The sequence below is a fragment of the Kogia breviceps genome, chromosome 2 (genome assembly GCF_026419965.1).
Source record: "Kogia breviceps isolate mKogBre1 chromosome 2, mKogBre1 haplotype 1, whole genome shotgun sequence".
NCBI classification, from domain to species: domain Eukaryota; kingdom Metazoa; phylum Chordata; class Mammalia; order Artiodactyla; family Physeteridae; genus Kogia; species Kogia breviceps.
This window is the reverse complement of record NC_081311.1, coordinates 140,979,527-141,123,705: the sequence shown is the minus strand read 5'-3', so window position 1 is coordinate 141,123,705 and position 144,179 is coordinate 140,979,527. Positions and strand designations below refer to the sequence as shown.

Below are 144,179 nucleotides of genomic sequence, written 5' to 3'. Positions count from 1 at the left end.
CTGCATCAGCAGGTGGAGTCTCAACCACTGTGCCACCAGGGAAGCCCATGGGTCTTGTTTTTGTATCCATTCAGCCAGTCTGTGTCTTTTGTTTGGAGCATTTAATCCATTTACATTTAAGGTAATTATCGATATGTATGTTCCTATTACCATTTTCTTAATTGTTTTGGATTTGTTTTTGTAGGTCTTTTCTTTCTCTTGTGTTTCCTGCCTAGAGAAGTTCCTTTAGCATTTGTTGTAAAGCTGGTTTGGTGGTGCTGAATTCTCTTAGCTTTTGCTTGTCTGTAAAGCTTTTGATTTCTCCATTGAATCTGAATGAGATCCTTGCTGAGTAGAGTAATCTTGGTTGTAGGTTTTTTCCCGTTTATCACTTTAAATATGTCCTGCCACTCTCTTCTGGCTTGCAGAGTTTCTGCTGAAAGATCAGCTGTTAACTTTATGGGGTTTCCCTTGTATGTTATTTGTTGCTTTTCCCTTGCTGCTTTTAATATTTTTTCTTTGAATTTAATTTTTGATAGTTTGATTAATATGTGTCTTGGTGTGTTTCTCCTTGGATTTATCCTGTATGGGACTCTCTGTGCTTCCTGGACTTGATTGACTATTTCCTTCCCCATATTAGGGAAATTTTCAACTGTAATCTCTTCAAATATTTTCTCATATCCTTTCTTTTTCTCTTCTTCTTCTGGGACCCCTATAATTCGAATGTTGGTGTGTTTAATGTTGTCCCAGAGGTCTCTGAGACTGTTCTCAATTCTTTTCATTCTTTTTTCTTTATTCTGCTCCTTGGCAGTTATTTCCACTATTTTATATTCCAGGTCACTTATCTGTTCTTCTGCCTCAGTTATTTTGCTACTGATTCCTTCTAGGGCATTTTTAATTTCATTTATTGTGTTGTTCATCACAGTTAGTTTGCTCTTTAGTTCTTGTAGGTCCTTGTTAAATGTTTCTTGTATTTTCTCCATTTTATTTCCAAGATTTTGGATCATCTTTACCAGCATTACTCTGAATTCTTTTTCAGGTAGACTGCCTCTTCATTTGTTTGGTCTGGTGGGTTTTTACCTTGCTCCTTCATCTGCTGCATATTTCTCTGTTTTCTCATTGTGTTTAACTTACTATGTTTGGGGTCTCCTTTTTGCAGGCTGCAGGTTTGTAGTTCCTGTTATTTTTGGTGTCTGTCCCCGTGGGTGAGGTTGGTTCAGTGGCTTGTATAGGTTTCCTGGTGGAGGGGACTGGAGCCTGTGTTCTGGTGGGTGGGGCTGTATCTTGTCCTTCTGGTGGGCAGGGCCACGTCCAGTGGTGTGTTTTGGAGTGTCTGTGAACTTAGTATGACGTTAGGCAGCCTCTCGGATAATGGGTGGGGTTGTGCTCCTGTCTTGCTAGTTGTTTGGCATGGGGCGTCCAGCACTGGAGCTTGCTGGCCATTGGGTGGAGCTGGGCCTTAGTGGTGAGACGAAGATCTCTGGGAGAGCTCTTGCCAATTGATATTAAGTGGGGCTGGGAGGTTTCTGGTGGTCCAGTGTCCTGGACTCAGCCCTCCCACCTCAGAGGCTCAGGCCCAACACCCAACCAGAGCACCAAGACCACAAGGCTCAGAAGAAAATGAAGAAAGATTAAAAAACAAAAACGGACAGACAGAACCCTAGGACAGATGGTAAAAACAAACCTGTACAGACAAAATCACACAAAGAAACATACACACACACACTCACAAAGAGAGGAAAAGGAAAAAAAATATATATATATATAAATTTTTTAAAAACTGGAAGAGAGAAACAAATCAATAAACAAGTCCACTAACGATAATAAGCTTTAAATACTAAACTAAGGTAAACATAAAACCAGAAACAAATTAGACACAGAAAGCAAACCCCAAGTCTACAGTTGCTCTCAAAGTCCACCGCCTCAATTTTGGGAACATTCGTGGCTATTCAGGTATTCTTCAGATTCAGGGTTTATCAAGTTGATCGTCAGGATTTAATCTGCTGCTCCTGAGGCTGCAAGGAGAAATTTCCCTTTCTCTTCTTTGTTTGCACAGCTCCTGGGGTTCAGCTTTGGTTTTGGTCCTGCCTCTGGGTGTAGGCTGCCCTCAGGAGTCAATTCCCCGCCCAGACAGGAGGGGGTTAAAGCAGCAGCTGATTAGTGCTCTCTTGCTCACTCAGGCCAGGGGGAGGGAGAGGTACAGTAGTCATAATTGGAATGCCGGGTGATCCTGAGGTGGCAGAGGCTGGTTTGACATTGCAACAGCCTGAGGCACGCTGTGTGTTCTCCTAGGGAAGTTGTCCCTGGATCACAGGACCCTGGCAGTGGTATGCTGCACAGGCTCCTGGCAGGGGCAGGGGAGGCATGGATAGTGACCTGCGCTTGCACACAGGATTCTTGGTTGCAGTGGCCACAGCATTAGAGATTCATGCCTGTCTCTGGGGTCCTAGCTGATAGCCATGGCTTGCTCCCATCTCTGGAGCTCTCTTGGGCAGTGCTCTGCCTTCTGTGGGCACACTGGGAAGGAATCCCCTTGCCTTGCACACCTTGAAACAAAGTTCTCTTGCCTCTCTGGCAGGTCCAGACTTTTTCACGGACTCCCTCCCGGCTAGCCGTGGTGCACTAGCCCCTTCAGGCTGTGTTCACACAGCCAACCCCAGTCCTCTCCCTGGGATCTGACCTCTGAAGCCTGAGCCTCAGCTCCCAGCCCCAACCCGCCCTGGCGGGTGAGCAGACAAGCCTCTTGGGCTGCTGAGTGCTGGTCAGCACTGATCCTTTGTGCAGGAATCTCTCTGCCCTCTGCACCCTGTTGCTGCGCTCTCCTTCGTGGCTCTGAAGCTTCCCTCCTGCCCATCCCCCATCCCTGCCAGTGAAGGGGCTTCCTAGTGTGTGCAAACTTCTCATCCTTCACAGCTCCCTCCCAGAGGTGCGAGTCCTGTCCCTATTCTTTTGTCTCTGTTTTTTCTTTTTTCTTTTGCCCTACCCAGGTACGTGGGGATTTTCTTGCCTTTTGGGAAGTCTGAGGTCTTCTGCCAGCATTCAGTAGGTGTTCTGTAGGAGTTGTTCCACATGTAGATGTAGTTTTGATGTATTTGTGGGGAGGAAGGTGATCTCCATGTCTTACTCCTCCGCCATCTTGAAGGTCTCCTCCCCACTTTTTATTAAAAAAATATTTAAACCTACAGAAAAGTTTGAAGAGGTAAAATGAACTTTTTGGATACCTTTCAACTAGGTTCACTTATTTACATTATTCCATATTTGCTTTATCTTTATAAATACATATTTATTTTTGCTGAACCATTTGAAAGTATGTTGCAGACATCCTGGTACTTCATCCCTAAATATTTCCACATATATCTCATAAGAATGAGGACATGCTGCAACCGAACAATACCATTATCACACATAAAAATTCAACAATAATTTCATAGTATCATCTAATAGTCAAAATTCAAACTTCCTCAACAACACCAGAAATGTCTTTGTTTTTTCCGATTTTTTTTTCCAATGTAAAATCTAATCAAGAATGATGCATTATACTTGATTATACTTGATTGCTGTGTACCTTTAGTCTTTAATTCTGATTTTTTTGTCCTTAACATTGTAAGTCATTTTTCTTACATAATGTCCCACATTTTATACCTGATTGTTTCCTTGTAGTGTTGTCTAACTTGTTCCAGTACTATAAATGGGAAGTTAGTTTAGTGGTAAAGCTAATTTTTCTTTTTAACAGCTCTATTGAGGTATTCTTTACAGAGCTCTGTAACCATCACCACAATCCAATTTTAATATTGAATATATTTCCATCACCTCCCCCAAAGTACAATATATCATTTTATATTTCTACTTTATATATTCCAGTAATGTATGAATTTACAATTTTTCCACATTCTCAGCAACACTTTATTATTGTCTATCTTATAGTTATTCAATGGGTGTAAAGTGATACTACATTTTGGTTTTAATTTGCATTTCCCCAGTGACTGAAGATGTTGTCATCTTTTCATGTGCTTGTAGATATTTGTGTTTAAGTCTTCAACCTATTTTTAAATTGGGGTTTTCCCTTTTATTATTGAGTTTTAAGAGTTCTTTATAGATTCTGGATATGAGTCCTATATCAGATTTGCAATTATTTTCTCCTAGTCTATTTTCTTAATGGTGTCTTTTGAAACACAGAAGTTTTAAATTTTGATTAAGTCCAATTTATCAAGTTTTAAATTTTATAGATCATGCTTTTTGTATCATCTAAAAACTCTGCCTAAACCAAGGTCATCAAGATTTTCTCCTGTGTTTTCTTTGAAAATTTTATCTTTAGCTCTTACATTTAGATCTGTGATCTATTTTGAGCTAATTTTTTGTATGGTGTGAAGGGTCTAAATTTATCTTTTTGCATGTGGCTGTCTAATTGTCTCAGCAGCATTTGTTGGAAAGATTATCCTTCCCCCAATGAATTGCTTTGGTGCTTTTGTCAAAAATGAATTGACCATACGTGTAAGGGTTTATTTATAGATTCTCAGTTCTGTTCCATTCATCTATATGACTATACTTATGCCAGCACTACATTGCCTTGATTACTGTAGCTTCATATTAAGTTTTAAAATAGGAAAGTGTAAATGTTCCAGCTTTTTTTTTCAAATTTGTTTTGGCTGGATCTTTTGTACTTCTATATAAATTTTAGATTAGCTTATCAGTTTCTTCAGAAAAGCCAGTTGGTATTCTGATAGGGATTTTGTTGAATCTATAAATCAATTTGGGGTGAATTGCCTTCTTAACAACCTTGTCTTTCAATTCACGAACTTGGAATCTCCCTCTACTTATTTAGATCTTTTAAAATTTCATGTTTCATAGTTTTAGTGTTTTCAGTTTTATAGTTCCAGTGAACAGGTCTGGTACTTCTTTTGTTAAATTTATTCCTAAGGATTTTATTGTTTGTGATGTTTTAATGAATGGAATTGTTTTCTTAAGTTTATTTTCAGATTGTTCACTGTTAGTATATAGAAATATGACTGATTTTTCTACATTGATCTTATATCCTACAACCTTGCTGAACTCACTTATTAGTTTTGATAGTTGGGTTTTGTTTCCTATGTCTCAATTCTTTTGGTTGTCGTTGTTCCTGTCTCCTCCTTTACTCCTTTCTTTTGTGTAAAATAAGTATGTTGTAGTGTGCCATTTTAATTCCTTTCTTTGTTTTTACTATTTTAAAAAACACTTAATTTTTTTCCAGAGCAGTTATAGATTCACAGCAAAATTAGGAGGTCCAGAGATTTCCCATATACCCCCTGTCCCCACACATGCACAGCCTCCCCCATTATCAGCATCCCCCACCATAGTGGTACCTTTGTTACACTCGATGTGAACCTACATTGATACATTTTTATCACCCAAAGTCCATAATTTACATTAGGGTTCACTCTCGATATTGTACATTCTGTGGGTTTGGACAAATGTATAATGACATGCATCCACCATTATGGTACCAAACAGAGTATTTTCACTGCCCTAAAAGACCTTTGTGCTCCATGTATTCATATGTCCCCTCCCCTCAACACCTGGCAGCCACTGATATTTTTGCTTCCATAGTTTTGCCTTTTCCAGAATGTCAAATAGTTAGAATCATAGTGTATCAGATTGGCTTCATTTACTTAGTAATATGCAATTAAGGTTCCTCCCTGTCTTTTTGTGACTTGAGCACTGTTTTGTTGGTTTTTTTTTTAAGCACTGAATAATATTCCACTGTCTGGATGTACCACAGTTTATTGATCCATTCACCTACTAAAGGACATCTTGGTTACCTTCAAGTTTTGGCAGTTATGAATAAAGCTGCTATAAATATCCTTGTGTAGGTTTTTGTATGGACATAAGTTTTTAGCTCCTTTGAATAAATAACAAGGAGTATTATTGCTGGATCGTATGGTAAGGGTATGTTTAGTTTTGTACACTAAACTATCTTCCTAAGTGGCTATACCATTTTGTGTTCCTACCATCAATGAATGAGAGTTATTTTTGCCCCACTCTCATCAGCATTTGGTGTTGTCAGCATTCCAGATTTTGGCCATTGTAATAGGTATATAGTGGTATCTCATTTTAATTTGCATTCTCCTGATAACACGTGATGTGGAACATCTTTTTTTTTTTTTTTTTTTTTTTTTTAACATCTTTATTGGAGTATAATTGTTTTACAACAGTGTGTTAGTTTTCCCTCTACAACAAACTGAATCAGTTATACATACACACATGCTCCCACATCTCCTCCCTCTTGCATCACCCTCTCTCCCACCCTCCCTATCCCACCCCCCCAGGCGGTCACAAAGCACAGAGGTGATCTCCCTGTGCTATGCAGCAGCTTCCCACCAGCTATCTAATTTACATTTGATAGTGTATATATGTCCCTGCCACTCCCCCACTTCGTCACAGCCCACCCCTCCCCCTCCCCATATCCTCAAGTCCATGCTCGAGTAAGTCTGTGTTTTATTCCCGTCCTACCACTAACCTCTTCATGACATTTTTTTCCCTTAGAGTCCATATATATGTGTTAGCATACGGTATTTGTTTTTCTCCTTCTGACTTACTTCACTCTGTATGACAGACTCCAGGTCCATCCACCTCATTATAAATAACTCAGTTTCATTTCTTTTTATGGCTGAGTAATATTCCATTGTATATATGTGCCACATCTTCTTTATCCATTCATCTGTTGATGGACACTTAGGTTGCTTCCATGTCCTGGCTATTGTAAATAGAGCTGCAATGAACATTTTGGTACATGAGTCTTTCTGAATTATAGTTTTCTCAGGGTATATTCCCAGTAGTGGGATTGCTGGGTCGTATGGTAGTTCTATTTGTAGTTTTTTAAGGAACCTCCATACTGTTCTCCATAGCGGCTGTATCAATTTACATTCCCACCAGCAGTGCAAGAGGGTTCCCTTTTCTCCACACCCTCTCCAGCATTTATTGTTTCTAGAGTTTTTGATGATGGCCAATCTGACCGGTGTGAGATGATATCTCATTGTAGTTTTGATTTGCATTTCTCTAATGATTAATGAGGTTGAGCATTCTTTCATGTGTTTGTTAGCAATCTGTATATCTTCTTTGGAGAAATGTCTATTTAGTTCTTCTGCCCATTTTTGGATTGGGTTGTTTGTTTTTTTGTTATTGAGCTGCATGAGTTGCTTATAAATTTTGGAAATTAATCCTTTGTCAGTTGCTTCATTTGCAAATATTTTCTCCCATTCTGAGGGTTGTCTTTTGGTCTTGTTTATGGTATCCTTTGCTGTGCAAAAGCTTTTAAGTTTCATTAGGTCCCATTTGTTTATTTGTGTTTTTATTTCCATTTCTCTAGGAGATGGGTCAAAAAGGATCTTGCTGTGATTTATGTCGTATAGTGTTCTGCCTATGTTTTCCTCTAAGAGTTTGATAGTGTCTGGCCTTACATTTAGGTCTTTAACCCATTTTGAGTTTATTTTTGTGTGTGGTGTTAGGGATTGTTCTAATTTCATACTTTTACATGTAGCTGTCCAGTTTTCCCAGCACCACTTATTGAAGAGGCTGTCTTTTCTCCACTGTATATCCTTCCCTCCTTTGTCAAAGATAAGGTGACCATATGTGTGTGGGTTTATCTCTGGGCTCTCTATCCTGTTCCATTGATCTATATTTCTGTTTTTGTGCCAGTACCATATTGTCTTGATTACTGTAGCCTTGTAGTAGAGTCTGAAGTCAGGGAGCCTGATTCCTCCAGCTCCATTTCTCGTTCTCAAGATTGCTTTGGCTATTCGGGGTCTTTTGTGTTTCCATACAAATTGTGAAATTTTTTGTTCTAGTTCTGTAAAAAATGCCAGTGGTAATTTGATAGGGATTGCATTGAATCGGTAGATTGCTTTGGGTAGTATAGTCATTTTCACAATGTTGATTCTTCCAATCCAAGAACATGGTATATTTCTCCACCTATTTGTATCATCTTTAATTTCTTTCATCAGTGTCTTATAGTTTTCTGCATACAAGTCTTTTGTCTCCTTAGGTAGGTTTATTCCTAGATATTTTATTCTTTTTGTTGCAATCGTAAATGGGAGCGTTTTCTTAATTTCACTCTCAGATTTTTCATCATTAGTGTATAAGAATGCCAGAGATTTCTGTGCATTAATTTTGTATCCTGCAACTTTACCAAATTCATTGATTAGCTCTAGTAGTTTTCTGGTAGCATCCTTAGGATTCTCTATGTATAGTATCATGTCATCTGCAAACAGTGACAGCTTTACTTCTTCTTTTCCTATTTGGATTCCTTTTATTTCTTTTTCTTCTCTGATTGCTGTGGCTAGAACTTCCAAAACTATGTTGAATAAGAGTGGTGAGAGTGGGCAACCTTGTCTTGTTCCTGATCTTAGTGGAAATGGTTTCAGTTTTTCACCATTGAGAACGATGCTAGCTGTGGGTTTGTAATATATGGCCTTTATTATGTTGAGGAAAGTTCCCTCTATGCCCACTTTCTGCAAGGTTTTTATCATAAATGAGTGTTGAATTTTGTCAAAAGCTTTCTCTGCATCTATTGAGATGATCATATGGTTTTTCTCCTTCAGTTTGTTGATATGGTGTATCACATTGATTGATTTGCGTATATTGAAGAATCCTTGCATTCCTGGGATAAACCCCACTTGATCATGGTGTATGATCCTTTTAATGTGCTGTTGGATTCTGTTTGCTAATATTTTGTTGAGGATTTTTGCATCTATGTTCATCAGTGATATTGGCCTGTAGTTTTCTTTCTTTGTGACGTCTTTGTCTGGTTTTGGTATCAGGGTGATGTTGGCCTCATAGAATGAGTTTGGGAGTGTTCCTCCCTCTGCTATCTGTTGGAAGAGTTTGAGAAGGATAGGTGTTAGCTCTTCTCTAAATGTTTGATAGAATTCGCCTGTGAAGCCATCTGGTCCTGGACTTTTGTTTGCTGGAAGATTTTTAATCACAGTTTCAATTTCAGTGCTTGTGATTGGTCTGTTCATATTTTCTATTTCTTCCTGGTTCAGTCTCGGCAGGTTGTGCATTTCTAAGAATTTGTCCATTTCTTCCAGGTTGTCCATTTTATTGGCATACAGTTGCTTGTAGTAATCTCTAATAATCTTTTGTATTTCTGCAGTGTCAGTTGTTATGTCTCCTTTTTCATTTCTAATTCTATTGATTTGAGTCTTCTCCCTTTTATTCTTGATGAGTCTGGCTAATGGTTTATCAATTTTATTTATCTTCTCAAAGAACCAGCTTTTAGTTTTATTGATCTTTGCTATTGTTTCCTTCACTTCTTTTTCATTTATTTCTGATCTGATCTTTATGATTTCTTTCCTTCTGCTAAATTTGGGGGTTTTTTGTTCTTCTTTCTCTAATTGCTTTAAGTGCAAAGTTAGGTTGTTTATTCGAGATGTTTCCTGTTTCTTAAGGTATGATTGTATTGCTATAAACTTGCCTCTTAGAACTGCTTTTGCTGTATCCCATAGGTTTTGGGTCGTTGTGTCTCCATTATCATTTGTTTCTAAGTATTTTTTGATTTCCTCTTTGATTTCTTCAGTGATCACTTCGTTATTAAGTAGTGTATTGTTTAGCCTCCATGTGTTTGTATTTTTTACAGATCTTTTCCTATAATTGATATTTAGTCTCATAGCGTTGTGGTCGGAAAAGATACTTGATACGATTTCAATTTTCTTAAATTTGCCAAGGCTAGATTTGTGACCCAATATATGATCAATCCTGGAGAATGTTCCATGAGCACTTGAGAAAAATGTGTATTCTGTTGTTTTTGGATGGAATGTCCTATAAATATCAATTAAGTCCATCTTGTATAATGTATCATTTAAAGCTTGTGTTTCCTTATTTATTTTCATTTTGGATGATCTGTCCATTGGTGAAAGTGGGGTGTTAAAGTCCCCCATTATAATTGTGTTGCTGTCGATTTCCCCTTTTAAGGCTGTTAGTATTTGCCTTATGTATTGAGGTGCTCCTATGTTGGGTGCATAAATATTTACAATTGTTATATCTTCTTCATGGATCGATCCCTTGATCATTATGTAGTGTCCTTCTTTGTCTCTTGTAATAGTCTTTATTTTAAAGTCTATTTTGTCTGATATGAGAATTGCTACTCCAGCTTTCTTCTGATTTCCATTTGCATGGAATATCTTTTTCCATCCCCTTACTTTCAGTCTGTATGTGTCCCTAGGTCTGAAGTGGGTCTCTTGTAGACAGCATATATATGGGTCTTGTTTTTGTATCCATTCAGCCAGTCTGTGTCTTTTGGTGGGAGCATTTAATCCATTTACATTTAAGGTAATTATCGATATGTATGTTCCTATTACCATTTACTTGTTTCGGGTTGTTCTTGTAGGTCTTTTCCTTCTCTTGTGTTTCTTGCCTAGAGAAGTTCCTTTAGGATTTGTTGTAGAGCTGATTTGGTGGTGCTGAACTCTCTCAGTTTTTGCTTGTCTGTAAAGGTTTTAATTTCTCCATCAAATCTGAATGAGATCCTTGCTGGGTAGAGTAATCTTGGTTGTAGGTTTTTTTCCTTCATCACTTTAAATATGTCCTGCCACTCCCTTCTGGCTTGTAGAGTTTCTGCTGAAAGATCAGATGTTAATCTTATGGGGATTCCCTTGTGTGTTATTTGTTGTTTTTCCCTTGCTGCTTTTAATATGTTTTCTTTGTATTTAATTTTTGACAGTTTGATTATTATGTGTCGTGGCGTGTTTCTCTTTGGGTTTATCCTGTATGGAACTCTCTGTGCTTCCTGGACTTGATTGACTATTTCCTTTCCTATATTAGGGAAGTTTTCAACTATAATCTCTTCAAATATTTTCTCAGTCCCTTTCTTTTTCTCTTCTTCTTCTGGGACCCCTATAATTCGAATGTTGGTGCGTTTAATGTTGTCCCAGAGGTCTCTGAGACTGTCCTCAGTTCTTTTCATTCTTTTTTCTTTCTTCTGCTCTGCAGTAGTTATTTCCACTATTTTATCTTCCAGGTCACTTATCCGTCCTTCTGCCTCAGTTATTCTGCTATTGATCCCATCTAGAGTATTTTTAATTTCATTTATTGTGTTGCTCATCGTTGCTTGCTTCCTCTTTATTTCTTCTAGGTCCCTGTTAACTGTTTCTTGCAAATTGTCTATTCTATTTCCAAGATTTTGCATCATCTTCACCATCATTATTCTAAATTCTCTTTCAGGTAGATTGGCTATTACCTCTTCATCTGTTAGGTCTGGTGTGTTTTTATCTTGCTCCTTCATCTGTTGTGTGTTTTTCTGTCTTCTCATTTCGCTTATCTTACTGTGTTTGAGGTCTCCTTTTTCCACGCTGCAGGTTCGTAGTTCCTGTTGTTTTTGGTGGCTGTCCCCAGTGGCTAAGGTTGGTTCAGTGGGTTGAGTAGATTCCCTGGTTGGGGGGACTAGTGCCTCTGTTCTGGTGGATGAGGCTGGATCTTGTCCTTCTGGTGGGCAGGTCCTCGTCTGGTGGTGTGTTTGGGGATGTTGGTAACCTTATTATGATTTTAGGCAGTCTCTCTGCTAATGGATGGGGCTGTAGACCTGTCTTGCTCTTTGTTGGGGATAGGGTGTCCAGCACTGTTCTTTGCTGGTCCTTGAGTGAAGCTGGGTCTTGGTGTTGAGATGGAGGTCTCTGGGAGATTTTCGCCGTCTGATATTACGTGGAGCTCGGAGGTCTCTTGTGGACTAGTGTCTGGAGGTTGGTTCTCCCACCTCAGGGACACCGCCCTGGTGCCTGGCTGGGGCGCCAAGAACCTTTAATCCACACGGCTCAAAATAAAAGGTAGAATAAATAGAGAGGAAAGAAAAGGAAGGAAGGAGGGAGGGAGGGAAGGAAAGAAGAAAGGAAGGAAGAAATGAAGGAAGGAAGCAAGAAAGCAAGGACGGAAGGTGCAGAGGAAGAAAGGGAGGAAGGAAGAGAGGAAGGGAGGAAAGAAGGGGGAAGGAAGGAAGAAAGGAGGGAAGGAGGGAAGAAAGGAAGAAAGAAAGGGAGAAGACAGAGTAGTATAAAGTATAGTTATTAAAATAAAAAATAATTATTAAGAAGAAAAATTTCCTTTTAAAAAACAAAAAAAAAAAAACAAAAAAAAAACCAAACAAACAAACAAAAAACAGAAAAATGGGTCGGTCTAACCCTAGGACAAATGGTGCAAGCAAAGCTATACAGACAAAATCTCACACAGCAGCACACACATACACACCCACAAAAAGAAAAAAAAGGGGAAAATAATAGTATATCTTGCTCCCAAAGTCCACCTCCTCAACTTGGGATGATTCGTTGTCTATTCAGGTTTTCAACAGATGCAGGGCACTTCAAGTTGATTGTGGAGCTTTAATCCGCCGCTTCTGAGGCTGTTGGGAGAGATCTCCCCCTCTCCTCTCTGTTCACACAGCTCCTGGGGTTCAGCTTTGGACTTGGTCCCGCCTCTGCGTGTAGGTTGTCCGAGGGCGACTGCCCTTCGCTCAGACAGGACGATGTTAAAGGAGCAGTTGATTCGGGGGCTCCAGCTCACTCAGGCTGGGGGGAGGGAGTGGCACGGGGGCGGGGCGAGTCCGCGACGTCAGAGGCCGACGTGACGCTGCACAGGCCCAAGGCGCGCTGTGCGTTCTCCCAGGGAAGCTGTCCCTGGATCCCGGGACCCCGGCAGTGGCGGACCGCACGGGCTCCCGGGAGGGCCGGTGTGGAGAGTGACCTGTGCTCACACACAGGCCTCTTGGTGGTGGCAGCAGCAACCTTAGCGTCCGACACCCGTCTCTACTGTCCGTGCCGACAGCCGCGGCTCGCGCCCGTTTCTGGAGCTCCTCTACGCGGTGCTCTTAATCCCCTCACCTCACACCCGAGGAAGCAAAGAGGCAAGAAAAAGTCTCTTGTCTCTTCGGCAGCTCCGCGCCCGGTTCTAGGGCTCCTTTAAGCGGCGCACTTAATCCCCTCTCCTCGCGCCCAGGCAGCAAAGAGGTAGGAAAAGGTCTCTTGCCTCTTCGGCAGCTCCAGACTTCTCCCGAACTCCCTCCCGGCCAGCCGTGGCGCACTAGCCCCCTTCAAGCTGTCTTCACTCTGCCAACTCCAGCCCTTTCCCCGGGATCCGACTGAAGCCCGAGCCTCAGCTCCCGGCCCCGCCCGCCCCGGCGGGCGAGCAGACAAGCCTCTCGGGCTGGTGAGCGCCGGTCGGCACCGATCCTCTGCGGGAATCTCTCCGCTTTGCCCTCCGCACCCCTGTGGCTGAGGTGTCCTCTGCGGCTCCAGAGCTTCCCCCTCCGGCGCCCGCAGTCTCCGCCCGCGAAGGGGCCTCTAGTGTGTGGGAGTCTTTCCTCCTTCTCGGCTCCCTCCCACTGGCGTAGGTCCCGTCCCTATTCTTTTGTCCCTGTTTATTCTTTTTTCTTTTGCCCTACCCAGATATGTGGGGAGTTTCTTGCCTTTTTGGAGGTCCGAGGTCCTCTGCCAGCGTTCGGTGGGTGCTCTACAGGAGAAGCTCCACGTGTAGATGTATTTCTGATGTTTCTGTGAGGAGGAAGGAGATCTCCGCGTCTTACTCTTCCGCCATCTTTAAGCCGTCCCCTCTGTCATACACTTTAATTCTACGTCTGGAACATCTTTTCATATGCTTATTTGCCATCTGTATATCTTCTTTGGTTAGGTGTTTATTGAGATCTTTGGCTCATTTTTTAATTGGATTGTTTTCTTACCATTGAGTTTTAAGAGTTCTTTGTATATTTTGGATAACAGTCCTTTGTCAGTTGCGACTTCTGCAAATATATTTTTTTCCCATTCTGTGGCTTGTCTTTCATTCTCTTGACACTGTGTTTCAGAGAGCAGAAGTTTTTAATTTTAATAAAATCCAACTTAATTATTTCTTTCATGGATTGTGTCTTTGGTGTTATATCTAAAAAGTCACCACCATACTTAAGGTCACCTAGGTTTTTTCCTGTGTTACCTTCTAGGAGTTTTATATTTGTGTGTTTTATGTTTAGGTCTATGATCTATTTTGAATTTCTTTTTGTGAAGGCTATAAGGTCTTTGCCTAGACCCATTTTTTTGCATGTGGCTGCTCAATTGTTCCAGCACCATTTGTTGAAAACACTGTCTTTGCTCCATTGTATTGCTTTTGCTCCTTTGTCAAAGATCTAGTTGACTATACTTATGTGGGTCTATTTCTGGGCTCTATTCTGTTGACCTGTTTGTCTATTCTTTTGCCAATATTACACTCTTGATTATTTTATAACTTTGTTGTAAGTCTTGAAGTCAGGTAATGTCAGTCCTCTAACTCTGTTCTTCTTTGGCACTGTGTTGGCTATTTTTCTTCTGCCTTTCCATATAAACTTTAGCATCAGTTTGACAATGTCCACAAAATGACTTACTGGGATTTTGATGGAGATTACATTGAATCTATCGATCAAGGTAGGTAGAGCTGATGTCTTGATAATATAGTCTTCTTATCCATGAATGTGGAATATCTATTTATTTAGTTCTTTGATCTTGTTAATCAGTTTTGTAGTTTTCCTTTTATAGATCTTATACATATTTTCTTAAACTTATACCTTAATATTTCATTAATTTCAAATTGTGTGGAATATGGGAAAGGAATTGACCTTTGTACATTAACTTTGTATCCTTCAACCTTGTTGTAGTCACTTATTAGGTCCAGGAGATTTGTTGTTGTTGTTATTGTTTTTGTCAACTTCTTTCAGATTTTCTACATAGACAATCATGTCATCTGCAAACAAACAAGTTTTATTTTTTTTTCCCAATCTGTATACCTTTCCTTTTCTTGTCTTACTGCATGAGCTAGCACTTCTAGTACAGTGTTGAAAAGGAGTGCTGAGAGGGGGCATCCTTGCCTTCTTCCTCCTAGTGGAAAGCTCTTCCTCTTCCATCTTAATGGGAAAGCTTTGTGTTTCTCACCATTAAGTATGATGTTAATGTAGGGTTTTTTGTAGATTTTTTTTTTTTTTTATCAAGGTGAGAAAGTTCCCCTCTCAGTTTGCAGAGAATTTTTCTCATGAATGAGTGTTAGATTTTTTCAAATGCTTTTTCTGCATCTATTGATGTGATCGTGTGATTTTTCTTTTTAAGCTGTTGATGTTATGGATTACATTGATTTTCAAATGTTGAACCATTCTTGCCTTGGATAAATCCCAATTTGTTGTCATGTATAATTCTTTTTATATACATTGTTGAATTTGATTTCCTAATGTTTTTTTACTGAGAATTTTTGCATCTATATTTAAGAGAGATATTGGTCTATAGTTTTCTTGTAATGTCTTTGTCTGGCTTTGGTATTAGGGTAATGCTGTCCTCATAGAATGAGTTAGGAAATATTCCTTCTTCTTGTATCCTCTGAAAGAGATTGTAGAGAATTAGTATGATTTCGTCCTTAAATGTCTGGTAGAATTCACCAGTGAACCCTTCTGGGCCTGGGGCTTTCTTTTTTGGAAGGTTATTAGTTATTGATTCAATTTCTTTGATATAATCCTATTCAGATGATCTGTTTCTTTTGTGAATTTTGGCAAATTGTGTCTTTCAAGGAATTAGTGTATTTCATCTAGGTTTCATCATCAAATATGTGGACATAGAGTTGTTCACAGTATTCCTTTATTGTCCTTTTAATGTCCTTGGGATATCTAGTGATGTTCTTTCTTTGTTCTTTCTTTGTTTCTTCTCTGTTATTAGTAATTAATAATTTTTCTCTTTCTTTCTTAACCTGGCTAGAAATTTGTCAATTTTATTGACCTTTTTAAAGAAATAGCTTTTGGTTTCATTGATTTTTATTTTCTATTAATTTCCTGTTTTTAATTTCTGCTCTAGTTTTTATTATTTCTTTTCTGATGCTTACTTCAGATTTAATTGGCACTTCTTTCTCTAGTTTTCTAAGGTAGAAACAGATGATTAATTTTAGATCTTTCTTCCTTTCTAATATATTCACTTAATGCTATAAATTTCCCTCTGAACACTGCTTTGCTGCATCCCACAAATTTTGATAAATTGTGTTGTAATTCAAAATATTTTAAAATTTCTCTTGAGACTTCTTTGGCCCATGTGTTACTTGAAGTATGTTGTTTAATTTCCATGTATTATGGGATTTTCCAGTTGCCTTTCTGTTATTGATTTCTAGTTTAATTAGATCATGGTCTGAGGGAAGGCATTATATGATTTCTATCTGTTAAAATTTGTTAACATATATATTATAGCCCAGAATGTGGTCTGTCTTGGTGAATGTTCAATGTGAGCTTGAGAACAATGTGTATTCTGTTGCTGTTGGATGTAGTCTATAGATATTGATTATATCCAGTTGACTGACGGTGCTATTGAGTTTAACTGTGTCCTTACTGATTTTCTGCCTACTGAATCTGTCCACTTCTGAGAGAGAGGTATTGAAGTTTCCAACTATGATGATTGATTCATCTTTTTTAAAAAAATAAATTTATTTATTTAGATTTTAACTTTGGCTGCAGTGGGTCTTTGTTACTGTGCGTGGGCTTTCTCTAGTTGCGGCGAGCGGGGGCTACTCTTTGCTCTGGTGCGCAGGCTTCTCATTGCAGTGGCTTCTCTTGTTGCGGAGCATGGGCTCTAGGCGTGTGGACTCAATAGTTGTTGCTCTTGGGCTCTAGAGCACGGGCTCAGTAGTTGTGGTGCATGGGCTTAGTTGCTCTGTGGCATGTGGGATCTTCCTGGACCAGGGCTCAAACCTATGTCCCCTGCATTGGCAGGCAGATTCCTAACCACTGTGCCACCAGGGAAGTCCCTGATTCATCTGTTTTCCTTGCATTTCTATCAGTTTTGCCTCACATAGTTTGATGCTCTGTTGCTAGGTGCATATATATTTATGATTATTAAGTCTTTTTTGGAGAATTGACCCCTCTATCATTATGTAATACACTTCTTAATCCCTGATAACTTTTCTTGCTTTGAAGTCTGCTCTGTCTGAAATATGACTACTCCTACTTTCTTTTGATTAGTGTTAGTATGGTATGTTTTTCTCCACCCATTTACTTTTTTTTTGGCTGCACTGTGTGTCTTGCGGGATCCTAGTTCCCTGACCAGAGATTGAACCTGTGCCCTTGGCAGTGAAAGTGCAGAGTCCTAACCACTGGACCTCCAGGGAATTCCCTCCACCTGTTTACTTTTAATCCATATATGTGTTAATATTTAAAGTGGAGTTCTTTCTTTCTTATTTATTTATATTAAAGTGGTTTTCATGTAGCTGGGTCTTATTTTTTGATCCAGTGTGACAAACCCTCTTTTTTTTTTTTTTTTTTTTTGCAGTATGTGGGCCTCTCACTGTTGTGGCCTCTCCCTTTGCAGAGCACAGGCACTGGACGTGCAGGTTCAGCAGCCATGGCTCACGGGCCCAGCCGCTCCGTGGCACATGGGATCTTCCCAGACCATCTTCCATGTCCCCTGCATCGGTAGGTGGACTCTCAACCACTGCGCCACCAGGGAAGCCCCAAACTCTCTTTTCATTGGTGCATTCAGACCACTGATGCTTGAAGTGATTATTGATCTACTTGGATTAATACCTACCATATTTGTTACTGTTTTCTAATTCTTGCTCTTTTTATTTGTTCCTATCTTCATCCTCCATCTCCATTCTTTTTCTGCCTTTGTTGGTTTTACTTTTGCATTTTATATGATTCCATCTTCTCTCCTTTCTTAGTATTTCAGTTATACTTCTTTTTCTTTACTTTTAAAAAATTTTTAAACTTTTTTAGTTGTTGCCCTAGAGTTTGCAATATAAAATTTTTTTTTAATTTATTATTTTTATTTATTTATTTATTTTTGGCTGTGTTGGGTCTTCGTTGCTGCATGCAGGCCCTCTCTAGTTATGTCAAGCGGGGGCTACTCTGTCCCAGTGCACAGGCTTCTCATTGTGGGGCCTCTCCCATTGCGGAGCACAGGCTCTAGGCCCCCGGGCTTCAGTAGTTGTGGCACGTGGGCTCCAGAGCGCAGGCTCAGCAGTTGTGGCGCATGGGCTTAGTTGTTCCATGGCATGTGGGATCCTCCTGGACCAGGGCTCGAACCTGTGTCCCCTGCATTGGCAGGCAGACTCCTAACCACTGCGCCATCAGGGAAGCCCCTGCAATATAAATTTTACAGCTAATCTAGTGAGAGTGTTTTATGTTATATTATTACAAAATAATCCTAATTCCTCTCGTTTCTGTTATCATTGCTGTCATTCATTTCACTTGTACATAAGCATGCATAGCATGTATATATGTGTGTTACATATACATGTATCTGAATAGTGTTGCTATTATTACTTTGAACAAACATCTATTAGATCAATTAATAAAATAAATAAGAAAAATAAAGTTTTCACTTATTCTTTCTCAGATGTACTTCCTTTCTTTATGTAGATCAGTTTCTGACCTGTATCACTTTTTTTTCTCTCTCTCTAAAGAACTTCTTTTAACATTTCTGGCAAGGCATGTCTACTGACAACAAATTACCTCAATTTTCGTTTGAGAAAAACTTTATTTCTCCTTCACTTTTTTTTTGCACACTATTTTAAAAATTTTTTATTGAGGTACAGTTGATTTACAATATTATATTAGTTTCAGGTGTATAACAGTGATTCAAAATTTTTATAGATCATACACCATTTATAGTTATAAAATATTGGCTATATTCCCTGTGCTGTAGCTTATGTCCTTGTAGCTTAGTTTGTGCCTCTTAACCTCCTATCCCTATCTTTCCCCCTCCCTCTTCCCTCTCCCCACTAGTTACCACTAGTTTGTTTTCTATATCGGTGGGTCTGCTTTTTGTTATATTAAATAGTTTGTTTTATTTTTTAGATTCTGCATATAACTGATAACATAATTTGTCCTTCTCTGACTTATTTCAGTAAGCGTAATACTCTCCAAGTCCATCCATGTTGTTACAGATGGCATTCTTTTTTATGGCTGAGTACTATTCCACTGTAGGTGTTTATGTGTGTGTGTGTGTGTGTGTGTGTATGTGTGTGTGTGTGTATGTATGAATGTATGTATACATACCACATCTTCTTTATCCATTTGTCTGTTGATGGACACTTAGGTTGCTTCCATAACTTTGCCATTGTAAATAATGCTGCTATGAACATTGGGGTGAGTATATCCTTTTGAATTAGTGTTTTCATTTTCTTCAGATATATACCCAGGAATGGAATTGCTGGATCATATGGTAGTCCTATTTTTAGTTTTTTGCGGAACCCCCATACTGTTTTCCACAGTGGCTGTACCAATTTACATTCCCACCAACATTGTACAAGGTTTCCCTTTACTCCACATCCTCACCAACATTCGTTATTTGTGTTTTTTGGTGGTAGCCATTCTGATCAGTATGAGGTGATACCTGAGGGTGGTTTTGATTTGTATTTCTCTGATTAGTGATGTTGAGCATTTTTTCATGAGCCTGTGGGCTATCTATATGTCTTCTTTAGAAAAAGGTTTTCTGCCCATTTTTTAATTGGGTTGTTTATTTTTTGAAATTGAGTTGTATGAGCTGTATGTATATATCTATATATCTATAGATATTGATATTAACCCCCTTATTGGTCATATCATTTGCAAATATTTTTTCCCATTCAGTATGTTGTCTTTTCACTTTGTTGATTGTTTCCTTTGCTGTGAAAGAGGTTTTAAGTTTAACGAGGACCCATTTGTTTATTTTTGCTTTCGTTTCCTTTGCCTTAGGAGACTGATGCAAAAAATATTGCTATAATTTATGTCAAAGTGTGTTCTGCCTATATCTTCTTCTAGAAGTTTTATGGGGTTTGGTCTTATGTTTAGGTCTTTAATCACTTTTGGGTTTATTTTTGTAATGATGTGAGAAAATGTTCTATTTCATTCTTTTGCATATAGCTGTCCAGTTTTCCCAGAAGCACTTATTGAAGAGGCTGTCTTTTCTCCATTGTATATTCTTGTCTCCTTTGTTGTAGATTAATTGACCATAAGTGCATGGGTTTATTTCTGAGCTCTCTATTCTCTTCCATTGATCTATGTATCTGCTTTTGTGCCAGTATCCTACTTTGATTACTGTAGCTTTGTAGTGTAGTCTGAAGTCAGGGAGCATGATTCCTCCAGCTTTGTTCTTCTTTCTCAAAACTGTTTTGGCTACTTGGGGTCTTTTTTGTGTTTCTGTACAAATTTTAAGATTATTTTTTCTAGTTCTGTGAAAAATACCATTGGTATTTTGACAGGGATTGCATTGAATCTGTAGATTGCCTTGGGTAGTATGGCCATTTTAACAATGTTAATTCTTCCAATCCAAGAACACGGTTTATCTTTCCATCTGTTTGTGTCATCTTCAGTTTCTTTCATCAGTGTCTTACAAGTTTTCTACAGGTCTTTTACCTCCTTAGGTAGGTTTATTGCTAGGTATTTTATTCTTTTTGATGTTATGGGATTGTTCCCTTAACTTTGCTTTCTGACTTTTTTTTCTTATGTTAGTGTATAGAAATGCAACAGATTTCTGTGTATTAATTTTATATTCTACAACTTTACTGAATTCATTGATGAGCTCTAATAGTTTTTTGGTGGTATCTTTAGGATTTTCTATGTATAATATCATGTCATCTGTAAAGAGTGTCAGTTTTGCTTTTCCCTTTCCAGTTTGGATTTCCTTTATTTTTTTCCTTGTCCAACTGTTGTGGCTAGGACTTCCAATACTATGTTGAATAAGAGTGGTGAGAGGGGGCATCCTTCTCTTGCTCCTGATCTTAGAGGAAATGCTTTCAGCTTTTCACCATTGACTATTATGTTATCTGTGGGCTTGTCATATATGTCCTTTATTGTGTTGAGGTATGTTCCCTCTATACCCACTTTCTGGAGAGTTTATATTATAAATGAATGTTGAATTTTGTTAAAAACTTTTAACACATCTATTGAAATGATCATATGGTTTTTAGTCTTCAGTTTGTTGATGTGGTGTATCATGTGGATTGATTTGCAGATATTGAACTGTCCTTGCATCCCTGGGATAAATCCCACTTGATCATGGGGTCTGATCCTTTTAATGTATTGTTGGACTCAGTTTGCTAATACTTTGTTGAAGATTTTTGCATCTACGTTCATTAGTGATACTGACCTGTAATTGTGTGTGTGTGTGTGTGTGTGTGTGTGTGTGTGTGGTATTTTTGTCTGGTTGTGGTATTAAGGTGATGCTGACCTCATAGAATGAGTTCATAAGTGTTCCTTCACCTATGAAGCAAATCTGGTCCTCAACTTTTATCTCTTGGAAGGGTTCTTTTGTTTGTTTTTAATTACTGATTCAGTTTCATTACTGGTAATTGGTCTCTTCATATTTTCTATTTCTTCCTGGTTCAGTCTTAGGAGATTGTACATTTCTAGGAATTTGTCCATCCCTTCTAGGTTGTCTGTTTTATTGGTATATAATTGTTCACAGTAATCTCTTATGATCCTTTGTATTATGTGGTGTTGGTTGTAACTTCTTTTTCATTTCTGATTTTATTGGTTTGGCCCCCCTCTTTTTCTTGAGGAGTCTGGCTAAAGGTTTATCAATTTTGTTTATCTTTTCAAAGAACCAGCTGTTAGTTTCATTGATCTTTTTTATTTTTTAAAGCTTTATTTCATTTATATCTGCCCTGATCTTTCTTCCCTCCTCCTATTAATTTTCGGTTTTATTCTTTTTTCCTAGTTCCTTTAGGTGTAAGGTTAGGTTGTTTGTTTGAGGTAAGCTTGTATCACTATAAACTTTCCTCTTAGAACTGTTTTTCTTGTGTCCCATAGGTTTTGGATCATTGTGTTTTCATTTTCATTTGTCTTCATGTATTTTTTTTATTCTTTGATTTCTTCAGTGATCCATTGGTTATATAGTTGCATATTGTTTAGCCTCCAAATGTTTGTTTTTTTAGCGGGTTTTTTTTTCTCATAGTTGATTTCTAGTCTCATAGCATTGCGGTTGGAAAAGATGCTTGATATGATTTCAATTTTCTTAAGTTTACCAAGGCTTGTTTTGTGGCCTATCATTGAATCAGTCTATCCTGGAGAATGTTCCATGTGCACTTGAATGTATATTCTGTTGCTTTTGGATGGAATGTTTTATATATATATATATATATATATATATATATATATATATATATATAAAGCCCATTTAATGTGTCATTTAAGGCCAGTGTCTATATATATATATATATATATATACATATATATATATATATAAAGTCCATCTAGTCTATTGTGTCATTTAAGGCCAGTGTTTCTATACTGATTTTCTGTCTGATCTGTCCATTGATGTAAGTAGGGTGTTAAAGTTCCCTACTATTGTTGTTACTATAAATTTCTCACTTTATGTCTTTTAATATTTGCTGTATGTATTTAGGTGATCCTATTTTGGGTGCATATATGTTAACAATTGTTATATATTCTTCTTGGATTGATCCCTTGATCTATGTCCCAGAGTGAGCTCCAATTGCCACCTTCCTCTCCAAGACTCTCCAATATCAACAGGTAGGTCTGAACCAGTCTCCTTTCAAATGACTGCTTCTGCCCTGGGTCCCAGAGTATGTAAGATTGTGTGTGTACCCTTTGAGAATGGAGTCTCTACTTCTCATAGCCTTCTGGATCTCCTGAAATTAAAGCCCCACTAGTCTTCAAAGCCAAATGTTCTGCGGTTTCATCTTCCTGGTGCAGAACTCCTGGGCTGGGGAATCTCATGTGTGGGCTCAGACCCTCACTGAAGGAGAGCCTCTGCAACTGTAATGGTTCTTCCCATTTCTGAGTCACCCACCTGGGAGTATGAGTCTTGATTATACCACGACTCCACCCTTCCTACCTGTCTTGTTGTGGTTCCTCTTTACATCTCTAGTTGTAGAAGATCTTTTCTGGTAGGTTCTGGTCTTTTTCATTGATAGTTGTTCTGTAAATAGTTGTAATTTTGGTGTGCCTGTGAGAGAAGCTCAGGGTCTTTCTACTCTAACATCTTGTAACTCCTCCTCCCCTCACTTTTAAAAAAAATCTTTTTTTAAAGGTTACATACTGCATGATTCCATTTATTTGATATTCTTTTTATTTTAAATAATTTTATTTATTTTTGGCTATGTTGGGTCTTTGTTGCTGGGCATGGGATTTCTCTAGTTGCAGTGAGCAGGGGCTACTCTTTGTTGTGGTGCACAGGCTTCCCATTGCAGTGGCTTCTCTTGTTGCAGAGCACAGGCTCTAGGTGCACAGGTTCAGGAGTTGTAGCATGTGGGCTCAGTAGCTGTGGCGCATGGGCTTAGTTGATTCACGGCATGTGGGATCTTCCCAGACCAGGGCTCAAACCCATAGATTCTCAACCACTGCACAAGGGAAGCCCCACTTTTTAAAAACGAATTTATTTATTCATTTATCTTTGGCTGTGTTGGATCTTCATTGCTGCACGCACTTTGTCTAGTTGCAGCGAGTGGGGGCTACTATTTGTGGCAGTGTGAGGGCTTCTCATTGCAGTGGCTTCTCTTGTTGCAGAGCACAGGCTGTAGGCACACGGGTTCCCCTGGAGTTTTAAACTCAGAGTTGTCCACATTGAACCTCCAGCAATTTGTCAATTATGATTCAGGTTTCCCTACCCCCAGCATTGGTTCCCACAGAGGTTACTGCTCCAGTATGTTGTGGTTTTCTGTATATGCCTGTCGGTCTCTCCAATTTTGGAGACAGTACTTTGTCCCATGACCTTACTTTACCCCCCTTATAGATCTAGGAGGAGTTACTTTCAGTTTGTTAGCTGTTTACTCACTGTTATGATGGATTGGCAATGTATAACCTTCTTACATGCAGGACTGGAAACTGGAAGTCTAGAATTCTTGGGTCAAAGCAATTTGCTTTATTATCATAAATATCAAAGAGAGGCCCAATGACAACAGTGTTAACTTGTACATAACCTGTTTTTTGGCACCTGGCAGCTTTTAGGATTTGTTAATCATTGCTATTTTGAAGTTCTGCCTTTAAAAAATTCATCTGGTTCTGTGCTATATGGAGATGAGCCCTTTAATCCTAAGACTTTTCAGACAAAAAAGAAAAATAAATCCATGATACTCTCTCTCTCTACATTCTTTTATCTCCTTTCTGTTTAGTCATATATTGGAATATTTGGACCTATCCCTGTATCTTTTAGCTTTCCTTGATACTTTCTCCATCTATACTTCTTGGTTGTGTAATGAGAGTCTTGCCAGATCGTCCTGCTCACAGCTTTGCTCTTAAATTGTATCCCTGTACCATTCAGCCTTATTTTTATTTAATGGCTATATCTTATTCTATGCCCTTAGGATATCAAATACACTTACTTATTGTCCTCTTCTGTGGATTTTTTTTTCAAAGTTTTTCTTTGGGCCTTTCTTAAAGTATTTTGGCAATTCATAGTTGTAATTTGTTTAGTTGCTTATTTAGTATCTGATTTTTGTATTTGACAGCCCCTTTTAACGGATCTTGTTCTGTTTATCAAAGACAGTGATGAGAGAGGTAAGCTGTGCTGCCAGGTAAGGATAGATCAGTATTTTGATTCTGTGTATAGGCTTCTCTTTTCTTCTTGACGGTAAGCAAGTACCTGGGGAGCACTGCCCTACTTCTCCAGCTCCACTGGCTTCACCCACTGTTATGTTATAGGCTGGGTACAGACACCCCATCAGCCCCCAACTTGGCCCATGTTTGGAGGATGGGACTTGTTTATTCTCAGTCAGCTCCCTAATGACTCACCCTGCCCAGCATCCATGGGCATCCTCCTGCTTTTTGCATCTATTGATTCTGGGTTCCAAACCATTCCTCCCTTTGCAGTAGTCTACCTGTTTTGTGTTGTGATTTTCTCGTTTTATTTGCCAATAACTTTGATTCCATGGGCTTTCTATGTTTTTGGCATTCTTCAAAATTTCAATTCCATTGCTAGCCCTCTCATTTTTCAGTGCCGTAGCAGATTTTCTTGTTCTACTCTAGCACCTTACGGAATTTAGGATTGAGAGAGACAGTAGATTCTTCTGTTCCACCTGCCATCTTGATCCAATCTCACTATTACCATGTTAAGCAACAGAACAAAAACTTCTGTAGCCTTCCTTTTGTTCCAGTTAATTTTTTTGAAAAGAACTAGTGTTGCAGTGGCTCCTGGGCTGGTCCTATAGTTACAAAATGTGCTGTACCACTAGCCATTCATGAAAAGTATTATTTACAAGGAATTAATTATTGAAATATCAGCTGTTTACTCTGCTTCCTAGTATGCACAATTTTGTGAACCTACTGATACTCAAAAGCATATCCTAGCAGTGAACAATCCTGGGGTCATAAGATAGTATTCAGTAATAATTTTATTTGCAATGAAAGAAAGATTAGAGACAACAGAACTATCTTAAAAACTACTCAGTTGGTCAGCATCATGGCAAGGTAAGACATTCCTCCTTTTTGTCCCTCCAATTTAAACAATGAATTAGACATCCATCCACAAACAAAAGCACTGCTGTGGGAACAAGCACCATATGTCAAGGGACCCAGGAGGAGTCTCACTGACCTGTTAATCCAGTAACAGGCTGTGGAACAAGCAACACTGTCCCAAACCCTCTTGTCCAGTCAGTCAGAAAAAAACCCTGGAGAGTGCTGACCTGGGCAGATACACATGGTTAGGAGAAAATTTGCAGAAATCCAGACTTTCCAAGGGGAGATTTCAGCCCACCATCAGAGAAGGAAAATCAAACAAAAAAAACCCCCAAGTCTCGTTAACAGTTTGAGGCACTTTCCCAGTGCTGCCCTCCACCTCCAAGGCAACACTGCAAGGGGCTGAATTATCCAGCGACGGCAACATCTGTTGGGAAAAAAGGGAGCAGTGAGTGAGTGCCCAACTACCCCAGTGATGGTAGAACACAGCTGGAGAAACCTGTTTCTCTCCAACAGTACCCAAAGTACTGAGGCAGGACCTCTATGACTAGGGGGTTAACAGGAAACAGGCAGATAAGAATATCGAAAGGCATTAAAGGAATGCAGTTTCTGCTGACAGCATTCAGGACTTTAGCAGGAAGTCTACCCACAAGCCAATGGGAGTGCATCACCCAAGGATCACCCTACTGGATCCATGGGCATTGCCAATGCCCCAGGTGCTAAACTCATACCTCCCCCACTCTGTGGCCAGTTCCTTACGCACTCTTGAGGTGCAGCTGCAAGAGCAAGTCCAGTGAACACTATCAGAAAAATAGACCAGGATAGGTGGGCAAGGGAGAAACCACAAACTTGAGGTATAGCGCCACCTTCTGGAAAACAAGAGACGTCCTGCAGCCAGTCTGTTGAGTGGTAAGAACCAGAGAAGACATAAAAGCTTAAGAATTCTAACCTACCTAAGGAGACAAAAGACCTGTATGCAAAAAACTATAAGACACTGATGAAGGAAATTAAAGATGATACAAACAGATGGAGAGAGACACCATGTTCTTGGATTGGAAGAATCAACATTGTGAAAATGACTATACTACCCAAAGCAATCTATAGATTCAATGCAATCCCTATCAAACTACCAATGGCATTTTTCACAGAACTAGAACAAAAAAGTCACAATTTGTATGGAAAAACAAAAGAGCCCGAATAGCCAAAGCAATCTTGAGAAAGAAAAATGGAGCTGGAGGAATCAGGCTCCCTGACTTCAGACTATATTACAAAGCTACAGTAATCAAGACAGTATGGTACTGGCACAAAAACATAAATATAGATCAATGGAACAGGATAGAAAGCCCAGAGTTAAACCCACGCACATATGGTCACCTTATCTTTGATAAAGGAGGCAAGAATATACACTGGAGAAAAGCCAGCCTCTTCAATAAATGGTGCTGGGAAAACTGGACAGATACATGTAAAAGGATGAAATTAGAACACTCCCTAACACCATACACAAAAATAAACTCAAAATGGATTAAAGACTTAAATGTAAGGCCAGACACTATAAAACTCTTAGAGGAAAACATAGGAAGAACACTCTTTGACATAAATCACAGCAAAATCCTTTTTGACCCACCTCCTAGAGAAATGGAAATAAAAACAAAAATAAACAAATGGGACCTAATGAAACTTAAAAGCTTCTGCACAGCAAAGGAAAACATAAACAAGATGAAAAGACAACCCTCAGAATGGGAGAAAATAAAGGACTAATCTCCAAAATTTACAAGCAGCTCAATATCAAAAAAACAAACAGAATCCAAAAATGGGCAGAAGACCTAAATAGACATTTCTCCAAAGAAGATATACAGACAGCCAACAAACACATGAAAGAATGCTGAACATCACTAATCATTAGAGAAATGCAAATCAAGACTACAATGAGGTATCACCTCACACCAATCAGAATGGCCATCGTCAAAAAATCTACAAACAGGGCTTCCCTGGTGGCGCAGTGGTTGAGCGTCCACCTGCCAATGCAGGGGATGCGGGTTCATGCCCCGGTCTGGGAAGATCCCACATGCCGCGGAGTGGCTGGGCCCGTGAGCCATGGCCGCTGAGCCTGCGCATCCAGAGCCTGTGCTCCGCAAGGGGAGAGGCCACAACAGTGAGAAGCCCGCGTACCGCAAAAAAAAAAAAAATCTACAAACAATAAGTGCTGGAGAGGGTGTGGAGAAAAGGGAAACCTCTTGCAGTGTTGGTGGGAATGTAAATTGATACAGCCACTATGGAGAACAGTATGGAGGTTCCTTAAAAAACTAAAAATAGAACTACCATGACTCAGCAATCCCACTCCTGGGTAAATACCCTGAGAAAACCACAATTCAAAAGGAGACATGTACCACAATGTTCATTGCAGCTCTATTTACAATAGCCATGACATGGAAGCAACCTAAGTGTCCATCAACAGATGAACGGATAAAAAAGATGTGGCACATATATACAATGGAATATTACTCAGCCATAAAAAAGAAACGAAATTGAGTTAGCTGTAGTGAGGTGGATGGACCTAGAGTCTGTCATACAGAGTGAAGTCAGAAAGAGAAAAATACCGTATGCTAACACATATACATGGAATCTAAAAAAAGGGAAAAAAAAAGGTATGAAGAACCCAAGGGCAGGACAGGAATAATGACACAGATGTGGAGAGTAGACTTGAGGACACAGGGAGGGGAAAGGGTAAGCTGGTACAAAGTAAGAGAGTGGCATGCACATATATACACTACCAAATGTAAAACAGATAGCTAGTGGGAAGCAGCCACATAGCACAGGGCGATCAGCTCGGTGCTTTTGTGACCACCAAGGGGGTGAGATAGGGAGGGTAGGAGGGAGATGCAAGAGGGAGGCGATATGGGGATATATGTATATGTATAGCTGATTCATTTTGTTATAAAGCAGAAGCTAACACACCATTGCAAAGCAATTATATTCCAATAAAGATGTTAAAAAAAAAAAGCTTAAGAATTCTGCCACAAGAGGGAGCAAGAAGAGTGCAGCAGGTATTCCTATACAAAGGCAAAGAAATCTCCAGATATAACAGCTCCAAATAACAGTATACCCCCCATCTGAAGCCAAACAGTAAAGATTTAACTAAGATGTCAGCTACTTCAAATGTGAAAGCAGCAATACCAAACTATAAGGAACATGAAAAATCAAGGAAACGTCATCACCAAAAGAATAATTTTCCACTAACTAAGCTCAAAGGTATGGAATTTTGTGATCTACCTGATAAAGAATTCAAAGAAATTCAATTTGAAGAAATTCAATTACAAGAAAATTCAATGAAATCAGGGAAAGAGGTACATGAACAAAATGAGATATTTACCCAAGGGATATATATTATAAAAAACTAAATTCTGGAGCTGGAGGAATTCAATGAAAGAAATGAAAAATGCAACAGAGAGCATCTGCCGCAGAGTGAAGCAAATGGAAGACAGGATACATGACCTAGAGGACAGGAATTTTGAAATGATAGAGCAGAACAAAGATAAATGAGTCAAAAGAGTAAAGAAAGCCACTGTTATCTATAGGATTCCATCAAAAGAACAAATATATGAATAATCAATGTTCCAGAAGGAGTAGAGAGGGAGAAGGGGAGAGAAAATTTATTTAAAGAAATAATATTTGAGCAGAAACCTGGGGAGAGATTTGGATATCCAAGTTCATGAAGCTCACAGGTCACCCTATGATCTCAAGGGAAAAAGATCTTCTTTAAGACATTATAATGAATCTGTCAAAAAATCAGAGAGAATTCTAAAAGCAGCCAGGAAAAAAAGATTGTAGCCTACAAAGAAACCCCCATTAGGCTGTTAGTGGAAATACAAAACAATCAGAAAACAAGGAATAAGATGGCATTAGTAAGCCTTTATATAACAATAACTAAATATAAATGGACTGAATTCACCAAACAAGAGATACAAAGTAGCTAGATGGATTGAAAAAGAAAAAAGATCTCACTATATGCTGCCTACAAGAAACTCAGTTCAGCCTGAAGGACATACAGGCTCAAAGTTGCAGGATATACGGATATAAAATCAACATACAGAATCAGTTGCATTTATACATACCAGTAAGAAAACATCTGAAAAGAAATAAAATTAACCCCATTTACAATAGCATCAAATAAAACATTTAGGAATAAATTTAACAAGGGAAGTGAAAGATTCCTCAAAGTATTAAAAATTATTAAATTTCTCAAAATATTAAAAATAGAACTACCATACGACCCAGCGATTCCACCTCTGGGTATATATACAGAGAAATGAAAACAGGACATTGAAGAGACATACACACTCCTATGTTTATTGTTGCATTACTCACAACAGCCAAGGGATGGAAACAACCTAAATGTCCATCAACAGATGAATGGATAACATACATATTATCTTATATAATATATATATAGTTGTATATATATATATAGCTTTATACACACACACACACAATGGAGTATTATTCAGCCATGAGAAAGGAGGAAATTCTGCCATTTGTGACAACATGTAGCTAATGCTACACCTCTATCATGCTACACCTATTTATGTATTGCAATATATAAACATATCAAATCAACACATTGTACACCTCAAACTTACACAATGTTATATGTTAATTCTACCTCAATAAAAATAAAATTTTAAAAACCTACTCTGTTGACTTTAGTAAAAGGCCCAGCACTGCCCTTAGTTGCCTCATTTGAGAGGGCCTCTTAAATCAAGAATTCTACGTCTAGGCCCTCCTCTAGCTGTGTCCCCATCTGCAGGGCCAATAGGATATGACTGTATGGAGCCCATTTCATTCCATTCTAGGTCATGTTCAAGGCACCCCGGACTCAAATTTCCTGCCTACACAGCTCAGCTTCCATGGCCTGCATGTGCCTCTTCAGTCAGGCCCATTTTCCCCAAAACACACCCTAATATCTAAGGGTGGCCAAGAGGTGGCTATTTGCAGGGGGATAAAACTTAGGCATGTAGGCTGAAGAATCCACAAATGTTCCTTAGTGGCTGGTAAGAGATGGAGCGGTGGAAGAGGAGACGAATGGGCTGTGGGCTGGCTCTCTGCTGGCTGTCACCTTCTGACATGGAATTCTGAGAAGTCTGAAAATTCTGAAATCCAAGCTGTCTGTGCATGTTCTTGTGAACATAATTTAATATCTTGTTAGCTTGATTTTATTACGTAAAAATATTTTCACCTATTGCCTCAGGCCCTGAAAATGTTAGGGGAGGACCTAGGAAGGAGAAAGGTAGTGATTGCTAAGTGGATTTCAGGCAGAGTCCTTGTTAATAGAGATGCCACAAGGGAGTGAGTCCTGATCAGTTGCAGGTTAAGTCACTTACAGCTACCGCCATCTCTTTAGCCAGTGGACACTTACATTCCATATCTAATCTGTTTCTTCCTGAAGTTTGAGTCAACCAGAAGGACAACAGAAAGTTCTAGAATCACTTTGTAGATTTCTAGAAGCCAGAAGACTAATCCTAATTCCTCTCTTTCTTACAGTTACAACACCCTATGGTCTTCTATGCCTGTGGCACTGTATGTAGGCTTATCTGAGTAAAAAACTGACTTGTTTACTAAGATCATAAAGGCAGTGTAGTATAGTGTTTAAGAACACAACTCTATCATCAGACGGCTTAGGTGTAGTTCCTAGATTGTGAGTCAATTAATGTCCCTAAGCACAGTGACAATATGCTGGACCTGGTTTGCACCAGCTCAATGAGAGCCCATTATATATCTTCCCAACTCCATGTTCAGTGACATCACATTGGTAGTCTGCTATTGGCCATGGTGGAAGCATTTACACCACAGAAATTGGTTCAAATTAGTATCTGGTTTTTAACTTAGTAATCACAATAGTTCCCACGTTATAGGGGAGCTAGGATGAGAATGTGTGCAAGTGTGTGTGTATGTGTATGTATATGTGTGTGTGTGTATAATCATGGAGCAAATGCTCAATAAGTGCTACCAGTTATTAATACATGGTCAGAATGTATGTACTAAGGCCAGAGTTTATAAGGCAGAGGAAACAAACTTTGGAAACAAGAGACATACACTTCCATTACGTATAAATTGTTGGTACAAGACCTTTGAGTAGATCTTTCCAATCCTATTCCTTTGAAACTTATTTCATACTGGTTTTGTGGTCTTTCTCAGTAGAGGAAGCAGAAGAAAAAAAAAAGCTAAGTTAAGATTAGACTGGAATCCTAACTGGTCAAGCCTTTTATGGTAAAGCAGAAGTGTCAGCAGAGATCTCTGAATTTGTAAAAGCTTGTTTTTAACCTCTAACAGCCAAGAGATAGAGCCTATAAACTTGTAGGAGCTACTGAAGAGCAGCAGTAAGTGAACCTGTTGAAAGTTATCATCACCTCATTATAGCAATGCCTCATATTTGTATAGTGCTTCATTTTCACATATATTCTGGGTTATTTCCATAACAGCCCTGTGAAGTGGTAGATGTGGAAATAAGCTTACAGAGATGAAGCCATTTGCTCAAAAGTATGGTTAACTGAGGTTCAACACAAGTTGACTCTAAGTCTAAGATGCTTTGAACTAGAAATAACAACTTCAGCACCCCCATGTTTTGAAGGGGTTTATCTACAAACCAAACATTAGGATTTAGTAGTCAGTTGTTTCCTCCCAGTTGATATAATTCCAACTAAAGCACAATATCTCAATATTCAATTAGCCTTTTAGGGCTTTTGATCTATGTGGATGTAGTATTCTAGTTATTATCACGTAACACTGATATGATAGCAGCATCCATTTTACAACAGTTGATGAAGGCCTAGAGAAATGAAGGACTTGCCTAAAATAAGGAGCAGGAAAACCCAGGGGTAATCTTCTACGAATCACACTGTACTCATCTGATTTTCAGCACAAAATACAAAAGTCCTTTTTCTCACCTGATACAAATTCTCCTTAAGCTCCTGAGTTTCCAAAGGGCTAAGGCCATTTCTTTTGCCTTGGAAGATGAAGGGTCTTCCAAATCCATCTAATGACCCTCAATGTACTGACAAATTCAGGAGTGTATCAAACATTACTAGAAATGAGGCCCATAGGGCCTAGGGCTTCCCTGGTGGCGCAGTGGTTGAGAGTCTGCCTGCCGATGCAGGGGACGCGGGTTCGTGCCCCGGTCCGGGAAGATCCCACATGCTGCAGAGCGGCTGGGCCCGTGAGCCATGGCCGCTGAGCCTGCACGTCCGGAGCCTGTGCCCCGCAACGGGAGAGGCCACAGCAGTGAGAGGCCCGCGTACCAAAAAAAAAAAAAAAAAAAAAAGAAGGGCCTAGTTGGGACTTCCCTAGTGGCGCAGTGGTTAAGAATCCACCTGCTAACGCAGGGGACACGGGTTCGAGCCCCGGTCCGGGAAGATCCCACATGCCGCAGAGCAACTAAGCCTGTGGGCCACAACTATTGAGCCTGCACTCTAGATCCCGAGCCACGACTACTGAAGCCCGCACGCCTAGAACCTGTGCTCCGCAACGAGAAGTCCCCACAATGAGAAGCCCGCGCACCGCAACGAAGAGTAGCTCCTGCTCGGCACAACTAGAGAAAGCCCATGCACAGCAACGGGCCCAACAGAACCAAAAATAAATAAATAAAATATAAATTATTTTTTTTAAAAAAGGGCCTAGTCATTTTACCAAGTTTCTTGCTCAATTAGTATTCATTAACAAGTCAGGTTTTGACTTATTTCTAGAAATCATATTTTGGATATAATGGGACAGCAGAGATCTGCTAATCTAGATATGAGTTAGATAAAAGCTATTCCTGCAGGACTAATTTTAGGGCTTCCTCTACACCTGGCAACCAAACAGAGGTCCTCAAGGACTGAAGCTCCTTTTTCTAGTGACCATCTTCCTAAAATAAGCCTGTCTTATTTCCAAGGGGACTGACCCTAGGGAAGATGGATGGGTACTTCATAAGTTGTAACAGTTGAGTAACTACTGTTCCCCAGATTTTCGTGGAAGTGACTGATTCCAGTTCTACTACTATGTAGATGGATTGATTTGAAAAAGGAGTTCCACCTCCCCTTTTCTAAGGCTCCAGATATTGCAATCTACATATGTAACATTAAGAGCAAGAGCTGAGTATCAGCTGGAAACTGAGTGGGTCATTTTTTTCTACTAGCATGATTTGTAATTCTACCATAGAGTGCAGTAAGAGAAAGTACTCCTAGGAAAAGTATTATTAAGGACTATTAATATTTCTCCCTCAGTTCACTGCTACTCCTAAACATCTGAGAGTTCAAGTTGTGATGTGATTTCTTAAAATTAGAAAAAATTTTTTCTTGAACACCAAGCCACCTAATCCTTAGAAGATTAGCTCTTGTTACATTGCACAGATGGCTACATAAAATGGTCTCACTCCATTCTTACATTCTTAAAAAAAAAAACAAAAACCCTTATTTGTGTGGTACTTCATAATATACAAGTCTTCACATATATAATATCTTATGTAACCTTCACAGAAAGCAAATATTTTCATCACTTGAGAATACTGATCCTTGTCCCAGGTGATATTACTGGTAATGGGGAGTTTCAGAAATAGAACTTGGGACGTTTGAGCCCAGTATTCTTTTTTTGCATATACCAAGCCACCCTTAAGTATAAACGATTTTGATCCAAAGCATTTCTATTTGTTCAGAAAAAAAATTTTTTTTAATCTACTACAAAAATTCACAAAATATAAAATTACTCACCATCAAAGCCTTACTGGTGGTACACTGATTTCTGGAGTCACAGAGTCAGGTCTCAGCATGTTCCGCACCACGTGGGTGTGTTCCACACCTACACAATCACTGCCCCACAGCTTTCCAACTAAATCAAGTGCATTACAAGAGAGGCAGGATAATACATTACCACAGACCTGAATAACGACCTCACAAAGTGAAACAGACTTTTCTGAAAGCTTACCTGAGTGCAAGCTGATTCCATCCTCTGACTGGGAACTGGTAATGGAATATTAAGAAGCCAAAACTGAGATTCCTGCTATGAAACTAACAACACAAAATACTATAATTTTAGAAAAGTTTGTAAAAGATTGCTGATTGTCTATGTTCAAACTATCAGTGGCTGGAAGCTACATACTGAAAACTTAAATACCAGAAATCCATTTGAACTTTAAGAAGTTTGGGGACTGTGAACATGGCAGGCAGAAAGAGAATCTGTACATCTAACTTCCAAGAAAAGGTCTGAGAGCACTGGCCTATTGAGAAAAGCATTCCAATGTGATGACTATTCAAAGTCTTCCAGTTGGCATTCTGGTTAGGATTGTAGGATCTTTCTCTACAATGTGTTTCTTATGTGTGAAAAAGATTTAAAAATTATAATATATTAAGTGCAAGCAAATTATTACCTTCTTAGGGCATTAAAATTGATTAGTTAAAAGAATGTTCATTGTAATCCTCTACTTCAAAAGAAATAATGAACATGGCTGTTCTTTTCTTCTTGCCTTTGGGGCAACTTTCCTATTCTTTGGTAGCACTAGAGGCCCCCAGAAGCTGTAAACCAGATCTCTAAGTAAATAATTTCCTAGCATTTTTTAATGAATCAAAAATAAGATTCCCCCTGGGACTTCCCTGGCGGTCCAGGGGTTAAGACTCCGTGCCTCCAATGCACAGGGCGTGTGTTCGATCCCTGGTCAGGGAACTAAGATCCCAAATGCCTCGTAACCAAAAAAAAAAAAAGAGAGAAAGAGATTCCCAGGTATTTTTCCCAAACTTGTAAGGTCTCCAGTTGCCTAGCAATCAGCAAGATAATAGCAGGAAAGCAAGAACTCGTTTCTTGCCTCTATCTTGGGGCGGGGGTGGGGGAGGGATCTCAATGGGAATCCCATCACTAAACCATCAAATGAGGCAAAGCCGATGGCTTTTTACCTAGACTTATGCCCAAGATTCAGGCATAATACCACCACCTCGGGCGCTATGTCATGTTTGAAACAACTTGGTTCTCACAGCCACTGGGCAGCTGGAGCTATAATCAGAGCTCCATTCTCTCCAATGTACTTAATTGTACACCATTTTCTAATTATAAAATATCACAATGCCAATGTTGAAATACCAGGATTGTGGGAAACACATTTAAAAAGCAATGCCCGACAAAATGGAAAGATGAAAAATTGTACACTTCACAGTAGATTTTCATTCACTCATTCAAGCCCCTTCCTTTCCATGTAGTTCAAGTGGTAGAGGTTACAGTCTATCAGTACTAGCACAGAACAGAATGAATCAACACTCTTAGAATATTGAAAGACTAGGACCATCCCTAACACTACTTTCCTTTAGTTCCTCCTCCTAAATTTTAAATCACCCATTCCTTCAATATGCAATGTCTCAGCATCATTGCAACAATATTTTATATCTAGAGATTTTCTAAACTTTGTAGGGAACTGGATCAATAAACCGGAAGATGGCTTCTACCAATGAATTTTTATTTTTTTGGCTTAAATGATACCAAAAAATGGTTATTTCTGAGGTTTACTGCAAGTTAATTATTGTCTGCAAAACTGAGTATTCTTCCTCTACACAAACGAGGGTAACCAATAATCTTTAACTTCTCATTCAAAAAGAAAACAACCAAATAATACACAAAACAAGAAATTAGCCAGAAAGCTATGGCTTGTTTCCCACTCAGAAAAAAACTATAACCGGAAACAAATAAGGTACAATTTCCGTAAGTGGATTTTTTTTAAATTATAAGGTTTTCATTTTTAAAAGAGTAAAGAGCTGCAACACTTTTCTAGTCAGCTTAATCTGTCAGAAGATTTCATATCAATACTGACAGCCTCAGTACTTTATTTTTTGCTATTACATAGCCAACTTTTAAAAGGCAATTCCTCACATTAAATTCTTGTGTTCTTAAAAATGTAGACTAAATTTAAATGGGCAAAGATAAAGGTCCACACTGCATTTTTGGGGAGGGGAGGGAAAGTTGTTTCCAAAAAGCAAAAACTCTTTGTTGAGAAGTATTTTACAAACACTTACCAATTTTATTCTTTCACAATTGGATACATCAACTTGAATCCAATGAGCAGCTGGATTTGCCACATCTCATGATTTCCAACCTTAATCATAATTATGTTTTCTCTTTTTCTAGTCATTTATATAAATGGTGGGCAAGAATGCAATAACTATTTTAGTGATTACATGAATTCTATACTAAGACAGTGTGACCCTGATAAATTGAATTTTTGACTCACAGACATTACTACCATGAGATAACTTATTTGCCTGCTGATATTAAAAAAAAAATCTTTGGTATATAATAGGCAATTATGGGGTGTCAACTTATGAAAACTGAATATATAAAAATAGAGAACTGCCTGAAGTAATTACAATCAATAATTTTAGAGGTGGAAGGAAATTTAGAAATCATCTAACCCTAACTTAATTCCTAGATAATAAAAAAGTCAGATGGAAAGACTCTGTTGGCTAAAATCACACTTCCCATGAGTGCCAGAGCTAGAATTAGAGTTTGGGTCTAATATTCCAGGTCTATTATTCCTCACACTATACAATACTCATAGTTAAGAATAAATTACTTAAAAATTCATTTCCCAACAGATATTTGTTAGTTTAAGAAAATCAAACCAAACAAAAATGTTCAAAATCTGGCATCTACTCTTCCTTCCTAGTTCATGTTGTTGATTAAATGACAGTTAAACTTTGGAAAGACAAAAGGTCAGGATCAAGGAAATGGACAATTTAAAGTGGATAAATTCAGTATCTGAGCATAATCCTTTTCTCTAGTCCTGAAACAGGTAGACTGCAACACAGATTCTTAGGTATCTGCCACTTACCTTTCAGGCTTATAGATAAGGTTGTAGTAACAGATCTCAAGATGTGGAGTTGATTCAATGACAAAATTCATTTGAGCACTTTCCTTCATGGCTACTGCAACCACAAAGTCAATTTCTCTCAAAGGAGGTTTCAGTCTCAGAGGGCTCACATATAAGCTCAATCAGTGAAAATAACAGGCAGCTTTCTGTTTATTCTTTAAATTAAATATATCTTAGATGGAAAGAAAAAAGGGATTAAAACAAAAATTAACCTAGGAAAAATTTTGTCACTGACATAGATTATCTAGACATCACTTCATAATGCACTGGGAGATCTACAGTATACTATATGGTATATTTAAGGCACAAAGCTTTATGAGGTTTGAGGTAGCTGCTTACAACAGGAGCTTAAAGAAAGAGATGAAAAAAAGATACTTTGTAAAAGTGGCAAAATTGAATAAAATTTTAATTGCAAGGAGTAAATCAAAATGAAAATTTGAAAAGTTAAAGCATATTTGTGTTTATTTATAGATTGTTATCACATGAATTATAAAGAAAAAAGAATATCAGAATGGAACTGGATAGATGTATTCATGCTATGGCTAAGAATAAACAATGTTCCTACATATTATGGTTAGTGAGAACATTACCAGTATAACAGGGAATTGTGATTATTTAAAAATATGTAAAACTTACTTAATCTGTGCTTTAGAAATAACTGTATATAGAGTTATACGCTGAAAAGACTTCAAAAGAATACCAAACATACACCTGTTTATAAGAATTCAGAAAAGGCTGCATTCTGTAAAGTCAATCAGCTGCATTAAAAATGACACAAATCCAAAACAAGATGCATGTTATATAAAAAAGGACTTTGTAAGATTTGCTTGCTGCATTAAATCCACAGTTTAATCCACGAAATTTCCTTTTAATTATCATTTAGACAGAAGCATGCAAATAGTTCTAGGATCTACTTAAGAGTCTTCCCCAAATCCACTACAGCTACATATTCCCTTTTCAGGAGCTAAGCAGGTATTCGGGCAGCTGCTTCCTCTTCTGCATCCGCTCGGTTTGCATTAATTTCTGCAAGTGTTCGGCCGAACCGTGCCCATTCATCATTTCGGGGGACAGCAATCTGCTGTTAAAAGAAATACAATCTTTTATGTACACTGAAATAAAAGATCATCTTACCTACTATTATTCAGTGTTTTCAAATACTTTTTCCATTAAAAAGTAATAATTGACCTGAATGGCCTTTCCATAATTACAGAGACTATACCAACGATTTATAACATTTCAAAACAAAAGATAGTGTTTGGGAGAAGTGTGTTGTGACAGCCTCAGAAATGATTTTGCTATTATCATCATCCGTGCAAGAGAGAATGACAACGATGCTCTGTAAATATAACTCCTATGCACTATCTCATGGATTTTGCTGGTGGGCAGGAATTCCTGAAAAATTTTTACTTCTTGCACCATTCCTAGCATGAAATAATTTGTGAAGCATGGTTCATAAGATCTGGTTTCTTGTAAGTGTTTATTTTTGTTCAGAAGCTAAGATAACCTTTCCTGATATCTTAATCCATCTTCATCAAAAGGTATGCTACTTCTTACCACTTTAGTGATGTACCAATAGCAAAAGGGGAAAGGAGGCTTGAGATGCTTTTGCTTCACTAAAGCAGAGTCCAATAACCAAAAATTGTTGACAGCTGTCATTATAATATTTGAGGATCTGGCATGCCACATTAGGGCACAAAACATTCAGTGTGGCAAATGGATGTGCCTGCTTCTAAATCTACTGTATGACTTTAGACTAGATTGGACAGTGATACCCAATATGGTAGCTACCAGACAAATGTGACTATTTACATTTAAATTACTTTAAATAAAATAAAAAATTCAGTTCTTCAGTTGTTCTAGCCACCTTTTAAGTGTTCAATAGCCAAATGTGGCCGGTGGCTACCATGTTGGATAGTGCAGATACAGAGTAGTTCCATCTGTTCAGACAGTTCAACTGGCTGTTCTAAATGATTCACTCTACCTCCCTCCAGATCTAATTGCTAGAGGCTGTGGGGTTTCCAGAGAGAATGGGGAATCATAAGGCATAGCAAAAGAAAGAGTGACTAAGGCGTTAGCCAGGGCTAAAACATGAGGAAATCACTCCTGAGCATCGTGTACAGTCAACCCAAACAGTAAAGATGAGAGAGCTGCAAGTCATCCTGTTGGGTTCAATAATAATGGCTTTGCAACAAGGCTCAAGGAGTCAAGACTGACATTTCACATAGTCATCAGATAACTCTTAAAAGATATTACTTTTGATTTCCACTACCTGGCCCAAAGAAATCTATGAATACAGAAAAATAAAATCTTATCTCAATAACAATTCTGTAAAGCCCCAAAGTCCAACTATAACTCTGAATTTCTTCTGCCTGAAGAATTTCTAATTTCCAGCAATGCATGCTTGAAGGTACTTCCAACATATGATACTACCCTCAAAATCTGCTGCATGGGGACACAGGACATTCAGTTTAGAAAGAAAATTAATCTCAAGAGTTGCTTCTATAGTGAAAAGTAGGTTCTATCAATTCATGAACTTCAAAGACTAGTTTTAGCCACAAAGATACTGCCACTGCAATGCTGTGAAAGCTAAATAGATGTGTCAAAATTATAGGCAGTGAGCCTCATACCTCTCCCACATCATATATAACAATCTGTCCTTCAGAATCACCCACGGCAATCTCTCTTCCAGAATGGGTCCATCTTACACGATTAAGAGCAGGATTACCCTCCACAGAAATGCTGGCAGTTGGCACCTAAAGTCATTTAAAATACAGTGCAGTGTTAAAAGTTTCATCAGGATTTCTATAAACATGTAAAACTAATTCTTCTTTCTTCCAATCTGGCTACATTTTTAAAAACAAAGATGAAAATACATAAAGAATTATCCCAACTTTCTTCCTGTTCAGTGATATACTCTGAATGACATTATAGGCAATCCTTGAAAATGGTTTGGGAAAATAACTTAAGTCCTTATATAAGAAATTTTCACATGACTGGATACATCATTTTGAAAGATCTTCTCTTTAATAAAGGATTCTTTGTTGTTTTAACTTCTTTAAGAAGTCAAGCCATTTGAAAACAGACGGCCAAAACCTCACTTAAAGAAACATCTCAAAAGCCCTCATAAACAGATTATGGTTCAATTTTAGAGTACAGGAATACTTTTGTAGCTTGCATCTCTGTTAGCTAAAACCTGTGATTTGATCCACAGTTGCTAGAAACGGTTCATACTGAAGATGCAGTATGGGTCTTTCCAAAGCCCCTGTTCCCATGAACTGTCTGGAGCAGGGCAGGATGATGTCACCAACACAATGGCACCATCCCCTGGAATCTGACTGTACCCTCTGCTGTGCTAAGGAAAAAGAAATTATTTGCCACGCATGGAGCAAACCTTCAATGTTTGACTCAACAGTATCACAATAATATTTAAATTTTTGAAATCTGATTAAAAATAATCCTACTACTTGACACGAGTCATCCTCAAATGATTAATTTAACCTTCTAGAGTGCCAAAATTGTTCTAAGAGAAAAATTATAACTTAGATATTTTCTTTGAGTTAGCAAATTATAGAAAAGATCCAAATTTTACTGTAACCACAAATGTCTAATACCAAAATCCAAATTAAGAAAAAAAAATTGGTCTCATTCTAGGTAACTAGAAATGTATAATCAGGTCCAGTCATCTAGCCAGTCAATACCTTTCCCTAGCAGTATCTGAATGTTCCTCTTCAAACTACTAAAGCACAAGTTAGCACAATGTTAAAATTCTTACATTTCCAGTATATAATTTCCTTGTCCTGTATAACCAACTAGTTTACTTCAAGGGATTTTGGCCACTTGCCACTAGAAATACGAAGAGATGTGGGAAAGAGTGGCCTGTGGGGGAAGGCACCAAGAGACTTTCTCCTCAAAAACTTTTATTGGCAGAACTGCTAATATTACTTCTTACCACCACACAGCAATAGAGAACTCTAAGAACACTTCAAGCCTCTCCATATTGGTAAAAATAAACCTGGTTAAACATAAATAACAGCTGCAGTTAAATTTCATTCCTAATAACTCATTTTAGTATAGCAGTTAGGAAATTTGATGATTTCTATATTAATTTTACAGTAACAGTAACACTGTTTTCAGTGTTTCATGGAACAAGACATCAAAATACGTTTTGCTTCATTCAAATAAGTCAGCCTAAGACTAATATTTATGGATAATATACAATTCTATCAAGGCTAAAGATAATTTAGAAATTCAGAATTAAGGTTAACATATGTCAACAATCTGAAACTATCTGCTTTCTAGCCTATGAATCAAAAATATCCCAGTTACCTTATGAATGAGACTTTGTCAGGACATTAGAGACAGGATAGTGCTTTTTAGAAGTAAAAGGAAATGCCCCTGTCCTCTTGGCAACAATATTTCTCCCTTCAGTCCTGCACAGCATGGTGTTTATTATTTAGGGTACAAAGCTTATTTGGTTTCCTTGTGATGAAGCTACAATCACAGAGTCCTTTTACATTTCTTGGGATAAAAGGAATTTCACAAATTATTCAATAAATCTGCAATTTTCTATTTTTCAGTGCAATTTTTGTTATTTTCCTGCTCACCTCTGTGTCATTATTGAGATTCCACAAATCCAGCCTACCCATGCCATCCACACAGGCAAACAGGGCTGGGTGGGTGGGTGACCACATAACATCATAAACATAGTCTGAATTATCTTCAAATGAGTACAAAGGCTTGTTATTCTGAAAGGGAAAAGTTGATTTTTAGCACAGTCAAAATATGATATACATTCAACAGGTATGATGACATTTTATGATACTTAACTCAGCCTAGTAAAAGTTCCTATAATTTGTTTCACTAAAGAATTACCTGGAGTTATGAACTAAGAATCAATGACTGGGGCTTCCCTGGTGGCGCGGTGGTTAAAAATCTGCCTGCCAATGCAAGGGACATGGGTTCGATCACTGGCCCGGGAAGATCCCACATGCTACAAAGCAGCTAAGCCTGTGTGCCACAACTACTGAGCCTGCGCTCTAGAGCCTGCGAGTCACAACTACTGAAGCCCATGCGCCTAGAGTCCATGCTCCATAACAAGAGAAGACCCCGCAATGAGAAGCCCACACACTGCAATGAAGAGGAGCCCCCGCTCGCCGCAACTAGAGAAAGCCTGTGCTCAGCGACAAAGACCCAACACAGCCAAAAATAAATAAATAAAATAAATAAATAAATTTTTTAAAAAAATCAATGACTGGACTGCATTTTCTGTTTAATCTATAGACACCATACTGTTTAAAAAAAGGAATAGAATGTGCTTTAAAAACATTTCAATGAGAGGATTCTGGAAAGATGGGAGCAATGGCAGTGTACTTTTTGAATCTCCTCTAAATCTCCCAAAAACCCAGACAAAGCAATGAGGATAGCAAAACCAACGATTCACAGACAACATCTACAACAAAATCAGGAGACAAAGCTAAATGTAAGCAGGTGGAAACAAACCTTGGACTACTATGAGATCTGCACAGTACATCTGTGTGGGAAGAAGTATGGGAAGACACGAGGGCTTCTGATAGCTGGAGAATAGAACAGAAGAGCCTCACAGTCCACAGCGGGTGCTCACTGGACAGTGTGGGGGTCAGTCTGAGAGCAGGAGCAGAGACTGGGAGGGAGTTCAACAGAATTCGATTTATAAATAATTGCAGGCAGACTCCAGTGTGATATAAGTAAGGTCTAATGATGCAGTCTGAGCCCAATAAACTTTCAAAATTAACAAATCAAAGCTCCCTTTTCAAGACAGTCTCAACAAAAAGAAACTGCCGGGAATGGAATCCAAGTTGTGGAATACAGCACAACAGGGACAAAGGAAAGAGAAGGTTCAGATAAAGGTGGTGGAGAGGAACAGAAAAAGGTACATTTCAGAAAGTACAAGATAGAGGGATATATACCCACTTTGCAAAAAACCCAGAAGAGCTTTAACCTAGACTGCGAAACCAGAAAAGCTAACCCTGCCATTCCCTTCCTCTTAATCGTAGAGAAAAACTCATTTCACTACTAGACGATAACCAACAAAAAAAGGATCTCACTCAAATCTTACACAAAGTTATTGTGGCAGATCTTTAATAAGTGTATCATGACAACTAATGGGAAAAGAATAGCCTTTCAACAAATGATGCTGGGACAAGTGGATATGCACATGCAAAAGAATGAAGTTGGACCCCTCCTTCCTCACATCATATACAGAAATTAACTCAAATATATCTTAGATCTAAATATAAGAGGTAAAACTATAAAACTTAGGAGAAAGCATAGGAGTAAATCATTGTGACTTTGGACTTGACAATGATTTATTTCTTAGATGAGATAACAAAAGCACAAATGACAAAAAAAGGATAAATTGGGCTAAATCAAAATTAAATATCATTATGCTTCAAATAATACCCTCAAGAAAGTGAAAAGACAACCTATACAATAGGCACAAGTGGGACTTGTATCTAGAACTCTTACAACTTTTTAATAAAAAGGCAAATAACCCAATTAAAACTTGGGCAGTTTTAACAGACATTCCTCCAAAGAAGATCTACAAATACAAATAAGCACTTGAAAAGATGCCCAACATCATTCTCCATCAGGGGAATGCAAATCAAAACCACAATGGTATATCATTTCATACCACCAGGATGGCTCTAATAAAACCCCCAAACCACTGAATTGTACATTATAAAATGGTGAATCTTGTGGTATATGAACTGTATCTCAATAACACTGTTATTTTTAAAAAGAAAGAAGAGATAAAGTGAATTTTTAAAAAAATTGATAGACAAAGAAGATTAACAAAAATATACTTATAATGGCAGGCCCTAAAAAAACCCAAAGCAATACTATAGAATACAAAAATCTTAATTTAAGAGAACTCTCCTAAAAGAAAAGACAGCTTGAAACTTCATATTAAAGAAAATCCTGTGTATGTAGAACATTCAACCTCAAAAAAGATTTGATCATCCAGATTTTTAAAGACCAAGTCTTGAGTAAAGAAAGAAAAAAAAATCAGATTGTCATCATACTTTTTGACAATGCTTTTTGCCAGAAAACAATAGAGTAACATATTTAAGGTAATCAAAAAAAAAATGTAAACTGTGGATTTTACATACAGCCAAACTGACCTTCATAAACAGATAGACTCTTCAGAATATGGGAATAATGCACCCATGAGCACCTCCTGAGGAATCTACTGCAGAATAAGCTTCAAATGACCAAAAAGAATGAAGAGATGTCAACATAAGGACTGGGGGACACCAAGTGATTCACGAGGGTAAGCTTCTCTTTACAGAATTATAAACATCTACAACTATACACGACAATATGAACAGTACCATAAGAATGCAAAACCCAGACTGTGAGAAACTAATAGGACAACCAACCTGGTTTCTTCAACAACAGCAGGAGCAAGAAAACAAGACAGGGAAGGAAACCCTATTTTAAGAGAACAGCTCAAAAGATATGTCAATCGCAAATAAACGAACCTCATTTGGATCCTGCTTCAAACAAGTAAACAGTAAAAAAGGAGTCACTATTTAAGGAATCACTATTCATTTTGGGGGGATGTGACAATGATATGGTAGTATTACAGTTTTTTTTTTTTTAATGACTATGTTTTAGAGATACATACTGCATATTTATAGATTAAATGATATATCTGCATTTAAAATAATCCAGGGCTGGGGAGGGAATGTAAACGGGAATAGATCAAACAAGATTGGTCACGTGTTGATAATTTTAGAAGCTAGGTAATGAGCACAATGGTTTCATTATACTCCTCTTTCTGCTTTTGAATCTACTGGGAATTTTCCATAATAAAAAGTTTAAAATTATAAATTTAAAATTTTCAGATATCACAGTAAATGTCAACTACATGATTATCTTAATAGCCAAAAATGTCTGTTTGTAATTAAGGAAACAAAAATTTTAACAAAATTTATAAGTAAGCTAAAAGCAGAAACTAAGAGGTTTTTTTTCCTTCTTAAGATCATTATTTTCCTATAACTCTCCTTGGCAACAATGCCAAGTGACGTCTACCTCTGAGGTAGTTTTCAACTTGGGATGAGTATCACAATCATCTGCAGAGTTTTTAAAACATCCAGATGTTGGGCCCCACCCTCAATGTACTTCATCAGTCTTTTTGGTGTTGCTACACTAGAGATTCTGATGCACAACAACGATGAAGAAACACTGGGCTAAGACCTGTAAATCCTCAGGCAATTGTATACTTCTTCAAGAAAATCCCAATTTTAGGCAATTTTATGGTCTCTCATCAAAGACTTAAAAGAGAAGTTGTTCACAGTCATGTGCACATGCTTGACTCTATAAGAATCTGTATTGGTCTACAAGATTTTTTAAATTAATGTTTAATTTTTATTTTTAAAGAAGGGGTTATCAGAAAAATGGGCAGACTTAATGAGGCACTTCACGAAATGGCCAATAAACACATGGAAAGGAGCTTAAGATAACCTCTTTAGTCTCAAGGTAATACAAATGAAAACCAAACTGCAATACAATTATACCCATCAGAGTAATTAAAATGAAAAAAAGGGCAGAAAATACGAAGTGTCAGCAAGGTTGTAGAGCAAGGAAAACTGTCATATGCCACTGGTGAATTATAAACTGGTAAAACTATTTTAGAAATTTGCTTAGCAGTATCAACTAAAGCAGAATTCATGCGTACCTTATGGCCAAGTATTTCCCTCCTAAGTATATGCCCAACAGAAATGAGTGCCAGTGTCCATCAAAAGACACCTACAACTATCCTCATAGCAGCATTATCCATAACAACCCCAAACTACAATCATCCCAAATACCATCAGCAGCAGAATGGATAAATTATGGTATATTTACATATGGGAATAGTATATATCTGAGAGAATAAACAATCTACAACTACCTTCAACAATATGGCATGACTCTCACAAACATAATGCTGAACAAAAGAAGCCAGATACAAATAAGCACATATCATGTTTCCATTTTTTATAAAATATGAAAAATGTTGTATACAAATTAGATTAAAACTTACATAAAAATTATATCTCAAAGTGAAAAAGAAGATTGCTGAATATCTCAGGAAATTCTCAAATAAAATGTTTCATCTATTCAGTGGACTATGATGCAGCCAGAGGCAAAAAGCAGGATGCATTATAACTGGGTAAAAGATTATATTAAAAATAAAAATACAATAAATGGTAACATGTTCCCAAATTTTAAATGTAATTAGAAACCTTTGTAATTCTTTTCAAGTTTAATTTAAAAAACACAGTCATCCAAGGATTAACAATTCTTCTCCCTCAAAGAGAAAGAAAGCACACATACAACACCAAAACTGTTTCATAATATATTAATTTTATATATGATACTGCAAATTAAAATCCCAAATGGATCATTTGAAGTACTTTTTAATAGTAATACTTTTTCTTAACTTGAAGAGAACTTCTGCCTAAATGGAAGAGAGGCACCAGGAAAGAGCTGAAGAGGGGCGTAGGATATAAACTCTTATTCTCAGGGCTACCAATAACTAGCTTTAAGGCTTTGGAAAAGTCACTTCATCATTCCAGGCCCCTATTTCCTTATTTACAAAACAAAGGTTCTGTACCAGTGGTTCTGAAACTTGACTATACACTGTAATCCCGCTAACCCTGGAGGGATTTTCAAAATTATGCTGTTGCCTGAGTCTCTTTAGATATTATGATTTAATCAGTCTGCGGTGCCAGATGAGCACTAGAATTTTTAAAAATTGCCAAGGTGATTCTAATGTGACCAAAACTGAGAATTACTGAACTACATGATGTCTAAAGGTCACTGCAGCTCTAAAATTCTTATAAACAAAAGGTTTGCAAACATATTTTTCAGAAGAATGAATCAAAAGAATGTACCATTCTTTGAACAACAGATAGCATTTGAATAGTCAAAGGTAACTCATTCTAGTACAGTGGTGAATAAATAAATAAACAAACAAACACTGTATGGTCAAGGGACAAACCATATTTTTTTCTGAGCTCTTTACAGTAATGGGTTAAAGAGTGTCCCCCAACTCCCAGCCCCCTGCCAAATTCAAGTCTATCTGGAACCTGTAAATGTGTCGATATTGGAAAAAGGGTCTTTGCAGATATAATTAAGCTGAGATTATACTGCTTAGAGTAGACCCTAAATCTAGCACTACTGTTGTCTTAAAGGAAGAGAAAAATTTGGACAGAGACAAGTAGGAAAAGCTCCATGCGATGACAAGAGGCAGAAACTGGAGTGATGCAGCTGGAAGCCAAAAAGCACAAGATTGCTGGCAACCAACAAAAACTAGAAAAGAGGCATGGAAAGAGAACCGATTATTCCATACAGCCTCCAAAAGTAACCAACCTTGCTAACACCTTGATTTCAGACTTCTAGACTCCTGTGAGAGAATAAATTTGTTATTTTAAGTTACCCAGTTTGTGGCAATTTGTTACGGCAGCCCCAGGAAGCTAATACAGTAATTCCGTATTTTTCTGGGGGTAACTGGGGAGTTCTAGACTTATAACCAAAAGAGTCCCTATAGTAAATCCATGTAAATCCATGAACATAACAGTGAGGTGCTCTCCAGAGAAATGGGAAGTATGTCCTCACTTGGATCAGGACAGAAATAAACAGATTCTCATTAAAAAGAAACAATTTCAAGGACAGAAATAACTTCCTATATAACCTGATGGAAGATACTTTTTCAGAAGGAATGTGTCTATTAAAAGCAATGGAAATATACAGAAGCAGTCTTACAAGAAAAATGAAGACAGTGCCCAATTCAAGCACTGCTCAGGAGACAGCATCTCAGTCAATGGATCCTGAGGATTACCACCCATGGCAAGGTTATCTCTATGTGAAGATGAATGAATCACGCTGTCTTTGCTTGATGCTACTAAACATTCAAATCAGACAACTTCTTTTGTTCCAATTCCTTGCTCACCAAGCAACCTTCTGATTATAATTTGGCTTCCCATGTGGGCTGTCTACAGGGAAACAATGAGCTGGTCAGGCGAGCATGAGTATTTAGGCCTTCTGGCAGTTGTTTCTCTTTGTAAATTAATAAATTGACCTTCTCCAATGCATCAGTGTCTCAGAAGCCTGTGAGTTCTAGTCAGCCCTCCATAGCTAATCAAATCTAGTAGACTGACAAAATTGAGTTTCTGACTATGCAAAGGACAGGCTGGACACTGGCCAACAAGTTACTATGGTATTTTCTAATAGTTAAAAAGGTTAAAGCTTTTCAATTAAGTGTTGAGCCTGGAATATACTGTGTACACATTAAAACATTTTGCCCTCCAAATAAATAATTCCTATATTTTGAGAGTAATCTGTAACAAGTATGGTTAAATGTGGTCGAAATATTAAGCTCATTTATCAGGTCTACCCCTAATCAAGTGCTTATGGAATCCTCAGGGTACTAACCTTCAAGAAGCTTCTACTCCTCACATATTCTTGCTACCATTTTTCAGGACTGCCAAAGTGTTTCTGTTGTGAATTTTCAAATTTGGTATTTTAAAAAGTTAACAGTGTCCTTCAAATATATTAGAAGCAATGTCCTGGCTGGTTTAAATTAACCTTCACCAAAAAATAAATAAATTAATTAATTAATTAACCTTCACCAAAATGTGGAAAATGATCTATCTTCATATTCTTTACTAAAAATAACTGAGTTCAAAAAAGTAAACAATTTGATGATCCAGAACTCTGTCACTACATTAAAATTCCTGACTGCAAAAATTAGAAGCAGACAACAGAAGTAGATTACTTGAAACTAAATTTGAGGCAGTAACAAATTGAGATTTCTAGGGATTTTTTAGAGGACTTATAGAAAGGGAGAAAAAGAAAGAATCGTGTTTCGCTATTGGGGCAGAGACAGATCTTAAAGGATACAAAAACAGAGCAATATCTAACGATTCGTTCTCCCAGTTTATGGGGGCTCAATTCCTAGAGTCAGAAAACACTTAAAAAGTAAAGGCAAAGAAAAACATTTAAACTCTGTTAAATTCATGAATGTGAAGATACTGGTGTAAAAAGCTTAAAACAGAACTGGAACAATGTCTTTAAGAAGAGATTATTTTAAAACCTTGCTCATTATTCATTATCATTGTGTTGGAGAGCACAGAGGCTCTACCAAGTTTTCAGGGAAAAAATGAATACCAGCAACACAATTAACTATGAAGTATAAATCCAAGATCAAAACAATGACCTTGGGAGCCATAATATGGCCAAATAAAAAAAAATACTCAGCAAACTGTTGCTGCTCCACCCTTCATAGAGTAGAACTATTTGTGTGAAGTCAGAATAAAAGGTAATTCTTCTGATAAAGTTCTAGAGGGTACTTGCTATTCTATAAAAACACCCTGTTCTGTGTTGTCCTATCCTTTGGCCACTAACATTGGAGAGGTATGTATGCATGGGGGGGCGGGGAGTGGAGAGCCATGTATCACAGTTGAATGAATAAATGAGTTTTCTATATGAAGCTCACAGAAGGAAGCAATGCCTAGCCCAATTAGCAAAGAAAGAGCTATGCCTGGCTGTCATTCTTATTCAGTAGGCAGTTCTATGTTGAAATACAGCAAAATACAGGAACAAAAAATATCAACCACCAATCAACCAGCTGTGTAATACCACAAAAGCAAGCATCAATCAGTCTGCTATCATAAATATAAGTTCTGTTCTTGCTTAGGCAAGATGAAGTCTTCATTTTCCAGTCCTATTTGATAATATATGTAAGAATGGAAGCCTCAAATTTAAAGATAAAAGAAGGATGGCAAACTGAAGCCCTGAGATATTAAAAATAATAAATCTACAAATAGATAAAAGATTCTTTTCAATTACTGAAAAAGGAAGCTGGCCAACAATCTAAGAAAGATGTAATGTTTCCTGTGTCTCTACAAAGGACTACTAAGGTGAAAGCATAACCAGAAATCTAGCCAGCTGCCTACAGCCTAGAGAGAGAGAGTTGGCGTCATCTTTCCAATTCTGCATCTTGCTTTGGTTTTACTAGCTGGATTATACGTTTCTTTGCTGGTGGTTGTGAAAATCTTCTACCTCTACCTTTTCCCACTGTATAAATCTCATTCAAAAAAAAAAAAATTCAAGAACAATCCAGGAAAGAAAACAGATGATTGACACTATATGCATTCAGACAGAGCATTTGATCTCCATAAAGAGAAAAAGGAGGAACTGAATGAATATTGTTAAGTGCCTATCATGCTAGATACTGTGTTAAGCACTATTTAATGTTTTCCTTCATTAGACTTAAATGCTATTTTTATGCCTGCTAATTAATCCCAAACTTGAAAACATTCAATTTTAAGAGACAAAGTTTTCCAACTCACTAAGAAAGCATCAAGAAAGGACAAGAGTGAATAGTGAGTTCATCCCTGATTTCTGAGGCCAGCATTTGATAAATAAATGAGTTCCACTGTAATAGTGAAGAATATCTCTTAAGACCACTATGTTTTCTCAAAGAAATTGAAGAATCAAATAAAGTTAGGATAAGGCAGACGGCAACATGAAAAAAACACAGCTTAAAATTTAACTTAAATAGAATCTGATATTTCAAGTATGCAGCTTTGCCAACAGCAATGTAATACTGCAGAAAAGCCAGACAGAAAAGTCAAGGCACTTTAATTTTTAAATGGGGTCAAATGAAACTACAAGGCCTATCACAGGAAGAAATGTTCCCTACCTGGATTTGCCTTGAGACTTTCAATGAGGCAGGGCAATGTCACATCTATCTGGAATTGCTGTAGGATCAGGAAGCACTTTATAACATAACGGTTTTTCACAGCTTATTAAAACCCAAACAAACTATTTAAATTATGTATTGCAGAAAACAAAAATATATATGCATCCATATATATTTACACAGAAGTATTTACACAATACTTTCTTGATTCCAGTTTATGATGTAGAGTCTCACCGTATAAGACTTACTGTACCTCAGGCTTTATCTATCTTTTCTCCAGTTTCCATCAGCTCTGTGAGCCAATGCAGTTCTGAACAGCCTCTAAAAGCTCTTCAAAGAGCAAATGCACAGCTTTTGTGTTGGGCTATAGGGCAGCTACGTGAGTGCCATGTGAGATCCTCAGGGGCTTTTCTTCCAACTCAGTTCAGGGTAAGCAGTTCTGTGCTTGAAAAGCCTGAAGTGGTGGGAAGATTGGTCTTGGTCATGTGTGGGATTACCACACTTGTCAGCATACTTTTAAGAAAACTTCAACATCTAGTTGTTCACTCATGTTCTGTGTAACTTACTAGGTTTGATCTATCAGTAAATCATTCTAAGCTATTAGGAGGCTTTTTGTCTTTCCCATGTAGTAACAGAGCACCACCTTGTGTCAGAAACCTGAGCACTTGACTAGACATCTGTTTTTAGATACCTTAGTTGTCCAAAGTTTTACTGTCCAGTCAAATGATGAAGTGACAAAAAGATGTGAGAAGTCCACTGCTCCAACAGCTGCATGACAATGAATGCCAGTAATTGGTCCTTGATGTCCCTCGAACATCTCACTGATTCCAGCTTTGCTGTTCCATAAGAGTGAAAATAGGGAAATCTCTTGTAAGTAGACCACTTATAAATACATGTTATCATGAATTTATTTATTACGCTTTGACATAATTTCAACAAACTTAACTCTGTGCTCGTAACACGTAAGAATAATTATGTTGAGTATTACCTATCCAGATTTGATAAGGCTACTAAAGTGGTTAAGTACATTTTGGAACCATAAACATCAGGCTATTGATGACAGAAATCAAAAGTCCAATATCTGAGGTTCTGAGGTGGTGGAATAGAGACAAATGAATGCTACATGTAAGAGAGAGAATCTGGGCTACTTTTAAATCAAAAGCTTTGAAGTGAAGGTGATCTGTACCTGAGATGAAATCTGGACATTCAATTTTTTTTTAAAGGAAGCAATTGATAAGGTACAGCTAGACAATTTCAAAACAGGTTGAACAGCAGGAGAAATACTAGTCAATTTAAAACGTGTATGTGACATTACTGTGCGATTATCAGGAGGACTGAACAAAGGCTCAAAGTCCAAATAAATCAAGATGGAAAAACAGCTAAAAATCTTATTTACAACTTTAAAGGTCAGTATGTGGCATGTGCATTTTGTATTTGTAATTGCTGAATGCTACTTCCTACCACTAACTTTTGTGAGCACGTCCACACGTACAAAAATCACAACACACCACAACCCTCAAAATCCACAACACATCATGATCCAAAATAACCATTTATTTTTAAAAAGTATTTAAGTTTTAATTTTATATACATGAATTTAAATAATTTGTCACAAATAACGAGTGGCTCTAGGACAGATTTCTACTTGAATAAGAGGCAATTTGTTTTAATACAATTATTCAAGAGAGAATTTTAAATAATTGTAAATTCCAGTTTAGATTTACCTGCCATGGCGGCATGCTGTGTACACAGAACCTTCTTCACTCCCAACAACGAAGTTGTTGACATCTCCAACAGGGAAGGACATAGATGTCACAGCGACTGCCTTTGACTGTTTATGAACCAATTCCATGCTATCCTACACAGACAAAATTGAGTAAATTATTTTGTAAACTTATCATTTTTAATTTTCCAGTCTTAATTAGTTTTGTAAACAATTATTTTACTATACTACTTACATAAATTTAGTTTGATTAAATGAAGCAGGTTTGAAAATGAAGTATATACACCACAAATTACATTTATACATGTTTAGATTTATAAACTATTACTATAATACTATTATAAAACATTTATGAAAAACATAAGCTAGGCTTTATATAGACTTTAAAAAATTACCAATATTTGCCTCAAAATTTCAGAGCTTTCCAAGTTTAACCTACCTGTGGATGGGAAAGCATGTCCAGACTCCATGAACAAATTTTTCCATCAGTAGAGATACTAATCAGATTGTGAGCATTCTGTGTTCCAACAACATTTACACAATATACAGGATGCTAAAGAAAGAGATATTAAAGAAAGTTTTCTGGGATTATTTTACAAAAAAAAAAAAAGAATTTTACTGTATAATCACAGGTATTGTTTCATATCCAGTCTCATATCTTGACGGCATTTTTAATGTGAAGTTCGATGCTATTCTGTAGATTATCAAAACATTATCTCAGAAGAGAGATGAGTTTCTAATAAACAGATTTCCAAAAATACAAAAGGAAAAAAAAAAAAGCCTTCAGTTTTGGTTGCTAAATGATGAGAAATTCACACATCAAAGGGAACACATTTTGAGACAGCTCTGATGGACACTACTAAGTATTGAATGGTGAAAGAAGACAGAAATCTAATGGAAATAACACTTTTACTTACTGTGTGTGCTGCAGCTGACAGTGGAGTTCTTTGCACTGGAGTTCTTTTATTGCTACGGTTATCCCACAGCACAATCTGGCCTGAATATGTACCACCAACAACCAGATTTGGATGAAATTTTGCAAATGTAGCAGACATAACGGCTGACTGCAAATAAGCAAGATTTTTATATTTAAGGTTCAAATGGAAGAAGCATGACAAGTTATAAAAATAAATCTATATCCAAAATACTTTCCCCTTTATTGTAAAGTATCAGAGATTATAAAAACCAGTAAATAAGTATACTTAAAAATTTCATTTTGCTTTAGAACATAAAATACAGCTTTAGAATAGTTTTGCTTAAAAGTCAAATGTAATGACTGTTTACAGAAATGTTTAAGCAATTTATCAAAGAAAGCAAAAATTATTTAATTTGATTACACCATTAAATCAGAAGAAAACTGGCTCTACTTTAGCTTCTGACAGTAATCTGACAAGAGTATATGCTAGTTTTGATTCAGTTAAGTGTTTTTGCAGAATTATGATATTATTAAAAGATTATAACTTATGCAACCAGAAAGGCTTGCAAATTCTAACCTCCCACTAAATCCACTTTAAAAATCTGCATCTGTTTCCTACTTCAAACATATGTTTCTACTTAAAACTATCTAGTTCCAACTCCTCAGGCCATGTATAAGTAATTCAGTGGGCCAACCATCTAATTGTATATTCAGCAAATAAGTTCCTGAGAAACTCCCTGTAGAAAAGACATTTTATAAAAGATTTCTTTTATACAATCAATCACAATAACAGAAAATCAAACTGCAAAGGACTTTAGGTGTGATTAAACATAAGAGATCAGAAAAGCTAGAAAACGCAGATCATGTTGAACTGAGAAGTCTTCAATTTTTTGTTAACATCTGTTTGCAAATATGGGGTGGTTTAGTAAATGCCAATCCAATGAAATCATTATGTTGACAAGAAAAGAAGAAAGGCACTTGTCTAAATTCATTAGTGAATTCTTAAACTTGGGAAAGACTGCTAAAAGACCATCTTACCTGACAGTGAAACACATACTCTGGAGTAGTTTTTTTGTATTTCATATTCCATACAAGGGCCACACCATCAGGCTCATGAGGAGCATCTTCGTTGTTATTATAGGAAGCCACAAGTAACTCTGGATACTGCTCGCAAGAATCAAGTGGGAAAAAAATGCTATGCATAATGAGAACTGTTTTACATTCCTAGTTAACTACTCAACTGTTATTATTAAATTATTCTGAAAATACAAATTCCTAACACTTCACCAATAAATATATCTCTAGAGTTATGCTTGCTGGAACATTAGTAAAACTTTAAATTAGTTTAGTTATTTTAAATGTTTTAATGTTAAAATATTTTATTAAAATATGTGTTGCAATTCTATCCAAAGGATTTGGTGAGCAATTAAAATTAGTAAAACTGGGCTGTGGCATAAATAAACTCTTGATTTTTAAATATAGTGTTTCCAATCCTTTCTTCCTAAGTACATAAGACAACCATAACCTTAGAACCACCATCCATTGTAATTTTCAATAATATACACTGATTTAATTAAACAAAGTTTCCACAATTAAAACTACCTGCTTACTGGAATTCAAAAATGAGTTAATAGCAACCAATTATGTTATAATTTACCTGAGATGACCAATCCAAACAACTAACAACCCGATGCTTTGACCAACGTTCGTCAAAAAATTGTCGATTTAATGACAGTTTAGCACCTGCTTGAATCTCTCTACAGAAAAAGATGAAAAAAAAAAAAAACAAAAACGAACAACTGTGTTATAACTTCCCACTCTTAAAGTAATTTAACATTGCTGAACCCATAATTTTAGCAATTAAACATTACCCTTCTTTGTCTTCCAAATCTCTTCCACTGTAGTCAAAGAAGATGTTAATCTGCTCAGAAAGAGCTCTTTCTACAATTCTTGTAGAATGGTCGAAGAAACTTAAAAATTCCTCAGAGTGCAAGATTTGCTGCTTTTCTTCTTCAGTCAGCTCGTGCGGGGGGGCTGTGAGGCAAACGTTTTTCTGAAGTCAGATTTATGCCACTCAAATCATGTCACCTCACTATCACAATTTGCATCAATGAATGCCACTCATTTTTTTCCAAGCAGATTCACCTCTTTGATTTAGAGCATTTTATTCTACTTTAATATATAAATAATAAAAGCAGTCTTAACAGGAATCAACAAAATTTAAATTCTTTTTTTTTAAGTTGAATTCTTTAAGATACCTTTACTATCACTTTCTTCATCTTTCTTTAAAGTTTTCTCTTCCTCAGGTTCAATAGGTGGTTTAGGAGTCACTACGTCATCTTCTTCCTCTTCATCTGAAAAAACAGAACAATAACACAAAAATTATTTTCATGAAAATAACTGATAACTCTTGAGTTAATTATTTCAGAAAGTATCACAACTCTTTAGATAAAAGCAAAAGTGAACTACTGATAAGACAGAACAAGGATAAATAATATAAATTTTATCAATACAATTTTTAAAAAAGAATTAAGTGGAATGTTTTGGTTTTTATACATACCTATGTGGTAACTCAGCAATAGTCATATCAAATTCTGTAGCAACATAAACTGAAATAAGATACATAAGCAACTAGGATGAGTCCCTCATGGAAATCTCTAAAAGCTTGCAAGCATTTATCATTCCAGACAGAACAACATGCAACTCCTACATAGTTTTATGTAGCATGCTGACACATTAATGCTGTAAAATGAAGAAAATCAAATGTCTAAAATAGCCTACAGAGCTGGCTGCTTACTTGTGATCTGAAACCATCAGTGTCTAATGGGTCTTCATATGGCATAAAGACGGCTTACATTAACTCTCAGGTTGCTATTTGAGAGGCAGATTTTAAAGATAATAGCTATGAGACCACATTTTCTATTCTGTCATTTTAAATGCAAGTCTCATTATCTACCGTTACATGATGTGGCAATAAGCACTTAACATAATGTTTTCTTAACTTGAATAAAAATACATATTGAGATAATATACAATGTTTATAAGACTTTTAAAAATTATTAAATCTCCCCTTATACCCCCAAACCAGGAAATAACTTTAAATTACTTATTTTAAAATGTTCTAGAACATACAACTCTGCCTACCTTCTCTTTCACTACATACTGAGATGGATTTTTTAAGCAAATGCTTATTTTTATTGCCTAAACAGATGTGTCATTTGTCTATGAGGGAATGGCAGCAGGCGTCTGCAACAAAGTGCATCGCAAGTAATAAGAGCCCATTCAGTAAGGGGACTTTACTTGTTAGTTATAGTCATTTCCCCGACCTATGTTCAAAATTATCTAAAACACGCATACATACGACATACACAAAAGAATGGTCAAGGATGGGAACCAGCTGCCAAGTCAGGGTCCCAGCAGCCAGGCCAGCTGACTAGATAGCAACAACCAGATGGCACTGCTGGGATTGTGTCTTTCTGCTACAAGGTGGCAATGGGATGGCATAACATTCTTCCGCTTGACTGCTTCCAATCCTGTCTCTCCCCAATGGCGAGCCTGTGCAATTACCCGCACTCCAGGAGGCCTATGGATAAGCCTTTACCCTGCAAACAAAATGCAGCTTGTAGGCCACACCAGCTGCCAAACCACACACATAGTGTTAGGTTTGGAGAGCTATGAAAATCTTTCTAACTCTATAGTATAAGCAATAAAAATGTAACTGTACCTGTAGGAAAGAAAGCTTTAAATGACACTGTATACAGCACACAATGATACAACCTCCAACTTAATCAAAATGATAATGACGTATGCCAATCCTACATTACTTGAAATTGAGCGATTTTTACGTTCTGACAAGTTTACAGAACTAGGATAAATGGCACGAATGATTTCAATATATGCTCATACTTTTGAACCAAATGGTGAAGGTTAAAATTTTTCCTTTCAAGGGCCTCAATCAGCCACAAAGGAAAACAGTAATCACTGTCTTTTCAGCCAGCCCAACCGCATTTGTCAGCCCTTTCTCCGTCAATGCAGCCAGAGCAATCAACCTGCCAAACATTCAGAATGGAAAAACAATCTGAAAATACAGGGTATAATGCACCTGCCAGTGAAAATGGCCATTTCAAGAAAAGCTAGTGATCTCAGTGACCCCGCTGAGGAGGCGGTGGTGCAAAGGGGAAAGAACACGTAAAAGAATTCTTAGTGATCGCCACTCTCTTGCACACTGACACTTCCTTACAAAGCATGCCAATTACAGCTTTTGTGCTACTTAAAAAAATGAAAGCTTTTTTGGGGGCAAAATAATCACACAGAAAAACAGAAAGACAGTACTCCTTTTTAGATGAATTCTCATATACAACGGATTATTAATCTGAAAACAGTGTAACTGGTAACAATTCTATACTGTACTGCTCCAACATTACAATGAAATTCTACCATAAAGTCACCTGCCAGTGTAATGTAATAAAATAATTTAATTGTACTTAAATTGACTTTTAGAATAACAGGATATTTACTTCAATTAAAAATTAAGTCTGGGGACTTCCCTGATGGTGCAGTGGTTAAGAATCCGCCTGCCAAGGCAGGGGACACGGGTTCGAGCCCTGGTCCAGGAAGATCCCACATGCCATGGAGCAACAAAGCCTGTGCACCACAACTACTGAGCCTGTGCGCCTAGAGCCCATACTCCGCAGCAAGAGAAGCCACCTCAATGAGAAGCCCATGCACCACAACGAAGAGTAGCCCCGCTCACCGCAACTAGAGGAAGCCCGCGCGCAGCAACAAAGACCCAACGCAGCCAAAAATAAGTAAATAAATAAATTTATAAATTATCTATAAAAAAAATTAAGTCTGAAAATATGTATTTTTCCATTTTCTGCTAATACTGTCAGTTATCTTAATTTTGTCGACTAGTAGGGGTCACTGTATGTAAATCCTAAAATTAAAGATAGGGAATCTGAGTCACCGTGGACAAGTCATTCTTAAGCACTGTGAATTATAAATTACAGCTTCCTATCCACATCGTATTTCCCTCCCTCAAGTTTGTTGCATTATACGGTTTCTAAATACCATTTCCAATGACAGGTGTCAAATTCCTGTCATAATGCATATGGTCAGTGCTAAGTGACCTCATAATCTATATATTTAACAGAAAAGATCATGCTTATAGATACTCTTTTCCTTTTAAAATTTAAAATGTAGATGAAGTATGGTAAACAGTGATCTGTATCTGCCTACTTTATGGCATTTGCCATGCTAACTTGCCCATATAGATTACTTTAGTTGTATCTGAATGATGAGTATAATCTATGTAAATACTTGTTTTCAGGATTTTATTTTAGAATGAATGTACATAGCTCTCTTTCTAGATGAATTAAAAACTGATTTAAAAACTATGACAGACACTTAAACCCAAGCTTCATAAAACTGACTAAGCTAAATAAAAATTCCAGGAACATTACAAAAATTATCTGTTCTTTAAAAGTACAAAACAGTATTTTTATTATAAAGCTGATTATCTACATATACCAAATATTTGGCAAAAAATGCCTAACATCAGTAACATCAGATTAGAGACTGTTCCTCTGAAACAAATACACTTCTCTTATTAAAAACTAATAAAATTAGCTACTAAAAAACTATTAACATGACCAAAAATATAGTATTACAATTCTAAAGATTTTCTAGGCTAGTCCCTATTACATGATTATCTATAATATATTTAAAACTAAAAAAGAATGCAACAGAGCAGGAAGACTGGAAAATGGGACTGCCATGTCACATCAATTTATTGATGAATATTCATCGCAATATGCTAAGTGGTTAACTCCATGCTTTCTCTGACAGGGAATCTAAGGTTATAAACTGAGCAGTAAAGAATGCATAAAAGTAGCAGTTACTTTTAAAATGACAAATCTCTTGTCAATGAATGCTAAGACTAGGTTTAATGAACCACTGAATTTTTACTGAGTTAACATCAAAATTGTGATGTATTTTGGTGAGATGGAAAGAAAAGCAGTTTTGTAAATTAAGCTGCACCTAGAAATAACACCAAAGAATGAAATTCCAGTTGCTGGAATAATCTGTTACAGTGGAGTAAGTTAATCAAAGTTAAATCATCTGTGAAATGGGTGGCTTTTGTTAAGCTGAAGGAAGGAGTCTTCAGAGCAAGTTTTCTCATCTGTATGTCACGCTACGTTTAAGAGACATTTAAGAATAAGCCACAAAGCAGGCTTTGAATTATTTTAAAATATTACAACATATTTAACAGGTAATATGAAAGATCCTAGAAAATCCTCACTAAACACTGATACTCTTTATTCTATCACTGATCACAATTAATGCTCACTATGAGGTCAAAAATAAATCTCATCATCAGGGCATTAATGCTGTTTAGGAAATACATTTGCTGTCTATAAATTTATTAACTAGTTTCATCATACTGGTGTACTGTATTTTAAGATAGTTTAATATCTTATGAAGACTTTCTAATTTACAAAGTAGTCTGATTTCTCATGATACAACAGAAGTTGCCACTGACTTCCAAAAATCAGGAAATGTGTTGCATATAAAAACATTATTTACAAAAATTCAACTTATAAATAACTTCACCAACAAAATGAGAATATTAGAGGGAAATGCTTCAATCATAAGTTGAAAACTACATGTTAGATATGAATGATCTTCCTTTAATACTTTCAAAATAATCCTTTTTTTCTGGATCAACATCCTTTTGAATCACTTCATTTCAATCCATTTGTCCAAAATTTCATCTTCTTATACCTTACTCTTTAAAATCAACATTAAGAAAATCTTATATTAGGACAAAACTTCATGAATGTATCAATGGAATCCATTCCTTTTATTTTTTTAAACACCCAGAATCAGATGCAAGGTCACTTGGATTTCCTTAATAATTTAGATTTTCAACAAGGGAAAATTTTAATTGGGAAATACTTTGAATATAGATCTAATGCTAATTTGGAAGATAACTAAAAAGGGAGTAATACTTTAATTATACCATTTACTTTAACACAGAATTTGTCTCTCTACATTGTCTCTTTTTATGTAAAATTCAGATTTTATTTAGGCAGTATTGGCATCATTAACACAAATCCTGTTATCTGCGATCTCATAAATATTACATTTTTCTGAGGCCACAATTTCAGATATGCTAATTAAAGTCTTTCAATCAAGGTTACGAATAAATGCTTCAATTTTCAATTATTTTTATATTCTCACAGATTCTCTGAGGATTAAAACTAATTTATTACATGTTATTTATCCCAGGATTTTTTTTAAAAATCCATTTTAGACAAGGGTACTATTAAACCAGAAGGCCCACAGATTTAGTCTACCTGGAAAGTGTGGATTCCAGATGTTAAGATCATGCAATAAAAAATTAAGAGCTATTTTACATATAACATTTTTCTACATATTATAAATGCTGATCAACACGTACCTGAGGAAAAATATCTGACTACTAAATCAATACCAAAAATAATTACAAAACTCCACAAAGATAAGAAAGTGGAATGATATGAGAAACATAGCACTTCACTGGAAATCAAAAACCAGGTTCTGGTTGTAGTCTGATATTCTCTTATATTGTGACCATAGGGTCATCAGTGAACTTCCTGGGGTCTCAGTTTCCTCAGGTGTAAACAAGCTGATTAAACTTTGGAATTTCTTCCTCTTTAAAAAAATCTGTGTCTGGGCTTCCCTGGTGGCGCAGTGGTTGAGAGTCCGCCTGCCGGTGCAGGGGACGCGGGTTCGTGCCCCGGTCTGGGAGGACTCCGCATGCTGCAGAGTGGCTGGGCCCGTGAGCCATGGCCTCTGGGCCTGTGCGTCCGGAGCCTGTGCTCTGCAACGGGAGAGGCCACAGCAGTGAGAGGCCCACGTACCGCAAAAAAAAAAAAAAAAAAAAATCTGTGTCTAAAAATTACAACAACAAAAAACTCCATACTGACGAGGTGAATAAGAAAAAAATAACGCCATTTTCAAAAGAGTTAAAAACTTTTAAAAGAGAAGAAAGTAACTTTTCCAGGAGTGTATCTGTGGGCACCACACTCCTGCCATGAGAAGTTTTTTACCTGCCGAGAACAAAATTGACTGAGGTCACATGTTCCTAGTCAATTTCATTCACAGTAGGTGCTTTAAGACAGCAAAGCACCTCAGTTCAGAAATGGTACTACCAACTTACAGAGTAAACTTGAGAGCAAGAAGATGGCTAGAATGGGGAAAAAGGAAAAAAGGCAGAAAAAAACTTGCTTTTTAAAAGAATAGATTCAGCCATTTTTAAAAAATGAAAAAAAAGAGTTAAACCTAAAACCAATTTTTATCTTCAATTTGGTAACTCACATTACTTCTGCACCAATTACACTGCCTACCCAAGTTCAATTTACTGTTACACTCAAACTGTGATTTCAGCAATTTTGTCTCATGGTGAGTTTTGGAATTTGTTACATAATTCTTAAATGTGAGCCAACCAGGCTAAGTTTGAGAGGCACTGCATTAAACCAATGGATAAGCAGAAGTATAGTTATGCACAAAGTGTTTTCATTATAAAACCTTAAGTTCAGGTTATTTTTTCTTTCCCTCTTTCTAGAACCTCTACAGATTAGGAAAAGAAACAATGTAAGAGCCCTGGACATGAAAATAATTGTAATGATATAGAGAGGAAATGATTTCATTTTTATAAATAGTTCCAAAGGCTAAGGATGGCTCCATGGTATTGGGGTACATTTCGCATTCTCCTTCACTTACATACCTCAACCGGAAACTAAAAAAAACAAAGAAATAATTGAGTATATAGCATATACTCAATAAACTTGCAGAATCCGTGAATTCTTGTTAGGTTGCAAATGAATAAATGTGGACCTTTATAAAAATAACATCTAAGTCTAGTCCACACAGGAAAATTTTAAAGACAGTGGTGCCAATACAGACATACCCATTAGAAACTGGACTCAGTTCACCCATCTTGCTACTTTCACCTTCTATCAGTGAAGATAAGAAAAATTCTATTTAACACCGTAAAAGATCAAAGCTGTTTATTCATTACTCTTAGCCAATCACTATAAAATACTATCCTGATGCAAATTTATCAATAAATAAGTTAACTAAGCCATGCTATCTTTTAATGAAGTAATTTTCAAACTACAGGTCTCAGCCAATAAATTTAGTGTATTATGGTCAACACTGAAGAAAAATGAAATATAGCAAGAGCAGAGAAGATGTTATTTCATAAAACTTTTGTATCAGTTACAAGTTTCCCCCACTATTCAAAAGTAGAGCAATCCTATGAAACCTTTCTTTCTTAAGCTGAAGTGGTGTAAAGTGAAGAGGTAATTACCTTAGACACATCTTGTTAATGGATGCACAAAATAAATACAGCACAGATGCTCAGAGACACAGTTCAAAGCTATGGCAGCTTTCTGTCGAGATGCTGAGCGTAGTTCCCAGGGAAGGAGCTCTCTGCTCTGGTGGACACCACCTCCCAATGTGGTGTAAAGTGAACTTGTGAAATTCAAGGGACAGCTGTACACATCTGTATCTATGTTTGTACTAGATTGTAATATAAATTGAATTTCTTACCATAGGTGACTATCATAAAAGCATGAAAGTGCTGCTTCAGTGGCAGCATGAGAGAAAGCACACCTTGGAATCAGACAGACTTGGTTTAGAATCTTAGCTACTAGCTATGTGACCCTTGATAAGCTATCTCTTTCAGCTTCAGCTTCTTCATATGTAAACAGAACCAATATTTAACTCTCAAGGTTTTGGTAAGAGGATTAGAGATAATGTAAAGTGCCTTACACTATACCTGATATGTAGTAGGCACTCTTTGCTGTTAAAATTTTCAGTCATCAATTTGAACGTGAGGTTTGAAGAACCATTACAACAAGTAGGTAAGATAATATATTTGAAACATGCTAAAAGGTTCAATTTTGTTCATAGCATTCAGAGGGATACATAAAACATAAAATAACAGCACATGTTTATATCTACATACTATGTCATCATGGAATTCAAGAAGGCTATAAAGGAGAATGTATGTTTCATATATGGATCTAAGAGCAAGTAATGATTAGAATATGATATGTTCATATTAAAACCAAGAACTGAGACTAAGCGCCTTTTCACCCAATTTCATCAATAATTATGTTGTAGCATTAACACTTGGAAATAACCTATTTTCCCAGCAGTTACTTCCAGAGTAAACGCATGAAAAAAACCCCAAAAACCAAGTAAGTAAACCATTCTCCTGAGGAGGTAAAAGCAATTAATTTCTTCACCAAATATTTACTGAGTTTGTACTCACTACATGCCATACACTATTCAGACCAGGCATTACAGCAATGAAGAAGAAACAATCCCTATATTCATGCAAAAATTTGGCAAAGAAGCTGAAGTATGATAGCGCTAAAAGCCTTGCCCTAAATAATTTCAAAGTGAAAAAAACAGTGTCTTGAACTTCCGGGTCATCAGCTTACTTTACAAATCACAATCGTTTAAATTTTCCAATTACTTGCAAAATAAAAATGGGAAAAAAATTTTTTTGAAAACTGCCAGGCATATACTACGTAGCTATACATTCAAATTAGTTCAAAGACATTGTTCCACATGCACACTTTTTTATATGCATGTCAAAAATAAGCAATTAAAAATGCAAATTTCAAGTAGGATATAAAACCATATGTGTGTATAAAGGTATGTTTGTGTGTATGTATACATATATAATTTTTGAAAAAATATATCATGGAAAACAGACTAGAAACAAATGGCTATTACATAGTGGTATAAAAGACACTTCCTACCCTTTCTGTCTTCTTTAAATTCTCTATGATACACTACTATAATTATTTTTAAAAAAGAAAAAAATGGAAGTCTTCACTTAAACTAATTATAGGTATATTATAATAGGCATTACCCAAAATAGCTTCAGAATGCTTTACATTTCAAACAATCCAAAAGGCATCTCAAAGTAAAGCTAAATCTCCAAATTATTTATCAGAAGGAAAAAAAGCCCAATTTATTTTTAAAATGAGACACTATACCCTCATTTTGGCTATTTTACTCACTTTCTGAGTTAACGTATCTAACAATGTAGCTCCCAAAAGACAGACACTATAACACTTGAATATACCAATTAATAAAATAATATTTTCTGGAAATTATAGAATCCTACAGTATTAGTTTTTTCCATACTGGTAGTTCAACACTTTATCTTTCCTGTTTTCTTTTTTTAAAGTGGCTTATGTCTCAAACAAGTTTACCATCTGGGTATTTTTTTTTTCTGGTAAGATGAGGAGTTTGCACCTGTGAAAGCTATCTTACCAAACGACAGAGCAGCAGGAATGAAAAAACTGTATCCATAGAGATGAACATTCACATGGTCAAGTAAAAAAAAAAAAGAACTCTTGGATAAAAATGTTATCCTCGGGCTTCCCTGGTGGCGCAGTGGTTGAGAATCTGCCTGCCAATGCAGGGGACACGGGTTCGAGCCCTGGTCTGGGAAGATTCCACATGCCGCGGAGCAACTGGGCCCGTGAGCCACAACTACTGAGCCTGCGTGTCTGAAGCCTGTGCTCCACAACAAGAGAGGCCGCGACAGTGAGAGGCCTGCGCACCGCGATGAAGAGTGGCCCCCGCTTGCAGCAACTAAAGAAAGCCCTCACACAGCAAAGAAGACCCAACACAGCCAAAAATAAATGAATAAATAAATAAAATTTTTAAAAAATGTTATCCTGATTTCCTCAAAATTTTCAAGTTTAATTTTAAGTATGATAATGTCAACTCCTTTCAGGAATAAGATGAAAGTGAAAGGAAAAGTTTAAAATATTTCTTTCATGTCCATCCTTAGTGGGCAGGGAAAGGAGAGTTGTTAAAAATGCATGTGGTGATTTACCATTAAGTTAAAAAAAGGTTGTAAATAGTTATAATCCTAATTTTCTTTTGTGGTATATATATAAATATGGAAATTTGAAGATTTTCATTGCTAATAGATAGAGATTTCAAGGATTTTTCCCCCTGTTGCTTACTTGTATTTTCTGGGCTTTCTGCAATGAATATTACTTTAGTTTCTCCTTAATGGAGAAACGTGGTAATTTAACTGAAATTTTAAAGATAAATTAATTTAAACATTTGATAAAGTGCTTAGGTTTGATATTCTATAATTAAACAGGAATAAATCTTCCTGGCTAAGGAGAAAAAAATGTTCTTTATGCACAGACTGCGAAAAAGATTATTTATTATAGGCCCACAATTCCAAAATATCATCAACTCTAAAATCCATAACTCATTTGGTGGTAAACCCTGACATGACCAGAGGTAAAGCTATCTTTAATCATTATCTCACTCAGTTTGAATATTCATCTTTTGCTGCTGAAATATTAATGCCCAAGATGCTGCTGGAGTGTTTTCATATGGTACATATACTTTATGAAATGTGAAAAATTTTCTGAACTGTGAAAAATTCTGAATTCCTATATATATATCTTCAAAGGTTTCAGATAAGAAACTGTGTATCTGTATTAATGATATTAAGTAAACCTCTTTTATGTCTAACATAAATTTATTAGCTTCCCTTGGAAAAGTAAGAACTATCATATTAACTTTATGCTTAAATCATTAGCTATCTGGTGAGAATTTAAAAATTAGTCCCCGGGCTTTCCTGGTGGCGCAGTGGTTGAGAGTCCACCTGCTGATGCAGGGGACGCAGGTTCGTGCCCCGGTCCGGGAAGATCCCACATGCCGCGGAGCAGCTAAGCTAAGCCCGTGAGCCATGGCTGCTGAGCCTGCGCGTCTGGAGCCTGTGCTCCGCAACGGGAGAGGCCACAACAGTGAGAGGCCCGCGTACCACAATAAATAAATAAATAAATAAATAAATAAATAAATAAATAAATAAATAAATAAATAAATAAAATAAAAATAAAAATTAGTCCCCACTGTAAAAATGGTAACTCCTTCTCATTTAAGATTCAAAGGACTCCACATTCAATATAATGTCTATGTATACTCCCTCTGTTTCACAGAGATTAAAAACTTCTATATAATCAACACAGTAGAGAGCCCTTAGATCACAAAAGAGCAAGTTTATGAATTAGGTCTAGATTTGTTCATTAATATGGATTAACAATGACAGTATATCAGAATACAGTATACTCCACAGAAAATATTGAATAATTTACATGATTTCATTTACTATGGGATATATTGATACTCTCATTTGGGGAAGAATTATGTTCATGACACAGAAATAGAACATGCTTAAGTTTTTCTGCTTCTAAAGCAGCACATAGCAACGACAATATGAAAATGGAAATATTTACATTTACATCAACAAAATTAAAAACATACATACAGCTTATACTATTAACTTTTAAAAGAAAACGTTTTAAAACTCTAAAGAACAATTACATAAATACAGAAATCCAATGCATTACTTTTATAATATTCCCCTAAGAAAATATGCCAAAAAACAAAAAAGGAAGAAGGAAAAAAAAAAGGAAAGAATCCATTTGTTTACTGTGGTGGCTTAATGACAATCATATTAAGGACAGATATTCACCTTCTTTGGGTTGAGCCATAACTGGAGTCTGAGTTTCCTTCGTATATGTGACGATTTCACGAGGAGGAAAGTCAACTTGTGTAATTTTAGCCATTCCAAGTTTAATAGGTCCTCGTCTAAATAAAGTGAACACAAATGTTTTTAAATATTACAAATGATACATTTTAACTACATCAAATGTTATTTTAGTAAAGTAATAATTAAACACTGTATATCCAACAGTGTAATTTAAATCTCTGTTTTATTCAAGAAATTTAAAATGAACAATTGGCTTTATTTTAACAAAAGAATCAGAAGGTAGCAAAAACAAAAGATATTTTCCGAATCATTCAAGGTGTTTATTTTTCACTTTAAAAAGGCAAATAATTTAGTTTCTTAGAACAAATGTGTGGGTAATAACAGAGTAAGAGGAGAGGAATTTCAGAGCAGACTGCTGAATATGGTTGGTTATGAGAACTGTTTTTAGCAGGGATACGATTCTGGACACTTTTTCAAGAGTCAAATATGTGGATCTCACTCAGACCACATTTAGTTCCCTTCACCATCAGAAGACTTCAGCTTTAAGAGTGAGAAAGAAGTTTCTGTTGAAAACCATTTTTTCTACTTATATTCTGCAGAAATTGAGAATCATACAGTCAATTTAGATTTTAAAATAAAATATTTAAACTTTAAGTCTCTAATCTCTGCATGGTTAACATGGTCCTTGATTCACATATGGACAAACTATTGTGCAAACATTTTAGACCTAAACTAAAGCCACATATCTTCTGAATATCATGAAATTACTAAAGTCACTTCTGTTTTAAATAGGCGGGAATACATTCTTTTCTGACAAACAGAAGAAGAGACTTGTGGCTATTATAGTAGATGTCTAAATTCTAAACCAAATATAGCATGCTTCCAAACTCCTGAAGTTCTCAATGATGAATCTGTCTTAAAAGAATATCTAGTAAAAACAGTGGTGGAACTTCCAGAATATAAAGGAGGATATCTGAAATATATATATACACACACATATATATATATATCATTGGTAATATAACAATTTTTTTCTTATATAAACATCCTTTTCAAAATCCTGTACAAAAAAAGTTTAATAAAATTAGTACATTTAAAGAATTTATTTTCTCTAAGGTCCCAAATGTGGGCCATAAGAAATTTTTAATGTGTTTTCTACCTTGGGAATATCTAGCCTTAAAGAAAAAAAAAAGCATAATCAAAGACTTAAGTGGGAAAATTTAAGTACATTTGAAGTAATCTAGTATTCTAAGAACAAAATCTGAAATAAGAAACTTTATATTCTGATATTTAAGATGTAAACCACATGAAAAGTAAGTCACTCACATATCTGATAAAAAAGTCAAGCCAACATTAGGAACAAGTTACTAACTTGAGTACATACAGGATTTAATAGGTAAAAATCACAATACTAGAACAAACAAAATATTCTAAGATTTAGGGATAGATTTAGGGAGGTAATACCTCAGTTATCCAAAGCCACTTTTACTGACAACCAGCAAGCAACTAGGGGTGGGGAAGCCTCAGGGCAGCCAAGAGAGAGGCCTACCAGCTAATGTACAAGAAGCTCATATACTTTTCTTATATGGCCTAATTCAAGGCTTATTAACTCTTAACTTTAGACATAATTCCTAAAGGTGTTGAGCTGCAAAATATCAAGGGAAAAGAGCTATCTGAGTCAGGCACAATGGCAGCAGCAAACATTTATAGTTTGCATTGGAGACTAGAATAAATAAACGAATGAATAAATGAATTAATGAGTAAATCAATAGCAATCTGGAGCCACGGTGTAGAAACCAACAGCTCTGTTCCTCTCAAAACCTTAGAAATCATTAGGGAATTTTAATATAGGAAAATAAATTAATATTCATGTTGAGTAACCTACAAAAGGTTCAATTATATATAGCACATTTATTAGAAAAAGTATGGGAAGTCTGTAATACATTGTAGAAAAACTTCAAAAATACAGAAATAATGAAAGTAATTTGGACATTTAAAAGGGTAGACTTAGGGTACCTCTAAAATCAGATACATAAAATATGTCTTTCACAAATGATAGAGGATAAATGAGGTGTCACAATAAAATATCACTCTTCAAACTATTACCTGAATATTAGAAATTTAAGCAAAATAAAATTAGGACAATTTCACAAAGAATCAAATTAATTATAAAGAGGGAAGGTAATAAATCTATTCAATACCCCAAATCGGAATCTGAGTGAAGCTGAAGAACTGATGGATCTGTATCCCAATGCAGCGTCCTAAATGGTTGTAGGACAACCATGAAGCATTAGCAAAAAAGGCCATAAGTTAGTCAAGCAAATACATTCTACGAATAGCTAAAGTAAGGTTCACAGTTAAAACCCACATGTTCTGGTTAGTACAAAAAAAACACCAGGTATCACTCAATGCTCTAGTGCATGCAATAAGCATAATATGGTTAAAGATGCAAACACATAACCTAGAATAGTTAAAAGACAGTATTTTCAGATTTTGGGAAATTAATATTGCATAATAATGGCTAAGAACAGCCAAAACATCCAACATCGCAAATAACACATTATTTTTGGATGATAACAAGCTAAGCTATTTAAAAAACGGTTGAAATTTTAAGTTTCCTAATGAAAAAAACATTAGTAAAAACATCTTAGTTAACATATTATAATCTTGCCCAAAGCATTAAATGTGTGCAGGAAATTGTCATATTGGTAAAGGAAATGAGTCAACACATAAGCCTTTCGGTAAGAAAACCAAAGACTATTCCACTGGGATACAAAATAGCTAAAGTTTCCAAAATGTGACCCTTATGTAATTTATGGGTTAAGCACTGCCTTGGGCTTACATGTCATCTGCTTTAGAAAGCAGCTAAAGATTTCTGTCTCTAGGAAAAAGTAGATTTTTTTCCCCCAGGAAAAATATTTTAAGTTCAAAGGATTTACCTAAACTAACTAAACTTATGGAGAATATCAATCCTAAATAAATATTCAGTTGTGTTTTAGCCTTGCCTATTGGGTAAACAACTTACATGGGATCTTTTCCAAAAGATTTAAGGAAAATTTAGTTATTACTAGAATAAAAGCTACTTTATGACATTGGTACTGTTGTAAGGTTAGCGAGATATAAGATAATTATGTTCAGTACTGTAAGATGCTCACAGTCCCTATTAAAAAGTTAAGCACAATACATTCGGGGCTACCATCTTTGTCAAATGTATTTGTTTCTCACATATATAACAAATTATAATATACAACTAAAACTGCTATAATATTTAAATACAAGAAATGATTTCTATACTTGCCTCTACAATTTATCAGTAAAAGCAATCAGATGAACTGAACTAGAGAAATCCTTCATTTTAAAAATATAAAGAAAGATCTTGGGATTTAACTGGTATTGTGTGTACGCAAAGAAGGAAGAGGCCACAGTGAAGATTTACTTTATACTAAGCATTGAACAGAAACAAACTTAGGCTTTGTTAAACCAGAAGGGGTTTTATGAGATGCTCTCCAAGGAATGTTCTGTACATAGCCTTTACATTCTCTAAGAGCTCTAGTTGTTACCAATAACATAGAGCTCCTTGTTGAGGATGTCGTTTTAGTCTAAAATCAAGTAAAACTCTACCTCAAAATAGAACCAGTACTGAAACACATGGCACAACATATGGGATTATACTTACTAAAGGCATCTGCAGACATATAAAGTAAAATTTCAATATAATCCTGAGACATATAATCAAAAGCCTAAGAGATAAACTGATCAAGAATGGAAAAAAAGAACAAAAGGCATGGATTACTCAATTGAATAACTGTCACCTAAATTTTAATGATAACAGAAGTGACTGAGAAAGTGAACTAAAATCTTAATGAAATGCAACTTCCCAATCTGCAAAGTTAGAGAAATATCATTTTTATGGCCTCATATATTTATTCATAAATTACCACCAGGCCCAATAGAAATTTTTGGCATTTAGAAAGAGTGATTCAGATGTTTTGATATCATACTTGGTAATGTCTAACATGTTTTTTCCTACTCCCTAAGTGTAGTAATCTTAGACTGTCTTGGCTAGCTACTGTAAGTGTATAGATTCATACATCTCACACATCTTCATGCATTTTCCTGTTTATTCTTTATCATCATGCCTGCTCAATGGAAGTTCATTCTGTTCATTCTCAGACTCCAGCATTCTTTTTAAAAGCCACATATTTTAAAATGCTATTGTTTCACTGCCAATAGCACCAATTAATCAATAATATTAATCAACTATTATAGAATCTGGAGATGATTTAATAGAATTCATAGTTTTCTACTGTGTGTGTATACATATATATTAAGAAGTGAACACTCAGCCCTCTTGAAAATTAACAATTAAAAGTGAGTCTGTGCTCTCTAAAAAAATATCAAGTCACCTCATTTAAAAAGAGAATTTATTTCCTCTCCTGTTAAACTTAAAAGAAACTAATTTTCTACTCATTCTCTAATAAAAACAAATACCCCTAAAGATATTTAAATACCTGTTTTCTTGTTTTACATCTTATCATTACAAATCTACACTATAAACACAAGTTAGCACACTATTCTTCGGATTTTTCAATACAGTGAATAGCATTTAAATTAATGATGTAAATTAATGAACACTAGAATGCAAGTTTCCCAAAGGCAAGGACCAGGAACATTATTTTCTGTGGTAACCTATAGCATTTAACATTAAATTGGCAATTCAATTAATATGTATTCTAACACAATAAATATTTTTCTTAAGTTACTTACTTCCTATACCAATTTACAATATTCCAATGGGTCTCTCTAATAATCTCTAGGTTTTCCAATGAAACTCAGGAGGACATATTTTAATTCATACAGATGTTACATAGTATTTTTTAAAGCAAACTTGCTGATGTTGCATTAAAATAATCTTTCTACTCCTATTCAAAATCAAGAACAATGAGTTCAGAATTAACACAGTAGAGTATCTGCATTAAAGTAATATATAATATCAAATAAAGAAATTTTTATAATACCTTTTTTTTTTACCTTGGGAAATGTTTTTATTATGGTAATGTATAAGGGGAAAATAAAACCCTTCTCTTGAAAATGCCATCTGTTTACTAGCAAAGGAATACTAACATATTTGCATAATACAGAAGAACGAAAGTATGAAACAAATTTAGCTTTTGAAAATGAATTTAGACTAAATAAATTTAGTCTTTAATTTGTAATACATACTATTTTATGAGGCAATATTATTCTTAAACAGAAAGTTTTGACTTTTCTTAAATGATAGAGTTATATCATTTACCTCCAACAACAGTATTGCTTAGATTTGCAATTTCAGTTCTATAAACAGAACAGGTTTGGAAAGCACATCTCAAATTCAGACTGGTGAGCCCTTTGTGCCTTCTAATTATTAATGACAACCTGATTATTCAGAAACTGATTAAAGTATTGAGTTTATGGATTAGTTAGCCCCTTAGCTTCTTTTTTTCTTGCCTTATCTTTTAGATGCTCATTACTTGTTTGTAACTTCAATCAGAGGTGCTTGGGCACAATGAAGATAAAACTTCCTAGTTTATTTCTCATTAAAAGATGTCTTGAAGTTTTCCTGAGGAGGACATTTAACTTCCTAGACCAAAATAAGGATTCTGAATAAAGATTCTAAACTAGCTACGTTTAATCTCACTTCAGCTGCCGTAAGAAGTCAAAATGTAAGATGCTGTTAAAGAAAGACTTGGTATTGTGTGTGTGACAAAGAGAAGTAAGTAATGATACTTTTCTCAGTATGATCTTTGGAAAGAAGCTGAAATCTTACTGAACTTTTGAAAATCAAGTCCCAACATGTATGCAGCATCCTAACACAAACATGAAATACTGTTTTATAAGGAAGACCCAAGTTCAGGAAAACTTGGCAGTAAACTTTTTTTTTAAATTGAAGTATAACTGACATATAACATTATATTCGTTTCAGGTATACAACATAATAATTTAATATTTTTATATATGGTGAAATGATCACCACAATAAGTCTGGTTAACATCTGTCATACATAGTTACAAAACTTTTTTCTTGTCATTTTTTCTTTCTTTTTAAGACCTGCTCTCTCAGCAACTTTAAAATATACAATACAGTATTGTTAACTACAGTCTCCATGTTGTACATTATATCCCCATGATTTATTTACTTTATAACTGGAAGTTTGTACCTTTTGACCCCCTTCACCCATTTCACCCACCCCTCACCCCCTCCCTCCACCTCTGCAACCATCAAAAATTTTAGAAATGAAAATAAAAATGAACCAATCTGTTCTCTGTATCTATGAGCTTATTTTGTTTTGTTTTTTAGATTTCACAAATAAGTGAGATAATACAGTATCTGTCTTTCCCTTTCTGATTTACTTCACTTAGCATAACGCCCTCAAGCCAGTAAACACTCTTTTTAAAAATTCTTTAATTTGTTATTGAAGCCAGTAAACACTCTTAATGTTTCCTTAGCAGTTATTCCTTATTCTTGATATTTTATGCATTATTATTTTCTAACTTAATTAGAAATAGTGACTTAATAGAACAGAATTAGGCTGTTTAATTGAATTGTTTAGATTTTCAATTACTGAATGGAAATTAAGCATAATACAGTAGAGCGGTTTTACACTATTTGTACCCAAAACATTCACATAACAACCAATACAAAATTTGCTTAAACAGAAAAAAAATTTTAATGAATTAACACTTCTATTTTTAATATAAAATAATCAGCATATAATCAGTTAACTAGTCAGTACTCAGTTAATCAAGTGTGACAGTAAAATATTCTTTAAAAAAATTTCCCCCCAATTTACAACAAACAATTTCTGTGCCATTTAGATTTCAAAATGTTAGGACTAACTCAACATAACTATTCAGAGTCCCTGTACAGCACTGATAGTATCTGGGCACTAAATGCATTCTATCATTAAAATACTGAAAGAAAATTACTGTACCTAGATCCCACTGCACCATCTCCAGAGTCTTGGCTTCCAGCTTCGCTTGGAGTGCTCACAGATTTGGAGGATGGAGACATAGGAGGAGGGACTAAATAGTGAAATAGACAGGTATCCGCTGTTACTACACGGAGAGGTTGCTCAGCTTATGACGTTTCAAAAGTAATTTAACATGAAGTAATTAACAAAAAAGAAAAAATAATGGCAAACCAAAAAACAAAAGTACATGAATGAAAATGAACAGTAGAAAGAAGAGGAGAAAGACAAAGTTAACAATTCATGCTGACGATTCATGCAATTTCTCTGGCAAAATGCATTTGGGCTTTATATTAAAAAAAAAAAAGCAAGATTATGGAAGGATGCATCTTCATCTTGGCCAACACCAAATGTGGGTACTAATTTTCAAAGGAGAGCGTTCCTTCCCCCTTTTCTAATTCTTTGCTTTTAAGATCACCAGATCATTTCTAACTAGTGTCAAATCAAAACTCTGAATTTTGCTTCAGAAGTCATTTACTGTCCGGTTTTCTGAGATTTATTTTAAAATGTTCATTTTTGTCAATTTTTTCTTTCAAAAAGAAACTGATGTCTTAAATGATATTTTCCCCTCACCAAAAATAAAAAGGGCCAATTTAGAGAAATGACTATCACTAAAGGAATGTCTCCTTTAAAAGTCCATTAGTTTCCAGCAATTTGGGTGAAAAATGCAAACAGGCCATAAAACAGCATGCCTTCTAGACATGATGCATAACATAAAGTGATGCGTGCAACTTAAACAAGGCAAGACTTAATGGTAACTTCCTTACCCCAGTATTCAGAAAAAACTGAAGTGTACAGACAAAGATACAGACACCCAAAATATTCTTAATCCCTTCTTATAGAAAAATACACATTTTTCATAGTATATAAAACAAACAGCAAATGCTTTCCCCTAACTTGTCACTTTTAACATTATATACCAACAGCTGAACGTGCATATTTCATGCTATTACATTTGTAAAACTTTTTGATTACCATTGCATGGAGTATAGGAAGATCGTCACTGCCATCTTCTGGTTAAATTTTTACCATAAATGACCCCAATCCCAAGTATCTTTTTAAAGTAATTTTTCAATGTACAATATTAAGTGACCAATATATTTTATGTTGTGCTGTAAGCCCTTCTTTTAATAGTTTACTGAAAAGAAAGTAAGTTCCTAGTTATATAGAAACCAATCTAAAGAAATATGTATTTAATTAAAAGTCTGTGTTTTTGGAATAGTCACATTCACTGAACCCTTAAAATTATGTTTAAATTTTATTCATGCTTCAGTAAAAACAAAGGGTTTGCTCATCTAACAAAATGCACAAGTACAGTATGATGAATTACATCTTAAACATAGGTACAAAACTGATCATTCTTATTTTTCAATGCCAAATTCTATTGGAAACCAATAATAAGATTAGAAGAAAAAAATCACAGCTAGAATGTTTGTTTCCTGGGATACAGTGGTTAATTCTTGCTCAAATTTCAAAAGACCATTAAAAAAACATAATAAAAGGTTTCTAATTTTGTGATTAAATCTCTCAGAAACAATGCTAAAACCAGATTGCCTTCATATAATTCACATCACGATACCACTGTGTTAGGGGCTGCATGTATAACTCGTAGCTAAACATGCTTGTATCTGAAGTAAAAGAATATTTATGTCCCCTACTTTCTCTTAGGTTACATTTTTCCTCATTTTTTTGTCCACCACTCACTGTGAGGCTTCCCCTAGGAGTCTAAGTTCCAACTGATACAGGACAGTGGTTTGTCTACTACACTGTAAGCACAAATATGTTTACTAAATTATTTAGTATAAATTACTAAATATTTAGTAGTATAAATTTACTACTAAATATTTAGTAGTATAAATTTAATAAATTTATACTACTACAATGTTTTCATATTAAAGATTTCCAAAGAAGAAATTTTGAATTCTTTAAATTACAAAGTTAACTTCAGGCTTAGGAAAATAATTTTTCTAAGTACACATATAGGAAAGATTTGAGGAAAATAGTAATATTCCTATCAATCTAATTATTTGTGATAAATTATAAAATTCTTTTCCAGTTACTGTTTTTTCCCCTTTCTGGTGACTTCAAATATCTATGATTCCACTCAATACATTCATCACCAGTATCTTAATTGGTTAAGACAACATTAAAAGAAAAATACGTTACCTCAAATCCTTTATGAAAACAGGTTAAATAGTAATTTATACATACATAAATACACTAAACTAGCCAATTCTCAAATAAAAGTTTCAGAAATAAAAAATAAATTACACGGGTGATGCAACCAAATTATCACAGTTTCTCAGCCAGAAGCAAGATAAATCACCATAACTTCAAATTTGTAATTAGATAAAAATCTCTATCCCAGAACTGTATTCTTTCAACCAAAGATAGTTTTCAAGCCAGCTGATAAGAGACTCGTTAAGGACTCAATGTTATTATCTGGCCCACCAAATTCATCTTTCAATAATAAATAATCTATACCACAGAAGGGACAAACCTAGAAAAAGAAAATTACTATCACTGAAAAAGGAGGAATGTTAATAGGAAAAAAGGTAAAGGTAGTGTTATTTGGTGACTACCATATTTTAACCCAGTTAGTCTAGAAAAATCAAAGAATACGGTAATTGCACAATAAGGCAATGTCACTATATTCCCAGACTCCAATAAACGACCCCCCAAAATGAATAAAAGCATGCATTCAGGGAGGTTAAAAAAACACTAAATAATTCATAGTCTCTCAAATCTCAGAAAGGGCTTAATTCTAGAGTTCATTTTTAAAGATGGTTTAGGAGTACAATCAGCTTTAGAAATAACATAAGCTATTATTAATTAGCTTTTGCCAAATATCTGAGATATGATTTGCATAGTAAGAACAGTGATTCAATCAGACTACCTTTACTCCACAGTTTTGTATATAAAATAGCCTAAAACAAGGCTTTAAAAATGGTACAAAATAAAAGATTTAATATTAACATATATGAGTTAATCATGTGAATGTTTTTAAACTTCTTAGAAGTTTACAGCAAAGATACCTATTTCTTTCTTAGACAACCAAGGAAGAAATGTAGAGTAAACTGAAAGACAGATCTACACCATGGCATTCACGGATCATGCAAGTAATACTGAAAGGCTGTGACTGATTCTTTAGGACAAAAAGACAACCAAGAACCAAGAAGGCCTTTCCTGCTAGCTTAGATCTTGGCCTCCCAAGGATATAAAATTAACACTACTGCCATTTGGCCTGTGAAGGAACAACTAGAAGTTTTAAAACCACAAAGGACCTGGGAATGCACCTAGATTTAGAAACCAGAGTTAAGTATGAGTCAACCACTCAGAACTATACCGAAGTCTCAGAGATGAACAAGGATGGTGCACAGCTCAATTACTTTTTAAGTAGAAAAAATTCTCTAGCAAGAAGGGGCTCTTGCCAGGAAGAAGAACCTAGAAAAGGTGGACAGCCAAAGAAAGTAAATGTAGGGAGTGGGAGTACTGGCAGAGCACATACGGGAAGAGAGAGCTTCTGAGATAACCAAAAGTTGTGAGGACTATTGTAGCTCATCTATCTATGATACTCAGCACTCAAACACAGTCCAAGTTACACAGTAATGCCCTCTTGTGGATACAAGTGCTCCTAGGCTGGAATATTAACATTTAAATATCTGTTTAAGTTTTCATACTTACTCTTTTTGTCCTGAAAGATGATGCTTTAAATCTTAATTCTCTGACACAGATGTAGAGAACAACAAACGTATGGACACCAGGGCGGAAAGTGGCAAGGGGGACGGATGGTGGTAGTGTGATGAATTGGGAGACTGGGATTGACATATATACACTAATATGTATAAAATGGATAACTAGGGCTTCCCTGGTGGCACAGTGGTTGAGAATCTGCCTGCCAATGCAGGGGACACGGGTTCAAGCCCTGGTCTGGGAAGATCCCACATGCCGCGGAGCAGCTGGGCCCGTGAGCCACAATTACTGAGCCTGCGCGTCTGGAGCCTGTGCTCCGCAACAAGAGAGGCCTCGATAGTGAGAGGCCCAAGCACCACGATGAACAGTGGCCCCTGCTCGCACAACTAGAGAAAGCCCTTGCACAGAAACAAAGACCCAACACAGCCATAAATAAATAAATAATTTTTTTAAAAAAATGGATAACTAATAACCTGCTGTATAAAAAAGTAAATAAAATTCAATTAAAAAAACGCCTAGGGCTTCCCTGGTGGCGCAGTGGTTGAGAATCTGCCTGCCGATGCAGGGGACACGGGTTCGTGCCCCGGTCCGGGAAGATCCCACATGCCGCGGAGCAACTAAGCCCGTGAGCCATGGCCGCTAGGCCTGCGTGTCCGGAGCCTGTGCTCCGCAACGGGAGAGGCCACAACAGTGAGAGGCCCGCATACCGCAAAAAAAAAAAAAACAAAAAAACAAAAAAAAACGCCTAAGGGCTTCCCTGGTGGTGCAGTGGTTGAGAGTCCGCCTGCCGATGCAGGGGACACGGGTTCGAGCCCCGGTCCGGGAAGATCCCACATGCCGCGGAGCGGCTGGGCCCATGAGCCATGGCCACTGAGCCTGTGCTTTTGGAGCCTCCGCTCCGCAACGGGAGAGGCCACACAGTGTGAGGCCCGCATACCAGAAAAAAAAAAAAAAGAATCTACCAGCAAAGAGAAGCTAAGAGAGGTTTTATTAGCTGTCTCTTTTTTAAAAAAAGAATTCTTTTTCAGCAGAATTTTTTTTAAAAAGGGAAAAAAAAAGTGGTGTTTTTATACTTACTTCTACAATTTAAAAATATTTAATAATACAAATATTTATTAAATACAAATGTATTTAATAAATACATTTGCAGTAAAAAGAAAAACAAGTATCCATCCTGGGTCATGATATAAAATGTATTTTTATTGTTACTGTCAAGAAAGTTTGATAGCCACTGCTTTCACCTGTATCCTGTATTCTCCAGGCCTAATTTTAAATAAATACTGGAAAGATCTTTAGACATCTGTGAGAAAACAGAAGGTGGAAAACTGCACAACTCATTTCATGAGGCTACTATAACCATTATAATAAAACCAGACAAAATACAGTAAAAGGAAAAAAACTATAGGTCTGACTCTCTTATGAGTATAGATGAAGAACTCCTAAATAAAATATTAGCAATATATAAGAAAAATATTCTCATAACTAAAATGGGTTTATTCCAGAATATAAGCATGCTTTGAAAACCTACCAATATAAATTATCATATTAATACATCAAAAGGGAAAAAAAGTATATGATCATCTCAAAATATTAGGAGACCTATGAGTTTGTCATACGTATTTTGGTGATTTTAAAGGATGTTGAAATTTTTTGTGAATGTGGGCTGGACTTAGTGACTCTCTTCCCATAGACAGAATGTGGCAGAAGCAATGTCCTCTGACTTCCAAGGGTAAGGATAAAAGGATAGCTTCCTTCCAGCTCTCTTTGTCTTTGGATTGTTCACATTGGGAGAAGCCAGCTGACACGCTGCAAGGATACTCAAGCAGTTAGTTCTATGGAATGGCCCACATGGATAGGAATTCAGGTCTCCCACTAACAACCAACACCAACCTGTTGGCCATGTGACTGAGCAAATCACATGGCCAGTAAAGCAAATCCTCAAGCCTCAATCAAGCCTTCAGATGACTACAGCTCTGACTGACATCTTGACTTCAGCCCCATGAGAGACCCTGAGCCAGAACCACTGAGCTAAGCTACTGCCAAATTCCTGACTGACAGAAACTGTGAGAGATAACAAACATTTATTATTGTTTGAAAAAAATATCAAACCAATACGAAAAAAGAAAACTTGAATGGACTATAACCATTAGAAAAACTTGAAATGGTGAATAACTCCTGCTCTCCACTATCCTCTGGGGAAAAAAGCATAATCTGAGGCAGTTTTACAGTTGACTTCCACCAAGTGTTTAAGGAACAGGTAATATCTATCTTTACAACTGTTCTACAAAATAGCAAAAGAGAAAGCTATCCAATTTAATTTAAAACCATAACCATGGTGGCCACTGAACATGAACAGCACAAGAAAATTATAGGCAAACTCATTTATGAGCATATATACAAAAACCCTAAATAAAATATTACATAATCTATTCTTGGTATACATGGAAAACTTCATCTGCCACACGTGCATATGACTATTAGTAACTAAAGTGAAAAAATTAAGTATGTTTTTTGCTTTTCTAACAGGAAATGCATTCAGGGTAACCAAATAGCCCTAGTTACTGAGGGAAACCTCCCCTTTACAGAAGAACTTCAGTCAATAAATGTAGAGGAATGATGGAATTATAAAAATAATTTTGCAACTCCTAATTAAATAACTGATTTAGAAAAGATTCATCAATAAGTATTAAAACTACTTGGTAAGACGTTGACAGAGAAATGAGTATTTCCATGGTACAAAAGTATCACCTCCAGATATTACTTGCTAGTCCAAAGGGAAAAAAAGTAACTACAATGGAGAAGCCTGGCTGTCACAATTGTAACCCAGCGATCAATCTTGACGTCACTGATAACAACCCAGACATATGTGCTACTGATGTGATACAATATGAAGTACACAGAATCATCTAGGAGATCTTCTTGCCAAAGATGTTCAACCTGAAGCTAATCAAGTTTTTAAAATCTAATTTCCAGTTTAGAGGAAATATAAAGGATAGAAGAACAAAAGCTTAAATGTGAGAAAACCCTCAGAAAAACCCAAGAGGTGAGACATTCTAGAGACCAATTGGCCCACTCTCCTCAACCAGTCGACGACATGGGGCAAAAAGGAGTATGTGTGTGGAGGATCTTCTAGATTTAGAAAGACTAAAAACATACAACTAAATGCAACATATAGTGCAGGAAGGTTTTCAGGGGAAACTTAAGAAACTAATTTTTTTTGAGGGGAAGAAAAATTTTGTGAAGCTATAGCCATTTTGAAAAAGATGAAAAAAAAGGGGCCATTTTCTACAAAAGAAATTAGAATAAACTAATATAAAGCCACAATAATTAAAACTGTGTGTTAATAGTATAGAATCAGACAAATGGGTCAACAGTGAACATACAGAGCCCAGAAATGCCCATGAATATATGAGAACTGACTGAATGACAAAGTTGGCATCAGATTATCAGTGTGGGAAAGATGGACTATTTAACAAATGGTACTGAGAAAATTAGGTAACTATGTGGAAAAAAATTAGGCTGGATCCCTACCACATATTATATTCAAAAATATAACACAAATATCTAAAGATGAAGGCTAAAATAATAAAGAAAATGTAGGAGAATATATTTGTATCCTCAAAGTGGAAAGGACTTCTTTTCAAAGAAAACCAAAAAAGAAAAAAAAATGGTTATAAGTGGTAGATCTGACCACTATCAAAATAAAGGATGTGAACATATCAAAATGAAGGATTCTGTTCAATAGAAGATACTATGATGGAAGCAACCTAAATGTCCATTGACAGAGGAATGGATAAAGAAGATGTGGTACATACATACAATGGAATATTACTTAGCCATAAAAAAGAACAAAATAATGTCATTTGCAGCAACATGGATGGACCTAGAGATTGTCATACTGAATGAAGTCAGACAAAGACAAATATCATATGATATTGCTTATATGTAGAATCTTTAAAAAAATGGTACAAATGAACTTATTTACATAACAGAAATAGAGTCACAGAAGTAGAAAACAAACTTATGGTTACTGGGGCCAGGGGGTGGGGGGGGAGAAAAGGGGAGGGATAAATTGGGAGATTGGGATTGACACATACACACTACTGTTCATAAAATAGATAACTAATACAGGCCTACTCTATAGCACAGGGAACTCTTCTCAATACTCTGTAATGACCTATATGGGAAAAGAATCTATAAAAGAGTGGATATATATATATATATATATATATATATATATATATATACATACATACATACATACCTGATTCACTTTGCTGTACAGCAGAAACTAACACAACATTTTAAATCAACTATACTCCAACAAAAAAATACTATGAACAGTTAGTAGATGATAGACTAGGAGAAGGTATTTTTTAAAAGACTAAAAAAGACAAAGAAGTCCTCCCTTAAGTACACAAGGAACTCCTACAGCAAGGTAAAGAACCCTAAAAGTAAATGGGCAAAGGATATGAACATGTAATTCATAGAAGGGAAAATATGAATGGTAAATAGATATATGAAGAAATGTTCAATCTCACTGTAAATAGATAAATGTATATTACGACATTTTGACATACTACTTTAAACTCATCAAGTAGACAAAAATTTAAAAGTTGGATAATATCAAGTTATGTGGATATAGTGAAACTGTTACTTTCTCATACACTGGTAGCAGGAGCATGAACTTATAGTCATTCTTGAGAGTGGTATGTAGAACCTAATAAATGTAAGTCAGCTTACACACAATAACATAGCAAGTCAATTCCTCAGCATACATTCCAGAGAAACTCTTCCACAGTCCTTTCAAAAGAATATATTCTTTGCAGTGTTGCTTGGGATAGCAAAGCAAGGAGACAGAAGCAATCTAAGTGCCTATCACTGGGGAACAGATAAGTAAAATGTAGTATATGACAGAATATTATGTACCAGTCAGAAGTGAATAACTAGATCTATATGTAACAACATGAGTAAACATCAAATACAATGCTGCTTGAAAAAAAGGAAAAAACAAGGTGAGACATATAGTACAATGCCATTTATGTACATAAAACATACACACTTAGATATACGAAATCTTAAAAAATGTCAACACATGTTGGACAGATCAAAAGGACATATGTTAAAAATCCAAGAATGGGTACTTAATGCAAGACTGGAAAGGACAATGGAATTGGAGATGGGAAATGAGGGAGAAACACACACACACCACACACCCACCCCCACACACACATCCCTAAAGAACAGTCTTTCAAGAACAGGTGATGGAGGTGAGCCATAAACTGAGAAATTTGAGCAAGTGAATTTAGTGAAACTGAAGTCCTAAAAAGAATAGAAAAGGAAAAAAAAACTCCTACAGGAAAAAAACAAAGCTAAAGGCTCAGAAAAAAATGATCACTTAAAGACTATATAGCTGGGCTTCCCTGGTGGCACAGTGGTTAAGAATCTGCCTGCCAGACTCACTCGAGCATGGACTTGAGGATATGGGGAGGGGGAGGGGTGGGCTGTGACAAAGTGGGGGAGTGGCAGGGACATATATACACTATCAAATGTAAATTAGATAGCTGGTGGGAAGCTGCTGCATAGCACAGGGAGATCACCTCTGTGCTGTGTGACCGCCTGGGGGGGTGGGATAGGGAGGGTGGGAGAGAGGGTGATGCAAGAGGGAGGAGATGTGGGAGCATGTGTGTATGTATAACTGATTTAGTTTGTTGTAGAGGGAAAACTAACACACTATTGTAAAACAATTATACTCCAATAAAGATGTTAAAAAAATAAAAAAATAAAAAAAAAAAAGAATCTGCCTGCCAATGCAGGGGACATGGGTTCGATCCCTGGCCCAGTAAGATCCCACATGCCATGGAGCAACTTAGCCCATGTGCCACAACTACCGACCCTGTACTCTAGAGCCTGTGAGCTGCAACTACTGAGCCCGCGTGCCACAACTACTGAAGCCCGTGCACCTACAGCCCGTGCTCGCAACAAGAGAAGCCACCGCAATGAGAAGCCTGTGCAGCGCAATGAAGAGTAGCCCCCTCTCGCCACAACCAGAGAAAAGCCCACGCACAGCAACGAAGACCCAACGCAGCCCAAAATAAAATAAATAAATAAATTTATCTTTTTAAAAAGGACTATATAGCTAACAAGCAACTTGGTTTAGTTACTACGGTATTTTTTTTAACAAGATAAAAGTGTTCTAATTCATTTACTTTTAAAATTGCAATATGCCACGGAAGCGTATTAAATAAAGATATAAAAATTAAAGTACTTCAGTCTTCAAATTTTACCAATAGGAAAAGACAAATAAGCTGAAAGAAATAACAATGAAGTCGACCATGAAAGTAACCAGCTTTTTCATCTTGAAACCTTTTAGAAATTGTAGCTCTAAGACAGTTATATTGCAGTTCACAATAGGCATACAGCAGATACTACTTCTGGTATTTGTCCCCTGGACTAGATGGAATTAGCTCACAAACTAACCCTGAAATTTTAGGTCCTTAAATGACAAAGGCCATGTCAAACTAAAATACAACGTAACAGCACCCAGCTCAGAATTATTTTAACTAAGCATTTAATGCTTTCTTATATGTAACCAGCTTGTCCTCAATACCTCTATTATTTCAGCTTTTTGGTCTAGTATTGCTTTAAAGTGAACAGCCCAGAAAAACGAACAAGAATAAGTCAAACTGCTGCCAAAATAAGCTACAAATATTATTTCCCTTATTAGCATTGAGAGCAGAAGGCTATAAGCTTCTCCTTCCACTCCTGTATCTTTGAATATTGATATACTTTTAGAACTTTGATTCACTATACCTCTCTTCAACCTATGGAAAGGATTATAGAGTTAAGATCAGTAATCACAGTCATTTTTGAGCTTAACAGAGTAAGGCACAGATAACTTGTTCAACAAATGTTTGTTGAAATAAATTACTGATTTAACAAGAAAAGCCAATTGGTTTATGTTAATAAATATAGTCTTACAGCTCTTCTGAACAAACCAAATCACCATATATTAGCACATCTGAAAAAAGTCAATTCCAAATAAATTATAAGATTAATGATTTTTAAGAGGCACAAATAAGAAAAATATACAAAATACATTAAATCAACTCATCTCACATATGTCTGGGCTAAATAAGATATATGCCTATCTCTTATAAATGGATATATTCTTATCCTTACCAATGGGGGATTCTGGAGTTAGCCCCATGCTTTGAAGCAATGCTTCAGCTTCTCTTCTTTTTTTTTCAAGATCTGATTCTTCTTGCACAGGAGCAGCTGCTTCCTTCTTCTGATCAGTCTAAATTTTTTAAGTTAAAAATTTAAGTTTACATATGGTATGAAACATTTCTGTTTGCAAAAACTATAAATTTTTAAAATAACATGCTAATATTGTATACTTCTGGAGGTGGACTTAGTTTTGAATACACATTATAGTCATTATATGAAAATCATTCTCAATAGAGTTTTAGTAAGAATCTCCAAATGATATGTATTAAATTGATCCTTTAAAAAAATTTTTTTAATTTATTTTATTTATTTATTTTGGCTGCACTGGGTCTTTGTTGCGGTACACGGGCTTCTCATTGCGGTGGCTTGTCTTATTGCAGAGTACGGGCTCTAGGCACGTGGGCTTCAGTAGTTGTGGCACGTGGGCTCAGTAGTTGTGGCTCACAGGCTCTAGAGCGCAGGCTCAGAAGTTGTGGCACATGGGCTTAGTTGCTCCACGGCATGTGAGATCTTCCCAGACTATGGCTCGAACCCGTGTCCCCTGCATTGGCAGACAGATTCTTAACCACTGTGCCACCAGGGAAGCCCTAAATTGATCCATTTTTATATGTAATCAAGGAGTTCTCACAAAAATTTTCTGAACAGATAAATTCAAAAAGTACAGTCAATTTCTATTTATTTACAATATGAAATTGCTATCCATGGTCAGGAATTGTGGAAATCTCACAAATACATAAATACCACAACACTATGAAAGAAAAAAAAAGACTGAATCATTTAAGAAATAACAAATTTTAAGTAAATGAACAATCTGATTCGTTGAAAAAGTTCAAGTACCTCAAACTTCTTTTTGAAGTCTTCAGTGTATTTATTCAACTTTATGTAAAGGATGTTTGTCAAAAATTCATCTGGAGACAGGTTTTGTTTTTATTTTATAAACTATAGGTCTTATTTTTATGATGATAAATACACAGTTTGGTTTGGTAAAATTAAAATTTACTCTTGCATAGGACGAAACATTTTTTGTTATTGAAATTTTTGCCAACGTTTATTTCAGCCATTTATAGTTTTAGCAAAATCTTCCAGTTAAACTAGATAAGCCTCAGTACTCTCAGATCATCCAAAACATCTCAAGTGAAATTTAAGCATTCAAGGAAAAAGTTTTATATATACACCTCAAAAGTCTATTTCAGCTAGACAATTATTACTCATACAATCGTCTGCAATAAATTTTGTTAGTCATAATATTCTGATACCATTTTAACTTAAAGAAGTCATCAGAAAATTTCATCAAAATAGCCAAACAAACTATATTATCAAGTAGACACTTTACCTGTAAATAACAATATATTAGTAGACTCACTGTTTAATAGTATTATAACTGTAATGTCTCTGGTAATGTTTGATAACCTTTAAATCAGATATAAAGCATGTAATAGATATCCCTTAAGGCCACCTATGGCCATCTTTAGAAAACAAAAACCAAATTTGCCCTCAGCCCTGAAGGGTTTAAGCCTACACATAATAGTTTGGAATGGTTCTGCCAGTCTGACTCATGCTTCTATCAGTTAGCTTTTAATCAAATAGAGAACTTAAAGGTCCAACCCTCTTATAATAATGGATCACAAAAAGGTTCAGAAAACTAGAAAATTATTCAAGTACAGGCCTTTACAGTATCATAGCAATGCTGCACATACATTGTACCCTTGGTTTTTCTTTTTTCCTAAGAGATTCCTAGAAGTCTTGGCTATTGTTCGGGCTATCACACAGAAAAACTTGGTACTGTCACACTGAGAACAAACTATCTGAACACTGGCCATTTAAAACATCTATGATAAAAGTATACAAATCTACCTAAACAGTTTCCATAGAGATAAATGTACATTTCAATACAGGAGAAAGTAAAATATCTCCAGCTCAGGGTCAATGTATATCTGCCATACATGATAAAATGGTGATGCCAAAAATCAGAAGATGTAAGTACCTAGTCCACCTTTACGATAGTATCAAACCCACTACTTGGTAAAGATACTTCAATAAACTAACTCATGATAAAGGAGATACGATCAATTAAATAAACCCCTAATCAATTAATAATCTATTCTATACGAGTAAAATATTCAGATAAGTTCAAAGTCCAAACTAAGTTACGATGTATGTGCCATGTTTTATGAGCTATTACAAGGCAGATGCCTCTTACTTTATATAATAAACATATCCCTAGAAGACTAAATATGCATATTGAACTTTTCACCTAAAGTGCTATATTTGCAGTCACAACTGCTGGAATTTTAACTATTCTGAAAGTACTGCATAAAGGTATGAGTACTTAAAATCCAATTATTTAATATTATCTTTAAAAAAATCAAACATACTTCTTTTTTTTTCCTTTCTTCTTCTTTCCTCTTCTTTTCTTCTCTTATTTGAGCCAACCGCTGCTTCTTACGTTCCAACTCTGCCTTTAATTCACTTTTGTCAGACATGTTCGCGACCTTAAGAAGCATATAATCATTTACAATCATCAATACATTGGTAAAAGCAGCACTCTTTAAAAAAAATTAGTCTTTCAAGAAGATAACTGTCTCGAGAGGCCATGTAGTTCAATGCTATCTAAAGAGAACATACAAACTCTACTTTTAAAATAACGGAAGCATATATATTACTAAGACCTGAAAAAAATTACCAATATAAACAAATGTATATAAGAAATAAATACCCAGAATTGAGCATAGTAACTAGCACCAGTAAGCTCTGTTAATGTTCACATGCTCAAATTCAACACAATGTCTCTAGCTCTTAGAGGACACGGGTTGGCATTAAAAGCTAAGCTATATGACACAGATCAAATCTGCTATCAGAGTTTTGCATTCATTCCTAGAAATTTGATAAAACAGGCGGTCACACAGAAAATTTCTATAAATTCTAAAACTACCATGTAACAGTAATATTAAAAAGAAGCAAAACACAAATATTACCATCAATAACTATTAACTATACTTAAAGTAAGTACGGTTTTAGTCAAAGCCCAACAACAAAGTCTGACCGGATAACTACATACAGCTGACAGGTCCGCTCAACCTCCTAGAGGCCGGAGCCTCCATGACTGACGCGTTCACTTTCTTAAAACTCCAAGGAAGAGAAAGTCTCAGGTATTTTGTGCTACAACCTCCGCGTTCGGGTACTTTCCAACACACACCAAGTAAAGGAAAACGCTGTCAACGCAAGTAATAGCGACTTTTATTTATAAAATGGAGCAAGGCGAAAAGGAGTCACTTCTCCCCTGGGGTCACGGCCAAGAGGGAGCGGTGCAGGATAGGTCCAGGGGAGGAGGCCTCGAACTAGCCTCGAGGCTCCTCGGGGCACCTCCGGAGGGTCCAGAAGGTAAGGGAGTGGACTCGTCTCCCCTGGCCTCCCTGAGTCATCGCACCTGGCTCTCCCCGCTTCTCCTTCCCGAAGCCCGGCCCGGGCGGCGCTGTCAGCAGTAACTGCCAAGCCGCCCTTTGAGTCCCGACGTGAGACACAGCAGACAGAAGGGCCTAAAAGAAAGGACAGTCAACCCACCTGTCAGGTGCTGGGATGGGGAAGAGTCCGCCTGCCAGCAACTTCCCAGTAACGTCCCTCTCCTTTGCCCCCAAAGGCAACAGTGGCGGCCACTAGCTCCGCGGCTTCCCCAAGCGCACAAAGAGGGATGGGCGGTGGCTGCTACGGCGAGAGCTGAGGGACAAATGGCTTCACCACAGCGAGGTCGCTTCCAGAAAGAAAGGGGGGGCCCTGCTGCGGGGAACTGTAGCCCCTCCGTGACTTACCTGTGTAAAGCAGAAGCCGAGAGATGAGACAAAGAATCCGCCCACGGTCCCGAAGTGTTTCCGCTTTGCCAAGACCTGTAAGACTAAGCCTAATAGCCTGGGGCTGGGTAAGCAAACAACCCCCTCGCCTTAACGATTGACTCGACCAGGGAGAACTACAAGCCCCAGCTACAAGGAAAACCTGCGTACGGCGAGCAATGCACTCTGGGAGTTGTGGTCAACGGTAGTCTCAAAGTATGCTGGGACATGTAGTATTCCGTAGTCTTTAGAGTTCCCACTTTGAGGCCTTCCTTCAAAATTCCAAAGAGAAGCTTCCAGCAGTTCTCCTTAATGTAGTCTTGTCCGCTGGTCATTGCTCACAATGTTTTATGTGTTATATCTTAAGATCTTTGACTCAACATTGGCCGAATGTTTAAGAAGTGTTATTTTCAAGTGGTGAACCTATGTATTACATTGAACATTTGGTGAACACGTTCCAGGATATTTATACCAGTATTAGAAAAAAAACGCCTTATAGAGGTTTAAGCAAAATCTAGAATACAAAATCTAAATTTTGAAAATGTAGTGTAGCCTCATCTGTCAAAAAAATGTGAGAAATTTTCTTTAATTAGAAAGAGATCTGTAAGTCTTTACTCAGTTTTCACTAGTGTTCGTGGTTGTAAACTTGCTTAGTTGGGGTGTTACAGTTATGAAAATTAGCAAGAAAACCTCTGATTCCTGTATTTCCTCCCACATTTCTTTAAATTTAGGTTTCTTTAAATATTCCATGTACACATGGAATATTTATTTGAGCCTGCAAATAAAATGATAATTGTTGCAATCAATGAATCAATAAGAATATGTTAATCAGCATAGCAAATAATTCCTCAGTGTTTTGTTGCAGTGTGGGAGGTAGCGTTTGGGTTTTATTTCAAAGAATTTTTTAAAAGAAAGCATTTCGGGCTTCCCTGGTGGCGCAGTGGTTGAGAGTCCGCCTGCGGATGCAGGGGACACGGGTTCGTGCCCTGGTCCGGGAAGATCCCACATGCCATGGAGCAGCTGGTCCTGTGAGCCATGGCCGCTGACCTTCCGTGCCCGGAGCCTGTGCTCCGCAACGGGAGAGGCCACAACAGCGAGAGGCCCGCATACCACAAAAATAAATAAATAAAAGAAAGCATTTCATACTATTGGAATCTAAACCAAACAAGAAGGTTTCTACAGTTTTAGATTTTTTTAGTTTTTTTTTAATATACAAAGAAAGCAAAAGTTATTGGAATATGAATATACCAGAAATGTGTGGATTGATACACATTTTTTAAATTTTTGTTTAAAGCATTGACACCAAAGCAATGTCTTTCTTATATTCTAGAAGGACATTGCCCAAGTCTCAGAGTAATCCTAGGATTCAAAATCTAAGTCCTTGGGCCTGTGTCTAGTCTTTTCCTTGTCTTGCTCTGCCTATATACTAGATAAATATCTCAGAAATAAATTTGAGAAAGGAAATCCTTCAATTCCAAGACTTTCCCCCATAACCTAAAATTTCAAAGAGCTTTATAACTATACTCCCTTTTTGTTTTCTTTCTGTTTTCATTTATTAATTTGAAGAATTGTTATTGATTACCTACTGTATGCCAGGAACAGTGAGCTAAAATGCATATCTCTGTTCTCAAGGGGGAGGGCCAGTCAGGACACTCAGTTCAACTAAGTATTATGATGGGATTAAGTAGGGAAGTGATGGAAAAACTCTGAAAAATAAAATTTTCAGGAGGAAGTGATTCCAGAGCTAAGTCTGATTCTGGAAGGTTAAGTAGAAGTTTGCCAAGCAAAGTAGATGCATAAGGTTGCCTTAGGAAGAGGAAAGAATATGGCCAATGTACAGAGGAGGTATAAGATCAGGGACTACTGGAGAATCTGGAAATAATTCAGAATGGCTGTAGGCTAAGACAAAAACTGGGGAAATGAAGCCATGGGCAGGGGTGAAGTCACATATTCCACTTTAGATTTAGTCCTGAAGATGATGTGAATCCACTGATAGATTTTAAGCAGGAGAATGGTATGATAAGTTTAGCATATTAGACAACTGACCTTTTGAAGTGTCTGAGGAAAGACTGGTGTGCTAGTATTTTCTATTTGGCCCTTGGACTCATTTCCTGCCCTTCTCTGCCAAGCTCATGCCTCTGGGGGTTGACCTCATCTTCTTTGAGGTTGGGTTTAATGAAAGTGAGGCTTAGGTAAGGTTATCAGAAGGCAGCTGGAAAGTGAAATTGGGACCTCTTCCCCACTCCTTCTCTCCTTTGATGTTATATCTCTAGCAGTAGCTTCATCCCTCCATGACTACAACTCCTGCCAGGTGGCCCCTCCTCTATGGCTCTGCCTTTCACTGGGCTCTGGAAACTTTATCTTCTCTCATTGTCTCTTTATCTTCTCCTCTGTCTCTAAGTGTTTCATCATCTCTTATTTGCTTCCTTACCTCTGCTAGCCCCTCTGCAACTGATCCTTTCATTAAAAGACCTTCATTTGAACTATTTGAGTGAACTCTGTTTCTTGCTGAGACCCTTATTGATCCTGCTTGGTTGGAAGGATGGGATATGGAGAGAATAGGCAGAGTAGAGACTAGAAGCAGGGAATGCAGTTGGAAGGCTTTTGGATGGAACCAGAAATTACATGTGTATGAGCGAATGCATTAGCAGTGGGGATTAAGCAAAATAGATTAAAGAAATATTAACATTGTGTAAGACTTTTACAGCAATAAAGCAGACTAGTACCCCAACTGACCTTCCCACTGAAAACAACTAAAAATGAGGATAAAACACCTTCCTTCTTTTTTTAATTTTTTAAAAAAATTTATTTATTTAACTTATTTATTTTTGGCTGCATTGAGTTTTTGTTGCTGCGTACGGGCTTTCTCTAGTTGGGGCTACTCTTCGTTGTGCTGCGCTGGCTTCTCATTGTTGTGGCTTCTCTTGTGGAGCACGGGCTCTAGGCGCGTGGGCTCAGTACCTGCGGCTCGTGGGCTCTAGAGCGCAGGCTCAGTAGTTGTGGCTCATGGGCTTAGTTGCTCCGAGGAATGTGGGATCTTCCCAGACCAGGGCTCGAACCTGTGTCCCTTGCACTGGCAGGTGGATTCTTAACCACTGCGCCACCAGGGAAGCCCAATACCTTCCTTCTTGCTTCAAGAAGCTGGCAAGACAGTAAAGAATACTTAGGATAAAAGAAGGTAGGAACCTTGAGGGCACTTACCTAACCTTGTGAATTTTCACAGCCCTGTAGGGGTCAGATCACAAAAAGACAAAGCCCAAGGCCTACTCTAGACTGGGATTTTAAAAAGAAACCTCCAAACACATCTTTGATATAAGAAATCCACTCCTACTCCTGAAGGACTGCCCAACAATTTTACCACTGAGGGGGGTGGGAATAAAGAGGCAATTCCCTGAGAATGTGTAGTCACAAATGGGCCTTCATGTGGATTTTCAGCCTGAAATGTCAGTACTTGGATGGTTCGTAAAAACACAGATGGAAAATTTTGTTTACAGTTGTCCCAGACTTGTCATGTACTCAGGTGCCTAGGAGAAGCAAAAATGAATCTTTTTTATAGAAATCCATCCTTATTCCAGGCTTTGGAGAATTCTACACAGACAAATTTTAAGAAATTTGAGCTCAAAAATCACAAAACACATGAAGAAAGAAGGCACCAAAAGCAAGAGCCAACCAACTAAAACAACAGATAGCAGAATAAGACCCACAAGGACTTCAGATATTGGAATTATCAGACACAGAATATAAAATAAGTAAGGTTAACATGTTGAAAAAAATTAAAGAAGGAACTTAAAATATGAGTAAAACAGAAGATTATTAAAAGAACCAACTGGAACTTCTAGAAATCAATAATGTAATAACTGAAATTTAAAACTCAATAGATGAGTTAAACATAGCTAAAGAGAGCAGTATTGCCCTTACACAGCATTGGACACTATACTTTGGAGAATGTGCAGGCCTTCATCCAAAAAATCTGCATGGCTAAGGATATGGTAAGTCACACAGCATCTATATGCCCCCTTCTGGATCATACTTCTGCCACCAGGGGCCCTGAAATTCCCAGTTCAGATGGCCCCAAGCCTGCTTCCAGTTCCTCATGCAGACCTCTTCCTTAGGTCTCTCCCCCTGAGAGTAGACTGTGCCCTCAGGGGGTGGCCAGGAAATGGCTCTCATGGGACTATGGATGGAATTAGGATTTGTAAATTGGGTGTCTAAATGTGTACATTTGATGTCCCTTCCAGTGTGGAATGGAGCTGAGGAGAGAAGACAGAGGTTTGGGGTTAACAGTTAGGAGTTAGCTCTCCCTATGCCACTATATTATAGGGCAGAGCTCTAGTTATCCAAGAATTTAAAATTCAAACTTGGTCTTTATCAAGGTCAGAGGATGGAATCTATTTTATTTAATATTTTATTAGCTTGATTGCTAACTTTTAAATATATTTATATAGTATGTTGCCTTCCATTTGTACTCTTTCCCAGGGTCCTAGAAATATTAGGAACAGGTCAAGAAGAGAAAATTTGTGTATTGGAAGATAATACTAAAGAACCATCCAGAATGCAATATGGAGAGAAAAAAAGGTAGTATGTTAAAAAGATTTAGAATCATGGAGGATAGGAGAAGTAGGTCTAATAAGCATGTCATAAAGTTCTAGAAGGGAAGGGGAGAGAAAGTAGAGCAGAGGCAATTTCAGATGTAAAGACAATTTTCCACAACTGGTGAAAATCACCATTCCAGAGATTCAAGAATTCCAATTAGTTGCAAACAGGATAAATGAAAAGAAATCCAGAACTTGACACAGCTGAATATAACTGTATGAAACAAAAACCAAAACAACAAAAAAAATCAATCCTGAAAATAACCCAAATATCCACCAACTGGTGAATGGATAAAATTGTAATATATTCATACTGTGGAATACTACTCAGCAACAGAGAGGAATGAACTACTCATATACACAACGGCATGAGTGAATCTTGAAAACATCATGCTAAGTAAAAGAAGTCAGACATAAATAACTATGTACTGATCGCATTTCTATGAAATTCTAAACAAGGCAGAATCCTAGACAATGACAAAAAGCAAATCAGGGGTTGCCTGGGCTGGGATGGAGAGAGTGACTAACTGCCAAGGAGGCAAAAGGAAACTTTTGGAGTCATGGAAGTGTTCCTGTGGCTTTGTAGTATGTTTTGAAATCAGGAAGTGTGAGACCTCCCACTTTGTTCTTTTTTGAGATTGTTTTGGCTATTTGGAGTCCCTTGAAATTCCATATGAATTTTAGGAAGGATATTTTTATTCCCACACAAAAAGGACATTGGGGTTTTGGTAAGGATTGTTTTGAATCTGTATATCACTCTGGGGAGTACTGCCATTTTATTTTTAACTTTTAAACCTTTAGCCAGACTCATCAAGAAAAAGAGGGAGAGGGCTCAAATCAATAAAATTAGAAACGAAAAAGGAGAAGTTACAATGGACACCACAGAAATACAAAGAATCATAAGAGACTACTACAAGCAACTATATGCCAATATAATGGACAACCTGGAAAAAATGGACAAATTCTCAGAAAGGTACAATCTCCCAAGGCTGAACCAGGAAGAAATAGAAAATATGAACAGACCAACCACAAGTACTGAAATGGAAACTGTGATTTAAAAACTTCCAACAAACGAAAGTCCAGGACCAGATGGCTTCATAGGAGAATTCTCTCAAACATTTAGAGAAGAGTTAACACCTATCCTTCTGAAACTACTCTTCCAAAAATATCACAGAGGAAGGAACACTCCCAAACTCATTCTATTAAGCCACCATCACCCTGATACCAAAATCAGACAAAGATACCACAAAAAAAGAAAATTACAGGCCAATATCACTGATGAACATAGTCACAAAAATCCTCAACAAAATACTAGCAAACCAAATCCAACAACACATTAAAAGGATCATACACCATGATCAAGTGGAATTTATCCCAGGGGTGCAAGGATTTTTCAATATACGCAAATCAATCAGTGTGATACACCATATTAACAAATTGAAGAATAAAAACCATATGATCATCTCAATAGATGCAGAAAAAGATTTTGACAAAATTCAACACCCATTTATGATAAAAATTCTCCAGAGAGTACTGCCATCTTAATACCAAGTCTTCCCATCTGTGACCACAGATTATCTTTCCATTAATTTAGTCCTTCTTTAATCTCTTTGAGTAATTTTTTTTTCTTGGTTTTCAGTGTACAGGTCTTGCCCTCCTTGGTTAAATTTTACCTAAGTATTTAATTCTTTTTTACGTTATTGTAAATGTATTGGTTTTTAAATTTCCTTTTTGGATTGTTCATTGCTAGTGTATAAAAATACAACTGAGTTTTGTGTGTTCACCTTGTATACTAAAACTTTGCTGGATTCATTTATTTGCTCTAACAGCTTTTTTGTAGATTCTTTAGTATTTTCTATATATATTATAAGATTATGGGCCTCCCTGGTGGCTCAGTGGTTAAGAATCTGCCTGCCAATGTAGGAGACACAGGTTCGAACCCTGGTCCAGGAAGATCCCACATGCCATGGAGCAACTAAGCCCATGCACCACAATTACTGAGCCTGTGCTCTAGAGCCTGTGAGCCACAACTACTGAGCCCACATGCCACAACTACTGAAGCCCGCATGCCTAGAGCCCGTGCTCCACAACAAGAGAAGCCACTGCAATGAGAAGACTGTGCACCGCAACGAAGAGTAGACCCCACTCGCCACAACTAGAGAGAGCCCATGCACAGCAACGAAGACCCAATGCAGCCAAAAATAAATAGATAAAATAAAGAAATTTATTTTTTTAAAAAAGATTATGTCACCTGTGAATAGAGATAGTTTTACTTCTTCCTTTCCAGTTTAGATATAGTTTATTTCTTTTTCTTGCCTAATTTCTCTGGCTGGAACTTCCGGTATAATGTTGAATACAAGTGATGAAACAGAGCACCCTTGCCTTGTTCCCTAAGAGGAAAAACTTTCAGTCTTGAAACTACTGCTTTTTTACAAGGTCAGAATATCTCCTCCTTTCATTGGAAGAGTAGCCAAGATTATTCTGTGGAGTCTGGTCTCTCTAAGACCATGGGAAACCTACTCACCGAGGGAAATATGTCAGCTCTGGGCTGGAGGAACTGAAGACTCTTGCTTTCAGGCAGGGAGCTGAAAGAGGTGTGGGAAATACCTAGATATTGTTTGGAATTTCCATGCACTTAATAGGGAATAAAAAATATATGAAACCCTTTAACTGGTTTCTATATCTTAGTGTCCTGAAATTTCTCTCTCATTGTGGTTAAAGAATCACTGGCCAAACAGCGATGCATATCTGTTTTTCAAATTCTAAAATCTGATTAAGTAAATAAAGGTATAGCCATAGAATGCAGTACCATGAAACCTTTAAAATTAGTATGGTAGTTCTCTACATGCTGATGGCAAATGACCTCCATTATAATTTATAACTGAAAAAAGTAAGGTACAGAATAATTTGCATAGACTTATTCCATTTCTTTAAAAAAGAAGAAACATATCTGTGTGTACTATTTTTGCAAGGATACACAAGAAGTGAGTGACAATGAATGTCTCTAGAGAAGAGGCTTAGAGGTCTTGGGATCTAGGATAAAATGAAGACTTTGTCCTGTGGCCCATTTGAATTAAAACCAAAAAAAAGTAAATGTGTAATAACAAAAAAAAACCCACACGTTTTTATTTCGTTTCATTTTTAACACTTTTTAAAACCTCATTATCAGCATTCATTAGAAAGACTGTAATGGCTGAAAAACGGTCAGTTCTCCAGATATTATTTAGTTCAAACCACCATGCCATTCCTACTTCTTAAATTGGCAGAGTTGAGGAGAAATCATAGTAAGCATTAGTACTGAAGGGGTTTTTTGTTTTGGGGAGAGAGACAGGGAGCTTGCATTTTAAAACTTTTCAGATGGGACTTCCCTGGTGGTCCAGTGGTTAAGACTTTGCCTTCCAATGCAGGGGGTGCAGGTTCGATCCCTGGTCGGGGACCTAAGATCCCACACATCTTGTGGCCAAAAAACCAAAACATAAAATGAAGCATTATCGTAACAAATTCAATAAAGACTTTGAAAATGGTCCACATCAAAATAAATAAATAAAACTTCTCAGAATAGTTTGTAAGAGAAAGTAAAATAAATAAAAAGTGCATTTGCTGAACACACTCATATCTAGAATTACACTTGAACTCAATATGCCAACCTTTAGAAAATTTTATATAAGTAACATGTTGAACACACTGGAGGCTTTCATTTATATGAAAGTTTAAAGCAGGAAAAACTAATCTCACGATATAAGTCAGAATAGTAGCTATGAGGTATGGGGGTATTGATTTGAAGGAGAAATGGGGAGGTCTGTGGTGTGCTGGTCATGTTCCATATCATGGTCTGGGTGGGGGGGTTACACAAATTTATATAATCTATAAAAAATTCATTGTACAACTGTACATTGTAAAATTGTATAAATTTTATGGATTTATATAATCTTTAAAAAATTGTACCTTAAGTCGGGTCCTGTTTACTGTTTATAGGTTATATTCAATAGAGAAGTTAAGAAAAAAGTAGCATATTAAACTGTGGCACTTAAACAAACTCACAAACCATTAGAAAGATGCAACACCCAAATCAGAAGAGGAAGGAATTTGAAAGGGTTAGAAATGTGTCACCCAGTGATCCAGGCATCACAAACTACTCAAGGAACTCCAGTAAGTCTTTCCCAGGTAGTCGAATAGCATTTAAAACTGTTGACAACTGTTGTGATATATACCCTCATTGTACAAAGTTTATGAAATTATGTTGTAAAAAAGAAACTTATAGCTGCATTAGTGATACACAAAGATTTCTGGTAATTATACTTTTAGTATGTTTCTGTAAATGTCACTTGTTTGGTTATAAACTCTGCTAAAATGAAATGTACTAAAATTTAATATATACATTCCTGTGACCTTTTTATCAGGCAAAGAGCATATTTCCTGGGATCTTTTCATAAATATTACATCTCTCCTAGTTTTTTGACATGATAATCAAAGGTCCTATAAGATTTCACTGTTTTTGTTCCTAATGTTTCCACCACCCTGCCTTTGTGCCTTAAGACTGCTCATCTTTTGCAAGTTAACAATTATTTCCACGTCACTTGTGTTTTTATACTTTCTAAATATTTCCACTTCACCTTCAGGAAATGTATTTGACCTTGTCTTTTTGAAACATTGGCACAACTATTTTATTCCAACTTTGGAAACTATCTTAACTTTCCCATTTCCTCTCATGCCTAAGGGAAGCTATTTAAGAAACTATCTTCACTCAGGGAAGTGTTCAGGAGCTGACCAGCAAATCTCTCCTCATAATTTAACAGTATTACTTTTCTATTATCCTTATTATTGTTCTAGTCTGTATTTTTCACTTTGGAGTGTTTGCTGCATTGTTAACTTAATATAGTTGGTGGGTTTTTTTTTTTTTTTTCATTATTTCCTCTGCTTGTCTTGATGCACATATTTTCTCTCTTAGTGTCAAAATAAGGTGATGGTGAATTATGAGTCCCTTCTGAGCTGAGGATACTTTTGTAATCTGGTAACCTTTGGCAGGAAGTACATATCCTAGTGAATGATGGAGCACTTAAGAGTGATTCACCACCAAGCATTACAGAAAATAGGCTGAGGGTTCAAAAATCCAAGGCACGTTTCCTCTCCTCAGCATGGTGTATATACTGTGCTCTCACTTTTCTACCCCCTATGATGTGGTTAAGAGAGAGGAGATAATGACGGCTTCTTAAAGTTACCTATAATGCACTCAAAACTCTGTTAGGTGTAATGGTTTTAAAAGGTAGAATGAAAACACAGCTAGGGGATCAACACAAAAAGAATCATTTTCTGATAGAGACAGCAAGGCTTGTGTGCTTCTCGATACACACACGCAACTCCCATTAACTGTAATGGGAATTAAGAGTGCCCCTTTAAAGGAATACATACCCCCCACCCTAAGTGTGGTAGGGAGATACCTTTCTCCCCCAGAATTTCTTGTATTGATTTACTTTCTTGTGGTAGAATCAAATCTTGTATCATTTTTTAAAAGTTACTCCTGCATATTCAATATGCTACCTCTCTAATGTAAGGGTGGAAAACAACAATTACTAATGGGCAGGTGTAATATAGCTAAACAACCACAAACCCTATGTAAAGCCCAAACCAGACCCAGATTGACTGATTTTCAGGTTAGAAGCATCGATCTGTAATATTCCCCTCTGAATAAATATTTATTCAACATTTGACCTTCCTGACTTCAGGCAAATTTCAGGGTGGTTAAGACTTTCTACATTAACATGGAAATGAGCTTCCAATTATACAGAACTGTTGATTAACAACATGTACAGACTTGCATAACAGGAAAAGAACTTTGGTTTGCTCAGTGATCTTGTCAGCTATATATGAATATAGAAATCTTGGTCATTGACAGATGCTGAGCTTTATATATATCTCTCACTATCCCCCGAGCTCCCAAGCCATACATCCAACTCTCCACTGGATGTATCCTGGAGATCCACGGCACCTCAAATTCAATGTGTCTAAAACTGACCTGTCATCTTTCCCAGCAAGCCTGCTCCTCCCCTGTTCCCCATGTCACTGAACGAAACCACAGTTCCTTCAGTCATTACAGCCACAGTCCTGCAAAATGATCCTTTTCACGTTTCATATCTCCCACATCTATCACTGTTGATTCCATCCCCTAAATATTTTCTGGAGGAAACAGAAAGACATCTGTGGTGCTAAGCGGGCAGGTTGCAGCAAGTGTGACTCTAGCTAGCATCAGATCCAGGCAGATGGCCTTCATGAGGGAAGTGTGGTAGCAGGAAATGAGAATCCAGCCACAAGGACTTAAAGGGGTTAAGGTTCAACCAAGACAGCCCTGGGTGCAGAGAACTAATAGATTAGGGGGGAAATTAGGTAGTGGTAAGGGAAACCAGGGGTGGAGACACAAGATAGGGGTTCCCAGAGTTGGGATGGCAGGCAGGGACTTGGTCACATGTGGCCTGAAAAAATGAGTCAGTTGCTAGCAGTTACAAAGTGAGAACTTGATCAGCATTAAGGGTGACTTGAGGCAGAGCCACAGAGCAGTAGATCCCATAGTCCTTGTGTTTCCCTGGCCTTGGAGCCAATTAGCCAATCAGAGGCTGGAATAGGAATGAAGGAACAGGTGGAGTTAGATGCCAAAGGAAAGAAGAAAGAACCAAGGAAGGAGGAAGCTGAATATACTCAATTTTTTTCTCCCAAACTCGCCAAGTATATAATTCTCTCTTCCTCCTACAGGGAGGAATGAGGGAAGGGATGGAAACAGGCCAGGGGTTGTACTCTGGAAGAGATCCTGCCACAAGGAAACATAGGGTGAGGAGAAAGGAATCTCTTCTCCAATAGAAGCCGATATCTTGGCTAACTGGATGCTATCAGGGAATATAGGAGAAGAGGAAAAATTGTGACTTATTTTGGGAAATGTTTGACTTGAGAAGCCAGTGGGCATCAAGATGGGGACATACAGCAGGCAGTTCATATATGGATCTGGAGTTCAAGAGAGATGTTGGGCCGGAAATGTAGATTTGAGAATCACATACATATAGATAAATGAAGATGGATATGGATATGGAAGATGGACATGTATAACAATGCCTTGGATTTAATGTACATAAAAAGAGAAGAAAGCTGTATATGGAACCCTGGAGAACACCAGCATTCAAGGAACAGGTGGAATAAAGTGATTATAAAATGGTAACGGAGAAAGATAGGTAGAAGAAAAGCCAAGAGAAGGTGATTATGTAAGCTACAGACCCAATGACTCAATTGGGATGAGAGAGAACACGGGTGAAGGTATTCAGAAGAAGAGTTTCTGAGTTCAATTCAAATCAGTGGATTTTCATTATACACATTTATAAGGTGCAGTGATTGAAGGTGTAGCGGTGTAGGGAATGCAGAAATTAGGAAGACATGGGACTTGGCCCAAAGTTGGGGAAGATCCCTTGATTTAATTTTTCTAGTCTCTCCTCAGGCCCTGGAACCTCTGACAGTATCTGAGTTAGGGCAGTGACAGTGGGGAGTCATTCAAGAGTGTGTCTTGGTCAGCTTTGGTAACAGTGAGACAGGGCCCCAAACTTAGGGAAGACCAAAAAGTCAATGTCTCTATACCTTATTCATAGAGATTTTTTAATTTAGGCAGGTTTAAAGCATTAATTGGCAAACCATCAGTTAATTGAAAAAATAAATTATTATATCCAATTTCTCAACCAGACCAGTTTATTAAAATGTATTGTATCAAATCATAAATTTTGAGTGTTGGATTCTATTTAAAGAAAAATCAAAGGAAATACATATATAAAGAGTAAATGGATCATCACACAAATTCTTGAAGCTAAGAACTAAAAGAATAACAAGGTCCATGCTAAAATACATCTGTGTGTGTGTATTTTCTTTTTTTTTTTTTGCAGTACACAGGCCTCTCACTGTTGTGGCCTCTCCCGTTGCGGAGCACAGGCTCCGGACGCGCAGGCTCAGCGGCCATGGCTCACGGGCCCAGCCGCTCCGCGGCATGTGGGATCTTCCCAGACCGGGGCACGAACCCGTATCCCCTGCATTGGCAGGCGGCCTCTCAACCACTGCGCCACCAGGGAAGCTCTGTGTGTGTGTGTGTTTTTTAAGATCATTCTTCAATTGACCTACCTCTCTTATAGGGTTTTAGGGTAAAATAAGAAAAAAGAAGAAATACATGAAAAGTATTTAGAAAAATGACTATCACTCAGTAAGTGTCCATGAACGTTTATTATTACTATTACTATCATTACTGTTACCACTACTTCTCCTCTTTTAGGAATACAGGGAGAGAGAAAGTGTGCACATAGGTAGAATTTTTCTCCACCTATACTTCCGACAGACAATCTGAGATTTAGAAGCCTCTGGAGCAGTAGTTCTTAAACTTTTCTAACTCAGAGAGGCTGGTGAAAATTACAACCTCTCCTTGAATAAATTCACCTACACACAAAATATAGTACAGAATTTTGCAAGAGGGATAAGGACCCGTAGAAGGGATAAGCCCTTTTAGCATAAACTCTAGACTTCCCAGGGTGGTGGGACAAGGAGCCAGTTGCAGTTACTGTAGACAGTGTTTACAAGCACTACATTAAGTGTGGAGATAGAACACAGGCACATTTAAAAGAGGCTTTTAAATAGCCACTAACCTCATGTAGCCAACATTCAATGGAGTAATAATTAATATGTGTCCAGTCCTCTGTTGAACATTCTGGAAAATGCAAAGATCTATAAGACTCTAGATGTCAGGGTCTCAGATTCTTTTGGTGGAGAAGTACTAGACCAGAGTCATGTTCAAAGTCCAGAGGCACAGGGCCAGGAGCCAGCTTGCTGGAAGTGGCTACTGAGTGGCTACACTCATTACTGTAAAGCTAATGATGAATTAAGAACATATTTACTGAACTGATGCAGTCAATAAAAGCCCCAATTAAGGCACCATTAAGGGACTTAACAGCGTAGTGGTGGGGAAGACATTCCTAAAAAGGTTTAACGATCTCAGATCCTGACATAGCCGGGAAGTCATTAGTCATTAATGCCACCTCTGGATCTCGATTATGAAGTTCTCTATAAGAAAACACTTGGCATATAATAGCAAACAAGATTATACCTGATTTGTTACAGAGAGCAAGATACACCTCTTCAAACGTATTTTTAAATCTCTATGTTTTCAGGTAAGAAAAGTGGCCAATTATAAGCAGAAACTGCCGAGTGAAAATCCATAGCATGATAGCATGCCAATTAGATAAGCATTACCATTCAAGTAAAAAATAATAATAATGGAAATACAAAATGGAACATGGTATTGTACTGATTAATAAGACTGTGACTGTGCCTATAAAGTAATTCGATTAATTCCCAGTGTAATGTGTGGAAACTCCCTCAACGTAAAGCTACATTGAATCTAGAGGAAAATTAAGCAGATAGAGTCTCTGCCTTCTTAAGTATTCATGCGCTTACTCGTTCATTCAACAGCTATTCACTGAGAGCATCTGTGTAAGGCTTGGTCGGGGCACTAGGAAACAGGTGAACAAAGCAATCAAGGCACTCATGAAAGGTACAGTCCAAATAAATGATGATCGACTGTGATAAGTACAGTGAAAGAACAAACATGGTGCAGGTAACAACAGACTGAAGATCTTTTAAGATGAGGTGGTCAAGGGAAGGCCTCTGAGGAGCTGGTTCAACAAAAGACCTGAACTGTAAAGAGGCCAGTCTTGAAAAGGCAAGCAGGGGAAGAAATGAGGGGTGGAACTTTTTGGCTATTTAGCATCTGAATTCCTTTCCTGAATTCCTTCCCATTGTGTGAGTCTTGGTGAGGGGCACGCTTCTCCAAAGCCCACCTACTTACTCACTTTCCTAGCCTTCCTTGCAGTTAGAGTTTGGGAACATGACCCAGACTTGGTCAGAGTCATCTGTCTAAGGCAGTGAATCAGGAACTAGTGATACCAAAAAGCAGAGATGAGAATTTCTTTTGATGGCAATGAGTGTGGTAGCAACATTCAGTTTCTGGAGCAGTGATTCCAGGATATCCTTGTCTAAGGGAGCATTGCATTCAGAGGCAAAGGCAACAGAGCCCTCTTCAGGCTGGTTCTGGGTGTGATTTTTGCCTGAAGTTCTGTTTGTCCAGCTTTGCTTTGTCTCTTCCTAATCTCCAAACCTCGTATTGCAGCCTTCCTGGAAATTCTGTGAGCCACCCAATACACTCCATTTCTCTTAGGCTTAAATCAGCCACAGTCGGTTTCTGATGATTCCATCTAAAACTCCTGACAGATTGGAGTACGTTGCAGGTAGATGCATGTGCAATAATAGCCCTAAGGTGGGAGGAGAAGGAGAGAGAGCTTGGAGGAACGGAGAAAAACCCCGAGTGGCATCATTGGTGAAAAAGATAGCAAGTGAATAAGATGGGTGCAGCCGGCGAGCCAGGCAAGAGACAGAGCAAGCAGGTGTGCGTAGCAGAAGCTGGAAATGTGCTGGGCCTAGCCTTTTCTCAGGGACACTCAACTAGCTCCCGTGTCCTGATGGGATGTGTCTCTACTGGTCTCTGAGGACTCTGAGGCAGGGCTAAAGGGTTCTGGTTGGGTGGTTGCCACTCTCTGCTGTGCCACGGAATTCCAGACTGTTCTCTACTGAGAAGGCTAAGCCTGAACTTGCCATTTCCGGCTCTGTGAGATCGCTCTCTCTTTCTCTTCTTGAAGTACCAAGATATGTATCTATCTTTAAAGGCATTTATAGTATTAATTTGGTTATATGTTTTTGAGTGTCATATCCATCATTAGACACTAGCTAACTCCCTGGGGTCACAGTGGGGAGGTGGGATGATTACATGCTTTGGATTAAAACAGATCTGGATTTTATCTCAGACAAGTTGCTTTACCTCTCTGAACCACAGTTTTCTCATTTGAAAAATGAGGATACTAGTACCTCATTGAGGATTACATGCACTGTAAGTTACTACGCAGTGCCTACCACATAGTAGGCACTCTGTGATACTAGTCCTTTGTTCTTTAGTATTTCATGGAATTGAACAGAATCTTCTGCAGCTAGGAAAACAATATAAAATCTTTGCTTTGGTGCTTACCTTATTGTAAAGTGCTAATTTAGAAAAAAGTAACTTACATTTCTTTCTTAGTTCAGAATTTGATCATGAAAATTTCCTTTTTCTTAAAAATTCCCTAAAGAGTTTTTGCCATTCACTCAGTTCATGCCAGCAAAATTACTAGCCAAAAAAAAAGACCATTTTTCCCCTTTTAACATCCTTACATTAATAATGTAGAGTACAGTTAAAACATTGCATCCAAAACCAGAAGGTAGGTTTTGTTATTCTTGAGAAACAAAGGAAGATATTACTCAAGTCCTGATTGTCTTAGCCAGAATATTCCCTTACGTAATATTCCTTGGGCTTGAGTCTTTTTCATTTTAAGAATTTGAAATCATAGACATTCTATAGGTTTGTCACTGATTGACCAAATATGTAACTCAGCTCTGAATATATTAAAAACTTTAAAACATTACAGAACAAAAATCCTAGAGCCTCCCAAGCTCCTTGCTTACTGACTTAAACACCTTAATTTAATCTAATGAATTAACAGTCTTTTAGAATCCTTTTCTTTCCTCCTTGGCTCCTGATCTTTAACATACATTTTCTGATCTCCATCTTCCTCTGATTTCTTGTTTCCTTGGTTTTGGCATAGTTTCTCTTTTTGTGTCTGGGGCCGTGTTGAGAAAAAAAAAAGGTTATGTTGCAAATGCATGATGTTTCCCTTCAAATGGCAAATGAGGCAAAGCAGCCAGGATGCAGGATTCATTTGTTTTTCTTCCTCTAACTACTTTCTGTAAACCACAAGACCTTGCCACCAGTGAGAGGCCAGTCAAGGAAGATCTTGATTTACATAAGGGGGTTGATAATGCCATTTTTGAAAAACCTACACTCCTCTCTTTAAAAATTCCCATATTCTTGGCACTGAAGTAGCACTCCCAGCACTGAAAATTCCTACACAGCCCTGGTGATTCTGAAATGGAGCAGGTCCTTGGCCCCCATGTCCTCTGCCTGCCTTTTGTCTGTGAAAAAAACTGTAGCCAAAGAATAAGTTTAATCAGAGAAGTGAGAAAAATGCAGAAGCAAAGAAAAACAGGAAAAAACAATAAGAGTTTAGTCAAGCAAAGTCAAGGACCTAAACAGGTAATATTCTGAGCCATATCCTGTGAGCTGTCTTATAGATATTGAACCTCCACCAGGTTAAAGAAGTTAACTACATGGTGACCAGACTGTAGCCACGACACAGGCTACCACAATTCTGAGGACTGACCTCAAGGAAATGGGAACAAACTGATCCAGAAACTGAAGATTAACTGTACTTAAAACAATCAAGATGACGCTGGTCAGACCACCCGATGACCAGTTTCAAGATGACTGTCAGGGCTGACGGTGTTTCTACATACAGCCCTCTGTCTATAAAAGCTCTTGTGGGCTGATTGTCAGGGGGGTGAGGGGGAGGGAGTAGGCCTTTGGACAGGCGTCCGCCCTCCCCCCACCCCCAGTTGCCAGTATCCTAAATAAAGTAAACTTTCCTTTCCACCAACCTGGCCTCTTTATTGGCTTTTGAGTGGTGAGCTGCTGGACCCCACTTTCAGTTACAATTGGAGCCTCAAGTGAAAACATTATCACAGCTTCCCACAGAGGGAAGTGAAGAAGCTTTTATTGCTGCTAAGTACAAATGTGACAAATAATTAAGAACTGAAGAATATTCTTATAGGATAATCAGGCGCTTGTAGTTATTTCTTGGCATGTTTGCCTTGGAATTCTAATCACGAACAACAGTTCAGATTTTCAGAGAAAAGATTATCTGCCTGTGAAAACCCCTAGGCAAGACAACTGGAAATGCTTATGGCAAAGGAAAGCAAAAGTACAGCAAGACATATTTGTAGCATGTGAGAGGAATGCATAGGTGAGCATTGGAATGTTCTTTTGGTATTGGTCCTGAGGAGTAACTGTTTTAAGAGGATTTAACCAAGTCAACTTTGAAAGCATCTTGTCTTCATGTGAAGGGTTAATCACGCTTAATAGGAGGAATCAATGCTCAATTCTGCTCTTTGGTGTAAGTTTTATGCACAAATAAGTAACTGATTTCCGGACCTCCGAAACCAAACTCTAGTTAATGAGAGAAAGTGAAACCCCTGACTCAACAAACAGACTAATTTAGGGGACTAGCGCAATTATTGTCTTTGTTTAACTGTAGGTTTCAGGTGGCATGCATTCATCTCACTTTCTGCCTCTCACATCTACATTTAAGGACCCATGTGATTTCATTGGGCCCACTGGAATCACGTCATCATCTTCTTCTCCTTTTAAGGTTAGCTGATTAGCAACCTTAATTCCCTTTTGCGAATGTAACATAACATATTCACAAGTTTTGGGAGTTAGGACATGATTTGGGAGGTCCTTATTCTGCCTATCACACTTCTCAATCAGACTGTAAACTCCTTAGGTGTCTTATATTTTTCTCTGTATTTCTCATAGTGACGAGAATAGGTCTAACTATGTCTGTGTTTTGGTTGATTCTTGAACTAATAAAGGTTCTCAAAGGGTGGTCTAAGGAGCTTTGATGGTCTTTGACTTTCAGGTATATTGCAAGTTGTATTAAAATTCAAGTCTGAAAAACATGTAGCTAAAAGACCCCCAACAAGTAGTTTTCATTGCCCATACAAGTTTATATTATTTTAAGAAAAGAAAGAAAAGAAATTTTATAACACTCTTCTGCAGAAACAAAGGAGTAAGCCAAGAAAGAAGACATAGGGTCTGGGAAACAGGAGAAGCAATACAGGGCAGGGGAGAAGACTGTTCTCAACATCTAGCAGGACTGGACACAAACAAGCCAAATGGGAGCTGGAGAATGTGGGACTCCATCAGGATGTCTGTAAAATGATCAAAATGGAACAGCTAGATTACTGGGTGTGTCTCATGTACTGAAAGGATATTTACACTTCTTTCAGAGAGTTTGGAGATGAATCATAGAAAATTAAGCAAATAAAAATATGAGGCAATTATTGTACCATAAAGAAATGTATTTCTAGAATACTATGTAGCTTAGCTGTGAATAATATTTTAAAAATGATGAACACTGAATTAAATGAAATATTGATTAAATTGATATTGAATATTGATAAAATGAAAATTATAAGTACATAGGAGAATGAAGAGAAGATGGAGAAGTACATAGGAGAATGAGGAGAATATGTGGATAAGAATTAAATGCTCATCTTACATAGTAGGAAGTCAGATAAAATCTAAAACTGAAAAAAAAAAGTCAAGAAATAGTAGCCTAAGAATATTATTTAGAAATAAGGATAAGCAGCTAAAAGAAGAGATATTACTAGTAGGGAAGTTTGGGGCAGAGTCCTTGTATTATTATTTGACTGTTTAAACTATATATGTGCATTAATTAATTAATTTAAAATTAAAATTAAGACAAACTGTATCCACATTTTGAAAAAGATAAAAGAAAAATGGAGGGATTATTTACAAAGGCAAAATTCCTTTACATGTTGCTCTCTCTCTCTCTCCTCTCTCTCTCTCTCTCTCTGTCTGTCTCTTTCTTTCTCTCTTCCTCTTTGTCTCTTTTGCCTATGGCAAGCAGTCCACAGGAACTTTTATTCTAACCAGAGTTATGTTTATTTTATACCTCGATTGTAAAAATTGAAAGACTTCAGTATGACTTAGCCTATTAACAAACCAATGTGGCAGGCCAGGTAAGGGTTGTCAGGTGGTGCCTGCACAAAGTGATCAGGAAGAACCGTGCTAGCAATAGCAGGGCATTGCAGGAAAAATGTCTAATGGAGATGAGAGGGTATTGTTAAGGAAACAATCTGGCTTATGTTTCTGTCAAACTGAACTATTTCCGGTTGCCTAAGTGTGCCATGTTTTCTTTCCAGTTGGTTCTTCATATATTTTATAAACCAAACATAATTAGTCTCATCACTACTGATATTACATTGGATATCAGAAGATGCTGAGCTACCTATGCTTGCATTATTAACCCTTTTACCTTATTTGTGGGAGGCTGTCCATGCTTGCTTGGTCGGATTTTAAATAACTCTCAGAATGATATATCCAGAGGAGACAATTTAGTTGAATTAAGCTTTGGCAAAACCTCTTCCCTCCTTCCTGTTATCTCCCTACCTTCCAGTCTAATTATAATGAGCTTAACTATAACTGTAACATGGTTAAGCAATGATTTAAGGGGCGGTGAGACAAGATTTTAAAAGTTAGAACTGTCTCAGGAATTCCAGCAAATACGGTTATCCCAGGTTCTCAATTATGTTTTGTTTTGTTTTTTTAAAGTAAAGTTTGTTGGGCAAGATTATCGATTTATAGGTTAGTTTTCTTCTACTTGTTTTTTTGAGTTGAGAGGCCCTAATCTTCATTATACATTTTCCCATTAAGTTGTGCAGTTTGATTAGTCAATCCTAGGAAGAGGTGTTTGGAAGCAGGAGGAAATGGAGCAACCAGCCCAAAGAAGCCAGTCAAAGAATGGCAGGCTGTGGATATAACCAGGCAACAGGGCAGTGTCTCTCCCTGATACTGACAATATCCCATGACAAAGGCTCTGTCCTATTACAGTTCATTCGATATTTACTGAGCATCTCAGTACCTGCCACTGTTCTAGACGCTGGGGATACAGCTGTGGATGGTGTCATAATTCTGCCCGATTGTATCTTTTTCAGATGCAGCTGTGCAAATTAAGAAGAATACAGTTGAATTTTCTACACCCTAATCAAAACTTAGTCCAGGGGTCTTACCTGGCTTCACTTGACCAAAAACTTCAGAGGAAAGAGCCCTTCCCATGAAATCTGCAGTGTTCCCAGCTTCTGATCCCTCCGGGGGAACAAGGTTTATTTCTGGAGTAGTTTGCTCCAAAGTATTCTCCCACCCCACCACCTCTCAGATAAAGGACTAAATTCCATGAAAAGCCACAGCTACCCCGAAGTAGAAATCAGCCCCTAATGATATTACACTCGCACAAATTGAAGTGGGGTTAAAAGCTCAAATTGTGGATTCTTAGATCTCTTGCTAAGCTGGAAGCTTTTATGGGCTCACTTTAAATTGAGAGGCAGAGTTTAGATCCTTTTGTTACTTAAGAGACTGAGCAAATTAGCAAGCCTGAGGCAAATCTTTTTTGATTACTGAACTATTACAAATGCCTCCTGGCCAAAGAATAACCTCTCTCCAGAGGGAAATGTTCAGCGGGGCCTTTTGCTTAAATTCATAAAATCTGTTAAAGCAAATCTCTCACTTTTCCATTAAGTCGGTAAATTACTTCTAGGGGAAAAGGATAAAATGCCGGCAATAAAATGGCTGGACTATATTAATCATGGGAGGTGGGGCTGCAAAGGTGGAAGAATTGAAGCTACATTTACGGTGCAGAGAATTTCAGGCTTTTTCACGTGTTGAACTAAATGTAAATGATGTCACCTTTTCCTCCGCTAGTCAGAGGCAGAGTTATCCGTCCGCAGAGGATTCACCGAATGCGTTTGCGTGGCTGACATTAAAATGACTACAAGGTTATTTCTTTCCATATCTATCCCCTTGGAAAAATTTTCAAGATTTTATTGTAGATGGGAAAAACGCATGATGCTACGAGAAACAAAGCCCTCGCTACATTCTTGCTACTGGATTATTGCCATTCTATCTCAACGCTGATTGAAATCCAAGATTTTGTATCGGTGCCTTAATGAGATGCTGGCAAATATCTTTCTGCCCCACTGGAAATGTAATCTTTCTATTGAACATTTTGTCCCAGTGAATTTCATCTGCAATAGCATTTTGCATTTGAATCAGGGAGGTCAGTGCTTGATAGCAGACCATGTGGTGCTGGCTCTGTTCACTTTTGGGTGAAATTGAACCCTGAAGGTGTTGAAAGTACAGCAGTGAGCCATTATCCGTAATTATCTCATTGTTTCATCCAAATGATTAAAGTCATAATACCACTGCCCAATTTGTTGTGTTTCTAAAAATCGGACTTTCCTATGAAAATGACTTGCCAATTCCTATGTCCCCAATGCTTCCCAAATATATGAATTAGCATATTGTCTCAATGCATCTTGTATACAGGCATTACATTTACTTAGGGAAACTCATGCATGTCATAACAGTTGGCCCTAAAAGGGTCATATTTTTTTACATTTTTCTCAGTTTGTGTGAGTGAAGAAGTAGTCCATGCTGTGAACTTAACCCAAAATTTAAAGTTAAAATATTCTGTCCCTTGTCTAACCACCAGCATGTTCTGAGCCTTTGAAAAGAGTTAATCATCAAGCAAAGTGCTAAATTATACTCTTTTCTAAGGTTGAGATAGCAGAAAAGAGAGTGTCTAGCTAGTGGTTTTTTATACAGCCTAGAAGCAGCAGCAAAACACATTTGCAAATATTTGGCTTGGTAGTTAAATAATTTATTCCATATCCGTAAGCAATAAAGCATACCCCTAGAATGCATCTACACACATATATGCATATTTTTAAAGTAAATGTGTGCTACCAAGAGATAAAAACTTGCCTTTCATGCTGTGCTAATATGGAAAGACTGAGCATTTAACTGCTATGTGGACAAGGCCTTTACAAGTAAATTTGCACATCAAAAAGGCCTAGCATATTCTAATTTAAATTCACCTAATTTAAATAGTGACAGCTTATGGTTCTTTGCAATATGATCAATTTAATCAAAAAATGTATAGAACTACTAGAGAGATTTGCCTATAGTAGTAGACCAAAAAATTGGGTTACAAGCCCAGTTATTGAAATTCCAAGTGTAGAAGAGATTCAAGAAAGTAAGCACCTGGTAACTGCTTTAACTTTTAGAAAAAATAAGACCTAGTACAATTTCCGAGTATTATATTCATTGTCATCATAATGTAACCTTAAGTGTGGAAAAAGGAAGTGAAAATTTTGGTATGATGATTTAATAATAGACCAATAAAATTTCTCTAAGTAGAGAATATAATTCATAAAAATATTTAAATGTGCCTCAAATTTTTGTGATATGTATTTAAAAACTTAACATTGTACAAACACTTTGAAGTACTGATGAACCTAGTGGCAGGGCAGGAATAAAGACATAGACTTAGAGAACGGACTTGAGGACACAGGGAGGGGGAAGGGTAAGCTGGGATAAAGTGAGAGAGTGGCATGGACATATATACACTACCAAATGTAAAATAGATAGCTAGTGGGAAGCAGCCGCATAGCACAGGGAGATCAGCTTCGTGCTTTGTGACCACCTAGAGGGGTGGGATAGGGAGGGTGGGAGGGAGATGCAAGAGGAGGGGATATGGGGACATATGTATGCATATGGCTGATTCGCTTTGTTGTACAACAGAAACTAATACAGTATTGGGAAACAATTACACTCCAATAAGATCTATTTAAAAAAAGAAATTATACTAAGGAAATTGGGAGTTTAATAAGGATGCTTAAAGGAGTTTAGTTACAATTATCATAGTGCTGTTAATTATAACAAAAATAGCACTGGAAAAGTCTAAAAATCCTATACTGATGATTTGATTGTGCACATTATTTTCATCATAGAACATGTATTCTATATAATGGAATAGTATGTAGCTATTAAAATTATGTTGCAGAAATATAATTATAGAAATGTTTTTGTTGATATGGAAATATATTTGCAATGTTATGCTGTGTAAAAAAAAAAAGTTCAGTTTATACAATAGTACATAAGTATGATCCCATGAATATATGTATAGGTGTGTGTGTTTGTTTTCAGGAAAAGTTGTTGCCAAAATATTAAGACTGGTGATCTCTGAGTGGTAGGGTATGTGTGATTTTTATTTTCATTTTGCTTTTCTGTTTTTGATTTGCAGAATTTAAAAATTTAAAATATAACAGGAATGGATTGCTCCACAGTGCCAGAAGTGTTATACATTATTCTAGCTAGGATTCAATCTGGCTTTGCCATTATTCTCTTAAAATTGAGGGAATCCAATCTAAGTAATTTTCCAACACTCTCTCTTCTCTTAAGATTATAAAAGAACCCCCAGGAAATTGGAGAAGGGCCTGTGCTCTTCAGTTCATTGTGGTTGGCACTCCTGATACTCCTCACCAAGGGAGCATGCTCCATCTGAAGGTGAGTGGCTCTACTGGTGGTCACGTGCTTCCTGCTCAGTGTGGCCACAGGGGCCTTCACCGGGGTTTAGGGCTCAGTTCCCAGGCACCCATTCAGCCTTTTAACTTCCTGGTGGTGCTGGTGGGGACTTGGGAGGAGCCGGTCTTTCTTTCCCTCCCTTAATTTAACAGTATTCAACAAACAGTAACAAAAGTAAAAAGGAATTTTTTTTAAAGTAAAATTACCCTGTTATGCTGTTTATTTTCAACAATGTGCTTAATGCCTTTATTTTGAAGATAATGGCATTTAAATATTAATTTTAAATTTATAAGAACAACAACAAACTATTCTTAATATTTTCAGGCAATGAATGATACCAATGAAGACACGGTTCTTGTCCCCAAGAAACATAATTAAATTAGCCTTTTTTTTCCTTTGGGAAAAAATAAAAAGCAGGTCTATCGACAAGAGAGACTTGTTCAGGGCAGGCAGCTACATTTCCCCCTCAGCTTCCACCTCTTCTTCCCATACCCATCTTGCTGCTGATGCAATGTTGGGTGCTCTGATAGTCAGCTAGATCATACAGCATTAGATTGAGATCCTCTTCCAAATGAATGGAAAGGATTTAATGCTGGGAGATCTAGTGACTGACCATATACAGCCTCTGGTTAAAAACAGAACAATTTGCCATAGTCTATTGGGGGCTGGCTCTAAAGGATTTGGTTCTGCGAGGTTAGAAGAGGGAAGGAACCAAAAGGTGCTGGCATTGGTAGCACCTACCAGATTTGAAAAGAGCTCATCTGCAGAGATGAGACTGAAGCCCAGAGAGCTGACACAGTAAAGATCACCCCAGTGCCTGTTTGTTGAACGTGTGATGGTGACATCTGAGCCCTACCCTTGTCACACAACTGTGTTCCTTCAATAAGAGCACAGGTTAATTGGACATAAGGCAAATAGTTCATAGTTTTGGTTTTAGATATTTAGTTGAGATGAACAAACAAGACTCTTAATAATAATGACCTTCCAGAATATAATGGATTGTTTCACAAGCAAGAAGTGATCAATTGTCTTCCACCTTCACTCAAGACAGGTTGAGAGCCTGAATTACAGCCTGAGAAAGTTCGACTGCCATTTCAAAGAGCCAGTCATTTAGATATCGATTATCTATGTTTCTCCTTAGTGTTACAATGTACTCTTTATTTTGCACTTACAGTGCATCAGGTTCTGTGCTAAACATTTCACATGCTTTTTTCTCCACTAAATTTGTACAGTAACTCTGTATAGTAGGTATTACATACCCCAATATATAGGTGAAAGAACTAATGTATAAATAAGATTTTAATTCTTTTTCAAGTTTACATAGAACAAGTAAGAAACAAGTTTGCCTGATTTCAAAGCCTTACCCTTAACTGCTGCTTTTCAAACATTTAGGATGCTTTTGGCTGCAAGTAACAGAAAAACCACAACTCAAGTTGCCTTAAGGAAAATGCTTTAACTAACATAACCAAAGGTCCAAAGGGAATGTGTATTCAGGGCAGTGTGTCAGGGACCAGGCCCTCATCACAGAGCTTCCTTTGACTCTGCCCTCACTCCAGCTTCCTTTGACTCTGCCCTCACTCCACCCCACCCCCTCCAACCCCCTATGTTTTGGCTTCATTCTCAGGCTGATACCAAGAGGGCTCATCAGTTCCAGGCATCATATCCAGGCAAAACAACATCCAGAGGAAGAAAGGGACTATGCATTTCTTGTTTCTCCTTTAAGAATAAGAATGAGAAGACCTTTCCTGGAAAGCTCCCCAACGCCCAGAAGACTTTCTCCCACATCTGTTTTGCCAGAAATAGATCATATACATTCTTTTTTTTGTGTGTGTGTGTGGTACGCGGGCCTCTCACTGTTGTGGCCTTTCCTTTTGCGGAGCACAGGCTACGGATGCGTAGGCTCAGAGGCAATGGCTCACGGGCCCAGCCGCTCCACGGCATGTGGGATCTTCCCGGACCGGGGCACGAACCCGTGTCCCCTGCATCGGCAGGCGGACTCTCAACCACTGCACCACCAGGGAAGCCCGATCATATACATTCTTAATCAACTTACCGACAAGAGGAATATGATTACTGTGACTGGCTTAGATAAATCACCTGGGGTGAAACAGATTCTGATGATTTGGGAACTTGGACCACTCTGCTGTTATTAATTAATTTTAATGCTCAGAGCCACATTTTAGGTTTACCACTAGCAGTGTCATGAACTTTGGATATTAACATTACCTTGAGCCTTATCTTATTTTCTACCTTAGTTTTTTCATATTCTTACTTTTCAATATATTGAAATATGTGTTTAATTTGTAAGTGACCTCAAATCCTGTTTAGAATGAGGTGGAGTAAAAATAATAATGATTAAGTAGCTATTTAGACACTTAAATTTAACAATAGTGCTGATGGGCTTCCCTGGTGGCACAGTGGTTGAGAGTCCGCCTGCCGATGCAGGGGACATGGGTTCATGCCCCAGTCCGGGAAGATCCCACATGCCACGGAGCAGCTGGGCCCTTGAGCCATGGCCACTGAGCCTGCGCATCTGGAGCCTGTGCTCCACAACAAGGGAGGCCACAACAGTGAGAGGCCCGCATACTGCAAAAAATAATAAATAAATAAATAAAATTAAATGGTGCTGGTTTTATTTCTAACCTGCTTTATTATCTGTGAACTTCTTGTGAAGGAACAGGGCTAGTATAAATTTTGTGCATATTTATGACATTTTGGGTTATTCTGCAAGGCCAGGTTATATTTTTAAGAGGAACTCCTTGACAGTGATCATTGTTAAACCTATGATTTGAGTGATGAGAGAGATTATTGGATTTCCTCTAGAGGTCTTTGCACATAAAAAAATTAAGACTCTAACTACCCGTGTGATTGAAGCAGTTTTGCTGAATGAAGAGGGCTTGAACAGTCAATTATTTATTCAAAACCCATCTCTTATTTTTCTAGACACTGAGCAGACTGGAAAAGTATGAGATTCAGATTCTGCCCCAAAGGAGTTTACCAACTAGATGGACAGGCAACTGCTCCTACACAAAATAATCAGATAAAAGTCACAGACACTGCATGGTTTAGGCAACTGTGGAATGAACTCTCAGTTTTCCCATCTACAGTGAAAGAAGGTTGGGCTGCCCACACAAGTTCTTGGTTCTGACAGTGCTTTAACCTTCTGTAATCCTGTGATGCTTCTAATGCTATGACTCTGTCTCTACTTCCTCCTCTTTCCTTATCTCCATACTGAGATTTAATAAGGTTAAGAGATGGGCCTAAAACAACACAAAGTCTAGAATCAAGGCAAACCCTGATAGATCAGGACACTCAATTGATAGATTTTGTGGGTCCCTTTGTTAGGGGGAAACAAAATCACAGCAAAAGAATTTTATGTATGGTTGGAATTTATTCAAAACAGAAGAGAACTTCCAAGACAAATTGTGAGGTCTTCTCCTAAGTCCTTAGTATCTACAACTAACAGATGAGGCCTCAGAATGGTCAGCATTAGGTGCTGACAGATCCTGATTTACCAAAGAAAGATTCAAACATATATGTTCATTGTGCCATATGTACTTATAAAAGGAAGCACCTGGCACATAGTAGGTGATAAATAAATATTTATTGATGTAATTAAATAAATTGAGTGAGTGAATGAACCAATGAGTGAATAAATGAATGAATAAATTTTATCAATGTGTTTCAAGCTGATAAAGAAGATGTGGTACATATATACAATGGAATATTACTCAGCCATAAAAAAGAACAAAATAATGTCATTTGCAGCAACATAGATAGACCTCGAGATTGTCATACTGAGTGAAGTCAGGCAGAGAAAGATAAATATCATATGATCTCACTTATATGTGGAATCTAAAAAATAGTAAAAATGAACTTCTTTATAAAACATAGACTCACAGACATAGAAAACCATCTTATGGTTACCAAAGGGGAAAGCGGTGGGGGAAGGATAAACTAGGAGTTTGGGATTAACAGATACAAAATACTATATATAAAATAGATAAACAACAGGAATGTACTGTATAGCACATGGAATTATATTCAATGTCTTATAATAACCTATAATGGAAAAGAACCTGAAAAAGAATAGATATATATGTATAACTGAATCATTTTGCTTGTACACCAGAAACTAACAGAACATTTTTAAAAATTGAGCTCTAGTTGATTTACAAAGTGTTTCAGGCGGGGTTTCCTGTTAAGCAGAATCAAGAGACAGAGAGGGAGGCGAGGTTAGAGGAGGAGGAGAATGACCAGGCAGAGAAGGTAAGCTCTGGTGCAGCCTGAATGAAGCCTTCTTCTGACCACAGTGCAACTGGAGTGGTCTTACAGAGTCATTCCAAGTTGGGCAAAGAAGGCCTGACCTTTATACTCACTTGATCAGTTTTGGATGTGGGCTGCCCATAGAAGGAAGCCCTGGACAAGGCAGTTCCTCAAAGAGACAATTTCCAAAGAGAGCTGATAGCGGAGACTGCCTTCTGAGACTCCTACCAGTAGTTGGGGGAATAAGTCTGCAGCAGATTGAATACTAGCCCCGAAATGATATGTCCACATCCTAACCGCCAGAACCTGTGAATGTGACCTCATTAGGAAAGAGCATCATTGCAGATGTAATCAAGTTAAAGATCTCAAGATGAGTCCATCCTGGATTACCTGGGTGGTCCCTAAATCCAATGACAAGTGTCTTTATAAGAGACAGAAGAGGAGAAGACCCAGAGACACAGGGGAAATGTCCATAAGAAGACAGAGGCATAGATTGGAAAGCCAAGGAGTGCCTGGAACCACCAGAAACTGGAAGAAACAAGGAGAGATTCTACCCTAGGGCCTTCAGAGGGAATGAGGTCCTGCTGACACCTTGATTTCACACATCTAGCCCCCAGAACTGGGAGAAACTAAGTTTCTGTTGTTTTAAATGACGTAGTTTGTGGCAATTTTTCTTGTAACACTCCTAGAAACTAATACAAAGTCCTTCTTCCTGAATGGGGATCTGGGTAACTCATCACAATGTCTACCAATAGTAGGATTGAGAAAGAGGGGGTTTCTGGTTAAACCCATGAAAACTCAGAAATCTGTTTTTGAATATTCCAATACAGTTAAGGTTTTTTGAGGAGGGACTGCTCACGAGAAGTGACACAAATCAGACATTAGTAATCTTAACAATCACCATACATGACCACAGAATTAATCCACATTCCGAGGTTGGGGTATGTTCTCAGTATAAAATGACCTAATTAACTGGTAGGACCCCTGTAGAATTCCCACAGAGGCAGGCTATGTTGGTATTCTTTCAGAGACACCTACTTTACTTACTTTATATTCTAACCTAGAATGACATTTTTTCTATATCTTATTTCCAAAAAAGAATTATAATATTTCTTATTCTAATGTGGTAGCTGTGCATTTATAGACTTTCTACAAAAAAATTCCAATTATATACATTATGTGACTATAATTGCTTATAAACTGTGTGTGCTATAATTTAATTACATTTTGAATAAAAAATTTGCATTTTGTAAGAGAATTTGGTATTTAGCTACTAAGTCACTAAAAGAAAAGAGATCAAATTGATATGGAGGGTTTAAGAATATTTACATTTCAACTAAAATAAAGGAAAAAAGTCCTGGATTTTTCTTATAGAGAATTAATCTTTATGATTCAGAAATAATGTTCCATCAAGAAAATTGTATGTGTGCTATTTGAAAGGAGAGGAGAGGATATATATCTATGAAATATAAAGCACAGAACTGAAAGTTTATAGAAAAACCTAGAAAATCATCATAGCTTATTTTTGAAAAGGCTCTTGCCCCCCATGAAATTTTGATGTGTTCTTTACATAACTGAATTGTTTCCCTTCATTATTGAAAGTCACAAGGCAGAGAGGTCTAGAATTACGATGTTATGAATGTGACTGAATTGGTTTCAAAAATATTTCAAAATAGGTAGTTATCAACGGAGGATTGAAATTCTCATTTAACAATCAGTATTATTTTAAATGACTGCAAGATATTTTTTACATCTAGGCAGTACTAATTGGTCACACTGAACACAAAGAAATGTTATATTTGGAAAAGTTAAAAACATCAGTTAAAAACCATCCTGATATTTGGGCTTCAACCCAATTTCCTTGGTGCTTTTTTTAAATTTTATATTTTAGGCCACACCATTTGGCATGTGGGATCTTAGTTCCCTGACCAGGGATCAAACCTGTGGCCCCTACAATGGAAGCACGGAGTCTTAACCATTGGACCACCAGGGAAGTCCCTCCTTGGTGCTTTTAAGTCAAAGAAGCTCTTTAAGGAATAAGAAAATGACTATAGCAGGAGGGAACAAATAAAGAGAGAGGAGGAAGACTGAGGAGATGAGATGAGAAGAATCACATTAAAAAGCTCAAGGACAAATGGGACAAGCATTCAAGGAAAAGATTTCCAGTCTTAAACTCTTCTATAGGATAGAAAAATAGAGAACACTATTTAACTCATTTTATGAAGCTAGTATACCCTTGGTACCAAAACCAGGCAAGCACAGCATAAGAAAGAAAATTTACAGTGCAATTTTTCTCATAAACATAGATGTACAAATCATAGGTAAAATATTGGCAGCCTAAATCCAGCAAGGTATGGAAAAGATAATAAACCATGATGAGGTTAGATTTATTTCAGGAAATAAGAGTTAGTGTAACACAGTTTTGCTATAATTACCATATTAACAAAACAAAGAAGAAAATCACGAGAACATTTCAATCGATGTAGAAAAACGGTTTGATATATGGCAAGAAGAGTTCATGATTTTAAACAATGCTTAGCAAACCAGGAGCAGGAAGGAACTTTCACTCTGATGAAAGGTATCTACCAATTATATAGAGTGGACATTAAATGTGAAATGTTAAAGTCATTCTCTTTAAAGTCAAGAATAAGACAGGGATGCCCACTATTATTAGTACTTCCAGTTCAATGTTGTACTGGAGGTACATTGGGGGAGGAAGGGAGAAAAAGAAATTAAATTGTCAATATTTTCAGGGGACATAATTGTCTACATAGAAAATCTAAAAGAACATACAGATAAGTTATTAAAAATCCAGATCCCACCCCAAAGTCAGTACATTTCTAGAATCCAGAGACAGAAAGTGTATTTCTAAAAATGTTTATCATTTAAAACATTGTAAAAGGGCTTCCCTGGTGGCGCAGTGGTTGAGAATCTGCCTGCCGATGCAGGGGACACGGGTTCGTGCCCTGGTCCGGGAAGATCCCACATGCCGCGGAGCAACTAAGCCCGTGAGCCATGGCCGCTAGGCCTGCGCGTCCGGAGCCTGTGCTCCGCAACGGGAGAGGCCACAGCAGTGAGAGGCCCGCATACCGCAAAAAAAAAAAAAAAAAAAAATTGTAAAAAAAAAAAAGATACCTAGAAATAAATCAAACAAAAAATATGCAGGATTTATATAGAGAAAATTATAAAAGTTAATTGAAAGACATTAAAGATGATGTACATATATGGAGAAATACATTCTGTTTACAGATCAGAAGACTCAAATTTATAAAATGTTTATAAAGTTAGATTAATAGATTACAGAAGAAAAACTATATTATCACATTGAGAGATGGGGAAAAAAATCAATAAAATTCAGCAGCTCTTTGTAATTTAATAAACCTCTTACCAAAGTAGGAATAGAAGGAAATTTCATCAACACATAGCAAACCCTATACTCAATAGTGAAATAATAGCATTCTCTGTAAATTGAGAATAAATCAATGATGTCACCACTCTGTTCCACATTGTACTAGAGGATCTAGACAATAATAAGAAAAGGTAGTAAGTTACAGACATGTTACTGAATGAATAAGAGAGTTTACTGGGGTTGTTTTATATAAGATAAATATAAAAACTGAATTTTTTCTTCTATATATCAGTAGCAAAGAGCAAGAAGCTTAAGAAAAACAAAAAATGTAGATAACCCAAGAATTAACCTAACAATATAAGTGCAAGATTTTAATAGACAAAATTATGAAACTCAATAGAAAGATATTAAAGGAGACAAGTAAAAAGAAGAAAACTATGATAATCATAGGAAGAGAGAATTAGTACCATAATGGTATAAATTTTCTCCAAACTGATCGAAAAATTCAATGTAATTCCAACTAAAATCCCCATAGAACTGGCAGTAGAACTTGGTGTGTTTGTTCTAAAATCATATACAGAACAGCAAAGATCAAGAATAGCTAAGACACTCTTGAAGAATAACAAAGTGAGGAGACCTGCTCTACCCAGATATCAAAACTTAATGTAAAGCTGTAGTAATTAAGACATATGATATTGGTGTAGGGGTAAACAGGATGGAGATCCCAGAAGCAGACCCACATATATGTGGAAACTTGCTCTAGCACAGAGCTGGTATTGCAGACCACTCAGGAGTCAATTGACAGTACTGGAAAATTGGATATCCATATGTAAAACAAATTGAAATTGGATTCCATACCCCAAGTCTCAATTTCAACTTGGATTAAAGATTCAAATGTAAAAAGCAAACTTGAAAAGTTTTAGAAAAAATTATGGGAGAATATTTTATTACCTCAATTTTCTTAAACAAGGTACGCAAAGTTCTAACAGAGAAGTTTGATGAATTTTATTGTATAAATATTAAGAACTCTTGATCATAAAAGACCACCATCAAGAAAATAAAGACAAGTCGTAATCTGGAAGAAAATGTTTACAATACACATCATGAACAAATTATTGGCATCAAAAACATATAAAAGTTTATAAATCAATATAAAAAGAAAAAACCCAATAGAAAAATGAACAGAAATCATGAACAGGCATTTCAAAAACAGGAAATACAAATGTCCAATAAATGTATTAAAGTTTGCTTAATCTTATTAGTAATCAGGGAGACACAAATTAAGATCACAAGGAGATATTATTTTACATCCACCATATTGGCAAATATTTAAAAGTTTGAAACTACCAAATGCTGGTAAGGATATGAAGCAGTAAGAACTCTCACATACTACTGATGGGAATACAAATTCATATAGCTACTTTGGAAAACAGTGTACCATTATCTAATAAAGCTAAAGATGGGCATACTCTGTGATTCCAGCCTTTCTCTCCATATGTCCTCAACAAAAACACATTCATTATATATATATATTTTTGGCCACGCTGAGTGGCATGTGGGATCTTAGTTCCTGACCAGAGATCGAACCTGTGCCCCCTGCAGTGGAAGTGCAGAGTCTTTACCACTGAACCACCAGGGAAGTCCCTATATTCATATGTTGATCAATACATAGATATTCATAATACCCAAGAATTGGAAACAACTCAAATGTCTCCTAACAAAAGGATGGATACAAAATGATGGTATGTTCATACTACAGACTCCCATGGAACAGTGAAAATGAACTATGGCTGCTCAGATCAAGAGCTGAATCTTATAGACATGACGCTGAGAGGAAAAGCAAGCTGCAGAAGTATAAAGTATACTACAGGAAACCCCAAAACATGCACAACTAAACCACATATTGTTGGCACGGTAACCATATGTAATAAAAAATAAAGTTAAAACAAGAGAATCATAAACACAGTTTCAGGATACTGGTTATCTGAGAATGAAGGTGGGGCTAGGGAGAGGCAAACAATGGACAAATGTGAGTACATGAGATTTCATTTTTTAAAAACTTTACTTAGATAAAATATACATATATTTTTAGTTTATAAAATATTTCAGACAGAGGACGCCAACACCACCTTAGCAATACTCCTAGAGCTAAAATAATTCTGACTTCAACAAATGAGACAACTGTGGCCCTTACCTGTGCTTGTTAATCTCAGTCTGTGATGTACTGATGTTAAACCTTAATAATCCAAGGAAAAAGGAACAAAAAATCCAGATGTAAGAGGAAGTTAGAAAGTAGAATGATGGGTAGAAAGACAGAGGGGAAGAAAGAAAATATTTCCAGGTAGGGCAAGTTTAGAAATATTATTGGTGTTTGAAAAGTCTGGTCACTACCTCTTTAACCTACCACTTAGAAACACCAGTTCATATTCCCTAATGCAGAGAGTAAACACCTGCTTGGTGTCTTGTCTCTGGAAGGCTCCAGTTACAAAACACTGACTACCTGGGAGAGCTCTTTGTCTTCTTTCATTAGCATGTTATTTTTTAACTAAGGCAAGTTTTTTAGAGCAGTTTTAGGTTCAGGGAGGAAGGTACAGAGATTGAGAGGAAAGTACATAGTCCACCTGCCCCTACACATGCACAGCCTCCCTACTATCAACATCCTTTACCAGAGTGGTATATTTGTTACCACTGATGGACCTACACTGATACAGCATTAACACCCAAAGTCCATAGTTTGCATTAGGGTTCACTCTTGGTGTCACACATTCTACTGGTCTAGACAAATGTATAATGACATGCATCCAACATTACAGTATTATTCAGAGTATTTTCATTGCCCTAAAAATCCTCTGGGCTTCACCTAATCATCTCTCTCCAGTACCTGACAACCACTGATCTTTTTATTGTATTGCACAGTTTTGTCTTTTCAAAAATGTCATATAGTTGGAATCATTCAGTATGTAGCCTTTTCAGATTGGTTTATTTAACTTAGTAATATGCAATTAAGATTCCTCCATGTCTTTTCATGGCTTGAGTGCTCATTTCTTTTTAGTGCTGAACTAATATTCTACCACCTGGATGAACTTCAGTTTATTTATCCATTCACCACTGAAAGATGCTTTGGTTGCTTCCAAGTTTTGGCAATTATGAATAAAGCTGCTATTAACATCCATGTTCAGGTTTCTCTGTGGACATAAGTTTTCAACTCCTTTGGGTAAATACCAAGGAGGGTGACTACTGGAACATATGGTAAGAGTGTGTTTAGTTTTGTGAGACACCACCAAACTGTCTTCCAAAGTGACTGTACCATTTTGCATTTCCAGCATCAATGAATGAGAGTTCTTGCTACTCCACATCATTGACAGAATTTGGTGTTGTCTGTGTTGGGTATTTTGGCCATTCTAATAGCTGTGCAGTGGTAGCTCGTCGTTTTAATTTTCACTTCCCTAATGACATCTAATATGAAGCATCTTTTCATATGCTTGTTTGTCACCTGTATATTTTTTTGGTGAGGGGTCTATTAGGGCCTTTGGCCCACTTTTTAATTGGGTTGTTTTCTTATTATTGAGTTACAAGAGTTCTCTGTATACTTTGGATATCAGTCCTTTGTCAGATGTGGCTTTTGCAAATATTTTCTCCCAGCCTGTGGAGAGTTTGTGAGTTTGTTTTCTCAATCTCTTGACATTGTCTTTCAAAGAGCAGGAATTATTTATTTTTTTAAAAAAAATCTTTTTATTTTTTTGCGGTACGCGGGCCTCTCACTGTTGGGGCCTCTCCCGTTGCGGAGCACAGGCTCCGGACACGCAGGCTCAGAGGCCATGGCTCACGGGCCCAGCCGCTCCGTGGCATGTGGGATCTTCCCAGACGGGGGCACAAACCCGCGTCCCCTGCATCAGCAGGCGGACTCTCAACCACTGTGCCACCAGGGAAGCCCGAAATTTTTTATTTTAATGAAGTCCCTTTATCAATTATTTCTTTCATGGATTGTGTGCCTTTGATGTTATATCTAAAATGTCATTGCTAAGCTTCCAGGGTGGTGAACACATGGAAATTCCAGGACAGTGGTGCATCCAGAGAGGGCATGGAAGCTCCTTGCCCCTTCGCACATACCCACATACCTTGCCCTATTCATCTCTTCCACCTGACTGTTTCTGAGTTATGTTTTTGCATAATAAACTGGTAATATAGAGGCCCCAGGGCATGAAGGAAAGATATGAGCTCTGAGACCAGTTTTGTTTTGTTTTGTTTTGTTTAATGGAGAATCTGTACTTTTTTGCTTGTTTTGTTTTGTTTTAATTGAAGAATAGTTAATGAGACCAGACAGTCTTGGGCTTTGATCATGCCTCGCCTCTTCACAGCACTGAGGCTTTGGGAAGTTCACTTATGTTGATTTTTGAATGTTGAAAAAACCTTACATACCTGGGCCACTTGCACATTTTAATACTGATTAGTTAATTACATTAGTTAGTCAAATGTTGGACCTGGAGAAGATGAAAGTTAGGGTCAGTAAACCAGGGAAGTAGTGCAGCAGGGAAGGAAGAAAGCCCAGGAGGGTGGGCTTTCAACCTGGAAACTCCAGGTTGGGGAAGGAAGAGGTATGATGAGAGAGAAGAGGAGTGGGTGCCTGGAAATCCAGCCCCAGATAAAGAAGGGGTGGTTTTGTCCAAGATCAAACCAAAACCTGAAAAAAAAAAAGGAGGAGAAGGAAAACAGATCATCACTATGTCAACCACACACTCCATTAACTCTGTGCTTCCATTATGGATGTTGTTATAAAACAGTGATAGAAACCTAATAACTACCAAGGGTTGGATCATAAGATTCCCTTATATGTGGTATGGTTTTGGAAGGTTGGTGATGGTTCCAAATCTTGGCTAAAAGTATCTCCATAATCCCCATACTAGATATCTGAAATTCTGTTACAGGATATCTTCATTAAGGATGTCTTTTCCCTCTGCCAAGGAAAATGGCAGATACTCTTTTTTTTTTTGGAAGCTCTTTTCCTTTGAAGACAAAAAGTTTTACGGGCTGACCTGTGGAATATAGCCTGCAAACTGAGTCCAACATAAACTTTGAGGGGACAAGTTACAATACCATCAAGCTTAGCAAGAGAAATATACTGGCAATTTTTCAACATGCGATCCTCTCTTCTAAGGAGAAACCAGCACAAATGGAACCAAACCCACAGGAGGAAAGCAGCTAACTCCTTGCCACAACACGACCACTGCTGTCCCTGATCCGCCTTTTGTCTCCAAGTCCCCTGGCAGACAAAATCCACTAGACATTTAGTTTGTTGGATTAAAGATTTGTCCCATCCAGCAAAACTCTTTTTAGAGATATCTGTTGAAAGATTAACATGTTAAGAGAAAATCTACTATTGACATCTTGGTGAGGATGAGTTGATGGATTCTTTCCATCCAAGAGCAGGGCACAGAGAGAATGGGAATGTAGTTGGGGAGCACAGAAAAGAAAGGAATCAGTCTTGAGTACAGGGCAAGGTCCAAGAGGTGAGGTATTATGTAATGCCAGGAGGCAGGGTTTTGGCATCAGGGAGGAGAATAATGACAAAGAGAGCCTGGGAGAGGGCCACCCAAAGGACTTGTTGAGAGGACCTGAAGACAAAGCCATATGTCTTGGTGCATTACTACCTTAGACCCATGGACATAAGGCCTTTTGCTCAATGATCTGTGTGGTCTCTTGAATCTTGCTAAATAATTTCACATATGTTTTTCTACATGAAGCAGAGAAGTATGGAGGAATACACACAAAGTATAAATGCTGATATATGGTTATGTCTAGGGAATTTTTAGGTTCTCCACTGTTTATTTCTTCATGGTTGAATTTCTACAGTGACTATAGTCATCACTTCTTAGGAAGCTGCTTAACTCCCCCAAATTTCTCCTTTTCTAAGAATATGTAGAGGAAAGTACCTGGAGATTTTGACTGCATCATTTAACACTGTCTCTCTTCCACTGCTGTTGGATCCAGGGGTAAAAATTAAATTAAGCTCTCTTTCCTTAATTATCTGTTAGGAGTATCTGGGCTACAAATAACAAAAAAATCAAAATTCACTGCTTTAAATATGAAGGGCAATTATTATCTCATATAACAAGATATTCAGTGCTTCCCTGGTGGCGCAGTGGTTAAGAATCCACCTGCCAATGCAGGGGACACGGGTTCAAGCCCTGGTCCGGGAAGATCCTACGTGCCACAGAGCAACTAAGCCCATGCATCACAACTATTGAGCCTGCGCTCTAGAGCCCATGAGCCACAACTACTGAGCCCACATGCCACAACTACTGAAGCCCACGCACCTACAGCCCATGCTCCACAACAAGAGAAGCCACCACAATGAGAAGTCCACACACTGAAACAAAGAGTAGCCCCCGCTCACCACAACTAGAGAAAGCCTGCACAGAGAAATGAAGACCCAATGCAGCCAAAAATAAATAAATTTATTTTAAAAATAAGATTTTTTTAAGAGGTAAGGTACTACATAATGACATCAAGGAGGTATAAACATTCCACTATGACATCAAAGACCCAAGTTCCTTCCCATCTTCAGTTTGGACATGGTTTTGTTCTCTTTTATTTTGGCTAGCATTCCTCATCGCTGCAGAACAGCCACTACAGCTTTGGGCATCACATGCAGACATGACAACATCCAGTCCAGTATAAGAAAATAAATGATTATTTCTTCTGTTTTTTCTTTCCAAAGCCACTCAGCAGACCTCCTCTCACATATCACTGGCCAGAACTGTGCTCTATGCCCACCCATAAACCAATCACTGACAACCAGCAAGGGATTATCATGACTGCTTTGGACAAATCAGGATCTACTCTTGAGTCAGGCTGGGAAGAGGCGGACAGCCAAGTAAAATTAGACTCTGCCATTATAGAAGAATTATTTTGCAGCCAGGGCTCTAAAGACAATATCCACAAGTACTTGCTGTTGAATCCCTGGAGTATCCCTGCTTCTTACATCACCCAGGTTTCACTGTTAGCTCTTCCTTGAAATCCAGAAAGATTGTTGGAATATCTCTAAGAGATTCATTCTCTCTGTTGCTTAAGTTAATTCATGTTGATTTCTGTTCTTTGCAATCAAAAGTACCTTACCTCGTTCACTAAGCATTTTATAAATTAGGCATATAAAACAAAAAGCAATATTTTGTAAACAGACAAAACAAATACAGAAACAAAAACTTTTATTAAGTTATAGGTTATCAGATAACATAGATTTGGAAAGGACCATTTATTATTCCAATGGATAATCTATTGTCTGAACCTAAAATTGAGCCCATAATTGAAAAATCATAGATGCATTTATAAAACAGAATATTTGAAATCATGACAGACTTGGCAAATGGTTGCTGTAATTAACCAAATTAATTGTATACTTCCTAGAATGGTGCTTCTTAAAATTTAGAGTAATAAGAAGCATGGGGATTGTTTTGAAAATGTAGATTTTAGGCCCAATCTCAAGAGATTCTCATTCAATGAATATAAAAGGAAGGCCTAGGAACGTAGGAATTTTAAATCAGCACTGACCTGAAATGTCTGGGAACAATGGATGTCTGCATTACTGTTATGTAGATTCACACAAAAGGGTATAGACAATTGTATATGTGATCTTAGCTTGCAGCTAAAATCCAAAATGTGCTGCAAACCAACTCCTTCTGAGTACCTTTAAATACTATACAATATGGGTCAATCCTAAAATAGTGTGGAACATTTTCCCTCCGAACCACTTCATTAAGTTACCACTAAGTGACCCATTAATAAACGAATAACAGAGAAAATATTCCTATTTTATGTAGGCAAAGCATAAAAATCTTTGGGGGAAACTGGTATCTGAGTTTCCACTTGGCTGCTCTCAAAGTTAATTCACTCATACACATAACTTTAAAGACTGCACACAAAAAAAGGAAAATATTTTTCAAAGGGTTCTTTTAGAATAAATTTTAAAAGTCACTTTTGGGTGTTTTTCCAATTTTCCCAGAAACTCTGGCCCTCAAACATAAAATCTGAAAATGTAGGTAAATGATTAATATGAATAAAATAAGCCCAGCTTTAATTGTAAAGGAGAATTAGAGTCTAAAACAAGCCTTATTGGGGTGGAACCAAGATGGTGGAGTAGAAGGACATGCTCTCACTCCCTCCTGTTAGAACACCAAAATCACAACTAGCTGCTGGACAATCATTGACAGGAAGACACTGGAACTCACCAAAAAAGATACCCCCACATCCAAAGACAAAGGAGAAGCCACAATGAGACGGCAGGAGGGGTGCAATCACAGTAAAATCAAATCCCATAACTGCTAGGTGGGTGACTCACAGACTGCAGAACACTTATACCACAGAAGTCCACCCACTGGAGTGAAGGTTCTGAGCCCCATGTCAGGCTTCCCAACCTGGGGGTCCGGCAATGGGAGGAGGAATTCCTAGAGAATAAGACTTTGAAGCCTAGTGGGATTTGATTGCAGGACTTTGACAGGGCTGGGGGAAACAGAGACTCCACTCTTGGAGGGCACAGACAAAGCAGTGTGTACATCAGGACCCAGGGGAAGGAGCAGTGACCCCAGGGGAGACTGAACCAGACCTACCTGTTAGTGCTGGAGGGTCTCCTGCAGAGGCAGGGGGTGGCTGTGGCTCACCGTGGGGACAAGGACACTGGCAGCAGAAGTTCTGGGAAGTACTCCTTGGCATGAGCCCTCCCAGAGTCTGCCATTAGGCCCACCAAAGAGCCCAGGTAGGCTCCAGTGTTGGGTTGCTTCAGGTCAAACACCAACAGGGAGGGAACCCAGCCCCACCCATTAGCAGTCAAGCGGATTAAAGTTTTACAGAGCTCTGCCTACCAGAGCAACATTCAGCTCTACCCACCACCAGTCCCTCCCATAAGGAAACTTGCACAAGCCTCTTAGATAGCCTCATCCACCAGAGGGCAGACTGCAGAAGCAAGAAGAACTACAATCCTGCAGCCTGTGGAACAAAAACCACATTCACAGAAAGACAGACAAGATGTAAAGGCAGAGGGCTATGTACCAGATGAAGGAACAAGATAAACCCCCAGAAAAACAACTAAATGAAGTGAAGATAGGCAAACTTCCAGAAAAAGAATTCAGAATAATGAGAGTGAAGATGATCCAGGACCTCGGAAAAAGAATGGAGGCAAAGATCGAGAAGATGCAAGAAATGTTTAACAAAGACCTAGAAGAATTAAAGAACAAACAAACAGAGATGAACAATACAATAACTGAAATGAAAACTATACTAGAAGGAATCAATAGCAGAATAACTGAGGCAGAAGAACAGATAAGTGATCTGGAGGACAAAATGGTGGAATTCACTGCTGCTGAACAGAATAAAGAAAAAAGAATGAAAAGAAATGAAGACAGCCTAAGAGACCTCTGGGACAACATCAAATGCAACAACATTTGCATTATAGGGGTCCCAGAAGGAGAAGAGAGAGAAAGGACCAGAGAAAATATTTGAAGAGATTATAGTCAAAAACTTCCTTTACATGGGAAAGGAAATAGCCACCCAAGTCCAGGAAGTGCAGCAAGTCCCATTCAGGATAAACCCAAGGAGAAACACACTGAGACACATAGTAATTAAATTGGCAAAAATTAAAGGCAAAAAAAAATATATTGAAAGCAGCAAGGGAAAAACAACAAATAACATACAAGGTAACTCCCATAGGGTTAACAGCTGATTTCTCAGCAGAAATGCTACAAGCCAGAAGGGAGTGGCATGATATACTTAAAGTGATGAAAGGGAAGAAGCTACAACCAAGATTACTCTACCTGGCAAGGATCTCATTCAGATTCGATGGAGAAATCAAAAGCTTTACAGACAAGCAAATGCTAAGAGAATTCAGCACCACCAAACCAGCTCTACAACAAATGCTAAAGGAACTTCTCTAAGTGGGACACACAAGAGGAGAAAAGGACCTACAAAAACAAACCCAGGGCTTCCCTGGTGGCGCAGTGGTTGAGAATCCGCCTGCCGATGCAGGGGACACGGGTTCGTGCCCCGGTCCGGGAAGATCCCACATGCCGCGGAGCGGGTGGGCCTGTGAGCCATGGCCACTGAGCCTGCGCGTCCGGAGCCTGTGCTTCGCAACGGGAGAGGCCACAACAGTGAGAGGCCCGCATATCACAAAAAAAAAAAAAAAAAAAAAAAAAAAAAAAAAAAAAAACCCAAAACAATTAAGAAAATGGTCATAGGAACTTGCATATCGATAATTACCTTAAACGTGAATGGATTAAATGCTCCAACCAAAAGACACGGGCTTGCTGAATGGATACAAAAACAAGACCCATATATATGCTGTCTACAAGAGACCCACTTCAGACCTAGGGACACATACAGACTGAAAGGGGGGGGGATGGAAAAAGATATTCCATGCAAATGGAAATCAAAAGAAAGCTGGAGTAGCAATACTCAGATCAGATAAAATAGACTTTAAAATAAAGAATGTTACAAGAGACAAGGAAGGACACTACATAATGATCAAGGGATCAATCCAAGAAGAAGATATAACAATTATAAATATACATGCACCCAACATAGGAGCACCTCAATACATAAGGCAACTGCTAACAGCTATAAAAGAGGAAATTGACAGTAACACAATAATAGTGGGGGACTTTAACACCTCACTTACACCAATGGACAGATCATCCAAAATGAAAATAAATAAGGAAACAGAAGCTTTAAATGACACAATAGACCAGATAGATTTAATTGATATTTACAGGACATTCCATCCAAAAATAGCAGATTACACTTTCTTCTCAAGTGTGCATGGAATATCCTCCAGGATAGATCACATCTTGGGTCACAAATCAAGCATCAGTAAATTCAAGAAAATTGAAATCATATTAAGCATCCTTTCTGACCACAACTCTATGAGATTAGAAATGAATTACAGGGGAAAAAAATGTAAAAAACACAAACACATGGAGGCTAAACAATATGTTACTAAATAACCAAGAGATCACTGAAGAAATCAAAGAGGAAATCAAAAAGTACCTAGAGACAAATGACAATGAAAACGCGGCCATCCAAAACCTATGGGATGCAGCAAAAGCAGTTCTAAGAGGGAAGTTTATAGCTGTACAAGCCTACCTCAAGAAACAAGAAAAATCTCAAATAAACAATCTAACCTTATAGCTAAAGGAACTAGAGAAAGAAGAACAAACAAAACCCAAAGTTAGCAGAAGGAAAGAAATCATAAAGACAAGAGCAGAAATAAATGAAATAGAAACAAAGAAAACAACACCAAAGATCAATAAAACTAAAAGCTGGTTCTGTAAGAAGATAAACAAAATTGATAAACCATTAGCCAGACTCATCAAGAAAAAGAGGGAGGGGACTCAAATCAATAAAATTAGAAATGAAAAAGGAGAAGTTACAACAGACACTGCAGAAATACAAAGCATCCTAAGAGACTACTACAAGCAACTCTATGCCAATAAAATGGACAACCTGGAAGAAATGGACAAACTCTTGGAAAGGTAGAACCTTTCAAGACTGAACCAGGAAGAATTAGAAAATATGAACAGACCAATCACAAGAAATGAAATTGAAACTGTGATTAAAAATCTTCCAACAAACAAAAGTCCAGGACCAGATGGCTTCACAGGTGAATTCTATCAAACATTTAGAGAAGAGCTAACACCCATCCTTCTCAAACTCTTCCAAAAAATTGCAGAGGAAGGAACACTCCCAAACTCATTCTATAAGGCCACCATCACCCTGATACCAAAACCAGACAAAGATACTACCAAAAAAGGAAATTACAGACCAATATCACTGATGAATATAGATGCAAAAATCCTCAACAAAATACTAGCAAACAGAATCCAACAACACATTAAAAGGATCATACACCATGATCAAGTGGGATTTATCCCAGAGATGCAAGGATTCTTCAATATATGCAAATCAATCAACGTGATACACCATATTAACAAATTGAAGAAGAAAAACCATATGATCATCTTAATAGATGTAGAAAAAGCTTTTGACAAAATTCAACACCCATTTATGATAAAAACTCTCCAGAAAGTGGGCATAGAGGGAAACTACCTCAATATAATAAAGGCCATATATGAGAAACCCACAGCCAACACCATTCTCAATGGTGAAAAACTGAAAGCATTTCCTCTAAGATCAGGAATGAGACAAGGATGTCCACTCTCACCACTATTATTCAACATAGTTTTGGAAGTCCTAGCCACAGCAATCAGAGAAGAAAAAAGAAATACAAGGTATACAAATAGGAAAAGAAGAAGTAAAACTGTCTCTGTTTGCAGATAACATGATACTATACATAGAGAATCCTAAAGATGCCACCAGAAAACTATTAGAGATAATCAATGAATTTGGTAAAGTTGCAGGATACAAAATTAATGCAGAGAAATCTCTTGCATTTCTATACGCTAATGATGAAAAATCTGAAAGAAAAATTAAGGAAACACTCCCATTTACCATTGCAACAAAAAGAATAAAATACCTAGGAATAAACCTACCTAGGGAGGGCTTCCCTGGTGGCGCAGTGGTTGAGAGTCCACCTGCCAATGTAGGGGACACGGGTTTGTGACCCGTACAGGAAGATCCCACATGCCGCGGAGCGGCTAGGCCCGTGAGCCATGGCCACTGAGCCTGCACGTCCACAGCCTGTGCTCTGCAATGGGAGAGGCCAGAACAATGAGAGGCCCACATACTGAAAAAAAAAAAAAAAAAAAAAAAAAAAACCTACTTAGGGAGACAAAAGACCTGTATGCAGAAAACTATAAGACACTGATGAAAGAACTAAAAGATGATACCAACAGATGGAGAGATATACCATGACCTTGGATTGGAAGAATCAATATCGTGAAATTGCCTATACTACCCAAAGCAATCTACAGTTTCAATGCAATCCCTATCAAATTACCAATGGCATTTTTTATGGACTAGAACAAAAAATCTCAAAATTTGTATGGAGACACAAAAGACTCCGAATAGCCAAAGCAGTCTTAAGGGAAAAAAACGTAGCTGGAGGAATCAGACTCCCTGACTTCAGACTATACTACAAAACTACAGTAATCAAGACAATATGGTACTGGCACAAAAACAGAAACATAGATCATTGGAACAAGATAGAAAGCCCAGAGATAAACCTACGCACCTATGGTCCACTAATTATGACAAAGGAGGCAAGGATATACAATGGAGAAAAGACAGAGTCTTCAATACATGGTGCTGAGAAAACTGGACAGCTACATGTAAAAGAATGAAATAAGAACACTCCCTAACACCATATACAAAAATAAACTCAAAATGGATTAGAGTCCTCAATGTAAGACCGGACACTATAAAACTCTTAGAGGAAAACATAAGAAGAACACTCTTTGACATAAATCACAAGATCTTTTTTGATCCATCTCCTAGAGCAATGGAAATAAAAACAAAAATAAATAAATGGGACCTAATGAAACTTCAAAGCTTTTGCACAGCAAAGGAAACCATAAACAAGATGGAAAGACAACCCTCAGAATGGGAGAAAATATTTGCAAATGAATCAATGGACATAGGATTAATCTCCAAAATATATAAACAGCTCATGCAGCTCAATATTAAAAAAAACAAACAACCCAATCCAAAAATGGGCAGAAGACCTAAATAGACATTTTTCCAAAGAAGACATACAGATGGCCAAGAAGCACATGAAAAGCTGCTCAACATCACTAATTATTAGAGAAACGCAAATCAAAACTACAATGAGGTATCATCTCATACCAGTTAGAATGGGCATCATCAGAAAATCTACGAACAACAAATGCTGGAGAGGGTGTGGAGAAAAGGGAACCCTCTTGCACTGTTGGTGGGAATGTAAATTGATACAGCCACTATGGAGAACAGTATGGAGGTTCCTTAAAAAACGAAAAGTAGAATCACCATGTGATCCAGAAATCCCACTACTGGGCATATACTCAGAGAAAACCATAATTTGAAAAGACACATGCACCCCAATGTTCACTGCAGCACTATTTACGATAGCCAGGTCATGGAAGCAACCTAAATGCCCATTGGCAGATGAATGGATAAGGAAGATGTGGTACATGTATACAATGGAATATTACTCAGCCATAAAAAGGAACAAAATTGGGTCATTTATAGAGACATGGATGGATCTAGAGTCTGTCATACAGAGTGAAGTAAGTCAGAAAGAGCAAAACAAATATCGTATATTAACTCATATATGTGGAACCTAGAAAAATGGTACAGATGAAGTGGTTTGCAGGGCAGAAATTGAGACACACGTAGAGAACAAATGTATGGACACCAAAGGGGGAAAGCGGTGGGGGTTGGGGATGGTGGTGTGATGAATTGGGAGATTGGGATTGACATGTATACACTGATGTGTATAAAATTGATGACTAATAAGAATGTGCTGTATAAAAAATAAAGTTAAATTAAAATTTTTTTTAAATTAGAAATCAAAAATTTTAAAAAATAAAATAAAACAAGCCTTATTTTAAAAACACAAAAAAATAGATCCAGTAAATTTACGTAACTCTTAAATGCATCTGGCAAGAATAAACATCTACCCAAAACCTATGTAGAATTATGTGAGGTGCTTTTGTTTTGGTAATGTCCCATCCCACCCACTCACCCTGGAGGCAGAAAAAGTCTTCCATTAGCAAAGGGCTGGGCTGCTCTTGAACATTTGATAAATAATCTTATGGCAAAGTAAGGGTCAGTGATGTGGCCTCAGTCATGTTAGCCAACATTCATTTCCTGTGGTTCTTGGCACACTGCAGTGTGGTCTCATCTCACTGCACAACAGCAGGAGTGAGTGGAGGGGAACAATGCACAGGCCCTGAAAAAGGCACAATTCACATACTGCAGCCGGGCCACCCAGAGGCTCTCAAACACGACAGTCCCTAATCCAGGTGACTGCAAGGCTACAATCTGTAATGCAAACACTTAAACACTACAGTCTACAATCTACGTGAGTATAACATGAAGGCCCTATAGATCCTGGTGCAAAAGGCCACTCCAGGCAAATACTGTTCAGCAAACCAACGAACAGAACCAGGAGTGAGAGACCACTCAGCCCAGTGCACTGTTTCCCATTCTGCCCTCAGCAGTTTTCCCAGCCTCAGAGACCTCACAGAACTGCCATTTTGCAGGGTAGTGGAGGTTTCTTCTTGGGTTCCCCGGTTTCATTCTGGTATATCACATAGCACTCACTTTTGGTTCCAGTTCAACATTTTCTAACTTGACATATACATCCAATCAGTGATTTATCCTGAGTTGCTGACCATTCACAATCACTGTTGTTATCTGCTTTGTATTATAAACCATCACCGTTTCTTCTCTTTTGCAAAGAATGTGGCTACACATAAGAGAGCAACTATCATTAAAGCAACATATATTTTTAAATAACACTAAATTGGCATTTAAAAAGAAGCTAAGGCACGTCTTGGCTGAGGCTAGAAGTCAGAATTGATCAATGTCATTGATAAAGGCTCAGCCTTTGCACACATTCTCCCATCTCTCCCCACCACCCACACAAAGGTTGTTATAAAAACACCTCTCAGATTGCTGTGGTTGGTTATAGTGCCCTCTTGTGTCTCTGCCTTGCAATGTCATTCTAAACCTTTCAGAGGACGTATTACTTTCATTCATATAAAATATAATTAGTAATGGCATTTTTAAAGAGTAGAAGCAAGTCTAAAATTCTCAAAATGTACATACAAGGTTAGACAGCTTTGAAGAGCCATAAATGGCTCAGACTGGTCACCCCTGGTCTCATGGCAAATTTTAAATTTAACGACAGAAAATCAACAAAGATTTGACACCAAGGAAAAATATATCTAAGGGGCAGATGATGAAAATATTACATCCTCCTTAAAAATAAACTTAAAGTCCCTTTAAACCTTGAATTTTTATGGTTTTGAAACCAAGTTGACTTTATCATCTCTGTTCAGATTTTGAAGAATTCTAATTGTACATTTTGTGAGAAAATGCACGTTTGACAGTAGCTTACTCTTCCACTCCCCAGCGAAAAGTCAGAACTACTTATTTCAGAAAGGTTAATTTCAAGTCAAGCTTCACTTTTTGTTTTAAAATAGGTCTTAAGAGAGAATATTTAAGCATAGCCTCAATTTAATTGGTTTAGCACCCGGAAACTCATGTTAAAAATAAGGACATTTATAACAAAGAGAAACTGCCATAGCAGAGAAATTATTACATTCTCTGCTCCCTTCAGATTTTTAACTCATTGTTTTACAAGCCCACCTCACCTTAATTGCTTTTCTTTTTTTTTTTTTTCTTTTCTCCCCCATAAGCTTATAGCGTGGTCTCAGCCCAGGAAAACTGCTGCCACTTGCTGAAACTGGCAAGTAGGTCATCCTAGTCAGTAATAGCAACCAAGAGCAGGTATCAAAAGACTCAATTTCAAAAACACAGCTTTTAAAAGAACATACATAACATTTTCCTCCTTGCTGAGAGAGCCAGTAAGTGTTAGAAACATTTAAATTGAAATTCTCTGTGGACATCATCCCTATTCTTCGTCCCACAAATTTTGGAAGAGAGAATTAAGTCCCAGGTCATTTGACAAGGATCAATCTTGGGAAAAAGAAAGATTTATCTCTGACCTTACTTTTTCAAGGACAAGTTCTGAACGACATTACTGCCTCTCTAGGAAATCACCCTTCTGGCTCTTGGTTTCAGGTTTTATTTCATTTCCTATGTTACTCTCCATATGACATGGGGATGAACCAAGATCAAAGTCATTCACCGTCTGGAAAAAGGTTTAACCTGTGATCCGAGGAACAGAGACAAGAAGTAGAGACAAGGAGCAGCCTCAAAAGTTCATGAAGAGACTCTGACAGCTTAGCAAGAAGGTAATGAAAGCCATACTCCAACAAAAGTCTGAAAGAACACAGTCAGATATCAAGCAAGAAATATGTGTTTCCAACCATAGTGGGAAGCTTACAAAATTTTGCTGAATGGCATTGGACCTGTGAGAACTCCAGAAACTCTTGGCACAGCGACTTCATCTAAACTCTGACACTAAGAGACTTGACCAAACTCTATCTACCACAGCTGCTAGCAGCTTAAGACCCAAGGAGACTTAGTGATAATTCAGAATCCAAAACCAGACAAACCAAAAACTCAAACAAACGAACCCCATAATGTTTAATTTAAACATTACAGGAACTCACAGCTGAAATAAATTTCAAGCCTTTCCTTTTTGAAAGTCAAAGAGAAGCCTGGTAAATATACAATGAGACATGAGGAAGAGGGATAAATAACTTTTTGGCAAAACCACTGAAGTTCCTCAGACATTGTCGTTGTCAATTATATCCAAATGGTCATAGTGTTGGCTGGAATGAAAGGAATATTTGTTATCATGATGCTAAGAAAATTCAGTTTTAATAATATTGAGGTTCAAAGTTTGGATACAAAACAAAACCATCTAAAGAATTACAACATTTTTTTCTAATACTTTTTCCAGTGTTTACTAGGAAACTTGTCTCAACACACAAAACTAAAAGCTAATGTGAAGAAGATTTAGAACTGCCTATTGATGAAATGACCTGGAATTCAGTCTAAAGCATTGAATTCATTTGAGGTAGGGGTTGGTGGGGTGACAGTGTCATGTTTGAACACCACGAGGTTTAGAAGGGTATGCTTTGGTGTGTATGTTGGTCCATATCCAATCCAGAAATCGATAGTCACATGAAATGGAATATAAACTGTCTTGGGTCTTGGCTCTCAAATGTCTAAGAAGCTCAGCTATGGAAGGTCTGCTTAATGAACAAAGACTGCAGAATCTGCAGAAATATGAGTGCCTTGGAGAATTAAGAGAAAGGGAAAGGAAAGAAAAACACCAACTCAGCCCTTCAGATGGCTTTTCAGGCATGGGGCTAAATGTTTACACTTAGGTATGAATAAACAAATATGCTGAAATCACCCCTCTGTAAAGTTGAGGTTTTGGCCTGAGAGAGGAATTTAATAAATTTTAAGCAAGGGGACTTTAGTTTTAGAAATATATTATCCAGGAATTTATTAGTTATTAGCATTTCTAAAGTTACCCCAGAGGTCTACGTCTTGGTGTCTTATTCTGAGAAATTGGGACTAACTGAAGAAGAAAAATGGAAGTAGTTTGAAAAGTACAGAAATCTTTAATCTGGCTACTTCTATGTACAAGCTATCCCCAGAAAGTGGTACAGATATACAATTTGACTCCCGGTTTCCTTACTTTAGGTGTTTACATTTTTTAAATGATAAATTTAATTTTGGGGGCTCAGGCAAAGAAATTCAGATTTTCTTTATAAAAAATACAAAACACTGCATGGGTAAGGAAAATGTTTAAATGGTAACGTGAAAGTAATAAGCTAAACCAAAGCTATGATTTATTTAATAAATATTTATTGAGCTTCTGTCATGTAAATGGCACTATGATGATTAGCCTAATGACCTGAATAAGAAAATGTGGAAGTGCTTATAATATCCGTGAGGACTTTCAGGGTTAAAAGGGATAGACATACCATTCAAGCCAGAGCTTTTTTTACCAAAAGTGATAAAGGGAATTTATTGGCCACTGTTTCTGAAAGTTCAAGAGCTGCTTCAGGGACTGCTGGATCCTGGGTCTCAGTGTCTTATCTCTCTCTTTATCTCCTGGCTCTGCCCTCCTCTAAAAGGAGTTAGATGTTTAAAAAAAAATAAAAATAAAAAAATGAAAAATGAAAAAAAAAAGAATACACTGTTAAAAAAAAAAAAAAAAAGGAGTTCAAAGAGCCAGAAAGAAAACCCACAATTTAAAGACTTTAAGGTCACGTTTACAATCACCATTAAGGAAAATCTCCATTGAGACTCATATCTCTTGGTCCCACTTTCTTTTCCTTAAAATGAAAGATGTGAACTATCATTTCTAATGTTTCTTCCAGCTTCAACATTTAGATTTAGCAAATAAAAATATGCACATTTTAATTTCAGATCAACAAAGTAATTTTTTAGTCCAAGTATGAACTGAATATTGTGTGGGACATACTAATACTGAAAAGTTTTCTTCGTTTATTTGAAATTTCAAATTTAACTGGATTTTACCTGGCCACCCTAATCTAGACCTAAAGTTCCATCCATTCACCCATTCACTCATTTGTTCATTCATTCATTCATTCATTCATTTCATCCATCCATCCACAGATTTATTCAAATAGCTAGTAACTGAGCACCTGCTATGTGGCCAGATAGGTGCTAGGGATACAGTGAAGAACAAAAACAGACAAGATTTCTGCTCTCATGGAACTTTCAACCTCTCTAGCTGGGAAGAGTGACAATAATCATATAATTGACAAGGTGAATGGATAATTGCTAGCCGAGTTAAGTGTGCTGAAGGAAAGGCGAGCACGTTACATAGGACCAGAGGTCAGAGAAAGCATCCCTAAGGAAGTGGTATTTGAAATTAAGCTGAAGCCTGGGGAAAGAGCATTCAAGATGGAGGAACTAGCTAATATTTCTTGTCTACGTTAGTGACTACAGAGTTGGATTGAAAGATTGGTTGGCCTGTTACTGGGCAGAGTTGGAGAAAAACATGAGTAGAGGCACCCTCTCACCTCCTCAGTCATTCTGGTTCCTGTTACAACCCCAGCCTTGCTTTGTGACCATAATAGGACACTTTCCATGAGTAGTACCACTGTTACCCTAGATAACCCTTTTTCAGATGTCATTATAAGGAAACGTGGGCATTAGAAGATACAACTTATGATGCCAGTCCTGAGAACACATTACTGGTTCTATTTCACTTCTGCTTATTAATGATGAGTAACAACGCACGGAATTGTTTTCTAAGTCAGGAGAGCTGGATTCTGGCATTCACTCTGCTGCTAGCTAGCTCAGTGAGTGTGGGCATGCCATTGAATCTCCCTGTGCCTCAACTTCCTCAGCTATCACATGGGATTCACATCATGAATTCAGCCTTGCTCACTGGATTGTTGTGAGGAGTAAAATAACATGGAACCTTATGTTTGAAAAATGAGTTTTATTTTTCCTATATTATTGGTTATACTGAAATAGTTACTACTATTGTTTCTGGCATGGAATAACTTCCATACGATATTCAACAAAATATGTCTCCAGATGTTATGCCAGGTATATTGAAACTCGGACACATATAAATGTGACATGAATAAGTGCCTTTATAGGTTTTTCATCAGTTTAATGAGATGGATGGACCTGGAGTCTGTCATACAGAGTGAAGTAAGTTTAATGAGAATATTAGTATAGTATTGGTTAGGTTTCCACCAATGTGGGGTTGAGAGGGTTAATGTGCTTAGAACTTTTTGAAAGTAGGTTGCTTCCTGAACACAAATATAAATCTCACTTGTTATTATTACTATCATTATAGCTGATGTTTCTTTTTTAATAAATTTATTTATTTTATTTATTCATTTTTTACTGCGTTGGGTCTTCGTAACTGCACACGGGCTTCCTCTAGTTGTGGCGAGCAGGGGCCACTCTCCGTTGCGGTGCGCGGGCTTCTCATTGTGGTGGCTTCTCTTGTCGCAGAGCACGGGCTCTAGGCACATGGGCTTCAGCAGTTGCGGTGCACGGACTCAGGAGTTGTGGCTCGCAGGCTCTAGAGTGCAGGCTCAGTAGTAGTGGCACATGGGCTTAGTTGCTCTGCGGCCTGTGGGATCTTTCCAAACCAGGGCTAGAACCCGTGTCCCCTGAATTGGCAGGCAGATTCTTAACCACTGTGCCACCAGGGAAGCCCAGATGTTTCTTTTTTTTAACACATTAACTTCCCTCCACTGAGCAAACTGTTCAATTGTTGGGAAGACTCATGTCATCATTCATCTCTTCTTGATGTGTCTCACTGCTGTTGAGCTAAACAATTCTTTAGCTCTCAGGGTGCCTATTTAATAAATGATGCTGTGAATTTCCCAAAGAAAGACTTTCAATTTTCCTCTTGTGTGATGGCTGTGATCAAGCTCCAACACCCTGTGGGCTGGTTCAATGGGAATGTATACTTGGAACTCATTCACTAACTTGCTTGTTGTATTTAATCTGTTAAGTTCTATAAACTGTAGAAGTACCTAATGCTTTTTTCTTCTCTTGACAATTTTCTCCTTTACTTTCCCCCAAACTTGGAAAAAAAAGGTTAATTGCTATATATTTTTGAGCTAATTTTCTCTGACTTCTATAAGCCATTGTGAAAAAAGAAGGTTATCAGTATTTTATGTATCTCTTAAAATGCACACACACACACACACACACACACACACACACACACACACACACACACACACACACACACACACACACACACACTACATCCTGGCTAGAAGCTGAGTGGAAATAATACCCGATGCACTGAAGTTGCAGAATCATGGAGTTATCAGAAATTTTGAGATCAAGTTCAACTTCTTCATTTCACAGGCAAAGAAACTGAGGCTCAGAGTTTATAAGTTGGTGCCAAGAGCACATGACAAAGGCAGCACTAAAATGTGACCTGAGGACAAATCCAGCCTGAGGACCAAATCCAGCCAAATCTAGCCATCATTGTATTGTCTACGGCTACGTTTGCACTCCAATGAGATGAGTAGTTTCCTTTTCGTTGTTTTGTTTCTAATTGTATATGATAATTGATTTTTTTTTTTTTTTTTTTTTTTTTTGTGGTACACGGGCCTCTCACTGTTGTGGCCTCTCCCATTGAGGAGCTCAGGCTCCGGACGCGCAGGCTCAGCGGCCATGGCTCACGGGCCCAGCCGCTCTGCGGCATGTGGGATCCTCCCGGACCGGGGCACGAACCCGCGTACCCTGCACCGGCAGGCGGACTCTCAACCACTGCGACACCAGGGAAGCCCCTGATTTTTTTTTTTTTTACTGAGGTATAATTGACATACAGCATTATGTTAATTTCAGATATACAACATAATGATTTGATATTTGTATATATTGCAGAGTTGAGTTGAGTACTTTCAACAGAGACTATATGACTCACAAAACTTAAAATATTTACTGTCTGGCCCTTAAGGTAAAAGATCGCCCACCTCTGTCTAGGCTTTTGGAGTCTTCTGTCTCCAGCTGGCAGAGGGGGGGCAAGCATGAAGCATACATGAAGTGGGTACTGGAAAGGCAGTGAGGGCAGCCAGGCCTGGAGGGGTGTACATTGTTTCTGCTCACATTCCACTGGTGAGCATTCGTCATACAGCCCCACTTAGGAGCAAGAAGGGTTGGGAAATGTAGTCCTGAGCAGCTGATTCCCAGTGCAAATACTACTCTATGGAAATGCGATCATGACTTTTGATGGATAGCTGGTTGTCCGTGCCACAGGTGGTCAGAACCTGTTGGTCCCCCGTAGTGTAGTAGATACAGTTTGTGGGTATCTGCTCAACACTTGGCCCCCATCCCTGAGAACTACAGCCTCCCAGAGGGTGGGCCTCTTTGGCCATGTCTTTACTATCTGACCCCATTGCTTGTCATAGCAAATTACTGAATTAAATGATGACACTTGGTCCAAAAGATAATTCCAGAGATTTGGATCAGATACTAAGAGACGATAGTCGGTCTCTGCGGGTTTTTTTTTTTTTAATGTTCTTCATTTACTAAACTTTTAACTGGAATGATACATACAGACTCTCAGTAGAGGCCATGTTTTGCTTTAAATCTATTCCAAATGTTACATATTGCTGGACCTTTAAAAATAATACACATAGCTTATTCAGCTAAGACAGGGGTACAGCATCATAATTAGTAATACAAAATCTACAGAGGAAAGGCAAAAGATTAATATCTTTCAGTACTCAAGACAATAAAGCATAATAAATTATAAGTATTTTAATTAGACACAGAAGCTGTGGGACAGCCACATTTAGCCCCCATAGAAAAGCAGAGAAAGCCACACTGCAGAGCAAGTGAAGGATGAAGCGGATACACAGAGAAGAGACAAGAGACCATGTGGCTTCATGAAGAGCATAGATTCTTTAGCTCCTGATGGTTTTTGGATTCCTGGTTCTTGTTTTGCATGAGGCCCATCTGTACTTCCTAACTTTGAGACTTTTCAGATACCCATTGTAGTGGTCATATATGGTTTTTGTCTACCCTGCACCTCTTCCTTTATTTAGGGGAACAACTCTTCATCCACCCCATACTTGTGATCCAACATGTGATCATATGACCTTGGTTTTTTTTTGTGTGTGTGCTAAGCGGGCCCCTCTCTGCCGTGGCCTCTCCCGTTGCGGAGCACAGGCTGTGGATGCGCAGGCTCAGCGGCCATGGCTCACGGGCCCAGCCGCTCCGCGGCATGTGGGATCCTCCCGGACCGGGGCACGAACCCGCGTACCCTGCACCGGCAGGCGGACTCTCAACCACTGCGCCACCAGGGAAGCCCCTAACCTTGCTTTTTTATTCACGGTGATTAATACAGGGGAGAGACACATGACCCAAGTCAGGACAATCACAGTCTCCTGGGATGTTTTTGAAATGGAAATGGGAGAAACATTTTTCTCCAAAGAAGGAGTCAGAAAGCTATGTTCCAGCCAAATTCAGCCTACTACCTTCTTTCCTTTTGTTTTTTGAAATAATTATAGATTCACAGGAAATTGCAAAATTAATAGGGAGATTCCAGTAGCCATCACTCAGCTTCCCCAAATGACAACATCTTATATAACTATCATACATTATTAATACCATGAAATTGATGCTAGCCCAATGCAATTAACTAGACTAGAGACCTTACTCAGATTTCACCAGTTTTCACTTTTTAAAAATGTCTTTGTGTATAGTTCTATGGCATTTTATCGTATTTATAGAATCCTATAACCACCATCACTATCAAGGTACAGAACTGCTCCATCACCACAAAGGAGGGCTCTCTTGCTACCACTTCATAGTCACA

At 37.3% G+C, this 144,179-nt stretch overlaps 1 protein-coding gene across 18 annotated transcripts; it reads right to left on the bottom strand.

Annotated features, from left to right (window-relative positions):
* Nucleotides 1-37,637: 37,637 nt before the first annotated feature.
* DYNC1I2 (dynein cytoplasmic 1 intermediate chain 2) lies at nucleotides 37,638-89,089 on the bottom strand. Of its 18 annotated transcripts, none has more exons than XR_010839132.1 (19): nucleotides 88,646-88,774; nucleotides 87,460-87,576; nucleotides 85,037-85,154; nucleotides 74,929-74,946; nucleotides 74,126-74,216; nucleotides 69,357-69,416; nucleotides 67,138-67,253; nucleotides 55,823-55,918; nucleotides 55,436-55,598; nucleotides 55,222-55,321; nucleotides 54,603-54,728; nucleotides 53,566-53,712; nucleotides 53,088-53,201; nucleotides 52,650-52,783; nucleotides 51,617-51,761; nucleotides 50,926-50,983; nucleotides 41,798-41,938; nucleotides 39,821-39,946; nucleotides 37,638-38,271 (listed from the first exon to the last, which is right to left on the bottom strand). XR_010839132.1 is itself a non-coding variant. In XM_067026288.1 (19 exons), the coding sequence occupies exons 3-19, from the start codon at nucleotides 87,565-87,567 to the stop codon at nucleotides 38,158-38,160; spliced, it is 1,917 nt and encodes a 638-aa protein (XP_066882389.1). In that variant the 5' UTR covers nucleotides 87,568-87,576; nucleotides 88,512-88,620; nucleotides 88,891-89,049; the 3' UTR covers nucleotides 37,638-38,157. The 18 variants fall into 18 exon arrangements, 17 of the variants coding, with proteins under 17 accessions (XP_066882389.1, XP_066882393.1, XP_066882390.1 ...); XM_067026288.1 differs by lacking the exons at nucleotides 50,926-50,983; nucleotides 88,646-88,774 and adding exons at nucleotides 88,512-88,620; nucleotides 88,891-89,049; XM_067026292.1 differs by lacking the exons at nucleotides 50,926-50,983; nucleotides 74,929-74,946; nucleotides 88,646-88,774 and adding exons at nucleotides 88,512-88,620; nucleotides 88,891-89,089.
* Between the last annotated feature and the right edge of the window lie 55,090 nt (nucleotides 89,090-144,179).

What these genes read in the sequence shown, in the direction of transcription:
- DYNC1I2 (XM_067026288.1), bottom strand. Translation starts at nt 87,567, where the DNA reads ATGTCTGACAAAAGTGAATTAAAGGCAGAGTTGGAACGTAAGAAGCAG. An exon ending in TATGGCTCAACCCAAAGAAG is followed by an intron (nt 55,919 to 67,137) that starts GTGAATATCTGT and finishes CTGTTTTTTCAG; the next exon opens with ATGAAGAGGAAGAAGATGAC. An exon ending in AGTATGTGTTTCACTGTCAG is followed by an intron (nt 53,713 to 54,602) that starts GTAAGATGGTCT and finishes GCTTATTTGCAG; the next exon opens with TCAGCCGTTATGTCTGCTAC.